The 111,307-nt window shown below is 42.1% G+C and overlaps 1 protein-coding gene across 4 annotated transcripts; it reads left to right on the top strand.

The window, feature by feature from the left end:
• The first annotated feature begins 7,074 nt into the window (after window positions 1-7,074).
• On the top strand, window positions 7,075-110,358 carry C8H10orf90 (chromosome 8 C10orf90 homolog). 4 transcript variants are annotated; one of them, XM_071812239.1, is made up of 9 exons: window positions 7,075-7,357; window positions 74,658-74,752; window positions 76,958-78,044; window positions 93,285-93,533; window positions 95,468-95,649; window positions 97,117-97,315; window positions 107,506-107,569; window positions 108,777-108,876; window positions 109,446-110,358. In XM_071812239.1, the coding sequence occupies exons 2-9, from the start codon at window positions 74,660-74,662 to the stop codon at window positions 109,482-109,484; spliced, it is 2,013 nt and encodes a 670-aa protein (XP_071668340.1). In that variant the 5' UTR covers window positions 7,075-7,357; window positions 74,658-74,659; the 3' UTR covers window positions 109,485-110,358. The 4 variants fall into 4 exon arrangements, with proteins under 4 accessions (XP_071668340.1, XP_071668339.1, XP_065699659.1 ...); XM_065843587.2 differs by lacking the exon at window positions 7,075-7,357 and adding an exon at window positions 40,736-41,242; XM_071812240.1 differs by lacking the exon at window positions 7,075-7,357 and adding an exon at window positions 54,859-54,887.
• The last annotated feature ends 949 nt before the right edge of the window (window positions 110,359-111,307 follow it).

The raw sequence follows: 111,307 nt of genomic DNA, 5'->3' as shown, positions 1-111,307 counted from the left end.
TAAACACTAATCTTCCTTTTGATTGCACATTGATCCTAATGTCTAAATCCATACCTGTTTCAGTGAGGTATATCTTAGTGTATATTGATAAATCTATATCTTTATGATCCCTTATCCGAAAGTAAACTAAGATTAATGTGATGCATAGGTTTATGTTGCAGTTTTGTTCTTGTATAAGTAACAGTGTAGCTTAAGACAATCTGCTTGACCTGCCTGTATGCTGTCATTTCACAACTATGTCCATATATTATTCTTATTCTTATTCTTATTCTTATTCTTATTCTTATTCTTATTCTTATTCTTATTCTTATTCTTATTCTTATTCTTATTCTTATTATTCTTATTCTTATTCCTATTCTTACTCTTATTTTTATTCTTATTCTTATTCTTACTCTTACTCTTCTTCATTCTTACTCTTACTCTTCTTCATTCTTATTCTTACTCTTACTCTTCATGTTTTGCACGCTTTAGGATTAATTAAAAAAGCAAGCCAGATATGCATCCTTCGTATGTATTAAAATGTAAGCTCTTCATGGCCTTTTTTATTTTTCCTGTTGTAGAATGTGGTAAATTTTCAGCATGTAAATAAACAATTTATTTGGTGCTTAAATATCACACAATTTATTTGGTGCTTAAATATCTTCTGGCTTGAGAGCTTAACATGTAGGGATACAGTTCAGGTCCTGCGAATTGCTACAGCTGGACATACCAGCTTCAAAATGCGATGTCCATGGACATTATAACCCTGAGAGATGCTATTTCAGAGTAAAACTTGGTGAAACAGCAAAATCTGAAGCCATGCATCATATGTTCTGAATGGGGAAAGTAAGTAATTTACCTTAAGGATCAGGACATTCCCTGACTGCAAAAGGTCTGTCCCAATCCGGTCCCCAGCTCTGCCATTGCAGAGCTTTATATGATCAGCATCGATCCGCTGCTATATGTTCCTCAATAATTCAGTCTTCAGTAACTGCCCATTATTATTGTCCAATTTCCTGCTAGAATGACCCACTACAGCTGCGTTTTATATCTTATTCTTTCAGTCTATGAATCTGTGATGCTTTTCATGTTGTTTTTTAATCTGATTAATAGGTTTAAGCCCTACATTTCTATTATCTTGTCTAACGCTTGCTTTTGGTGTATCAATCAAGTCACTTAAGGTAGTCTAGCACAGAGGAGCTTATTCTTCTCAGCATTATTTACTTCTGGCATTTTTCATCCTTGCTGCTCTTCACAATTTATTTTGCTTTAAAGGTTATGTGGATGGTCTGTTTTAAGAAGCAGTGTTTTAAGAACTACTTAAACAAAATACCAATTGCGTAATAGTTTATCTAGGCTTTATTGGAGAGATGGTTCTCCCTTCCTTGATGTCAGGAACACCCACGTGTCAGGTCAGTTCTGCTGTAACCCACGTACAGGACTATTGCGTATGAGCGTGGAAATAGCGCAGGAAATGTATATATTGCCAAGGAAAAGCAGAAGCACTTGGGTCTGTAAATCTGACATAGAAAAGCATAAGCTTCTGTGATTACAATGACTAAAACATACCCTAAACAAAGCCTTGTGATGGTTAGAATATATTGAAAACGGCGTGGAAATGGCAAGATGCATCTCCTAACGACCATGTATATTAGGATTCCTTCTCTTCTTATGCAAATACATGACATATAACTTTAGAATATAGTACAACATCCAATGCCATAAATAAAAACAATTCTTAATGTTGATGCTTCATTTCGGTTTTATATTGCATTGAAATAAAAGTGAATTTCATCACCCTAAACTGTTTTATAACAAATAAGTCATTGTGATTAATGTTACTTCACACAATTAATTAAAAATTAAATCACTCTTGCCGTAAGTTAAGTATCTACAACGAGCAGCCCTTTCTGAAATGACGTACCAACTAAATTGTCACTGGAACTACTGATATTGGACAAGGTGCAATACAGGGGTGGGAGGCAGAGCCTGGACAGAAAGCTCAAGCAAGACCAGGATTGATCCAATTTATAGGCAATGGAGATTTTCGAATGGATACATGCATACATTTTTTAATGAGGTGAGATGGATTAAGAACGCATTAATTTCTGATTTGATTAACAGATCACAGCTGCAATTCTTACTTGACCTCTTTGGCCTCGTTCTGCTTGTGGTTTCTGCACTGCCCGGTCCATCATTTTTATACATTTCATTGTAGGATTGCAGAAAGATAATGATTTTAATAATTAACCCTTCCTTTTCAGGTGGACTACGTGAAGATTTGGGTTTGGTGGGATTCTGTGTTCTGCTCTTATTTGCTGTAGCAACATCTCACCTGCTGCAGCACAGCTCAACGTGCCAAGTCCTGTTCTTGGCAAGACAGAGTTTGTAAACCTGAGGCTGCCCGGCATTGTTAGAACTGATTTTGGTTTAAAGCAACTGTATTGCTTTCACCACATGAAGGGCCGTGGCCACTTCTGAGATTCAAAGAGCCATTTTGATGGGACAACTGAGATAACTGTTAAAATCAACTCAGATGTTTGTTACACAGGGTTGTTTCCCGAATGGGCAGCCCCAACACCCAATTTATCCCTCGCACCACGTTTCATCAGCCCCAAACCCAAAGCTAAAAATTCTACGACATAATATTAATTCAGAGCAAACAAAAGCAAAGCAGAGCAGCTCTATCTGGATTTCTACAGCTGCTGTTTTCCCGGGGACCAGCAGCCAAACAACATGAACTATGATACCAGCCCCACTTTCCAAGCAGGAACAAGAGCCCTCGGCCACCCCATCTGCACAACTCGCTCTTTCCCCCAACAGAGTTGCCTTTGTTCACCAATGGAAAACACAGAGGCTTTTTTTCTCCCTTTTTTGTATTGGGATTCATAATTGTTTGATGAAGAGTAAACTTCGTCAGAGATTCCAAACAGATTTTGGTTTTAATCAGAGCTTTAAGAGATTTGCAGTCTTTCAAGGAAAACGCTTGTCAGGGATAAAGGAAACTACTTTCAGGCAAAAAGGCTGGACAGAAAAACTCCTAAAGGTGATAACGACTGTTGCTGAATTCACTCCAAACTTAATGTGAGAACAGCAAGAGCAAACCCTTCTTATCTCTTTGTTTTAGAGTGCTCCATAGTTTCAGTGTTTACAGCTTATCCTCTCCTGGGGATAACATCTCCACATTTTCTATTCAAAATGCTAAAAGCTTTAGAAGTTTTAAAAGATTTCTCCTCTTTAGAAGGCAAACATGGAAGTGACTCTCACTCCATGGCAGTCACATGCCCTGAAACTGCTCACAGTTGATTTATCTGACGAGAAGCCATTACTTTTCCTTAGCTGATGCATCAGCAGTTCAACCATGAGCAGAATTCAACAAGCCAAGGAGTCACTTCATGCCCTCCCATGGAAATTATTACGTCCCTTGTCTCTTTGTCACCCTCAGTATTTGGTCACAACACCTATGCCAAGCACCACAGTGTCGGAGGTTCCAATTCACTTTATGATTCTTGCAAATAACAAGAAACCATTGTTTTCCGATGGGTTTGGGGAGGCTTGAAGAGGCTTCTGGCTGATGAAGCAATTAAACAACTACACTTGAAGGCGACCTCAGCATCATTACTATTAGTTGCATTTTCTGCCTCAGGGACTCTGTTTCTGAGAAGGTGACAAACTATATGAAGCCACATACCCGGCTATGGGAAGTACCTGGAAGTAAAAAGCTGCATGTCATCAGCATTTCAAACCAAACAAAGTTATCACTTCATGAATTCAGGGTAATCTATTTTCCCGCCGCTTAATGCTTTATTGGATCTGCACAGCCCCCTGCAGATAAGCACAGAAATGCTGCATAACCTGCAGTGGAAGATCTTTCATAGCAGCGAATGTTAATCTCATTATAAAATAGATTAAGAATTCAGAGGCGTAAATATCTGGCATAGAGCACCGGTAATTATTTTGCTTTTTAAAGCATGATTCATTATTTAAATACCTAAATGCATATTGAATATTGCAAGTTCTACTGCATTGCGAAAGAATAAGACCAGGTAAATCCCCAGTCACCGCAGCTTATATACACTGATTATACACTGAAAGATACATTTGTGAATATGTTCTTTTTTTTGCAGGGTGAACTAGGGAATGGTTTGGGAGACCACACATTTTTTTGGTGATGCAGTCAGGTTTCCCTAGGGAGAAATGAGGAGGAAAACGTGATCCTGTGCCCAACCCAGAGCTTATTTAACCGGGTGACAGATACATGATTATTGCTATGAACAAAACTTCTCTCTGCCCTGAAGCTGCTGTTGCAACGTCATTGCCCCATTGATACAGCTCTGCTTTAACCGAGCAATATGTGTCTTCATTTCAGAAACAAAAGAAATCAGATTTGACGACTTTTTCCTTGCTCATTGTCCAACGTTAGCACTTGGCTGGAGGAACAGAAGGTCACAGAATCACAGAATCGACTGGGTTGGAAAGGACCTCAGAGATCATCGAGTCCAACCCTGGGTCCAACTAGTCCGTCGTAGCGTGGAAACACCGCCCAAGGTCCAGCACATAATCAGAGCAGAACAAAACCCTGCATCTCACAGCTCATGGGGAAAGAAGCCTTTCCGTCAGCACAGGGGGGAAAGTTTCACATGGAGTAGCCAACACTGGTAATTTAACGTGTAAAAAGCCGAGGGGTAAGAGCATGGTCAGCTCTCAAGGGGAGGGAAAACACTTTGTTCCCCTGGACACCCTTTTGAAATAAATTGGTACACCAACTTCAGTCCAAGGACAGCTCGGGAACAGGCTGTGTAAGTCCTAGCAGACACAAGCACAATGCCATTGCAGAAGTTACATTTACAAATTAACCCTTTTTTGGTCGGAAAGAGTGGAATGTTTTAGATATACCAAAGGTAAGATCCTAAAAGCGACTGCACGCAAGAGGAGCCTCTCCCCTCCGCTGTGCTCTGGGCAGCCCTCTGTCCCTGTGAATGGCTCCAGCACAGAAATCACAGGGTTTTTACACCATCCACTTAATGATTTTACAGAACAGTATTAGCGTATTTCTCCATTCATGTGACTTGTTGCTGTCGAGCTGTACTTTTCATCAGTTTGGTTGGTTTTCCTAGGACGTTTTCAATCTGAGCATAGAAAATAGCCTGAAATAGCCCAACGTCTCTCTCGAAGCAAGAAATATACCTGCGTGTGAACACAGCAGAGTGTACTGTGTGTAAGTATGCAAGCCTTTCTTGAATACATTCATTGTGGTAAAACTTGTTCTGCTGCTTCATTGTATTATCACAAATGTTTTCGCTGACTCCAGCTCCTCCGATGACTCACACAGAGGCAATTGGTCTCCCAAAATAAAACACTGTTGTAGCAGGGGTTTTTTTCACATAAAAGGCAAGTGTTTCAGGGATCTTGCTTCAATGGGATTTCATTTTTTAATGTATATAATGCACGTTCAGTGTAATCTCTCGTGTGTTATCCAGCAGCTCTGAGTTGACGCACTAACAAGGACGGTCTCCCACTGAAGCAGTCTGGGGGAGGAAGCCACAAACCTTAATAGGCCTTCTAAATTTGGATGAGAAATATATTTGTCTCCTGAGACAACATTATCTCTCTACGGTTTCTATGGTTGCTACTTAGGATCATTCTGCTCCTCCTCATGAAGTCTCCCTCTGACAAAAAAAAATCAGATTTTATTTTTTTAATGGAGATTATTGATATATTTCTATCGTAGCGTAAAAGCGTTCGACATCCGTGATTGACATTTTTCAAGCTATATTAACTGGACACGTTTTATTGTGAGCATTTGCGAAGTGATGAAGAAATGCTACTTGCACCCTAATGCCCATCTCCTGAAGAAACCTGGTGTAAGGCTTGCAAGAGGAGAATGAGGTGAGCCGTCCCAAGGAGGTGTTGGCCATCTGGAGAAAGCCTGTTCTACCTAATGAAGGCAGCAACAGGCAAACCTGTTTGCTCTAAAGTCACTGTTTTGTTGTTCCTTTTTTTTCTTTAAATGAAATCCATTTATCTTCTTTTCACCTGTTTAAGTGAATCTACCTTTGGCACTGAATTCTCCCCTGTAGACCCAAGGGCTGTGAGCCTTGGATCGCCCTCCCTGAATTCCAGCCACAGCATTGTGACAGTTTATGTCCTACAGCAGGCAGCGAAATCCCAGTGCCTCTAGATGAATGAGTTTCAGTAATCAGCTTTATCAGCACATAGTATTAACCAAAGTTTTATTTGTCTATACTTTTCGCCGCGACTCTTCTTTACCTAGGCAACCCATTTGGGCTTGGTGCTCTAGACCTGTTGAACCTGTAGCTGTTTCTGTGCTGTGCTTTGGTACAACGCCAGCATGAAGATGTGGCCTCTTGAAGATGACAAAGAATCAATGATAATGTAAATTAAGAGGTTTTGTTGTTGTAAATCTAAATGCTTTCTGAGAAATACCTACTCATACAGTTCTGTGAGTCTGTGAGAGTTTGAGCTGTCCTACGAGCACACCAGAGTATAGAGAATTTGTTATTGTGGCTTTGTTAAGCAAGAGGCTCTTTTGTTAAAGGATAATTTGACAAAATGTACTCTGTGTGGGAGTTTATTTTTCACTCCTGTATCTGCTATCTTTTCTAACTGTAAGGACACTTACATGCTCACTTACCAGTCATGGTAAGGAAAAGTCTTTTGCAGAGTTCCACAAAACTCCAGAGCTCTGGAGACTCTCTAAAAGACATTTAAGGATTATTTAAAACCAGAGTTTTGAGGCTGAAAAATACAACTAGTTGCTTTGCAATTAGATACTTCATTTTGGAGTATCTTACTCTGTGTGAAATAAGGTCGCGCCTTTGAAACCGGAGCGGTAGGAGATACTTGATAACCATGGGACGATGGAGCAGCACAAGGGGTGAATCACGGGCTGGCCGATGCTCTCAGAGACTTGGTAGGGCAGTGAAATGCAGGGGATGAGGCTTCTGCGTGCCAAAATATCTCTCTGGAGCTTTAGATGCAGCAGGCTTGAAAACTTTATCTCACGGTTTGAAAGTAATTGGGTGGGGAGGTTAAATGAGCGCGTTCAGCAACAGCTCCAAGAAGCTTTCAGCACCTGAGCGGAACACAAAGAGGGGTCTGTTCCAGTGCCAACAGCGACAGGATTCCCTCCAGCGTGAAGGATTCGGGAAACTGCTGCATCTGCAAGGGAAAAGCCTTCAAGTGATGCTGAATGTGCGCTCAAGAAACACCGGGTACCATCTAATACAGAATCCAAAGGCGTCCATACGGTGAGAACCAATGTGGTGGAAAGTGACTGAAAAACTGAAAAAAACAAAGTTTCGTCTGCACCTGGTGGACACCGGAGAACAAAGATAGAGCAGCTAGCAAGCAGAAGGTAAAGATAACAATAAGTTCATAATCGCGGGGGAAAATATCCATCTGTTGAAATGGGAAATGTTTAGATACTAGTAGAAGCTTCGTGCCACAGAAATATGAAATCCTGACTTATAACAACTTTAAATTACATTTTTCTTTTAGGTAATACTTAGACTAAGATGAGGAATGTGAAATAGCTTGCATTAGTAGCTATTTAGCACCATGGAGGCCAAAATGGATGTACAAGGGCCCAACTTCACAGCCTATCTATCACTTGTCAAGGACCTTGCTCCGAGAGCAGAGGATTGCGACGTGAAGCTCTGCGTTTTGTCACTTATTTATGAAACCAGGATTTCCCTATTTCTAAAACTTCAGCGTTTCACTTCAGATTTAATTAATTTTGCTACCCTTTAAAGTTCTAGAAGGAAAATAAACAATATCAGAAATAAAAATGCTTTTACTATAGGTCTTTTGTTTCACTTCTGCATATCTAACAAACTTTCAGATATATTGTACGTCTGAAACAAAGCAAGTCCTCTCATGTTTGGGAGAGATTATTCTCACAAAGGAGAATCGCTTTGTCAAAACAATGGGAATAAGAAAGTTTTCAAGATTAAAATGTCAGGGAGATAAACACATTACTTTGAACCGTATTTGTATTCCATAGCTAGTTCAATCACTCAGGCGGTTATCTTTCAAAAAGTAAACATGCATGAAATCTCATCAGCTTTTTATTGTACATGGAATAAATTAAGCAAGGCATTGTAGTAGACTCCTATATGGCTCATTTACACATCTTTTGATAAATGTAATATGCAGATTCCTAGTCCTTTGTGAGACATTAACCTTCGTGCATATTGATGCTGTTATTGTGAAAGATGACAGGCATGCAAAGACCTTTCTGTGTCTCTCTGAAAGCAAGCAAGCCCTTTTATTGGGAAAGGACTTCCTCAGTAATGCACAAATGAACTTTGTTTAGACTTCAGCCTTGTCATAAATTTTCTGCTCCATGTCAAAGAATTAAAGGTTTCTGGTAATTTTAATAACGATATAAAGTGGTCAAGACAGAAGACGTGCGGCGGGTGCACTCCACAGAGGGAAGTCAGTCCTAATTCACCAGCCACAGGAATTATCGGAAAGTTATTTTACCTGTGCTGGATGAAAGAAATCCATGTTGAATGGCTAAACTCTTTGAAGAAAAATGACTTGGGAGACTTTCCTGAGTTTCAGACACCCAGCAAGGCTGGTTTTCGGAAAGGGAAGAACTCCGTGAGTATCTCAATTTAGCACTCTAAGCAAACCGACAATCCCCACTTGTGAAGTGCTGGCCAACAGAACTGCTGGGAGCTTTTCACAGGTACCCGTGTAACAGGGGGTTTTGCTGATACCCTGACTGATAGGGCTACAAAGCAATGCAGGCATGTCTTGCTATAGAACATTTGCTGATAAATGGGAGTGAAATTAGGGGTATGCTCTTTTTGTGCAAAAATGCTCCTTTTTTCTTATTCGGCAGCAAAAAAGAATCTAACGGTGAGAATCTAAACCTCTAAAAGGTGAGGATTTTGAGAGTATTATTTTGAAAGAAGAAAATCCTGAGGAAATCTGAAGGATTTCTATTCTTATTTAAAGTCAAAGCTAGAAGAAGATCCTTTGGCAAAGGAAAAAGAAGAAAAAGCAGCATTTTGTGACAAGCACTGTTCTTGCTCGGGTTAATCGCCAGGTGGGAGCACTTTTCAAACACCAGCCCACCCGCCGTCCTGAAGGGCAGCGCAGAACGCTGCAGTCATACCGTGCCCAGGCTGAAAGGTCCATTTGTGTGCACCTCTAAGCGCAGGTTTTAATTCCCTGGGCTGGATGAGGTGATGCTGGAGGAGCGATGGCACCACCTGCCAACAGACCCCTTGGCTGGGGTGGTGGGTGCATCTCCTCACCTATAGCTGGGATCATCGCTTTGCTTGATCAATCAGTTACATTTCACAGAATCACAGAATCACTGGGTTGGAAAAGCCCTCAGAGATCATCCAGTCCAAGCCTTGGTCCAACTCCAGTCCATTGACCAGATCATGGCACTAAGTGCCATGGCCAATCTCAGTTTAAAAACCTCCAGGGCCGGTGAGTCCAGCACCTCCCTGGGCAGCCATTCCAATGCTGACCACTCTCTCTGCACAGAATTGCTTTCTCATCTCCAGCCTCAGTTTCCCCTGGCAGAGTTGAAGCCCATGCCCCCTTGTCCTATTGCTGACTGCCTGGGAGAAGAGCCCAATCCCCCCTGGCTAGAACTGCCCTTCAGGTCGTTCTAGAGAGTGCTGAGCTCACCTCTAAGCCTCCTCTTCTCCAGACTGAACAAGCCCAGCTCCCTCAGCCTCTCCCCATAGGGCTTGTGTTCAAAGAGTAGGAGAAAAATCTCGATGTTGATAATGAGGGGTCTGGAGCTTCTTTATGATGAGCAGAGACTGAGAGAGCTGGGGCTGTTCAGCTGGAGAAGAGAAGCTGAGAGGGGATCTCATCAATGCTGATCAATATCTCCAGGGTGGGTGTCAGAGGATGGACCAGAGTCTGTTCAGTGGTGCCCAAGGACAGGATGAGGGGCAACGGGCACAGACTGAAACACAGGAGGTTCCATCTGAACATGAGGAGAAACTTCTTCACTTTGAGGTGCCAGAGCCTGGCCCAGGCTGCCCAGAGAGGCTGTGGAGTCTCCTTCTCTGAGACATTCAAACCCGTCTGGACCGACCCTGTGTGATCTGCTCTGGTGACCCTGCGTGAGCAGCTGGGTTGGACTGGATGATCTCCAGAGGTCCCTTCAACCCCAGCCAGCCTGTGTGTGATAATATCAGCAGTAAAATAGAATAACATTGTTAAACTGACCTCTCTGAGAAATTTCCTTGGTTTAGCCTGTCCTGTGGGATGAGCCCAGCATGTGTGGGCTGGTGGGTGCAAGAAGCATGGGAGTTCAATGAATTACACAAGCATCCTGCTAAATAAAACAGCTGGAACAACAGAAGATGTAATTTGCTTGACAGTGCAATGATTATTTCACTTGATGAGGTGGGGAAGGACTTTGCTACCAAACATCCCCAAGCCTAGACCTTTTCTTTTCATTCCTGGTTTCATTCTGGCCAGGAGGAACTGGAAAGGAATTGAGGAGCTGAGGAGGGAGCAAAAGAGTAAATGGCTTTTCCCACAAGTATTTAGAGTATTAGAAAATTGAGCTATTGATGGTAACAGAAATGTTCAAAATAAACTAGAACTTGCTGAAACCTCCAAACAAGTGAGGTAACACTGTTTTATGGTAAAGGAGCATCCTAAAAGCCATGGTACCATCAGGGTGTCATTGGCTTAGTCTTCTTGCAGACATGATAAGAGCGACTCCACCAATGAGCTTTTCAGCCTAGTTACATCTCACTCAGACTTCCAGGACCATGAAATCCTTTGCGTTGCTCACTGAGAAACTTCTAACGCTCTTCTCAAAACCCTTTATAAATTGTTAGCCACACTAAATTCTCATTTGAAGTTCGCAGAAATACAAATGGAGGTTTCAGCTGATGCACTTGGCTCTGCAGTGCTGCTCTACAGATGAAAGTATGTTCCTCGTCTTCGCTCTATTCGCAGTAATGCTGTAGCAAATCGGTGTGGTGAGAGCAGTAATTCCACTAAAATCATGATCAGGTCAACAACAAAAAGAAAGAGTTATTGGCTCAGAAATCATGGGATCAAACTAATTACATGTATACAGATATACCAAAAAAGAAATTATAGTAATTATTTTCTGGGTTAGCGTGTATAGGATGAATTTACTCGAAAAACCTGGAAGCCCATGGATGACTGTTTGGTCTTGGAACAGGTGTTCATAGTAAAACAAGAAAAGGGAAAAACAAGAATAGGAAAGCAAAGGGCACAGTCACTCACTTTCGGGAGCACATTTGCAACAGCAAGACTTGGCAACCCCGCGGCACCGCCAGAAAACCACGTTATCAAGAGGATTCATCCCCGGTGTCTGCCTGGCTAGAAATGCTTTAAAAACTGCTGTTAATGGGAAAGGATGAACTCGAACCAGAGTAAACCAGAGTAAAAGAAAAAACAATTAAACAAACATGCTATTTTCTGATTCCTTTTATGCCAAATGCTGGATTAACAAGCGAGATCAGCCTACAGGCCCCCTGACTTGGTAGAACATTTGATAACTACACATTTTCAGTTAAATCTACAGCTCGGTGGATGCGTTTGGTGCCTGTCTCTGAGGGGAAGAATTACTCACTCTCCAAATTACTTGCTGACTGCTAGCATAGAAAAATGTTCTTTGTGTTTCTCTGCCCTGGACAGGAAGGCTTTCAGATGTTTATTTTCGGTACCAATATTTCCCTGTTAAATGATATACAAACATCTGACAATCTTTTTCTGCATGCATTTTCACCGTGCTCCTGTGAGATGAGTAAATGTGATTAATCTATTTTACAGGCAGGGAGCTGAAGCAGATAGAAACCAAGGCTCAGATCTGGGGAGATCTTAAAATGCCCAATGACACACCGACATTCAAAAGAAAAAATACCAACCCTCCAAACCCCAATCTCATTCAATATCTCATTGAAATATTCCAGCAGCCCCCTTGGTAGCTCCATGAACAGACTGTCCTGGACAAAGAAGGAGGTGAATCTCCCCTAAAAGTCAAATTTTGCGTGTCTGCTGTCGTATCTAAACAGATAATCCACAACAGCTCCAAAATACACAAATCAGAAACATAATTTAAACCTTTATCACCTTCAGCATCATGACTGCTGCAATGCCACTGCCCATCTGTCGGCAGCACCTACAGCTCCAAAGCCGGCTGTTGAACCACCTAATTAGTTTTACTCTTCTAATTAACATGCCTCTAAATGCAGTGGTATAGCCAATGAGGTCTTCAGCAACCCGGAACCTCTCTCAAATCAGGGTATATCACTTATTTTTGGAACGGTACTCACAGACTCCTTGCTCGTGTAGTTCTGTCCTGACCTACTTCGAAAGACATTTCTAAAATAACTTATTTTGTATGGCAATAATTGAGTAAGCAGACAAAAAAATAATGCTGTGGTGCCCATTTTCCACAGTTGTGCAAGCGCTGTAAAAATGCTCCTATTAACAGGAAAATATAAATTAATCCTTTGTTCCAGAGGGATAAAATTGTCAATAAAAACCAAAGAAAAGAACAACGTTTTAGAGTCTTCTGTGCAAAAAGCACCCCAGAAGATTTCATATTATAAAATAAAAATAAGGAAAAATATCATTTAGGAGGAAGAAAGAGAAAATTGTCTCTCTGCTGAGTCTTTTGGTGTAACATGTCCTTTCATGCCAGACTTGCCCAAGAGAGAGTAGCTTGGGCTGTTTCTTCTTTCCACCCCACATTTTGGGGGGAGCTGAGGAGGAGCGGAGGGTGATTGTGTGGGCTCCCCGGGCACATTGTGCCTTTCATATGATGCTGAAACACTTTCTTGCTTCAAAGAGCATCTTCTGCCTTAGATATTGGAGCCAGAGGAAGCTACAGTGAAATTTTTGCTTTTAGATGTCTTCTTCCTCGTTTTAAAACTGCATACTAAAAAACCCATCAAGTACAGAAATGGGATTCCTTACTATCACTACGGCTAAGCTAATTTAGGGAAAAAATAAAATATCCAACCCAAATTTCCACATCGGATATAAAAATTGCAGCTTGACTCATGAAGATTAGCACAATAATGTCCCCGTTTTCTCAGCCACTCCACAAGTTGAATGCAAAAGAAGGACTCGTTGATTATGGCGCTTTGCAGGCAGACGTATGTTTCCAATTAAAACTTCCTGTTGATAATTGATCTGCGTAGATAAGCAGGTGATGGAAATGAAGAGGCACACTTAAGATACGCTCCTGACATCCAGAGTAAAATGATCACAGGGAGTAGGGAAAAGAATCAATGAGCAGAACCTGAATTTGCTGGTCTTGCCAGTCTTTCCTTAGAACCACGAAGCTGTCTGAACAGCAGCTCATGTTGTATATAACAATCTGAAAATTATTCTCCAGTTCCCAAGCAACCACTCCTTTGGAGGGTGGGGTATGGCTTTTTCCTCTGACCTTCGCGAGCCACTGGAAGTTGTGAAAAGCTAAGAGGAGTAGAGTTTTATTCTGTTTCTACAGTCAGCATTTTCTACAATGAACAAAATCAATACGGTGCAGAATCTACATGGTGTTTTGGATGAGTGGACTGTGAAAAAAAACTACCCACTGAAATGTTCACAAAAGGTCAAGTAAGAAATGAAAAGCCAAGACCCACATGGCAAAAAAATCACCGTTTTCATCAGAAAAACATCCTTTAACTCTATGCGCTCTTTCGGTGACTCCAGTGCTGGCTATGGCTATGGTTTCACAGCAAGTGCTTGGCAGAGGTAAATCACATTATGCAAACCCCAGAACCTAAATACTTTGGGAAAATTTTTACAGCCATTTCCTCTGCTCCTGAGAAAGTTGGATCTACTGGCTTGTATCTCATCTGGTTAATTAGTAGTATCCTGCCCCATTAACTCCGTGACAAATCGCACCTCATTGGCATAACACAATGTACATAAAATTCTCTAATGAAAAATAAAGAGAGCTCATGTTTTTACAAACTGATTTTTTTTCCCCTTTGTAGAGTTCTAGAGATCGAATTATAATGGATACAGGTTGAGAATAATCGAAGTTGCCTACAGCAAAAATGTTGAGACGGGCAAATGTTTTCTTCTCCATACCACAGACCTGTTATTATAGAAATACTGCGAAGTATTTAAATGACTACTTGTGAAATGTGCAACGTTCGGTAAAAAATGGGGGTTCCAGAGGAAAGAGTTGATTCTGTGTTTTTTTCATGCTGTGCCAAAAGGTCATTGTGACCAGCTTGGATTTAAACTCGTTTAAAAGCTCTGAAACAAAATTGAGAAAATAGTGACTCTGCAAATTTAGCTGCGGGAGAATCGAGGGACATTTTGTAGCTGTGACTCTTTAGCACCACAAAATGCTTTGCATGGGTAGAAGCGCCACGTTATGTGTCACAAACACACTGCATGCATACATGAACACAAAGCCACCACGGGTGCTGTTTGCAGGGATGCAGGTGCAGGGCCTACATGCACCTGAAAACAGCCTTCTTTTGCATTTTAAGAAGAGATTGTAACCTGGTGCAGCTATAACTGATTTGATTTCATAGACTCATAGAATGTCCTGAGCTGGACGGGACCCACAAGGATCATGGAGTCCAACTCCTGTCCCTGCACAGGACACCCCACAGGTCACCCCGTGTGTTTGAGGACGTCGTCCAGTCTCTTGTTGAGCTTTGCCCATAAGAGATGTCAGGGAGCCGCCAGTTTATTGCCGTAAAAGCTCTTACCCGTGTGAAATGAAATGCTGTGCCAATTTGGGGTGAATAACAGGCATGGTCTGGACACAGCCACTGGAAAAGCCAGCGTGTGTAGAGCAACTCACCTCAGCACAGCAGCTTTCTAAATCCTGATTCTCAGTCTGGCCCCCATAGGTTAAGTGCTATGCTTTCTTTAAATAATGTTACATTATCTCGTCTGTAGAAAAAGAAAAAAAACCAACAATTTGCTTTTACTTTTTTAAAGGTAAATAAAATTTAGGTTAGTTGCAAAAACTACAGGGGGGACAACATTTTTATTCATTATTTGTAACCAACCAATTCTCTCATTTAAAATCAGACAAGGAATATTATTATTGTAATAAAAGGCAATTGGGAATCTAAATGAGAAATCAAATGCTTTTTCATGTTGATTTATTTTAGATTAGAGAAACTTAAACCAGATGTAAACGTGAATTGCTGAAGCATGAAAAGGGAATCGGAGTAGAGTGATAAATATCTGAGTCGTGTTGTTATAGGTGCAGATTTGCATTAACTAAAATAAATTGATCTGTAAGCTTTTCTAAAACTTAATTAAAGCCGCAGAACAAAGCTGAAGATCAACTATCAGCTTGATATCTTGGCACAGATAAATTTGAACTAAATTAACCATCCAGAACTGCATGTTATCAATATCACATCGAAATTGTGACTGACATAGGGTAGAAACAGACCCCAGTGCATCCTGAACACTGCATTATATCCAGATGTTGGAAAAGCGGGAAGTATATCCGTAAACTCTCATTTTCCCTTCACAAAATGTGCATCGTCTACTGAAACAAATGAGAGGCAAGAGACTTGAGATGTACAGACATGAGTACTTTTCTAAGCCTACTCAGGAGCAGGCATGACTAACTATTGGTTTTTTGCAAGATAAGAGAATTTGCTGTTGAGCTGGTAGATGACAATCATGAAATTGTTAGTTTCTGTCACGAATTTTGTGGCAGTATTGAATTAGTGAGACAAAGATGTAATTTCCTTGTGTCTGGTAACTCTTTAGGTACTTTCTTTTTGCTACTTTCTTGTGCTTCTTTAGGCTGGCTTTATCTGCTTGTAGGTCTGCAGCGTAGTGAGGCTTTTGGAATCCGAATTTGTACGATGCAATGTTGTCTGCATCGTGAAATGAACTTAAGAGACGTATGTAGAAATGCAGATTCTCTGGTTAGGAAGTTTACACATAAAGATAAAATGTTCCAGTTTACACCAAGGTGAAAAGTTGTCCTGGAGGACATATTTTAAATGTATATAAATTCATCAATTTACTGCAATCTCATCATTCTTCGTAATGAGGGCAAGCCTGAAAAATCCTATATCAAAGCATCCCAAATGAGAATTATGACTCCAAGGTTGCATTCTGTATAAGAAGTATAAATTTACAGCGCATCTAATCCACTGCATCTGAATCTACATAGATCTTCAGATGTTTAACATTCTCGATCTGAATTTCCTGTTGTTTTGACAAGAAAAACAGATTAAAGCTCTTTCCAGATCAGTCAGTGCATGGCAGGTTCGCCATGTCCAATTCACTTGATTTTATTTAAAGGCAATGGATCCACTGAAGGCTTTAAGTGCTATTTGCCTCCATTCTAAGTGCCCCGCTGACGGTGTAGGAGGCTGTGAGGCTGTCACGCACTTGAACCTCTGCTCAAGCAAGGTGTTCAAAAACTTCCAAGAAAGAAATGAAGTATCCCAGAGATGGGTTTAGATCTCTTCAATTGATTGTATTGATCAAACAGTGCTACGTTTTAAATTCTGAGCCAGATAACCCTAATTTGTTTATAAAAGGGTCTCTTTGAAGATAGTCTTAATTAAGTAGAAGGAAAAATAGCATGTCATTAATGTGAAGAGAGCTATATAGACAGCTAAATAAATTTCCCATCACTGAAGACCCATGCTGGTGTTAAACCTTTCCAAGAGAATTATTAGGGAATCGCTAAATATAAAGGTAGTTGTCCTTTGATCAAGGACTTCTTCTTGAGTCCCAACCAGGTATCAGACAGCATCTTTATTTGCTGTATTCGCTGAATAAGCAATGAGAGTGTGTATAGTGCACTGGAAAATTCAGCCTCAAAAATGTAATTTATAGAAATGTTTGCACACTGCCCAGCACGGGGGGACCCATTCCCAGTGGGACATGGAGGAGCTGCGGTATTTTTGTAAATCACAGAAGTCCTGTGACTCGTGGGGGCTGGCTGAGTCAGACATTGTCTCTGACGAGACACAGTGATCTAGGTTATAAATTAAACACAGCACCTCCTGCCGGGCTAATAACTGTGTTAACAAAAACGTGAATAAATAGTATTTCACCTCTCCTGTGCCACTGCATTGTGTGCTGTGGGTGCACAACCCTGCCAGCTTCATTACACCTTGTAGAAAAATACCATGGGCTCAAAATCACCCTTCCCACTCTAACGGTTTTTCTCTGTCAAGAGTATTTAAATGTGGTGGCCGATCATGGCTTGTTACTTAGTTTTTACAGTTCCTTTGAAGTCATCAATATCCCAGCTTCATTTCGTGGCAGAGTTAGCTCAGGGGAGAGAATGTGTATCACACATTTAATTCCACAGCCAAGTGCTTATTGGGAGGCTGTAACTCTTCATCGAGCTGTCCTTAGCAAGAGAGGCTGAAAATGCTCCAGGATACTACTTTGACTTGTTTTCATCCCAATACTCATTATTTGAAGATTACATACCCAGCAAGTACAAAAATAAGGGGTTGGTTTGCGTCCCTGCGAGGAAGCCATCTCATCTCGGAACGGTGGCCAACAGAAACCAAAGCTTGCCCATGAAGCGTGGGGAGTTGCTACCCAGCTACAAGACCAGCTTGTGGAGCTTTTATTTCCATTTCTCCTATTAACTATTAATAATGAAATGTGCTCTTTGAAGTACACTGTGTTTACACATAAAGAGCATAATGTAACGGCAATGACAAGGTGGAAGGTAAATCTGGACTTCTAAACAAAATGTTTTTAAGTGACAGAGCAGTTACAAGCAACACACCACAAGAAAAGTTTCGGTCATGTGAGGTTCTGTTGCTGACTTTTGGGACAATTGGAAGATTGACGATTAGATTAGATTAAAATCACCATAGCACAGAATTAAAATGCCATGAAAAAATCAATTTTAAATATTGATTTCCTTACAAACCATTTCAATAAAAATAACTGCAGCAGTGCCCTAACATCGCTGAAATAGGGTGACACCAGTAGAGTGATACCACTAGTGATATCCATTCTGTGTGTCAGTGTAAACTGTGTGCAAATCCCGCTCCGTCCCTTTAATATGACCAATGTCACCATGTGGGACAAACTGTCCAATGTTTGGTCGCACTTTGCTATGAGGTTAATGGGAAGTTTCAGTTCAGAGGCAAGAATTGTTCTCTAGCATTTTAATCCACTGAAAACAATGAGAATACTTTGAACAGAGCAATTAGCAGAATAAGTTATTTAGGTTTTGCATTATGGCTGGGCTGAAGAAAAACACTGGATTGTTGATCATTGAAGTTAACTGTGCCTCATTCAAATAACTTAGAGATAAATAATCAACAACTGTTTTCTTATTGAATTCTGTTGGCATCCGTGGCAATGTAGAGCTGGTTCTTGCTTCTGTTGCTAAGGAAGTTGGTTCTTCAGGTTTACTAGAGAAAGTAGTTTAAAAAATGGAATGGGAGATTGACTCAAAGATATTGATTGTTTCTACAGAGTGCATTATAATTTCATTCTCTTCTTGCTATATACCTTTTTTTTATATCAGAAGAGAAAAATAACTGAAGTTTCAAAGTTATAACACAATTGTTGCATCAGAAAAGAAATGAATATTATTTACTATTTGTAAATTTAAATCTGAAGCTTGGGAGCAAGTATTCTAGAAACCTCATTCTTTACATCCTGCATATATATGGTTTGGATCATGTTGAATTTTTTTTGGTTGCTTTATTTTCCAAGCAGTAACATCGTAATTCCATGAGGAAAAACAATGCAGCACTGAAATTTGCTGTGAAATTGTGTTATAAGAATCTTCAGGACAAATTAGCCATAAATCTATGGCGATGAAATCTTTTCATGCAGTATGATGGCCGCTTGAATACAGGTGGATAGGTAGGCAGGCAGATGCATGGATAGATAGATAGATAGATAGATAGATAGATAGATAGATAGATAGATAGATAGATAGATAGACAGACAGATATGTAGATAGATCCATTGATTGATCTACAAAATACAGGTGGGTAGGTAGGCAGGCAGATGCATGGATAGATAGATAGATGATAGATAGATAGACAGACAGACAGATAGATATGTAGATAGATATGTAGATAGATCCATTGATTGATCTACAAAATACAGGTGGGTAGGTAGGCAGGCAGATGCATGGATAGATAGATAGATAGATAGATAGACAGACAGACAGATATTTAGATAGATATGTAGATAGATCCATTGATTGATCTACAAAATACAGGTGGGTAGGTAGGCAGGCAGATGCATGGATAGATAGATAGATAGATAGATAGATAGACAGACAGACAGACAGACAGATAGATATGTAGATAGATATGTAGATTGATCCATTGATTGATCTACAAATCTATACAGGAACTTGCAATATTGTCCTGAACTGCCCTGAAATCACAGCAAAACTGTTCAGCCAGAAATGTATAAAAGGACTAAAACTAGATTTCAGAATATTTGAGCAGGGAATCTAAAGAGTTTTAGGTCCTTCAATATATAGACTATTTGTAGCAATTAAATTGTTCTGTTTTTCTTGATAAGATCAGGGAGCTGGGGTAAACGTTTAGAAAAACCACAATACTGGAGTCGCTCTGATAATCAGATTTACATTCTTAGGCTCCTCAGCAAGTTTTGCAAATGGATTATAAACTCCTTGGTCACTTAGGTAACATAGTAATTTCTGAGGAAAATACCCTGGAACCCTCAATAACCCAGCATATAACATTAACCATTCCTGGAAATCGCTGCAATAACATGTCCCTGTCGTCCTGGATGCCTCAGAGCCAAGCAGAACGGAGTCAGTAAATCAAACATGACTTTTTTGCACTGGTAAAACAATGATTTATGAGCTACTAGAACCTCCTTTGCTCGCACAGTTTGATGATCCAAAGTTTTCTGCACTCGGTGGAACAGGAGCATCCTCTGGTACCTCCTGCATCCCCGCCCTGCTCCCATCTCCGTCCTTCACCTTCATTTCAAGATCACCTTTCCCCTTGCCCATCTTTGCTTTAGCTCCCAGCCCAATAGGTGGAACTGGTGGTTGCCCTCCTAGAACCGTTCCAGCGAGGGAAATACCTGTTCAATACTCTAAAACATTCCCTGGTTTTAACATGGCTTTTGGAGCTACCTAAATCATAGCTTGCAAATTGGTGCTGCTCTCAGAATTTCTCTGGTTTCTCTTGTTTATTTGGACACGACATCGTGCCTGCAACCTGATTTCATTCAATCACCAACATAACAAACAAGTTTTTATGCATGATTCGCTCATTAGTGGCTGCTTCAAACATCCCATCTCCCGGTACATAATCCAATTTTAAAAATAATTGGGAAAATGATGTAGTGTAATTAGCAGTCAGAAATCTGTTTTAATCCATATGGCTCTAGGTCAGCTCGGGAGAAGTAATTTCAATTAGTCATTAATTGTTGGGGCTGGGGGGGGTTTGCAGGTTACACAATGCTGCGGTATCACCTCCGGCTGCGGCCGACTTGGCCAAGCGGCTCCATGCACAGGGAATAAGATCTTCCAGAAAATACAAACTTGCCAGCGATTCACTTGGCAGAGCTTTTCTCTTTGATTTATTTCAAATGTAAGGATCTGATCTTGCACCTTTTTAAAGTTGGAGCGAGTTTAGCAATTTACTTCAACGGCAGCAAGATGGGAGCTTAAAGCCCGGGTTAATGCAGACTGACAGGCGTTGGAACCGGGCTCATTATCGTCTCTGCGGTTCCTCCGCGTGTGTATGTGTGCACGCATGTGTGAAAGTGGAGTGCTAATGTTAATACCTTGGCCACATACCAATTTCAGTAATGCCACATAAGGAGAATTCACCCCGAAGGCTGAGATGGAAGAGCTCTCAGCAAGGTTTGCAGTGCCCTTGATAAGGGACTCGCTTGGGGCATTGCAGAAGTGGGGACTTTGTGGTGACATCTCCTGTTTTAGTTAATCACGAGAAGCACCTGGCAAAAAGTGGTAACCAAAAGAAACTCCCAAGCAAACAAATGAGAGCAGATGTTATTAAGGTTGGGACTATCTTTATAAAACTATCCAGTGCGGATAGATGGAGATTTTTATTGCTATGCAAATGACTGTTCTGTACTAGTCTAGCAGGCTGCAGTGGAGATGAATCATTTAAATTAACTTAATCACTACATATTCTGCTAAGGGGTTCTCTGTGATTCTCATTAGGTATCACTGCTAATGGCTGACATGTTTAGGACATTGTTTTGAAACTCAGAAGTCACAAAGTTCATATCTGACAGAGAAGCAAAATCCTAGAAGCACAACAGCCTGGCTTTTTATTTTGGATGCTTGATTTGATAACTCCTCGGAGAAAAAGGGTGACAGCATTGGGATTTCTGTTCTCACTTCAAGGTATTCCACAATTCATCTTCAGAAACCCTGAGCATTTTGTTAAGCAACTCAAAACAGAATGATTTACCATTTGCAGGTATATCAATTTCTAACTTGTTGCCAGTGCACTTTTCAATTAAGTACATGGGGATGTAACAATTACCACATTGCTGTGTTTGCCAACATCATAATGCCCTCATTCACTTCATTTAGCAAAATTTAACAAAAGCATTCTTGCTACAGGGTTGTGCTGTGTAGCTGTATCATCTAAAATCCTCACCCATCATATTTCACATTTGATGGCTCAGAGGAGAGGAGGTGAGTGCCCATTTCACATCACTTCGGCATCCTCAGCTCCAGAGCTGGAGCTCACACCTCTGAGAAGCCCCACTAGCTCCCGTTTTTCCTCCGCATTAGATTTAATTGTCCTGGCTAATACGAGGATTTAGTGGATCAGCTCGGGCAATATTTCTTAATGATATCGAGTAGCGTAGGAGGACAGAGCTTGCAGCAGAGGGTTGAATTCTCAGGCTTAATGAGACACGGGGCTTCAGCACAGTTATTCAAGCAGGGATTTTTATTGACAGAAGGAGCAGGAACACAAGGTTTGGAAATAAAGCGAATGCAGCAGCTGCCCAGCAGATCACCTTGAGTACGGCTCCTGTGCTCAGACCCACACTCTGGCCTCAGGCAACCAGGGGAAGCTCCTGCTTTATCCTCTTCTCCGATCTGAATCTAAAACCCCAAGATTTGAACTCATCCTTCCTATTTACCCCCTCTGCAGAGTAGCTGGCACTCGGGCCTGTCTCTGCCCTCCAAATCTGCTCTTTCCTCCCTCAGTCATTTTCCACTTAGCACCCCCTCCACCTGCTCCCCGACTTGTTGCGGTTCATATTGGTTTTATCCAAAATGGACTTAATCTTCCTGGAGCCGCATCGCTGCGTCAGTGCATGCAGTGAAGGAATGCATACATATATATTTATTTATATATATTATTATTGTATATTAGCATAATATATTTATATATATTACATATTTAGTAGCTGGGAGTATATATATAATATATAATATATATACTCTCACCTACTAAATGCATAGGAGTGCATTTTGCAAACTCAGCAGTTTAATACAGTCTCTCTACCCACAGAATTTTATTGCTGTTGTATTAGTGATCTGGTTTGGGTTTAGAGTGCCCTGAGGGGGAGGAAAAGGAGAGCGGAGGTGCAGAGAAAAGCCAGGGGAAGGTGTGAGCCCTCTGCACCCCAATCTGGGCACCCACTTCAGCAGGGCTGCAGATGAACCTGGCATCTGGCTTTAATGACAGGACAGTGAAATCATATCAAATAGCATTAAGGTGAAGGTGGGGCGTGCAGGATTCTACAGCTCAGGATGCTACAATGAGGGTCCTGGGGGATGCTGAGCATCGGCCACCAAGATCAGGGGGTCCAAGGCACAGCCCCAAAGGTGATAAAGCTGGTCACATTCAGGTTTTTATTTCTGGTGAGCACACAAGCGCACTTTCAAACCTATCAAGAAATATTCAAGTAGTACCGCTGCACTTCTTTATAGCTTTAAAACTGATGTAAATTTACATGCAAATGAGGCGCAGCCCTCAAGCGCTTGGCGATTTGCCACTGCAGCCTTTGATATTGCCCCTGAGTAGATCATCTTTTATGAGAAACTCATCCCACAACACCGGAGGAGGAGAATTTCCCTGCATGAGTTGCATAAAGCTGGCCCTGCACATTGCTGTGCTACCACCAGTAAAGAGAGGAAACAACCCTGCTTTTAGGGTTTGGTTGGCTGGGTCTTTTCTTTTCCAGGGTCCTGAGCAGCTGCAGAAATGGGATTTATATGATTAAAACAATAGTTTTTTTGGAACTGCAATTCAGCAGTTGCGTCTATGTGCAAGTGATTGGATCCTTGGATAAAAAGTACAATTTAACTGTCTTGTGTACATTCCCTGATACCACTCATTGCAAATATTGTATTTCTTCCCACTTTGCTGGCTTACTGGTTAAATTTACCTATCCATAAAGAATGTCACAGAGAAAAATAATTGCATCATCTCCATAATGGCTGGTCATCCTTACTAAAGTATTTTTGGGGGAGCAATTACGGTCTAAGAGTCATTACAGTTGCTTACTGCTATAAATTCCTACTGTTTACTGCTTGATTGCTTGTTTTAGTGAGATGTTAATAATGCAGCAGTGGGTAGAAAGAGTCGATAATGAAGTAATGCGTATTTATGGGATATATGTCCAAATGATCCTTAGTGCACGGTTATTTGAAAATAAATAGTGTATTGATTGGAATGGCTATGGAACAAAATGCTATTTTAACATGTGGTGATAGTTGATAATTATTTAGAAGCCATTTTTTGGTTGTTAATATAGCAGCTAGTCTATTTTTAGCTCCTTTGTATAAGTAATGTCTTCCAGAGGTTTCTCTATTAGTTTGAAAACTCTGCATCTGATGAAAATACAATATTCATCCATGTTACTCATCACAGGGACAGCTACATAGTCCCATTTCAACACGGTCAATGCTAATTTGAAAGAGGTTTTAAAGGGCATTTAATACAGCCATATTGCTAATACTCCATTAAAACCACATAATCTTCTGTCAGGGGTAAAATCAACAGAACCCATTTCCATGAGCTCCATGTAGTACAACTTCATAGGGAAAAATATCCAAGAGTAATCTTCACTTTTGGGGGTGAAATCTTTCATGGCAGTATTTTTTTTTTTGGTAAAGGAATTAAGGTTATAAGCAAGATCATAAAAATGATGAAAATACAATAAAAAATAAGCAGGGGAGAGTTATCGGATGAATAGATTCTCCTCTGTGATTTGATAGACCCTGATGTCATATTCAGTTCTCCTCATATTCTAAAGCCAACAGATAAAATTCCCACCCAGAGGAAGAGCTGATACAGTTTATAGGGTGAATATCTGATGTTAAAAAAGAAAATCAGTTTTGAAAAAGCTGGAACGGGTTGCAAATTTGGAGCAAATGAAGCACCAGTTATTAATTAAAAAAATACAGCGATAACTTGCTTGTTTTTCATGTCAAAGTAGATGAAAAATTAAAGATTCTTTTTAAAACATTAGCTATGCATATTCTGACCTGCAGGCAGCAGAGTGGGGTTTTGCCAAATATTTGGGATGTTTTAAGCAAATATTTGGTATTGATCTTTACCAAGGAGATACTAATCCCAAATATTTGGTATCGACCCCCCCACCCGGGGTGATGTAAATATTGACTTGCAAAGCTGATTTCACTAACATCATTGTAGCTGGGAAAAATTTGGATTAAAGAAGTCTGAGGATGCATTCACCCCCCAAAGTACAATATAACACAGAACCTCCCCTCCCTGCCTTCATCCTTTAGTCTCAGTATCCCTCTCAGTTAGGTCACACCTAACACCACAATATCTCCTCCTGTAGACATGTTTCTAAGCGCCATTAAAGGCATAAAATCTATAGCAATCTGTCCCTTGGCCTCTTTTATAATTCATCAAGTATTCGGTAGTTGCAATCACCTACATTAAGAACTTCGAAACTACTAAACCACGCAGTTCAATCACGTTTAATTGCCTGCCCGCAGCACCAGAAAGCAAAAGGTTGAACCATGTATTCATTTCTAAGCCTTTCCACACAGCGCATCCAACTTTCTAGATTTAAGAACAGCTACCTTAATACCTGTTAGTTTAAAATGAGCATAACACAGAACTATAAGCATTTACCAATAGAGGAGTTATTTTACTTTAAGAAAGCAGCACCCAAATGTTCACTTTTGGTAGTTTGAAGGTTTTGGTTTGGTTTTTTGCATGGGAAGAATCAGGGTTACAGGGCATTTGTTGGAGCACTTGTAAAGCCAACCCAGTTTCTGTAATTGCCAATATGAGTCCAACAGTGCAGCTCGCAGCAGTTGCACCACTAAGTTCTGTTTATTGATCCCTGTGATTCAATGTTTTTGCTCATGGGCATAAGTCAGCACTTTCCGCAGATCAGCACAATGGCTGAAGGATCAATCGTTACTTCCCCCTCCTGATCCATTTTAATTGTGATATCAAAGACGGAGTAATCCTTTCTCAGGTTAGGAGATGCGTTTGAAGGCAGAACAAAACTGTGTTATAAAAGCAGAGAGGCTCCGGTATGCAGATCTAAAGAAAAAGCTACTAATTCCAGACACCAACCCAAAAGCAGCAGCCGGCGATGCTGAGCTCAGTTCAAATGGTTACAACAAGCGAGTCAATAAATAAAGTGGTTCACTTCCTCACCTCTCCCCTGGCAGCAGCTGAGAACTGAAGGCAAAGCATCTCTGCAGGACAACGGCGCTCGGGGGAAATTATTAAGCTCAGAGTCTTTATTCTGATATTCAGGAATAACCCAGAACACAGACATGTTCTCAGGCATGTGAGGGCTGAGCTCTTTTGAACTTCAGCTGTATCTTCTCTTTCTCTTTTTTTTGAAAAAAATATCTCTTTCCTTCCATCCACTGGGGTATTTAACCAATCAGAAACATTTTCTTTAAAAAAACAAAATCTTCACAGAACAGCTGGTGGTCGTTGTACTTAATGGAGAGGTGTAATTAGAGAGCTGGGATGGCAGCTTGGTGAAATACAGAATTGTTGTTTGTGGTGGGCTTAGGGTTTTTGTTCTTTTGCTTAGAGGTTGGTTCCCTCTGTCTTTAGCTCTGCAGGATATTAAGGCTTTCATGCTCCATGTGGAAGGTTGTTCTATAGCTTCTGAAGCTTTATGGGCAGCTATCCTATGGAGGGAGCCTTATGGGAGCCCTAAAGAGAAGTTGAGGGAGAAAGGAGATTTCTTCAGGGCTTCTGCAGTGGTAGAGTAGACCTTCAAGACAACACATTCAAGGCTGTTTGGAGCAACATTTGATCTCCTGATCTTCTCTCACCGCATTTGGGTTTCTCTCCATCTTCTAGCCCTAAGGACTTTTCCAAGGACGTTAAAGCTGACAAGTCCGCAAGGTCTGCTGGAGGCTTTCTACGTTCTGAAGAAGACACCTTGCCCCTGGGCTAATGCTGTCCCTTGCAGACGGCAAAAAGCAAACACAGAGGAAGCTCAGAAATAGACCTGGAGAATCAAGAGAGGATTTTTGTCTGAGACAGAGCTTAGGAAATTATAGGTTGTTTGACTGCTACTCAGAGTGTGCAAGAAGGACAGAAGAATCCACCATTGTTCTTGCTCTCTTTGGGTTGCAGGTGAGACATGGAGGACAGCCAGGTGGGGTGGCTAGAGATTTTGATCCAGAGAGCAACTGCAATTAAAGGATTTTGTTTGAGTGATGCAGAATTTGCCCCTGAGGTCCTGACTGATGAGGACGACAGATGCTGCAGGCAGGAGGGATCAGATCCTGGTTGTCACCATACGGAGGAAACTGTGAGTGGTTGCAGCATCAGGCATCTCCATCCTGCAGCCGATGGAAAGATGAAGTGAAGGCTCCCTGGCCTAATTAATTTAAAGTGGCCTGCAGATAAATTAAGGCTGAAAGCACATAGCTTGCCTCAGCTTTGAAATCACATTTGAGGCACATAGTTATCTTTTAGTGGCTTTTATCCTGGGCTCCAGCAGCACTGTGTTATGGCAAGAGCCTGTTCCCACTGTGCTGTCACTCACCTGTGCCTGACACAGGTGGCACACCTGGAAGCAGCAGGCTTAGCACCTGCTACGAGATTAATTCCCTGCTTAATCATGAGACGTTTACTTTACAAGAGCATTCTGGTGAAAGGGGAGCCCAAACCACTGCTGGCTTCTCTTAGCATCCCTGCATCAGCACCCAGGTGGATTTGTCACCCATGTCAGCATTCCCTGGACCATAAAGGACACACATGTGGAACCCCAGCGTTCAAGGAGAAATGGGCTATTATACACACTGTGAGACAGGGAGTGAGGGGTTGGGTGTTTTAAATGTATGTTTTGTCCGATTTTATTTGAGAACCGGGGATAATTTGGCATTTTGACCAGTACAATATAGTTTCATGTTGTGTTGTGAGAGCAGAGAGTTGCCAACCAGATGCAAAGTTGTGTTGGGCCTGGAGACTTCTCAGTTGACCCCTACAACACCCTCACATCACAAGACATGAATACAGGTCATTCTGGATAATTTGATTTCTCAAAGTGCTCTTCAAAACTGACAAATCGTCCTCATTTAATTCTGCCCTTAACTGCAATTGCAACAGTTGACTTTTTCATATTAGTGATATTGGATTAAAAAGGTTTCTGACATACAAATCAGGCAACACATCTTGCCCCCTTATTTACATCATAAATGGGCAAAAATTTAAGATCTCCAGGCATACATTTAAAGTGAGGTTGGAAGTGGTGAATCTGTGACAGAGATGTTGTAAAGGTGGGAGCACGGGGTGGAAAAGATATATGCATAAATAAAATAATTAGGAAAAAAGTGTCAGCATGCAAAGCAGGGCAGGGATGGAATAAGAGAAGCAAAGCGAAATGCAGATGCACTGGGATGGGAACACAGAGCAGGTGTTTGGACAACAAACAGGCAGTAGTAGATGATTTTATGGCAACTCTATAGTGAAATGAGGTTATACTGCAGGAGGAGGTAAACTACAGGCCTTTAAAACTTGAGATGTACAAAGCCAGGTTATTGGAGGTAGAGCTGGCATAAAACTGCAGAGATGGATGGAGAGGTATCAACATAGAGGAAAATGGTAGGAGAGAAGAGAAGGTGAAGAAGTGTATCATGTACTCCCTGTAGAGAAAGTGATTATCGCTTTTAGATAACTTTAATAGTCCGAGTCCTTGAGATACTGTTATCAGGAGAAGGAGCTTGAAATACAGCACTAGATAAAAGCAAATCGGAGCTCTGACACAACTGGTGTAATCGCATCCCACCTCTGTAAGGCGATGCTGAGCAAGTTCAGGTTTTGATCCGCTGCTCAGCACTGGGTGCGATCCAGCGCTCCACAAGTCAGCACGGTTTGATGCTCAGCCTATGACTTCCAGTGTGTTTTATGCCTAAAGCGAAGCAATTTTCTGGATTAAGTGTTTTCCTCTGAAAAACAGAAGCTGGGGCAGGTAACCTGGAGCTGAATTGAGGACAGAAATGGAGTGGTTCTGTTCTGATTTGCTATGAAGTCCTTATGCTTATTTTCTTCCCAATGGGGAACCAAAATCTAAACTCTTTGTAACAGTCTTTGAAAGGCTCTTTTCCTTACTTTATGTAGTTTATTTAGATATATATATTTGTATACAGGTGTATTAGATATAGATATATAACTTTATAAATATAAATTATACTGCTATAAACTATACTTTGGTGCTCCTGACCTACTATTTTAGCCTTTGTTGCTTCTTGTGCATCTATCATTTCTGTTTCTTTTCTTCTGCATACGGTGACCCCAGCTATTTCTAATTTGTACTAGCATTCATTTTTCCTCCCCTATCTAGAGCATTGGCAACCAAAAAGTTATTGTCTGAGAAGAAATCACAGCAAATGCACTCAGTGAGTTAAAGGTCCGGCTCTGTCTAATAACCGTGTTATCCCTTCTGTTCGGAGCGCTGAGCCAATATTTGATGTCCTGTGGGTTGTTTCCAATAGGGTGAGAAAGGGATGATAGAGCCATGTGGTCCTCTGAGCCCATGTTTCTTTCTCAGGCACGTTTGTGCTCCTGTTCCCCTGGGTGCAGCAGAGCTCAAGCCATAGGAGACCATTTCCTCGCTCACCGCATTGATCTCCCTCTACTCAATATTCAATACTAGCAATATTTTCTCAGTCTTACCTGTGGGCAGCCCATCTGTGGCCCTGGGTAATGCCTCCTTGCTGCCTTTTCTTGCTGTTTCTCCACTTTTTTTTCCCTTTCTTTTCCCCACAAATAACAATACATCTCAAAGCAACCTCAGGAATCTTGGCACGCAGTGGTGGTTTGCACGGAGGCTGCAGTTGTTCGTGCATTTAATCCAGCTATCTGCATTACTGAGAGTGTTTATTGTGTGGATCCAGCTATCTGCATTACTGAGAGAGTTTATTGTGTGAATTGTTTTTCCAAAAGATAAGATGTTTTCATCTGGATGAGTTAAACCAGAGCTGATCCCACCTACAAGAAGAATCTCTGTAACTTTCTACCTTGGCACGCTATCATTGAACCTTGTTACAGGTATGCTCCTAATAATAACAGGGGAGTTTTAATGACTTCTTTCATTAGTTTAGTTCTATTAGGCTGATTAGCCAAGAATAAATGGCTTCTGAAAATTAACTCATATTGTGGGGTCTTCCCCAAGCAAGGTGGAAAATCCCTCTTGCTAATCATGGCTGAGTGTGCAGTAACTGTCACCTCGGTGTTTGCTTTGCAGTACAAGGTTGCAAACTCACCTATGAAACCATCTACCAAAGCAATCCACTCTGTGGCAAACGCTCGTAATTCACATCAAGGGTGTGTTTAAAATAACACAAAAAAGAGATATTGAAAACCTCAGGTATTCAGATAAACCAATGGCTCCGTGTCTCACTTCTTCCCAGTTACCGGCTGCAATGGCTTGATGACTTTGTAGGTTTTGTGCTGTCTTTTTTGTGTAGGAGTTTGACCGTTGTACTACGGGAAAACCAACTCAAGATTGATGTTGCAGCCAGTTCTGAATGGGATGAGGTCTAAGATGAGGTTATCGTTACCGAGTTGTAATGTGTGCTATGCTCCTACCGTGGTTTCTGCTTGGATTGTGCCCTGTTCTCTGGTATTCAGCACGGTTTAAAAAAAAAAGAAAGAAATTCCTGAAAAAAAGCAGGAATAAGTAGCTAGTAAGCCATAATGCTCATTTTTAAGAAGTGGTTCATGTTTATTGTATAATGAAGAGGAAAAAGTCCTTTAATTAATATTAACAATTGAGAAAGATTAGAGCAAAAATACCCTATTACCACTTCCTCTAATCCACCTATAATTGTGTACCAAGCTATCAGGGAAGCTCTTAAAACCTGAAAAAGCCTTAGTAAGAACCAGAAGGCAATTGTCCGCTTCAGCATCTCCGACAGTTGGACGTGGACGTAATCCAGCTACTATTGTCTTTTTTCTGTACTTGCAATGCTCTTCACAGTCCTGCAACAATTTGGGCTGTTAAATGGAGTCTGCGTGGAGTAGCCAAACACCCAAAATGCAGAAGCCACCACCGAAGAGGAAATTTGTAGTAATGTGATAGGAATACGGTTGTTGTTCTCTGGGTTTGTGCAGCAGGGAGGTATCCTGTATGCAGCGATCTGCCCCTCTGTATTAGGCAGGGTAGATCACTTCTCCTTTGAAAAATGTGAATCTGATTCTCATTAGTTTGCAGCACTTTTCTCTTAAGTTTGGAGAAGGCAAAGCTCTCCAGTGAATTAATTAATTTCACTCAATTTTGACAGACTGCTTAAATCAGCTTAGAAGTGCCACAGCTGAGTAAACCCATCTAGCAGTTTATGATTGCTTCTTTTGGAAGGGCCTGCTCGATACCGACAGCAACTGAACCGGTGCGTTAAGGAGAACCACTTAATTAAATAACCCTTACAAGAGCAGACAATGATAAAATGTGTACACTTTCTATAAGAAATTGATATGAAGTTGTAAAGAGCAATAAGGATTACATATATATATATTTTTTTACATACATCCACCTTCATGATGAAATGGAAGATGTTCCACCGTGTCACAGATCTGATGACCCTTTAGCTTTCTGACTGTCACAGCAGGTGCACATCCTGCAGACAGAAATTTGCAGCTGGTCTTTTGTTGGTATGTAATTAAATATTTAATTAACCTGAACTTTTCACAACTTATTTTTTATCTCTCTCTCCCCATCATCTCTCTCTCTCTCCCCATCATCTCTCTCTCTCTCCCCATCATCTCATCTCTCCATCTCATCTTGCACTTCCGCCCTCTAATAGATATTTCACTCTTGAAAGGTCCATCAGCCTTTCATGTGACAATCTGGCATGAGCTTCTGTCCCAAAGAATATGTACATTTAATAGGTACACACCTATGAGGATGAGCCAGCAGACCTCTAGACCAAGTGTCTTTCCATATTGCTCTGATTGGCACAACCTGAGGAGCGTTTTCTGTGAAATCCGGATTCCTTCCTTGCCTTCCATTTAATCATTGGTTTTTTCGATGTGCAGCAAGATTTTAAGATGGAATCACAGCATAGTTTCCTAAGCAAGCAGACACCTCAGCCTTTCATTTCTGCGGAAGGTATTTTCAGATTCTTTGTTTTTAATGTAAGAAAAAGAATGAAATGCAGGCACTGACGACTTCGAGATGGGAATAGCATTTACGTTATCCATAATCACTGTTGTGTTTTCCTGAGTCCCAGTGCATAATCGTAGCCGTCGACCTCATTGACCTGTTTAAGTTTTAATTTACTAGAGGCCTGCCATGGATGTGACCTCTCCAGAAACTGCACCTTCCCTAGCAACGGTTGCGGTCAGATAAAATTTTGCCATCTCCTGGTTGTTCTTCCCTTTTGAATTATTTACAAAGGTCATGAATTTCTTAGAAAATCAGGCAACAGGACACCGAGAAGTGAAGAAAGCCATTAGTAACTGTGTATCTGGGAATTAATTTACTTACTTGAGTTGGGAGACCGTACTATGGCCAAAGGGAAAATGTGAAACCCCGTACACTGCACAATGAAATTACTTCTAGTTCCTCGTTGTTTCAGGTCGAGCAGGTTACTGTGCTTGTGAATTCCCTTTATATGAGACCCAGTGGCTGCGGACAACAAAGGAAATCAAACCCTATAGAGTTTGGGGAGCCTTAGCAATTTACATGACAAAACAAAGATGATCCAGGACTTGCACCTCACAGCAGCCAATGGGAGATTTTTCCATCTGCTCCAGTGAGGCCAAGGTTTCATCCAGGATGGCTTTGAAGAGCTTTTGACTCAAACAGACCCAAAGAAAAGGCACAGAAATAGGAAATGATGATCAGTAAATGAGGGTGAAGGATACGGTCCGGGGCTTCCTCTGATGCTTCATGATAGCAGTGTCTTTTCATAATCTTATGTGAAAAATAATGACTTCTGGTTTAAAACTATAATGAGAGAACTGAACAGCACAGGTGATATGAAAGTTGTGATCTGTGCCATCCTCATCCTTGGAGGGTTCAACTCACACTGGGGTAAAGCCCTGAGCCCCCATGTCTGACCCCAGAGGTGGTCCTGTCTAGGACAGGGGTTGGACCTGAGCCCTCCCAAGTCCCTTCCCACTGGAATCACCCTGAACATCCTCTGAACTGTGTGGAGAATATAATTTGTTAAACAGAAACTGAGAAATTTTATAGATATTATCAAGGCTTTCTCCTGATTCAAACGCATTACTTTTGTTTTTCTGCTGACCTCTCTTGTGAGGCCTGAATGAACCGGTGAAAATATGAAAGGGAAAGCATTAAATTGATCTGGTCTGAAATGATTTATTTATTTTGGTGTGGCTGCCAAACAGAGACTCACGGTCCCATCTGCACTGCAGTCCCGGCCAGGCGCCTCAGCTCATCGGGACAGGCGTTTAACAGAAGCTGAAAAAGGGGTGATGGTGCCAGAGGATTTACTGTCAAAGTCAAAGCTGGAAATATATGGGTGGCTCTCACAAAAACGAAGAGAAATACAAGGTTACCGTGAGGCTCACTAGAGCTCTCAGGCTCCAGGGAGACCTTATTGCGGCCTTTCCCTGCTTAAAGGGGGCCTATGAGAAAGATGGGGACAGACTTTTTAGCAGTGACTGCTGCAATAGGACAAGGGGTGATGGTTTTAAACTAAAAGAGGGGAGATTCAGGCTGGACATGAGGAAGGAATTGTTGCCCTGAGGGTGGTGAGAGCCTGGCCCAGGTTGGCCAGAGAGGTGGTGGATGAACCATCCCTGGAGACATCCCAGGCCAGGCTGGACGGGGCTCTGAGCAACCTGAGCTGGTGAAGATGTCCCTGTCATGGCAGGGGTGGCACTGGGGGAGCGGGGAAGGTCCCTCCAACCCAAACCATTCCGTGATTCTATTCTGACATTAGTTCCTTGACCATTATCGAGGCGTTTGGTGTTTTTTCTCCGCAGAAGTGACAGCAAAGGTGACCTTTAAGGGAGGGTTTGAAAGACAAAAAATCAGGTCTCCTTTTAGATTTTGAGAGGAGAGTTCTTCCGGTCCATTAAGACTGGCATGAAATGCGATTCAAAGCTGAGCGGTATGACACAGCAGCAGCCGAGCCTGCGTTAGCATCCGAGCAGGGGCAGGGATCAACATCTCGGTAATGGTTTGTGTTTGAAGCGATAGGGAAGAGCAGCCAGCGCGGGGCTGCGAGCAGAGGAGTCATTTGGCCGGAGCAATGAGCCAGAAAAATTATCTGCGAAGAAGGATGGCTATAAGTGAGGTGGTTTGGGATTTGTCAGGGTCAGAGAGACATTTCTAATAGTCCAAGACAGAGGTTAATCAAAACCAATATGAGCACTTTGGAATGTGCAGTTGAAAAGCAAAACTCATACATTCGTTGTCCAAGAAAGACCTTAGAAATGTTGAGCAAGAAAAAGCACGTAATTTTACTCTAATTCCAGTGGATTTTATATCAAATTATGTGAACTAATGGTGGGACTTCTCTCTTCATAAACTTGTGTAACACTGCCGCTGGGTAGCAAAGGCGATATTAAACTCTTGCATCTATGTAAGAGATCATAACTTAATTTCCCCTCTCTTTATTCCACTGAAGAGTTTAGGATTCTTTAAAACTGTAATAGTCTTCTGTTGGTGATACAAGGATGGAGGTATAATCCGAGTCCAGCAGTACAGCTAATCAGAACAGCACAGCCAATTACCAAATACATCTCTATTTTACTATTTGAACCCAATTAATATTAAATGTTTTATTAGCGATTAAATAGCTTATGTTTAAATCATAGAGATTTTGGGGAGATAAATATTTGAGGAAATAGAGGCCATTACAGGCACTCTCTCAGTTTAGATACTTGGCATGTGAATTTATTTTTCTATTTATCACGAGAAATTAAAATGAGTCAAAAAAGCCAATTATTCCTCTTTGTACAAATTGCCCATGAAGCGAATCATTAAGCGGGAGGCTGTATCTGTTGTGCAGAAGAGCCGCTCTGTGCAGCTGATTGCTGCGGTCCAGGCTGTGCAATATGGACAGTTCTTCATAATGGTCTCTGCTGCAATAACAAAGGGGAGTAATGAAGAATTTAGGCGGCATTATTTTTTAATAACACAAAGGAGGGGACTTTTCGCTCCAAGTTTTAAGGATGCTTGTAAACAAAGCCTCTTGTTTCCCTCATGAGGCTGTGAATATGATGTTGTCCTTTAGTACAGCTCACAGTGAATTTATTATGAGACATCCTCACTTACTCCTTGTCCAACTCCAGCAGTTCTGCTGGGTCTTCCTTGGCCATCAGATGGGACATGGGGTGCGTGTCTCTCCTATGCTGCTGATCTCAAATCCTACTTCTGCAGCTAAAGGCAAGTGCAACTTCTCATCTCTTATCCACAAGCAGCTCTGAAGTCTTGTTCTTAAGTTGAGGTGGTGGGGATGAATGATTTATTCAATAAGTACTAAAGAAAGAGTGAGGGCTCACATGGATGGGGATTGTGGAGGTCTGTAACAGAAATATATCCCTCATATCTAAGTAATTAGTGGATGGCATTAAAAGGATGGGGGAAGTAAAGCTTCTGGTGTAGTCTGGTCACCTATAAAGGTGTGGGCAGAACTGTTGTTGCCTCTGAAAGAGCCAAGATTTCACCTGTGTTGTGGCAGAATTTGGGGAAAGAAACTCTTAACAGCAGTAAAATGCTTCACCAGTGTTTCGAATCTTAAAGTCCATGCAAAAAGTATTAGAAGTTACCAATTATTAGTTATATTCTTCATATAATGGTATCAACAGAATTACATTGAAATGAAGTTTAGAGAAGCAACCTCATGAATAATGATGGGAAGAAACCATTGTGGGGACAATTGCTGCAGAATTTCTGAGGACAAATAATGCACAGTTCGGCTTGCTGTTGCTGTAGGAGTGTTTATCAGGGAGGCACTTGCTATCCACATTTTCTTGGTGATTTTGCAAAATTGCACTGCCATTTCTTCTACTTTCAGTCCAATTTTTGGATTGTCTATCAATAAGACGAAGTAAGTTGATCATATCTTGAGATGGCTGCAAAAGGCTGTGGGAATTTAGGGCCCCCAGCTGAGTCCACTGATGGGAATTCTGAGCCCACATTCATTTCTTGGAAACCTCTACCCGAACCTGCCCATGACACAGGGGGCTTGGGAGAGATCCGATACCAGACTGCAGCCAAAAGGGCTCTGACCTGGACTGAGACAAATGCTGGGTCTCTTCATTTCCCACTGATTTTAGTATAGACGCATGTATATAGTATTTTGTAATGCCATTTTTTACTATAGGGAAATGCAAATATTTAGCCCCTTTATGTAATGCGTCTGAAATCAGAGCCAGCAAACTATCCCCTCAGTCCCCTTATCTGCATTCTTTCCTGGCTTTCTAACTTCAACTATTTTCTCATCATTGCACTGTTCTCCCTTAATGCACGGATTACCTGATGAAAGAGAAAATATGGTTTTGTTTATTCAAGGGAAAAATTACATACGCACTTTTATTAAATGTCTTTATAAGAAAAACAACTTGCTTTCTAAAGTATCTTAATATATATATATGACAAATATATAAAAGGAGTACTATGGTATTTATTAACAGATAACGTTTTCTTTCCTTGACTCGGTGCTGATGCAAAAACACCCTTGCTCTTCGCTTTAAATTATGCTTTAATTAGGTTGTTATAAAATCACCTGTGACTTTATTAATCTTGCAGAAATGATAGTTGTTTCATGTACGTGGTGGCTGGAGAATACTAGTTTGTATTTGTTTAAACTGCTTGTTTTGTTAAGTGCTTAAACTGGAGACGTCTCAGCTTTAGACTAATAAATGAGAAACACAAGAAGGTACACATAGATACTTCCTTATTGCCCATAAATCTGTACTTATTACAACTGTAGACTCTGGAATGTAGTTTTATGACTCTCATTTCATTGAAAACTACATATAGCCTGTTACTGGTGCTAGATATTTGAATAAGAGCAATTTTGAATTTGGGGTTTGATTGCTTTTAATTGTGAATTATGCTGAAGCTGCCGTAGTCATGATCTTAAAAACTATTTAATTAAATGTAAGTATCCAGCTGTGTGTATTTTCAAAGAGCCAAAACTCTCTAAGATCTTGAACAGAAGAGCAATATATACGTGTATCACAGAAATTAAGGACAGGACTCAGCAGGATCAATATGCACCTGGGCATATGGGGAATGAAGAGTTGAATCCTGCCCCACCCTGGCTACCAAAGAGGAACCAATCTAATATACCCTGACTCCTCTGTCCACTGCCACCAAATCTGAGCTCTCTTTCCCTCTTTATTTCTCTTCTTCAGCCTCTCACAGTCCTAATTGCATTTCTTCCCCTCTCAGAGATCATTGTCCTCCTTCCATTTTCACTCCCATCCCCATCTTTGTGCCAGATCGATACCAGATCCCAATCCAAGTTGCTCTCCTCTCACTCTGTGTTTTTCACAATTATTCCCTGTCTTTCCTGTCTGAACTTCTTTCTTTCTCTGGCCGCCTTTTAAGTCATGTCTTCTTTCTCAGGTTTCTCATTTGTCAGTGTCCTTAATCTTTCTTTTTGTGCCAGTCTCTTGGATGAGCTTATCTCTCACCTCCCTTCCCCTACCTAATTTCTTAGGAAATCTCTCTCTTGATTTTCCCTCTTTTTCCCCATACCAGTGGCTTCCAGCCTTTTAACTCAACATTCCCTGCTCTCCTCCCATGCTCATATACCAATCTGTGCCCCTCGAATGTGCGAATATTCAGCCGGTTACACGAACCAGCACGAGTTGGGCTCAGGCTTCTGCTCAGACTTCAGGCATGCCTCTGAGTTAATGACTTGAGTTAAAGAATCAGCATTAACTTTGAATTTTCTGGCTTTTGACTTTTCTTTTCACAGCTTGACGTTCTGGTAATGCTTTGTTTTTCTAGTACTTCAAAAAAAAAACCCAGATGGGGAATAATGTCACAGCAGAATGCATAAGCCTGTCTTTGGCAAGTCTGCTACCCATTCCCATTGCTCTCCAGGGTTGGTTAATGGTGTTGTCCTGGTCGTCCTGGAGCATTGCCCCTCCTGGTGCCACATGCCACAAGAGCTACCGTTTGTTGTCTCATCCCAAAGCCTGGCCACCTTGGGTAGGTGCCACCATGGGTAGATGTCACCTTGGGTAGGTGGCAACCATAGGCAGGCCTCTCTGCAGGGAACACGTGGCCTACCAATGGTGCCAAGGAATGCAAGGAAGAAAATAAAGAGCCAAATAACTGAGATGAGACGCTGAAAGACAGCCAACGGGGAAGGGTCAGCCCGTGGGCAGAGCAGAGCATTGATCCACTGACCTCCTAGATGCATCTCACTGATTTTCTGCAATACCTTGACAGAAACCAGATGCTACAGTGATAGCTAATTTAAAGTTATCGATAGACCGTCACACTCCGATCTCCTGAATCCCAAATCTTCCCTGTAGACACACGGTCACCCTGTCCCTCTCAGCTATACAATATGCTTAATCTGTGTGATATCATACATGTCTTCTTTGAACTGTGACAGACTAGGGCCGTACAAACCATTTCAAAAGTATGGTACCACTTAGTATATTCCAGAAAAGACTTCAAGTAATTACATACATGGATGCAACTTGGCACAAAGGCATTTTTTTATAAGCAGTGGAGATTTCCTAAGGGGACATAGCCCTGCCAGCCCCCACTGGAGCACCACACACTGTATCCCACAGATCTGTGGGAAGCTGGGTAGCTCCCACATATCCACATCCCACCTCAGATTCCTAGGGGAAACAAATTGGATGAAAAATGCTTGATTTGAGCTGAACGCCATCATTGGGATATTTAAAATGGCATCAATTTGATCTGAAAAAAATATATGATAACGTAATTGGGGGTTAAAGTGTTATCGAGTCCTCCTGAAATGCAATTAGAAAGATACTGTTCATGCTGTGAACAGCACACCTTTAATCTTAAACTATTTCAGAAGCTCCATTTGTGTGGTTTTTTGCTCTGCATTTGCAGGAAAGTTCCAGCCTAGGTTAATAATATAGTGGCAGTACTTCACAACGCTCTCCCATATACAGAAGTAGCTATTAAACTGTCAACAGTACTAAAAGATGATATTTTGATAGCAATGGATAGGAACCCCATCTTCCTGCTCATGCTACTCAACATTTCTGTAGCTTTCAAGCACAGTCAACCATAATTTGTCACTGACTTGCATATGTGACATTGGCTGAATAGGTAGTCTGAGCTACAACTGCGTCAATCAATTCTTCAGGCAAAACTCACATCACATCAGTAGGCAGCTGTTTCCTTTGCCTTCTCTGGAGCTCTTCCTTGTCCTCATTCCTGTTCACCATCTACCTGGAGAGCTCTAGGGAAGCTGCAGGACGTGCCAACTCCATTGCTGAAGCTGTTCTGCTGATACCAACCTGCATAATCCCCTTCCACGGTGGCAGCCAGAGATATCATTATATACACAGAAGGAAAAACAAATCTGATCTCAGAACCTCCTGCTGGGAAATGTTTCCAGGACTGAGTCGGCCCGTATGTGCCTGGCTACCTTCTCCCTTTCTGCCTAACCTTTCCTTTAATGTCGCATGTGTTCCAAAGGACAATTTCAACATTCAGTATGGGTGAAGGAATAGTGTTATTTCAGGTGAAAACATACTTTTTGGCCATTGTTACAAGTCCACCAGAGGAGGGGGTGACCTCAGCAGTGCTATCCATAATCACCACCTTGAAACCCTACTGCACCTGCAATCTGGAAGAAACAGCAAGTTATACTTTGTGCCAAAATCTAGCGGCTTATCACAAATTCTTCTGTCCCTGCTGCAGTTCTAAGCTGGCGATCAAAGTTCTGAAAGTCATTCAATCCTATCTACATCAAACACTGAATAAACTTGCGCTTTTAATCAGCCTGAAACAGTCTAGACTGTGAGTAACAGAGGCAGAAATAAGCTTTAGGTGTAAGTTCTCAGGCAAAATCAAATTATTTTAGATCCTTGTGCTCCAGGTTGGTTTTGTTTCTTGCATTAACTAGAATGGTGAGAAAATGGTGGGGTGAAAAGTGCATCCACCCGGTTTGTTCTAGAAATGTTATGAGGTTAGCCATGAAATGCTCATTAGCCTCATTTGCCTTAGAATGTAATGGTTCTCTGCATAAAATCTTGAAATCATTGCAAATTTTTTTTCATTTAAAGATTACCAGAATCAGTATATGCAACTGATTGGAAAATATGTGCTGTTGACTTCTACGTGACCACAATACAATGCTAAAAGAATTCTAAGGAATTTGTTCTTATCTTCCCTCCATTAAGTCTTTAAACCTCTTTTGCGTTCAGTTATTTCTGGTTGTTTATTTGGCAAAGGCACATTTTCTAGAAAGGTATTTAGAAAATGTAGCGATCACTAGTGTACTCAGTACATTCTGTCATAAGTAATCACCTTCTCCACTGGAAATATGTACCTGAGAGTACTTCCAGCCAAAGTATTTTCTCCTTGTGAAGCCCTTTGTGCACTGCAGTCAAGTTAACTCTCAATATCCTTTTTTGACAGCAAACCAGTTTGAATCACTTATTTTTAAGAACTTTTTAATCAGTGAGTTCAAATAATTTCTGCAGTGATTTTCTACATTCTCTTATTTGCCAGTGTCCTATTTAGAATATGGATACCAAAATGAACACAATATTCCACTGCTCTTCTTAGCAGCATCAGCTGAAATGGTACAATCTGTGTTTATGCATCCCAATAATGCATCATGTAACTACATAGGTAATTGATTAAAAATCCTTAATTGTGTTCAATTATCAGTTTTGTGAGCAACTAATCAGAATCATGATTATTTTATTGTTGTTGTTATTACTGTCATTGTAGACTCCTAGATGGTAAACATTAAGGAACCTGATGGTGCTACTGCTAATTATCTAAAAAACTTCAAATAAAAATGAAAATAGCACATTGAAAAATATCACTTTCAAAACCTTCTTTTAAAAATAACACTGCAATGTGTGGCTATTTTCTGAAAAAGGCAAATTATAAATTTGTGGAGGGTTTTTGCCATACCTTGTGCTTAGAAGACAAATGTTTTGGAAGCCAGGTGTTAGCTATTTAGTAGCATGAGAGGTCATTACAGAAATATGCAGAGAAGCACGTGTGAGCAGCATACTTGGAGATTTCCTCTTAACTTTGCTTGAGAAGCACTCAGGAGCAGAGCCCAGCTTCAATATTTGAGTCAAGAAAATGAAACATTCATGTGCTGTAGCTGGATATTGTTGCTGTAGCCAAACAACCCACACCTGCCTGAGGTTGAGGATGCACAACTGCTTTGATATTCCGGCCCAAAAACCTGTGTTTAGGGGCACAAATTCTAACCAATCAGACTAAATAAATCAGCAGGCCCAGGTTTTATCATCACAGATAACCCTCATTAATCCGGCGAGCTTTTTCCTGGAGACAAAGGAGGGGATGAATTGCCTCATTGGAGCTGCCTGAGCAGCATGCTAATGCGGGGAGGTGGAGGAGATGAATTATTTATGCTCTCGCAGCCCGGGCGGGCAGATCCTGGCTTTCCCTGTTACCATTGCAACAAGTGGCAGCCGGCCCGGCCACGCTCGGGCTGTCGCACGTCCCCACGGAGTCACCGCAATGCCTTCGGGAGACGGGAGCGCTCCCCGCGTCCGCTGCGCCCGACACGGCCGGCTGGGTGTGCAGGTTCAGCCGTGTGCGAAATGGACCCGGGAAACGCGCTCTTTTGTAACTCAAATGTACTTGACCATAAACTGCTCCTCTTGGAAGACAACGGGTTGCTTCGGTAAGTTTGTGCAACTTTTGATGTGTCCTGAATCCGCTGCAAGCTTTCATTTTATGGTAGCTACAATGCACAATGTTTTACTAGTCTTTCAAAAACACTGCATTCTTTTTGCTCTTAAAATGACTTAAAGACGCCTAAAAAGGCGCGAGATATGTTTATTTTTAACTCTCAAAAGCATGTAAACAGTATCTGCAGAGCTGACACTAAAGTTATGATCAAGCCTTCTTGAATTAACTTGTTTTATTTACATGTTCAAATCCCTGTAGCATGCTACTGAAACAAAATATATTTATGATCCAGGTCTGATTTCTCAAACAAAACTGGGACTGATGTAATTCGGTGTCAAACTGGAGACTGAAGGAATGTGTGTCATTTTTCATAGTAAATGTTAATTCTCTGTTTTAAGTGTAACTTGTGTTGTTGCTCTTTATTCAGCTAAATGCATTGCTGGGTGGGTTGGGAACAGGAACTGAGACCTGCATAACATTCTTACCATGCATTAACTATTGTTGTATCATTAAGTAGTTGAAAAGGTAACTTACCCAGGTTTCCTAAGGGTAGGAAGGAGATAAGTTTCATATGTAAAGCATAAGGTGAGACTTAGCGCTTCTTTATAAGGTGAAAAGCATCAAAATGTTTTGCTTTATTATTCATTATCAGTATACCTACCTATACTATTTGTTGCAATTGTTTATCTGGCAGAGATACAATCAGCATCGCCTGAGAACTCTCAGGTAACTCAGTGCTTGGCACAGTTAAAAACCTGATCTACATAATCAGCATCCCAGAGCAGAGGCCATGGATGGGAGTGTGAATATGTAATGAATTGCGAATGAGTTTTGATTGTGGATAACAAGCTCTCTTTTTATTTGTTTGTTCTTAATTAGACAGTCCAGATTCTGCTGCTTCTACTTTATTTTCTTTGTTTTGATTATAAAAGCGTTTTATTAGACTTCATAAAGACAGTCGAATTTTGAAGGGATAAGAGTACAGCATAATGATATCTAGTGCTAACAGCAATTAAATGCCCTGTGTTTTAAGAAAAAATAACACGAAGTGAAAATAGGGATATGTAAATAACAGGAGATATGCAAACAATGGATGTAATCCTGCACTCTTTAATCATGGGAGTAATCCTTATTCGCGTAAGTAATCCTGCTGCTTTCAATAGATTCACATCAGTAGGTGCTGTAGCAGAAGGCCCATATTTTTCAAGGAGATAACAGTGTCTCTTTTACCTTGTTTTTTTCTGTAATGTAATTTTAGCAACACAGTTTTTAGCAAAGTGTTTGAATGCATTAGCGATACTATTAAATTAGACTTTACCAAATGTCTGGTTTGCTTCCAAAAGTATAAAAGAGAAATGGAATAATGCATTAGATGTGTCAGTAAGGAGCTACAAACCCCATATATTTTATTAGAGATGTGCTTGTAGTGGAATTGCACTACTCACCCCATTGACTGTAGATTATTTTTTGTACGTGAGGTATATAAACTTGGGTTCTTTTAGGATAGGGTGGAACTTTAGCAAAAATTCACTGTGACACCTGGTGTCTCATAAAGTACATTTGGGCCTCCATAACATTGATGTTGATAAATACTGTTCATCTTTCTGATTTAAATAATGGGCTTTGTGGTGATGTCCTGTGAATATTTTTTTTCTTGCTGTTATGGTCTCTGATCTTGCCCCAAAAATACCTGCAGTTCTATGTTGGCAATAACACATTTATATAAATGTTGTGGTTTTGTTGGCCTCCTCATCAGCCCAGCCTGGCACTTCTGAGCTTCCCACCCCTGTAATCCAGCACAGGGCTTGGGAGCACCTGTGTGCCCTTCCCCAGGCACCACATCTCTTAATGAGGGGAAACTAATTACCTAAAAGCTTTGGGCGCAATGGGGTTGAGAAGTATAAATAGTCATGAACAGTCCAGGTGCTCTGCAAGGCGTCAACCCGTGTTTGTGCTGGATGCCGGCGGAGGTTGCGTGGATATCAGCGTTACCTGTGACCATCACAGTCACTGCTCTGTGGAAATGTTCTCTTGTGTGTGCCCTGAAGGGGCAAAGGAGAAATGAAGTAAAAATGCAACAGATGGCGGTTCCAAGTGGTGCATAAAACATATAGATAAGTCATGCGGGGCTTAAGTATCTGTTGGCTTTTTGGTTGTTGCTTTGAATGAAAAAAATATTCCTTAATCAACTTCAATACTTGGCAAAGATTTTGTTGTTTTGTACTTGCAAATGAGGTATATTTATATATATATATATTTATATATATATATATATATGAGATGACCCAGCAGGAGCATTAAGTCTCTCCAGGTAAGTCCCATTCTGTCCCCTGACCCCTACCCACGGGGTTAATTCCCAATCCTTGTACAACCCCACAAGCACTGGTTGCACATTAATGTCAGGGTACATTATTCTACATCCATTCTCCTTTGAATTATTAAAAAAAAAAAAAAAGAAGAAAAACATCACATACACTGTTGTGGGTTTTTTTCAAAGCTCTTGTTCCGATAATGAGTAGAGGTCACGTGCTTGTTTTAATTTTTACTGCGTTTTGTGAGTTTTAGAGGTGGATGTTCATGCAAATTTGTTGAAGAGTCTAAAAATGTGCTTTAGAATGGTTCCACTCATTTTGTATCAAAAATCATGCGTGCAGCAATTTGGAACAGCCTGGTTTTTGCTTGACTTGTGGTTTTTTTTGTGTGCATGCAAACTAAGTACAACAAGAGGTGTCTCCTGTAATTGCCAGTGTGAGGATGCCCATGTCTCCTCATTTCCCAGCCAGCGGGCGGGTAGGGGATGCGTGGTCTCCACTCTTTCCCCAGGTTCGAAGCTCTGTGAGAGCAAAGCTGTGGATGTGCACCCTGTGAGCGATGCTAAGAGCAGGTTCTTTGTAGTTTGGCAGCATTCCCTTCTTTGTGTAACATTTATTTTGCTGCTTTTGGGGTTGGTCACTCGAAGGCCGTGCATTGTGGCATGGCTGCGGCTGATGGACTTTGCTGTATCAATGTGGAAGGGTACTGAGGTTTCCTGCTTAGGGCTTCCACTGCAAGACTTGTATATATGGTAATTAAGATAGAATAAGGTATTTCAAATTATACCGACCTCCTGTTCTAAGCCCAAGCAGTACACAAAATAAAAGGCAAGTTAAGTACCAGTAGAGGAAATTTTCTAGCTGTTGCTCAGCTGTCTGGGAGTCCATGGCAGAGGAAGCAGAAAGACTGGAAAAGCCAGCGTGCAGGTTGAGCAAGGCCTGGGACGTGGCCATGGGAAAGCCGAGCGCTGGCTGAATGTCACCCGCTTACTTTACTGGTCTCAGCTCAAAGCCACGGAGCCGACTTGAGCTAACAGAGCACGACCTGGAGATGGGTGCTGTGGTTTGGTGTGTCCTTGTGGTGGGACTTGTCACATTTGTGGGGACAGCAGTGCCACGTGTGTGTCCAGGAACCGGTCCCCAGCAGCAGGGAACCACGAGACATTGTGGATGACTCAGTTTTGTCTTTAACCTTAAAAAAAGACTAAGCCAGCACAACGACCTTAATTATATGCTTTTATTACTAGCTGCCTAGTGCCATCTATGTGGAAAAGCTGAGCCGGTATGATTATACATATTAAATAGGACAACAGCACAAGTAAAACGGCGATGCATGAAGACTTCTTATAATAAAGGTTTTAATTCTTCTTCTTCTGTTCCTTTGCTGTAAATCCCGTTGTGTGTGGGCCTGGAGGAGCAGCAGTCCCTTCTGCAGCCCAGCCTCAGGCTGATATGTCCCCAGGGCGTGTTTCAAGGCTTCTTTCAGACAGCATTGCTCTTGTTTCATGTGACATTGCTCTCTCTGTGTCCCTGCAGAGAGGGAGAGGTGAGCAGGGGACAGTCACACTCAAACCTGCGTGTGCGGTCCCTGGCCCAAACCTGTCTCGGATGACAGTCAGTGATGTGCAACATGCATTAATCATGGCCGTGCGTGATGGTGTAACATGTCAGTCATACTTCCCATGGCTTGTAAAATTCATGCATGAAAGATTCATCCTCAGGTTTTGAATTGTGTAGCTCTTTGGGAAAGTGCATTCCTTCCTGCCGGTGGGTTATCGGTTCAGGAATCGGCCAAGCTTCTGATCACTTTGTTTGTTTGTGGGGTTGTTTGTTCGTTGGGTGCCTTTTTTGGTTTGTTTTGTATGAGTTTTGGGTTTTGTGTGTTTGTGTGCACTCCATAGTGGCACATAGAGTGTCCATGGAAGATTTGATTTCTTGAGCAGAAAAACAGGTAAGGGACAAGAAGAGAGAGCCCCAAACCATTTTCAGGTTGAACTGTAGGTGGAGTTACCATACCTGGGGGTGTTTAAAAGACATTTAGATGAGGTCCTCAGGGACATGGTTTAGTGCTAGAGTTAGGTTATGGTTGGACTCGATGATCCTGAGGGTCTCTTCCAATCAATTCTGTGATGCTACTTAATCATTCCGAGCTACAGAAAGGGAAGTTCAGAACCTGAATGTCAGCCTTAATATATTTAAATGACAATTACTGAACTGTCACCCAATGGCTGACAGTAATCACTAACAGGCAACTGCTTTTGTAACCTGCATTTGAAGAAACCGAAGCTGTGGAGTAGATTGAGGGTCCATGGCACAGCCTTGTCATGTAGCTGTGTCTGACAAACAAAGTGTCTCCTAACAGCCTGAATTGACTACAGTAGATGAGTAAAATATACTGATTGAAAACTTTTCATTTCACAGCCTTCAAGAACTGACTTGTCTACAGTACGTGTTGCTGTATTGTGCTGTGAGGGCAATTAGCTGGAAGAGTGGCTTCATTTTCCTTCGTTGGTTGACAGTGGTGTCTTTCAGAATGATCTCTGGCGCTATGAGCAGTAAATCATGGGATGCTCGCAAAGGTTAAACCCTTTGATTTTAAAAAACAATTTTTTTAAGTATAATTTGCTTACATTCAGAGAGGCTACATTAGGAATATTATGAGACACTGGAGTCTCCTTCTAACTGTTACGGTAATGAATAACTGTTGGAAACTGTTTGATATTTCCATGGTTTGAGGCATCAGTGGCACCAGAGAGGAATATCTTACCTTTCAACCAAGTCTCTAATTGTTTCTCGAGTTGATAAAAGAGTTAATCTATTACTGGCAAGATACTCACTTCAGTTGTAGGTGAATCTTAAAAAACCTTCTCGGTCGCTGTCAAAATCAAGCGATCTGTGTGAATTACTCTGAATAATACCATGGTGGTATTGTCATTTTTGCTGTTTTCACCTTTTCTGGCAACACATTTCCCAAGAGTTTTGTTCTTGCTGTGGAATTATATCTGCGACCCCCTCCCGCGGCGCTGTCTGACACCTGACAGCCCACCAGCAGCAACTGGGAAAATTCGGCTTCAAGTACTATTGGGTGTACAGTGATGACCGCTGTCTATTTTGAACATGCACAATCTTTCCTGCACTCCCTGCAAAGCACACACAGCCTTTCCCTGAGTGTTGTATCCGGCCTTGTTGATGGTGCGTTACCATCAGTAATTAGGGTCCTGCTTAGGGACGTCTCACAAACAACTAAAAATACGTCTCTGCCTTTATATAAACCTTTCCTGGTGATTAAAGAGCATCAGTGCAGGCTTTTTAAGTGACAGAGGATGTAATGGTGCAGAACAAACAGAGAATGAACAGTAATGAAATTAATTGTTGTGGGTTGAGTGTCTTTTGGAAGATGAAGAATTGAGTCAAAAGAATATACCCACAGCTCTTGTGGGTAGTGAGGACTATTTTTGAAATGTATATAAAATGATTATTTTCCTTTTTTCAGTAATATCGAGCTTTAGCAGGTGATGTTGCCTCACAAAGTCTAAGAGAAGGAGGGTACTTCTTTCCTGTTTAGTCAGTTTATATTAAAAGGTCACAACTTAGGCGAAATTATACTGCAAGTAAGGTTTAATCAACAACTAGTTGGCTGGCTCTTGATTTGCTATAGTTTCTTTCCACCACATTTTTGCTCATGTGACTGAGTGGATGAAAATGAGTCGCCTGTTATATTGAAGGTAGGTGCTCACCTTCATTAATAATAATGTGAAGTATCGCTAAACCAGAAAAGCAGTCTGCAGTCAGGTTCTGTGCCAGCCCGTGAATAACAGCACAAAATCTCTAAGCGCAATTTTAAAAAGGGAATTGAAGCAATGCGATTTCATTCTCACTTCCTACATCTAGAATAGGATGCGGACAATACAAAGTGCATTGTCACACTGAGTGTGATATACCATTGAGTGCATTGTGGATATACCTCTCATACAATCCTCTCTGTATAGAATAGTTGGATAGTGATACTGAACTTAATGGGGGAAGGAAGAAAAAGCTGCATACCAGAATGGACATAGCAAATTGTGAACGGCTGCTCCAGTAGATTTAGGAGGGTTGCTATGGTTTCTTTTATAAAAATCTTCCAGCCATAGAGATGGGTTTTTCAAACAATGCTGTACGTAGGCGTGAGAAATGTCCCACGCATGCAGCACCAGTCCGTGGGTACCCGGCCAAACACCCCGGTGAGCGTTGGGTGGGTGCTGAGCATCACCAGTTCAACCATTCACTGTCCTCTCCCCAAACTATCATAATCCAAACTGAGAACTGCCTGCGGTACCAGTCATTGCCTGGTGAAAAGGTGAGCACGTAGCATGGCGTAGCTAAATTACCCAAACTCTTATTCTCCTGTTGCATCCTCCCCTTTTTGTTATCTCCTATTTCTGAATTTCTCCACGCTGAATTTTTTAGGGCAAATGCTGCTTGCTTTGGGCTTTTTTTTCCTCTTCCTTTGCCTGCACAGTGCCTTGAACAACAGCTCATGACCTAGTTCTGTCTTTTAATTGCTGCTGCAATATGAATTTTAATTCCAACTGGAGTCCAGATGTATTGGGAATATGCAGCACATGTCAGGGCCAGTGCCATTTATCTCACAGGCCAGTGTTGCCCAGCCCTCTGAATTCAGGGAGCCCTTAGCCCTTTTGAAAAAGATCTTAAATCACCATTATGTGATGGAAAGTTGGAGACATAGCAACTGTTTATCTGTCTGCTATTATGTATTTTCTGTTACAGCTCAGTTTAGTTTACTGTTCTTTAAGCTTTGCCTAGAAATATTAATGGGAGTGAATGTGAGCCTTTTTCTTGCATCCAAGTGAACCTGGCCATAGGTAGTGGCAATTTCTAGGAGTTCATCTCTGTTTATTGATACTTAATATTTTCAGCTACTTTTCTTGACCATTTTAGGTGATGTATGGACATTGGTGGTAGAAGATGAGTAGGTCATCAACAGCTGTGGGTATTTTGCATCTAGGGGAGATCATAACTTGATGAACAAGGTATTAGATTTAGCAGGCTCCAAAAGAGTACACCTTTTGGAACAGTGCAATCTTTGTGCACCAAAAATACCTTTATTTACTTCTCTGCAATTTATTTACTGTGTTCTGAGCATCCCACAGATTTCCTGTGCCATCAGTTGACATTTAGCTGCTGTGCTTAGTTCAGATTTCCCTCTTTTCCTCCATGGCAATGAGTAGTGAAGGCAAGTTATCAATATGCCTCCTACTGACTGCTCCAGAAAGAGCTTATTTTTAATCATTGTATGACTGTAGCTTCTGAAAGACACTGGAATCCTTTGGGAGCAGTTAAAAAAAAAAAGGCATATTTAAAACATAAGCTATTTTAGGTTAGATTAGATCTTGAAATGCTGGGATACACTGGTATTCAATCAGCATAGAAGTTTAATTGTTCATCTTAAGGAAACTGTAAAAGGGAGGAAAATAGCACTTTCTGGTGTACATGTAAATATGCTCTACCCAAAGCATCCACATTCAAGGCAGGTGCAAGAAGAGTTTTGGTTTGTATTATGCCCGTTGATATAGAACGCAGAAAAGGAGAGTTGATGCTATCTGGAGAGGCAGAGCAGAAAGCTGAGGACACACACACAATAGACATAACGTCAGTGCCTTATATTATTACTGATATTTGATGTACAATAGTATATTTGACTAAAAACAAAACCAGTAGTACAGTCTGAGGAGCAGAAATTTAGTACATTAATTCCCAACACTGTGGAGTCTTGTAGCTGAGATTTCAGAATACAAGCTAACAATGTAGCTGTAAGATAAATCTCTTTAAAAGGAAACTGCCATGATATCACCTACAAACCTTTATGAAAAGCATATTAATCTCAAGGTTACCAGCAAGATAGCATAAAGATTCTTCTACGCTCAGAAGATAAGTGCTTTTATGTTTGGGGAAAAGATCTTCTGTTCCTCACCCAGAGGGCTGAGGTCCTCGCCTTAAGTGCAAAATGCAGCTGTGGCCCAGGGACTTGTTACAACCACACTTATATCACCTCCTTGATACCACGTTCCCAGTGGCAATGTGAGATCATTAAATAAGATTTGATCTCCTCTTTGCATCCTCTGAGGAGGCAGGAGACCCAGATTGTTGGCCGACGGTCTGCGTTGGCCTCTCGACTCATCTTTGTGCGGTTGGTGGCAATTTCCACGCTGCCCAAAGCCAAAACCTCGCTCGGCAGTGCATGGAGCCTTTCTCCAGCAGCTGAGCTATTAGCAATCGCTTTCATGTACTTCTCTCCTGGGGGAAATGTGGGCTGACTCCGTTGTCGTGTGTGGGAGGAGGATGTGAGAGTGCGAGCCAAACACCACCGCAGGTCCCTTTTCTCTTGCAGGTGGAAAGATAAAAGGGCTTGTAAATGGGTCTCTGAGCCCTCTTCCATAAAACCAGGGGCTCTTCTCTTGCTCAGGGCTCCTCGGGGGCTGCGAGAAGAGCCCCCTTTGGTATAGCATCTGCTGCTTTTACCCCATCAGGCTGGCACAGGGTGCAGAACTGCAGCTCCTGCAACACCTGCCTGGGGCAAGTCTGTGGCCCAAAATTTGCGTTATTACCCCCAAACCTCTCCCTGAATAAATAGCACCGTGCAGCGGATGCATCCAAGGACAGAGGTCTGAATGTGGGGCTTGTGCAGAGCTAAAGAGCCGTTTTGGTGGTTCCTTCTAGGATCCCATCCAGCTTGGGCAGCAAAAAAGCCAGAAAGAGCCAGGGGGGAGAAACCTGAGGAAGGAAACTTGTGCTGCTGTCTGCACGTTCCAGACTGGTACATGCAATCTGAGGTCTGTGAGAAGCAGCTAAAGAAAGGGAGCAAAGAGCATTATCTGCTGGGATTGCCTTTCCAACCCTTCCAGCCAGTAGATGATCGCAGCAGGTTCCTGTGTAATGGCTTGGTCTTAATCATCTATGCTCGTTTACTGTCTGGATCTTCAGCGAGCTGCTCTGCCTCTTACTCATATCCAAATTCCGCTGTATTACTGTTAATGTTGTTTCTCTTCCCCTTTGTGCTCCTCAGGTAGCAACCGCATTTCAGCTTGTTTTTGGAAACCAGCAGTAATATTTCCCGAGACGATTTGTTTCTTTAATTTGTTCTGGTGCCTGACACTCCTGGCTCGTGCAGAGCTCTCCCTGGGCTCCCAAGTATCCCTGCAGTACATGTGTCTTCAGCACAGTGGATTTTAATCAGGGCTCCCGGAATTCCCTAATACTTCAGCCCAAATCCTCCCGTAAATCTGAGCACATTCAGCAAAAACATGTGCAGCTGGTGATGAGACATAATTGCCAACAATTTCACACCCCCAGAATCCTCGCTTGACTCTAACATTGCTGGAGCCCCATCTTTCCCATCACCATTTCAAGCGAGAATCTCACAGTTGCCAGGGGATGGATTTTTTATGCACTTAGATATGAAATATTTTTAAAGCATGAAGAACAGAATTACCCATTCAGTTTTCTGGTTAATACTTGCTATATTAAAATGGAAGGACCAAAACACAGTGAGAAGCGAATCCCTGGAGGTCCAGAGGCCAGGTTTGATACAGGTACTATCCAGGCATTCAAAATATTATTTGAATCTGTGTCTGCTGAATTTAGTTGGAGCTTTGACAGTTACTGACTGTCACAGGAGACTTCCACTTCTCCTCCTGACTCAATTACCGAGTCTCATGCTTCTCATAATATTACCATTGCTGTAAATAAAGTCAAATTCATTCTCCTTTTTCTTTACTATTCCAAGGAAAAAGCAAGTGCCTGACTTCTACCGCCTAGCATCAAATTGAGCCCAAGCCTCGGAGGAACTCTTGGTTGAATTTGAATTAAGTATTTTTTCAGCAAAGTTGTGGTTATTGATGCACTGTATTTAAAGACAAAGCCTCCTGTATTTACTGCCTATTTCCAAATTCTTGCTATAAGAGCATCTACTACATAAAGGCTAAAAATAACAGATATGCTTAAGTCCCCTTAAAATTTTACAGACAAGAATCAGTAGTAGATGCAGTACTTCAGCAAACCACTACATTATTTTTAGTGCTACTTTACTTTCCATAATGCATTCTGTTCCTTATGCAGTCTAATACTTGTTTTCCTTTTTCTCTATTATTGCATGCTGAAAAGATGTTTACATTAAGCTGTTTGTGACTCTTGGTCTTTTTCCTGAGTGATTAGCTGATTGCAGCTCAATAATGTTTGAGTAGTTCAAATTATTTCTTGCACTTCATGTTTGTAGTAATCTGAGTCTGTCTATACACAACTTCTGAATCGTGCCCGATTCTGGGACTCATTAAATGTGCGTGTGTCAGGCAGGCTCCACTTCCAGTGTAAGTGCCTTGCTTCTCTTAATTCTCTCCTTTTCCAATGGGTGTTGCAGAGGCTAATTGCAAGGAGGAGGATCAGCAGAGGATCATGCCTGGAAGTGCTCTTCTGCTGAATGAAATTCCTCAAAACCTGGGATTCCCAAACTATGAAGTGCTGCTAGAATGTGAGATGGGTTGCTCCCAAATGCCTTTGTAGAATCACAGAATCAACTGGGTTAGAGAAGACCTTGGAGATCATCAAGTCCAAGCCTTAACTGAGCTGTGTGAGCTAAATACCTTTATACAGGCAGTACCTCAAACAAATACCCTTATCTTGTAGAGATCCTCACTGTGCCCCCATGATTCTACCTCTCTTCCAGCCCTCCTCTGAGAGACCCCCATTAGCTGCAGGGTAGTCAGGCTGATGCATGAAGAGGTGGGATTGGGTTTGACTTCTGGATGTCAAGGGTTGAGGTATGTGAGAAGAGGTGGGAAGGTTGGAGATGGGACATCTTTTGGGCTCCTAGGCAGGTGTGTAAGGATTTGAAATGGTTTAATAGAGGAAGAAGCAATTGATGCATGTCTTGCACTGGTGCACACACACCTCTCTGGTGTGAAACATACATCTTTAATCAGTTTAACCAAGGGTGTGAGCACAGTGTTAAGAAACAGGCACTAATAGGATGGAAACCCCCTGGAAGAAATGTGTTTTAACAAACAAGGATGTATTCTGTCTTATAAAACACAGTGCTGCCTGTGTTGCTTTAGCAGCAGCAGAAGGGAATGTCTGGGCTGCAGTCCTCAATTTTTATTTTTTTAAGGTACTTTATTAAAGCACTTTTTGTAGTGCAAAATGCATGAGCAGTCACTGGAGGAAATATTTCCTTTTAACAGGGGATTGTCTCCCCTATTCTTATATGTGCTTTTTTATCCCATGAACCCTCTGTTCTGTTAATACCTGTCCCACCCTCCAGCACGGCTGTGGGTTTGTTCTGGGAAAATACACTTCTGAATCTCAGATCTAGAGTCCACCTCTTATTTCTTCAGCCCTTTAATGAGCTATTTACTCTTAACTAGAGAAACTAGTTGAAACACCTGACACGAAGGAGCGGGTTTGGGTTGTGGATCCCAGCAAGTGGGAAGAAGGTGGGAGTTGAGACCTGCCCTCCCCATTAGCCCATTGGAGCACTGTCCCTTCAGCCTCCCCTCTTCTCTGAATCCTCTAATCTTTTGATTTTGTTTTCTTCTGAAGTGTGAGACTTTTGGCATTGGTTCATGGGACAGACACCCCACAGGACACCCTGGCTCAATGCTGGAACTGGAAGGTGGCCTCTGGGTTAGTCCCTCTCCTCAACCATGCACAAGGCACAGGTTCAGATCAGGCTGAGCCCCCCTACTCAATGAGTAGGGCTGTGAACTGGGAGAAAGCCTTAGTCACAACACCTTGGATGCAGAACGGAGGCCTGGTGGTGAGAGGGGACTGTACCTGCAAGAGGACAGCTGCTACATGAAGGTGAAGCTTCTCCAAAAACCACAGCTCCACATGGGCATCCAACCTCTGCCATGTGCCACTATGGACAATACACCCATGTGCCAAAACACACAAAGATCCACCAAATGTCAACAGCAAGGAAACACGGGGTGTGTGTAAAGATTTCATCCAGATTCTGCTGCTTCCTGGCAGGTGGGAGGTGAAGTTGCTATCTTTTGGCAAATAGTGTCATCGTTGATGCTTTGAATTAAGAGGGCTCATTAACTGCACAGTGCTACTTCTGAAGATGAGAAGTCGTCTTTTCACAGTGCGGGAGTTTTAACTGTGCCCTGGCTAAAGATTACCTCAACCCGCTATAAATTGAGATGTTTTACTAATTGGCTTCTTGGTTCATTAGCCAAATTGTGTGTATGAGGGAAATGGGAAAAGCTCAGAATGAATTTCCCCTGCAATCCTTAATTTAAATGGTGAATAATCATCCTTACCTTGAACAAAACATGTTATGCGATTTGCAGTGATGGAATTAATCTTTTACTTTGGGATCATTTGCCACCCTTAAAGCTTTGTGGGAAAATGATCCTCGGTTGTGCCTCATTGTGGCATGGTGTGAAAGTATAATCATTATCGTATGCTGTAATCATCTCAAATTTTATACAGAAACACTTTGTCATGGGCAGTTCTTATCTCACTGCTTGAAGAAATATACAAGGAACAGAGATAAATGGCAAAAGTTTTGAAAAGCCAGCTTTAGTGGAAAGGATGCTTTTGCTCTCTTTCCATTATAGCCATGTAAGTAGCAAAAATATGGTGTGTCTCTAGTTGACTCTTTCCAATGCAGTGCACTCAGCTAAAAACCAAAGATACTCTGAGCAGCTAAAGGGAAAAAACTCCACTAATTCATCAAAGCGAACGCTGTAGAATTTAATCTGTTTTATGAATTTTCTGCCGTTGATTGTTATGGCACAACCGGGGCATGGGAGGTCACTTGTGAGCACTGAATTGCTAGTTGTGCGACACTTAAAAAAAGAGAAGGCTAAAAGAAAGGTTAAATTAAAGAAGTTGCTAGAAGGTATTTTTTGCGAGATGAATGTGTATTATCTAAATTAATGACAGTAAACCTCCAATTAGCTGAACGTTGATGCAGAACTCCAGCTTTATAAGGTAAATAGATGTTTTCTCAAGCCAAAGGGCTGGGTAAGGAAATGTTTAGCCTGCAACTGTAATAGGGTTACAGGTAGATGAACACCTTCTATCTATTGGGGCATGGTGACCTCCCTGCTGTTGCTGACAAGTCTTTACAATAAATCTGTCATTGCTTCCAAACAGCAATGCAGGCTATGAAACTCATGACCTTGTTCTCGGGACTATCCTCCCATAGTATGGGATGGGCAAAAGCCTTGAATGTGCTGCTTTGTTTTCAAACATACAGCTCCGCTTTTGTTTTAGAACAGAGATTTCCTCTTCAGCCCAGCGCATGTTGTTTTCGCACACGTAAGTTTGAAGTGCAACATCTAAACTTGTTTCTGTTTTGTTAATTTATTGAATTTTTCTGTAAATATACATCAAAGAGAACAGCAGCTTCGAACTGCTTTTGTTGAGGATTTGGCAATCTATACATACTAAAATAATTGTATATAATTGAATAACAGTTATTTGAACGACTTGCTCATTAGAATGGTTAGCATTTTCTTGCAGCTTGTCTTTATGTGAAAGGTGGGTCATCTCATGGTAGAACACTGCAGTTGCCCACATTCATTAATAGTTGCAGTATACCAGTTACCTGTGTGTATTTATTGTCATTATGGCTTTGAATAGCAGCAAAACCAAAAAATCTGGTCTGTGAAGAAGAGAAAAGAAGAAGAAAAAATGAGCCCAAAAGAACCCAAACCCCACAAACAAACAAACGAATAATAATAACAACAAAAACACCACACACCTTTGCATTATTTCTTAAGGTCTTATTTTCCTAAATATCTCTCAACGATGCTCACAGTGTCTTTTGTAGAGGCCTTGTGACAGGGGCATAACAACACTGCATCAGAGCAAGAATCCAGTTACATCATTATTCTGATTCTGGTTCACTATTTACTTGTGCAAAAAATATCTTCTAAAATGTATGTATGTACCCAGTACTTTCACAGCTCCCAATGCATCTTCCTATGCATCTTTTGAAAGCCGTTTATGATTTTAGTAGATCTCCAGGACTTTGCTGCTTTTTTGACTTTTGCTGACAAGTCCCAAGTTATTTAGTGTCATTATTTTGCAGTAATGGTTCCTTTCCTGAGATGTTCTGGAACAATATCAGTTCTTAATATAGTTCTGTCATTTTAGCGTGGAAATCCAGCTTATGAAGATTTTGAAGTTCTACTGAAGTTCTATTTACCTAATTTCCTGTGTATTTTCCTTGATTCTTGGCTCTGCTCCTTTGTCAGCCTGGTCTTCTCTCATTTCTATATAATTTATACTGGCTTCTATTTCATACTGTCCACTGATTTGTCTTAATGCCATCATATGTCTGAAATGCCTGCGATATCAATATCCCTTTTTGAAAGCAAGCATTCTGGATTACTCAGCACTTCTATGCTATGTATTTTTATTCGAACTCACACAGTATTGCCTCCGTTGCTATTTGTACGCGCCGGGTGTAAATGCATTATGCTCCAGGTGTAAATGCAGTCTTCCTTGTGTTCACTGTTGTTTGCCATTTATTTTAAATTGAGACCCCCTGTCTTCACTCTGCTCAAAGATAAAGAGGAAAGGTGGGGTGGGCAAATCTAAGGGAGTGGGGGGACAGCACAACCTCCACCCCATCACAAGAAAACTCAGCTTTAAAAGCATTAACGGTGCTGTTCTATTCTGGTGTAGATGGAGCCAGGCTTCCTTTGCAGGCCTCCTCCTTAGCTGCCAGGTTTTTCCCCAGTAAAAGCCTTTCTCTTATTTCCATTGCATTTTCCTGCACAGGGACTACTCTATTAGGCTGGGACTATTTTTGCTGTGAGGGTTTTTATTCTTTTTTCTTGTGTCCACCTCTGTCTTTCCCAGTTTGTGTAACTCGCTATCTGAGGAGAGGTTGCTCTCCTTCAGAAACCTGAGTAGAATTTCCAAGACACATAATCAAAGACAAATAGTCATACATGTTCTTGACCCAGATCACGGGCTGGACACCAGCCCGCCTTTCCTTGACTCTTCTTTTCCCAGCTTTGATCCCCACTGCTGTTTATTTTACATTTCTAGCGATCTCTAAGAGACATTTAGCAAAGGCTTTGGATATGAGATGAATTCTAAAATCCATAACTTTTCCTCATATTGCATTTTCAAACCGAAATCCTCTCAAAAGGTCACTTGGAGGCTTGAAATATTTGAGCATTCAGATGGTTGTTGATTTTTCTCATGGTGATTGACTAGCCATCAAGCTCGTCATGCTCTTCTACTAAGATCAAAGTGGTTATGCTTTCTCTTCTTGCAAAGAAAGAGCCCATTGAACTTCTATATAGGTGCTGGTGGAACTGCGTTGTGCACAGATAGTTATCCACAGAAATGACGTGTGGATCACACCAAATACTGTAGAACCTGCTGTCCAGAGGAGAAACCATTTTGTGTGTGCGTTGTAGTTAAAAGAAAACACTAATCCACTCTGAAATGCTAATGATGGCTGGTTCATTTTCACAGAAGATCAGCAGGGCAGCGTTTGAGTTACGCTAGCTCTGTATGTCCCCAGCGAGATGCCATGGTGACTTCTTTATTGTTGGTGGATGGTTCATATGGGGCTCTTGTTAAGTGAATGGTCTTGGTCATCGTGCTAATAACATGCTTTTAGATGTTGGACAGTTAACTGTGGATGTGTTGTATGGGATAATGTATTTATAGCTGGAATCTTGGTTTGATATCCTTTCACCAAGTCTGGCTGAAATAAGGAGCATTGACTTCACAGTTCTACAGGCAATCTCAAAGAGTGTATAATTTCACAGGCATTTTATGGTAGATTAAAACACTGAGTTGACTCAGGAATGGCTGAAGATGATTCTTTTATAAAATAAATGTGCAAGGATCAAATTATTTCTAAGATATTTTACAAATATAGAAAAAAAAAATGACGTTTTTGGCTAGATAGTTATTTCTTTCAGCATTGACCTGCCTACATATGCATTAGATCCCATTTCAAGGGGAGACCTTCCAGTACCTAAAGGGAGCCTGCAAGAAAGCTGGACAGGGACTTTTTCCTAGGGCATGTGGTGACAGGACAAGGGTTAATGGCTTTAAGCTAGAAAAGGGTAGATTTAGTGTAGATATAAGGAGGAAATTCTTTGCCATGAGGGTGGTGAGGCCCTGGAACAGGCTGCCCAGAGAAGCTGTGGCTGCCCCATCCCTGGGTCAGGTTGGATGGGGCTTTGAGCAACCTGGTCTGGTGGACGGTGTCCCTGACCATGGCAGGGGCTTGAAACCGGATGATCTTTAAGGTCCCTTCCAACCCAAACCATTCAGTGATTCTATGATTTAATTAGTCTTTTTTAAGCAGCATGATGAAGCATGTAAACTTACATAAGTCATCTCAGTGCTCTCTTCTTTTTGAGATCAGTATATTTCTGTTGCTCCACTCATAGTTCATGGCCTTAAAATACTTTTCCATTTAGCTTCCAGGCTTTAATGATGCAGGTCTGCACTGACAAAATGCAGAGTATTGAGCTATGGTAGAAAAATGTTAATATCAGATAGTGATTTTTTTTCTTTTCCTTGGGAGAAAATAGCTCATGTAAATGAGGCAATCATTGCTGAGGAGCTAACTTAAAATGTTTCATTTCTCCGGTACAAATTGCCAAGCCTTTTTAAGAAAATAGAAAATGGTAAGTGCTTTATGGAACTCAGTAGCAAAAATATAATAGCTCTCTGTATGCCTCTTTGAAAAGCTGCGAATCTGGGGGTTGTTTTTGTAATGGTTGAAAAAGTAAATTGTGTATTATTTCTTTAAGAGAATGAGTTTTTATTTAGTTAAAGAAATCAGTTTATTATAAGTTATGCATTTGGAGAAACCTTTTAAGAAACATACTCTCTTGGATTTACAGTGGGGAGTGTGTGTTTGGTTTTCACCATTAAATAAAACCTTACCCTCGGCAAAAGAACTATTAAATATTCTTCAATTCTTAATAAATATTCTTCAGTTCTGTAAAATCCTGTATCATCTTCTATTTGGCAGCCGCACAGCAGCTGTTTGCTCACTGTCTTTTGATTAATTCTCTTACTATTCCAGAGTGTAATATACCTAGTTTGTTTAGAGGAAGGGAATACATTTCAAATTTTAAAATCCCTTTAACTGCAGTTACTGCATCTTTGCAGATTTAATTAGGTCTCAGTCCCTTCCAAATCATGTAAGTCAAAGGTCCCGTCTCACTTGTCCCTGAGGCATCATTACAAAAAGTCCCCAGATGGGGTCTAGTTTCTAACTGATAACTTTACCATATAGGGGCTAATTACTTGTGATCTTACACGTCGATGAGACTGTATTTTATATCTTTGAGCCACTGCAACTGTAACTGCCAAATTATCCTCTACTGTAATATGCGGGTTATTCCTCTATTAAATGGACTGGCTTCACAAATGACAATGCCTTCCTGCCAGGCTCTTGCATTTTAAACCGTAATTATTTCTGGCACACGGTTACATGCAATGAGCCCTTGTTAATCCACGTTACGATCTCGGATAAGCTGCTGGTGCCTGGTTGATTTAAGCCAAGAAAGGGTTGATTTAAGGTTGATTTAAGGTTGATTTAAGCCAGGAGCAGGGGAGCCAGGACCCCGAGTCCCGGGGATGTTTGGACCTGGTCTCCAGCTGGCTGGGATTCACTTAGCCCTGTCTTGAACTGCTCACTTTTTCTCTTTATGAGCAATTTCCCCTATCAGATCTTTAAAATAAATGACTCAACATCTTCTGAGATGGGGGAAAAAATGTATTTGAAGTCTATAATGCATGAAGGTGGTGTTGGAGGCCTAATCTAGTGTAAGCTGCATCCAGTCAGCCCTCTTAAGCACCAGGAAAGAGAAATTATTACCTAAAAAGCAGCAAATAGCTACAATTGTGCTCTGATTTCTTGGCTATATGTGATAGAGGTCAGTAACATAAAGCTGTTTATTTCTTCATACAAAGCAGTGGCTGTTATCGTGACTTGCTGTAGGTGAATGTATTGGAACCTCCTCATTCAAGGAAATATTGCGTTTTATTACAGCATTACTTCACACCCTCTGTGCTTTCTTCCCTGCTTCTTTCTCTATTACTTTTGACCCAGCCCAAAGGAGCTGACCTTGGGGTTGGCTCCCCAAAAGAGGAGTTTATTCCAGGAATATGAATCACAGAATCACAGAATCACAGAATTGGCTAGGTTGGAAAAGACCTCAGAGATCATCAAGTCCAACCCTTGGTCCAACTTCAGCCCATTTACTAGATCATGGCACTAAGAGCCATGTCCAATCTCAGTTTAAAAACCTCCAGGGACGGTGAGTCCACCACCTCCCTAGGCAGGCCATTCCAATGCCTGATCACTCTTTCCGTAAAGAACTTCTTCCTAATATCCAGCCTAAACTTCCCCTGGCAGAGTTTAAGCCCATGTCCCCTTGTCCTATTGCTAACTGCCTGGGAGAAGAGACCAGTTCCCACCTGACTATAACTTCCCTTCAGGTAGTTATAGAGAGTGATGAGGTCACCTCTAAGCCTCCTCTTCTCCAGGCTGAACAACCCCAGCTCCCTCAGCCTCTCACCATAGGTCATGTGCTCAAGTCCCTTCACCAGTCTTGTTGCTCTTCTCTGGACCCGCTCCAGCACCTCAATATCTTTCCTGAACTGAGGGGCCCAGAACTGAACACAATACTCCAGGTGTGGCCTCACCAATGCAGAGTACAGGGGAAGGATCACTTCCCTTGTCCTGCTGACCACACTATTTTTGATACAGGCCAGGATACCATTGGCCTTCTTGGCCACCTGGGCACACTGTTGGCTCATGTTGAGCTTGCTGTCAATCAGTACCCCCAGGTCCCTTTCTGTCTGGCTGCTCTCCAGCCACTCTGTGCCCAGCCTGTAGCGCTGAAGGGGGTTGTTGTGGCCAAAGTGCAGGACCCGGCACTTGGCCTTGTTGAACTTCATCCCATTGGAATCAGCCCATTTTTCCAGTCTATCCAGATCTCTTTGCAGAGCCCTCCTGCCTTCCAGCAGGTCAACACTGCCCCCCAACTTGGTGTCATCAGCAAATTTGCTGATGGTGGTCTCAATCCCCTCATCTAAATCATCAATAAAGATGTTAAACAGGACTGGACCCAACACTGACCCCTGGGGGACACCACTAGTGACTGGCCGCCAGCTAGATGCAGCCCCATTTACCAGCACTCTCTGGGCCCGGCCCTCCAGCCAGTTCTTAACCCAGCAGAGAGTGCACTTGTCCAAGCCATGGGCTATCAGCTTTTGAAGGAGTATATTATGGGAGACAGTGTCAAAGGCTTTGCTGAAGTCTAGATAGATCACATCTACAGCTTTCCCCTCATCCACTAGGTGGGTCACCTGATCATAAAAGGAAATCAGGTTGGTCAGACAGGACCTGCCCCTCCTAAACCCATGCTGGCTGGGTCTGATCCCTGGTCCATCCTGGAGGTGCTGTGTGATTGCATTCAGGATGATCTGCTCCATCACCCTGCCAGGCACCGAGGTCAGGCTGACAGGCCTGTAGTTGCCAGGGTCAGCTTTGCAGCCCTTTTTGTGGATTGGGGTAACATTTGCCAGTTTCCAATCATTTGGGACCTCCCCAGTGAGCCAAGACTGTTGGAAGATGATGGAGAGCGGCTTGGCGAGCTCTTCTGCTAGCTCCCTCATCACCCTAGGATGGATCCCGTCTGGTCCCATAGACTTATGAGGATCCAGATGGCTCAGTAAGCCACCAACTATTTCCTCTTGGAATACAAGGGGACTATTTGGCTTCCTATTCCTGTCAACCATCTCCAGAGGCCAGTTATCCTGAGGGCCATCTGTTTGACTGGTAAATATTGAGGCAAAGTAGGTATTAAGTACCTCAGCTTTCTCCTCATCTTTGTTAACTATATTTCCCTCAAAGTCCAGTAGAGAATGGAGGTTTTCCTTGCCCCTCCTTTTGTTATTAACATATTTAAAGAAGGACTTTTTATTATCCCTAACAGAATTGGCCAAATTAACTTCAAACTGCACTTTTGTTTCCCTGATTTTTTTCCTGCACGATCTAGCTATTTTCCTAAATTCTTCATAGGTAGCCAGCCCTTTTTTCCACAGTCTGTAAACTCTCTTTTTATTTCTGATTTCCTTCAAAATCTCCCTGTTTAGCCAAGCCGGTTGTCTTCCCTGTCGGCTAGCCTTTCGGCGCACTGGTATAGCCTGATCCTGTGCCCTCAAAACCTCCCGCTTGAAGTATGTCCAACCCTCCTGGGCCCCCTTGTTTTTAAGCATTGTTTCCCAGGGTATGCTCTGAACTAGACTTCTGAATAGGCAAAAATCTGCCCTCCGGAAGTCCAGTGTAGAGGTTTTATTGGTGGCTCTCCTTGCATCTCTAACTATTGAAAATTCTATTATTTCGTGGTCGCTATGCCCCAGGCGGTCGCCAACCACTACATCTCCCACCAGCCCTTCTTTGTTTGTAAACAGTAGGTCTAGCAAGGCCTTACCCCGGGTAGGCTCATTTACCAGCTGATGAAGGAAATTGTCCTCTATACACTCTAGGAAATTCCTAGACTGCCTCTTCTGTGCAGTATTGAGCTCCCAGCAGATATCTGGCAGGTTAAAGTCCCCCACAAGAACAAGGGCTGTCGATTTTGAGACATCTGCCAGCTGCTTGTAGAATAATTCATCTCCTTCATCATCCTGGTCGGGTGGTCTATAACAGACACCCACAAGGACATCAGCCTTGTCGGACTTGCCCCTGATTCTGGTCCACAGGCACTCAACCTTGTCACTACTGACCTCAAGTTTAACAGAGTCAAGAGACTCTCTAACATATAAAGCCACATATGAAGTCATGATAAGTTGGTTTACCATATTCCAGACCTTAAACCAACTCTGCCAATATGTTGCGGTTAACAGGAAGTTTTGGAAGAGAAGATTTTGGAGGTGGTGCAACTTTCCTTTGGCTCTTTTCAACAGCACCTTATTGAATTAGCTATTCCTTTTTGAAAGTAACAGAGAAGTAAAGCTGGAAGTGCTCTCTGGGGGAGAAAAAACCCAAACGCAACACCAAAATCAAAACACCACCAAAAAACCAAAGCCCCGACCTTGAAAATCCTTGTACAATCACTATGGCTACCACAGCCAGAAACACTCATTTATACACAAGGTACAGAAATGTTTTGTGCTCGGTTGCGCACTTTATTTAAATTTAAATAGGAAAAAAAAGACAACAAGCCACCGCCTAATTGTGGATTAATAAACTTTCCTTAAATGTTGAATGAAGTACATAAATCTGCATTTATATGCCTGTTAGCATTAAAATTCTGGCCAAGGTGTTAATCCCAATATTACTCTAATGCAGCAATACATTCAGAGTAATTAGACAGTCCTAAATCAATATGACATAGACTAGACTGATCTTCCAAAATAATACTTTCAGTCTAGGGTATGAGAAACATTGTTTTCTCTTTTATTTAAAATAACATTAATAACTTGCTGCAATTTTTATTCCTTTATTTACATAATAGATGACTTCTGCCTCACTAAGCATCCAAATTGTATGTTTATTAGCATTTTCTTTTTCTTCTAAAAAATGTAATATCCTGAAATTCTGTGTTTTGGTCTATTTAGGGGGCCAAAGTCTTTAATTCAAATTAACTGAAGAGTAATCATGGCGTTGTGCCTGCAGTTGCAGGTGTCCCTGCAGTGCGTGTCCATATGTAACATCAGTCTGTGCTACAGGTTTGTGATTACCAGATTATATTAGGCAAGGTATGAAAGAGTAGCCTTGAATTTGCTTTTTCCTTTCAGATCAGATCTTAGTCTTTTGAGTGGTTAAAGCAGCACATGAATCTTGTGCTAATCCTCTAAAGTTGGCTTCAATTGGTAGGATTTTGATTTACAGTAAATACTTCTGTTGTAAAAATCGGCCTTTTAGTCTCAGCCCTCTTGAATAATGCAGTGCTCTATAGAATCAATACCTGCGTATACACATCTGTTCTCACTAACCAAATTGCATGTGTGTATCATAAGAAACAAAATACAGGGTGCTTAAGCTCCAACAAGAGACTAGATGTCCGTGGTTTAAAATAAAACGCTACTGATTGGTGACCCTGTTTGGCTCCTCGTGGTGGGGCAGCCATCGGAGTGCTCTCAAAGTGCATTTATGTGTGCCCCAGCAAAGGCCAAACCTCTTCTCCCTTTTACCTTTGGACACAGAAGTCACCAAGGTAACATTTTTGAGTAGATGTAGGGAAAAAAATGTCAATTACAAACCAAAAAAGCAAACAGCGCTACAGCCAAAACCACATCCCATCCTAAAAAACGCTGGAAGTCAACCAAAGTAACTTCAAGTAATCCAACAAAAACGTCTATCTGAGCCTATCGGCCCAAGAAAACTATGACAAAGAGAAGATGCAGTTGTGGTGTGAGAAAGGGGGGAGAGGGTAGAGGCTACTCAGAGAAGTGAAATGGTTATTTCTGGAAGCATAGTTGGTGGAAACTGAGCACCTCACTGCCCTCTCGCTGCTACCTGCAATGGTTTTGTGGCTGGGAATTAAGCCAGGACACCATCCTGGAACAGGAAAGTGTGGTCGTAGCAGCAGAGTGGCAGATGAGAGTGTTCCCACAGTAATTAATTAGTTACCCGAGGTCACCCCAGCCGTATCGGGTGGGCGGGGGCTGTATTTTCACAAGGATTCAGAAACCAGGTGGAAGGCGATATTGTGTTTCGCAGATACATACATTAACTAAGTCGGTTAATGTGACTGGCAGTGAGTAATCCACTGGCACAGTGTGTGTGCAAATCCGCTATGAGGAGGTCGGGTTAATAATTACAGCCTATTACATAAAATGTCAACTGTTTCCAAGTAATTTTTCTTTGGTGCTTTCGCTTGGGTTACAGAGGGCGAGGGGAGAGTTGTGTTGCATCATGAGAGAGTTCAGCTGGGAGCCAGCCCGAAATGGAGAGCAGAGACCCCAAAACACAGTTTGTGCGAGTGCCGTAACAATGTAGACAGGCTGCAGAGTTTTATATCCAAGTTAAATTTCCAGCTGAACCTTTTCCTAAAAGAAAAGTCCACCTGAATTTCTCCTTTGCCAAAGCATCCAGGCTTGTGCTGTCTCTGTGCACAAGGGTGAATCTCCCCCACTGCCAGTGCAAAGTTCATTGCTCTTGGTTTCAGACATCATCACCTGGTCACGTCCCACCTGAGCATCAGTGTCTCCAGTACGGGGCTGTGAGCTCTCAGCGTGCTCTTTGTTAAGCTTGAAAATGCTTGGTAACATCCGACAGGTCATTCTGCAGCTTCTAGCTGGAGGATTTTATGTTAGAGTATCAATAATGACCAAAGAGGTTTTTGAAAGCACATTCAGCAAAGTCTGTGCCCTGTAACTGGTGGACCTGAAGAGACCTTTGGGATCAGTTCTCAGCCCAGAGCATTCAGTGGAAAGACCGAAATTGAGAGGGGCCAGAATTTGGCTGGGAGTGTTGAGCTGGATGAGGAGTGCAGCTAAATTATTTAATGGCTTATGTGCTGGCTCTGGATCAGAGATTGTCGCCGAACAGAACAACTGTAGGACAAAGAAAGTGGTGGTGGTAATCACCCTTAACAACTTAATTTTGCCTTCAATAGATGGTTACTTCAGCATTTTGTTATACCAGCCTAAGCCATTCAGTTGTTACTTCTTGCTGCCTTATTCCAGGTATTCTCTGCAGTAAAATCTGGGTACCCAATGCTGTGTCTATCATAGTACGCACATTTAGGAAGGTGACTACTTCAGTAATGATTTGCTATGTGCCTTTAAACAGGACAGATGTTGTACATGATTATGTCTAAGGTACAGCAATACCAGGATCAAGCAGTTAGAGCATCATTAGGTCGGCCTCCAGCACTTAACTTTTCTTTAAGCCTCTCAGTTTTCATAATCTTAGCATGAGATTTCCGTAATTTTTTTTAGACAATGAAAACAGATGATATTGAAAATATAGGCTGTGAACTTCTGTAATGAGAAAGAGATCAAGCCCATGATTCAGTACTCCGAGACCCAAGTCTCTCCCTGCTGCTCAAACAGGGGGGACCTGGTGAACTTCTCTTTGTGGCAGCCTCTCATTTCTACAAGACCTTTGCTTTTTGCGGTAAGGTTATTGGAGATCAGCTATCGACCCTTCTGTCATGTTGCTTGAAACATCCCACAAGCTCAAAAGCCCCAGGTTGGACAGATAGAAGGGTGGGGTATAAATCAAATTCCTTCTGAAAATCAGGCTAAAATTTGGATCCAAGTAGAGGGTACAGTGAAATAGGGTTGGGGGCGGTGGTGGTGGTGGCTTTTTATTTGTTTATTTCACATGCAGTAAATAATAATTAGGAAAAAGGGTTTCTAAAACACAGGGACAACTTTCCTGCAAGCATGGTTTTGTTGTTCTAACCAGTTTATATACACGCATGAAAGAACAGGACTGTGTTTGGCCTTAAATCATTCTTGGTGACCTGATCATTAAATGTATAGACATGTGAAATTATTCACATAAATAGCTCCTAGGGGGCAACTATTGTAAAAATAACTATTCGCATATCGAACTATTTTTCAGATTGATCTTGCATCAAAATGTGGTGGGTTTTGGGTTGTGTGTATTTTACAAATGTAACACCATAGGGCAAGGAAGTTTGCAGCAAGTAAAGGAAAATGCATTTTCTCATCCATCTGTCGCAGCGCTGTTGCTGAATGCAGTAATTTGGGATGTGAGCTTTTAGTGTAGCACAAGAAATGGAATATACAAACTACGGTGAGGTTTGGGCTGTTGCTAAGCAGCAGGTTGTTGCTTATTGAGCAAGAGGCCCGGGCTGGCCAGGTTGGGTTGGGTGGGCGCTGGCAGCTCCCAACCCTGCTCCTACTCATTCAGGTGACACCTGCAGCCAAAAGAGAGCTGGAGAACTCCCAATTGCATTCCTCGCCAACCAGCATTTTAAAGACGCCAAAAATTAAGGTTCTGAGGCCTTTAACATTTAATCATCGGTTCCAAGCTTTTCTGCACCTTCCATTTCTGAGTTTGAAGACGGAGTGATTAAAAACCAGCCAAACAAACGGGAAAAGAAAGCAATTACCAGTTATCTTTTGTTGAATCTGGTGATTAAATCAAAATCTGCCATGCCCTGTTTCATGTTCGTATTACTACACTTTTGTTTTAATCTCTACCATGACCTGTTTCTAAACCTGTTCCAACGGAATTCGAAAGAGCTGATTCCGAGATCAAACAAATCACAGCCACATCACATGTTCATGCTACAAATAGAGATTTGGGTTTCAATTTCCCTTCCGAAAGCAAATGTAGGTATTATTTCACCAACTGAAAAAGCTTTACATGGTAGAATAATTACCAAGTTCAACCGCATGAAGGGTTAAGATTTAGAGTCAAGGAAAGTCATTGGCAACTGAAATTAGTGGGAGCTGCACAGAAATCTTAAATTATGCAAAATAAAACTTTACTTTGTGATCAAACTAATGACTTAGAAACTAAGCTTTTTAGGCTTCATATTTATTAAAATCTTAGCTATTGTGTTTTTATCCTGTTAACACTGTTGTGGTTTTTTTCCTCCTGGTTCTATCCTACTGCATCCCCTATTATCAAGCGGTTTCTGATGTCTGCAGTCACAGCAGTTAATGTGCAAGACTTTCCAGAAAGAAATAATATCCCAAGTATTACACAAAAATGAATGCTTCTATTATACAAAAGTAACATGAAAAGTCTATATTAAATCTGGCATGACTGGGGCTCCACTGAGTTTAGTTCCGTTGTACAAATTGTTCAGTGTCAAATTTGGCTCATGTGAACATCCTGTTTCTTTGTTTTGGAAACAAAATTGGACTAATATAGATGTGTGTTGGAATAGCTACTTTGATGTCTTGACAAAAGCATCTGTACCCACAGCACACATCATCTTCTGGAGCCCACACTGTATTAAGAGTACTAAAAGGGAAAAAAAATCAATAAAGCAAATATCATTGTTAAGCAAAAGCATGGTGAAAAACCCCTGCAGCACGATATATATTGAGTCATAAACCACATGGATAACAGCGCACAGGTTTTCTCTTGTCCTCACTACAGTTTCTTGTCTTAAAGTTATGCTCTAACAAAAGCAGATAAACGTAAGAAATATTGGATTGCTGAGGCCAAACAATTACCTCTACCTCTTATTATGCATAAGCAGCTTTAGGCAAATGTGCACATTTTGTAATTGCTACCAGTTCTGAGTAACACTGCTGGAATTTTTATTTACAAACCCCATTTGTACTGTCAAATTCTGTGCATGTTGTGACCTTTACATGAATACAAGTTATAGTACTAAAACAACTCTTCATAAATATACTTTCTGGCTCCAGAACTGCATTTCCTTTGTTTGCTTATGCATAGTGTTTTCATGTTTACAGTCACTTAAGAATTTTCTGGCTATCCTAAACATTCTTGTACTTTCAGAAACAGACGTGGTGACTAAAATGTGGATGTCTCTATAATGTGCTGGGAAGGGGGCTTTGGGAGTGGTGGAGGATCCCTTCCCATAACTCTTTCCCTATGAAATGTTTCTGTTAGTTACATCTTAATTTTGAGAGTACATTAGGTGGTCAGTGGTCAGTAAGACACATGATGTTACAATAAGTATTAATGAATCTTTGTGCGAAGATCTGAACAGGAATGGTATTCAGAATTCCTCAAAATTAGAGATAAGTGGAACCTGTAAAAATTATTGGTGTTGCTTGGACTCGCTTCCTTTCTTTGTCTGCTGTCTGCCTTCTTTTCTGGACAAAATTCTGGCACATGCACAGTTACTATTTGAATGTTTGACTTTGACAAGAAACCGAAGGTGTCATCTGCCTTTTGCTACCCCTTACCTTGGTGTGGGGACAGAGCATCTCATGCCAGGATTACCTAGAGGGGAGTCCTCATCTCCAAGGAGATTTTGGTTCTTCAGCTGCTCGTGCACCATCTCTCACTGCTTTGCAAAATCCTCATAGGATAATGTGTCCAAATTATACAGAAGTATCCATCTCCCAGAATCCTGGTGAAATATGTGGACAATATTGCGTTGCTTTTAGCAGAGCAAAGAGATGGGTGGAAGCCAGTCCCACCAGTCATCAGAGTGAGGGGAGCCATGGAGCTTCAAGACCTCCACTGCTTGGATCATCAACGTTGGGGAGCTTGCTGGGTTGCTCTTTACCTCCAGTTTTTCTTCTCACTGCCACAGGAATAGGAACTTGTGACAGTTGTGGCATCTCTTATATCTCTACAATGAGACTACTGAGGAAAAACGATGAAAAGGAATCATTTGGCTGCTAAACACTATCATGCCTTGTGCTCCACCCCAGTTCTCCATGTCTTACAGACATCCTCCCTCTAATACCCTGTCTTTGATGTCCCCATTCTCTTCCTACAACATTTTATAGAGATCTCGGACAAGCTCCAGGAGAGAGCTCCAGTGACAGACCATGTTATTTAGACTGAAGAAATCAAACCTGTGTCGGTTAAATCTTCCTGTGTGCTCCCATTTGAGTCCTTGGCCTGAGTTACGTCCACACCGCTGGGCTTGGGCAGGTTTGGCGAGCTTGTTACAGCTTCCAGGGGCTGAGATTTGTCACCATAAGCTTATGCTACCTAGGAAAAAGAAAAAAGACATAAAACTTGGAGGATGAAAAAAAAGGAGAAAGCATAGAATCTACTTGACTTTAACTCTGTGTCTGTGATAGATATGCTGGGGGTGATTCCTGCTATATTTTATTACATGAAGATAAAGAATAATAACAGCGCATAATGAAAACACAATATTTTGTTCTCTTATGCATGGGCTTCAAGATATAATTCCTGTGCTCTTTCTAGCCCCCTGATGAGCACCTTGCTCTAATGGCATGGATAATGAGAGATTTATGACTTCTGGCTTTTTGATAGCAGACCAGAACTCATTTGTCTGTTCCATGGCAGAGCCTGTAATCATCTCTGCAGGCAGCCAGCTACAGCTTCAAGGTGTGCAAGCAGGGAAAGATAATTCAGTTAACAAATCTCATGATGCTACTTGTAATAGAAATAAATCCATCCTGACATCTTAAAAAAATATTGTTTTCTGTTGTTTACATAATGCATCCTCTTCAGACTGAAACAATTTCAGGCTGTTTTTCCTACTCTGATTGGAAAATCTCACCAACAAAGCTGCCGTAAAATACTGTTATCTCTGTACAACCATGTTCAAGTACTTTCTTTTGTGGCAAGGTACTTGTTTGTATCGGTTTGGGCTTTTTCCACGACAAGAAAGATTTCAAGAAAAGGGTTGGCAGCTGTTTTCTTCCCCTTTAAATCTTTATTGCTGTTTGACCCCCATTGTGAGTCGGGGCATGCTGCTTATAAGAAGTTCACCAAGATGCTTTAACAGGACTCTCCGTCTGTCGTCCTTTCTCGATGGGTGGTTTCTAGCTGTGTTAAAGCCACCAGGATGACATTGTGCGCTCCTCAAGCGTCTTAGTGAAAACTGCTGTCTCTTCCTGCATGGAGGCAGCTAAATGTCAAATCCTGCCGAGATTAAAATCAGGGGCCTTGTTATGAGGTTGTAAAAGAGTATAAAATCCACCTGTGGCTATGGGGCTGCCTTCCTGTGCACTGTCCTCACTGGGATGCTGCCTTTGGACCATTGTCAGTGCAGCACCTCAACTCCTCCTTGGACTTCACGTCGCTTCTGAAGGCTCAGGACGATGTCCTTGAAGGATGGTGAGACTGTGCCTGTGCTTTCTGGACATGCATCACTCTCTCCGCTAACAAGTAAACACAACACTCGCCAGTAGATTCCCTATAAATCAGTTTAACATCAGCAAGGAATTAGGCAAATGCTGAAAATCTCACCTTACATCAGTCTCTACTTTTAGTACCGGGCATGCGAACTTTAGCTTCATTGTTCAGCTTTATTTTAGATGGCAAGACCCTCTGCAGTTTTATGATATTCTTTCTTTATGACACATGAAGAAGACCAGAAGACGGAGAATTGGTTCTGGTGTTCATTCGGACTTGGCTTTCATCTTAGATGTATCTGCAGTGTCCTCATAGCTTTTCTGGATGACTCACTTCAGATCTGCAGAAGTGAATTATGATCTCCCAGAGCCCTCGCTCAGAGGGAGCGTGGTGAATCTTTAATGACGACGCTCTTTTCCTCAAGGCTTCCTCGGGTATTTGAATTAAATAAGTCACAAGAAATTTTAAACAAATCTAATGTTGTACACGGAATGAAGTATAAACAAATTCCTCCAAGTTGGTTTTAATAATATGGTTTATCTGCTGATAACTTACAGTAGGAATAGTGCATAGAAGGAGAAAAAGGCTTTAAAAAAGTTTTAAGTGAGGCCAAAGATACTATATTAGCTGGGTGCTTGCTCTGGTGCCTGACCCTGCAACCAAGACATCGATGTCCTTACGCTCCCAGGCCCCAAGCGGGGAATTCGAGCATTTTTGGATAACCAACAATGTTGACATGGGGACTACAGGGACCCTGGATGCCCTCAGAGATCCCTTAGATGGTGGGCTAAGGATCAACAAAAAAAAAATAATGATAATTTTTTGGTGGAGTGCAGAAGTTTTCCCCTTTTCTTATTGGTGTCTGTGATTTGAGATGCTGGTTTATGGTGTTTTGAGGGATACTCTGGTGGTTTCTGGAGCCGATTTTGAGGTGATGCTGGTGGCTCAGCAGGGATGGCAGGACTGGTTAGTGCGGAGTAAGCAGGACTCGGGGCAGAGATCAGAAATGCTGACACGCATTTGGAATTTGTCAGCATGTCAATAGTAAATGACTGAAATATGTGACTTTCATGACAAAAACTGGACATGAGGGCAGGGCCGGAGGTCTAAAGTCATTCCAGCTCTGCCCGGTGTCACCGAATGTGCACAGCAGTCTGCATATCTAGCAAAGATCTGAAACACCGGCAAACTATCTGTGGGCTGCTCTTACGCGTGTCTCAAGTTTTGTGCAAAACCTCAGCTGGCTCCAAACTGGGCTGTCCCGTGCATGCCAAATATTCGCGGTACGCTACTTTTCACCAGCACCCTCACCTTTTCCAATCTTTCTGTGCTTCAGCAAGCTGATTTACAAGTACATCTTTTCTGAATCATTATCTGAGCCGGCTGCCAGTTGGCCCGAGGCAACATCCAGGCACTCGAGACTGGGAGAATCGGTTCCAGCTGCATGCTGTAATTAGGAAAACCCTGGTCTATAGCCGGATGTCCAGATGCCTTGCCAAGGAGCGTATCATTTGCTTCGACAAACAGTATTCGTGGGGGGAAAAGAAGAGTGAAGATGTAATAGGACAAAGTTCATGGGCCAGAAACTGCTCCTTTGTTCCTCATCGCATCTCCCGTTCGTAAGCTGGAGAGGTGGGTCATGGTGGAATAAAGGTCTGGGGAGTTTAAACAAATACTCGGGATTTCAACTCAGATAGAAATAAGTTTCTCATACTCCCCGCAGAGCCGGAAAGTACTTGAAATGTCGTTTCTTTCATGCTTTCACACAAGGGAAAAACTGAACTTTGCATTTCATTGTGTAACGAGAGTTACAGTGCAATGTGTTTTGTCAGCAGTGAGAATTTGTATGAAAACTGTGTATGCGACATATCTAAGCCTGTGTGCTCCCTGAAGTGTCTTCATTTCAAACACAGATTCAAGCTCCTTTTAAAGGTTTTGGGGTTTTCTTTCCTTGTTCTGTTAACATGAATTTACCAATGTGAAACTTCCAAGAATAGATTTAATAATATAATGAAAAATGCCATAGCTTTTGCTACCGATGCCATTCAGTCTATCTCAGCAACTAGTTTAAATGACTTGCTGAAAGTCTGAGTGTTTTCCAACAATGGAATTCCCATAGAAATATGAGAACAACATTGAACAGGATATGGTACAAAATGCAGTGCAGAAATTCATCCTCTTCTTCTTCCCACCTCAGTTCTTCCTATCTCTTCTGCTCCAGAAAGAGCGACTTGATTTAAACAAGCAAGAATTGACTCATCTATTCCAAGGGATCGGTGTGAAACGGGACAGATTCTTGCTAATTACAGGAGGTTACTTTGATAAGAATAACCTACATATTTTACGTAATTTACTACGTGGACTTTGACAACTTGTTCGTGTTTGAACCTGTGGTACTGAGTCTTGTGCTGAAAATACATTCAAATGAAATTCATGAAAGGCCATCTGGCAAAACATGCCTGTGTGGATCTGATTTATCTCCGGCCAGCCCTCTGGATGTCCTTGCGCACTGGTTGACATTCACAGGTACATGTTCTGTCATAGCTTTACAGCTCGGTATGAGACCATGGTGGTTTTCTTACTGTAAAGTGTTTGAGGAAAATACTCATAATTCAGGTGAAGTTGTTGTTTTAATTGCAGATATTTTGTACGTCAAACTTGTGGATTATTTTGAGGTCTTGCTTTAATTCAATCCAATAATTTCGACTTCATCCTTCTCTATAAGTTATTCCCTACTTATTTGTTTTAAAAAATAAATAAGACAGCCTACATAGCAGCTCTTCCTAGTGAATGTGTTCACATGTGGCTCACCAGAGCACTGATACACTGAAAACAGCCTTTCCATCCATCACCCCGTCCCACTGCGGGTGGATGGAGGTGGATTTTGTCCTCCTCGCTGTGCACCACAGCGGGGTGAGACGTGGGCTCCAAGGGCATCTCGCCTGGTTCTTGTGCCAGCACTCACTGTGATCCAGTGCTGCATCAGGTTCATTGCGTTTTCACCCATTGCAACCAAAAAATGTGTAGTGGGCCCTCTGCTCCAGCTATTTTCTGAATTCTTTTTGTTTTCTGTACTGTAGCTACCGAGTCCAGCGGTTTTCTCTGTTGCTCAGCACCTTTTGCTCAATGACAAATGCAAACCTCTTTTTTTTCCTTTTTTTCATGCTAGCTATTGATATACACAGTGGCGTTGGCATCTTGGAGCTGTGCAAGTTAAGTATTACAATATACCTTAGCATACTGTAATAAAGTAGAAGGTTCATCAAACACTCTGTTAGTGTTCTGTGATTGCTGCTCCATGGTGGGACTCCAGATCATCTCCTGATGGGGGATAGACCTGGTGCCTTCCCCCTCTTCTCCTTCTACTTCTTAGCTGCACCCAAGGAGACGAGGCCTGCTATGGTGAATATGCTTTAACAAACGCTTCTTAAAGTGGAACTTATTTATATTCCTTTGTTAATATAATTTTACATGTAAACTGAAATTCTGCTTAGTAAAAAATTATCAATTTATGTGACAGGCTGGCTATGTGAAAGAGAAAAACAGTCGTACTAGGGGTGCGACTTGTTGCTCTAAAGCAACAGCCGGTAATGTCAAGAGATTTCAGTCCAAATGGAGAATTTTTGAAAATTAATTCTGGATGCTTGTTACAAAATAGAAAGTAACGTAATTTCTGGCAAAGCTCTTGACAGCAGACGTAATGCATCATTGCAATAGCCCAGGCTCCGTGTTGTATGCAAATCAGGTCTGTGTGAAAAGCTGCAGACAGGCGAGCGCTCGCAGTAAGAAAAACAGGCAAAATCAGAGGGTGATGTACTGATGTCATAGTTATCGCTCAACAAGAAAAGCTATGATGTAATAGAATTATGAATATGATTTAAAATCACTGTGGTTCTTTAACTGTGAAGGTGACTTAGTTCAAACGAAACCAAACTGGCAGCATCCAGCGCATGGATGTGCCCGTTTGTGCTCCCCGGTTCTGCAGACCACGCAAAAGCGACGTTTGTTGAAATGCGCGTTTCCCGTCTTCCCCGATTCCTGCACAGAAAGCAAAAGCAGAGTTATTCAAGCTTTGTATCATCCCTTAACACATTGTGGGACTGTCCACAAACACGTCTGTGCAACAGGATCCCAGGGGTGTTTCAAGCGCCTCCCTGGGAAGAGGGAGAAATGGGATCCCTCGGATAACAAGATCCCGAGGCAATCAGATCATTTACAGTAGTTCTTTCCCTCCTGCCTGCGCTCCATTTAAAACCCCATTTTCTAACTCATCTTCTCCAGGACACTGAAAATATCATTACTTTCTCTGCTTTTTTGGCTTTTTTTCCCAGGAATGACCCAAAAGCGCTGGGGCGCTGGTGCTCAGAGGACGTGCACCGGCCTTCAGCGGCAGAGTGCTGCGGAGAGAGAGCCAAGCTCTACCGAGGTAAAACAAACAACTCGTGTTTAGATAGCAGTCAGCAGAATGCATTCAGATTCAAAAAACAATCACCGATTGCTGAGCGGTGTGTTGGGGCTTCATTTTGTTTAGCTAGGCTTAGCTTAGGCAGCAGAAAAGCCGAATAAATTGATGGCTAAATGTTGCGATTCAGTGTGCTCTTGGGGAGGGGGGAAAATTGCATGTTTTGTGGGGGGATAAAGGTTGTTAAAAACACCTCAGGAGACTAAATCAAGCGGTATCTCAAATATCAGTACATCCTGTCTCAGATGTTCTCAAGATAAAGCTTGAGGTTTTCAGTTCACCACAATTACTTTGTGTATCTTTTTTTTTCACAAGATGCAGTGAAGCTTGAAAGCTCCCAACAAGCATAGGATCAACTGGTCAAACATTAAAGATCCATTTCTTCACCAAAGGTTGGGAAGAGGGAATAGTACATATATTCAAACAGAAAAAGGAAAAGCAAAATTATGAATGCGTGAGTTTGAAGCTAATCAGGAGCGTTTTTGATATGCCTTTGGAGTCTTGCAGGATGTCTCCATCTGTGCAGCCCTTAACAAAACGAATAAATGTCAAAATGACTACTGGAGCATGAGAAATATGTCCAAAATAAAGAATTCTGAGTGCCGTTCTTCTTTGGTGCCCTGTAGAAATCTCAGGGAGTCAGGAGTTTTGGAAGGCATGCAAAGGTTTTGAATCTGTAGGTAGAAGTAAATGCGGTGCAGAGAATATAAGGCAAATGTTGTTACAAACCATGAAAAAAAACAAAGGAGGAAGAAAATGCTTCCCCTAGGGCTAAGAAATTATTGAATTGTCAAAACCACAGGCAGCTGGTTTGAAGAGTTGATAAAATCTACTTGGCATTTCACCTCATTAGTGAACTCTTGATCTAACTCTCCCTATTTGGGGTCCCAAATCAGCCTTCCCAAGAGTGGCAGAGAAGCCCATTTCTGTGCAGTTTCCATGCACGGGGGCAGGAGCCCAGGGCTGGTTTGGTGCAGGGTCCCATCTCTGGCACCCGGCGGCGGATGATGTGGCACCTGGGAAGTCACAACTCTGCCGCTCCCATAGTCTTTCTTGAGGAAGAATATAATGTTTTGTGAAGTACTTGTCAAGTACTGGCGTTTATTATCAGATGATAGATGCCCAGATATGACTGAAATGAATTCATAACAAGCAGGAGCAGTACAGCAAGCAAATGGCACCTAAACCCCGAATGAACTTGGATGAGCTTTCATTATGGAGCTAATCCTGAGGTTTGCTTGCCAGTTTGGTGGGGTTTTTTCTGTTAGAATCAGGAGATCTGGGAACACAGGGCAGGAGCAATATAAGCAGCCAATTTGCAGCAGCAATGAGATTAGGCCAGAGGCTTTATTGCATGTGACTTATGTGACCGGCCATGTGGATAATAATAGCAGGAGATTTTAAACTCAGGTTTAGTCTTTGTTGGATAGCGTTAACGTAAAAGCGCCCTGTTTATCACACTGAGTGAAGTAATGGACGGTCTATCAAGATAGATGTTACTGCCATGGTTGGAAAAATGAATCTGGACCGTTATCAATCATTCTTGGACATGTGTGGCTTTATATCATTGATAGGTGCCACCAAGTAATGATAAACAAGAGGGAATTAAAATAGTACTCGGATCCCTTATAGGGAATTTTATTGCTTTTGTGGGAGGGATCGTTGAGACGATTTTCCATGCTTATGACTGGTGAGGTTGTAGAGTAGTTGTGACTCTGGTGCCCCCATGTCCTCTGCAGCGCGTGATGGCACCTGTGGACCTTCGGGCTAATGATCTATGACAAATTGAAATGTATTTTAAATTCCACCAGACCATCGTGAAGGAGCAGTTTGGAGTCTGAAACTGGCAACTCTTTTTGACACATCCATTTTTTAACTAAATATAGCAGCCACAAATCCCAACCGCAGCAATGGGTTAAATACTGAAAATTATAGTATAGAATCCTTTTGTTTGTTTGTTTGTTTGCATCAGAATAAGATTTTCATTGAAGTCTGCCAGACAATACAGAGCTCATTTCAAGAGCATGTGTTTTTAAATGACCAAGTTAGGATGACTACAAAGTGAACAAGAGATCTCCAACAAAACTTTCTGGTGCTGGATGGTAGCTGAGAAACAGTTACATATATTATGATGGAGTATGTTGGTAACTTGAATCTTTTCATTTGCAGGAATCTCCGTCATCACAAAATACAAAATTGATTTCACCGATAGTCATTTCACAGATGATTGATGAGAATAAATCCAAAGAAAATTGCCGTGCTTTGCCTGTGCAGCCCATGATCCCCCAGCCCAAAGTTTACCATGCAAAGCGATCTCTGGCTGCCCATGGCTCAGTCAACATTAACAGGGCATTTACAGCGCTCCCCAGCAGGTTAGAAATTCAGGCAACTTTAGACGACACCACGTCTCCATTGGACTCTCCCATTGCAGAGGAAAAACAGTCTCAAAACCTGCGGAAAGGGTTTGCATCCATAACCATTACAGCCAAACGTGTTGATGCAGGATCCAGCGACCCCGCACGAGGAGCTGGGGCTGTGCAGGAACCCAACGCCGTGTCCCCCACCTTGAGCAAAGTCCCCGTTGCCCTCCGTCACCATCCTCCACTGGGCTATGCAAACCAAAATGTCTCTCCATCAAAGATTCCTGAATCTTGCTCGCGGTTCGATGAAGAGCAGCCAGGAGAACGGATTTTTGACCGGGGAAACAAGGAGAACGGTGTGGGTCTGCAAAGCAGTGATGGGAGAGAGAAAATACCTCCTTCATTCATCTCTTGTGTCCACCTTCAGGTTTCTCAGCAGTGTCCAAATACCATCTATTATTTAGACAAGTCGCTCAATGTGTGCATTGACCGACCTCGAATTAAATGCCAAAAAATTCATAGATCAACCCTGTCCTTCAATATAAATTGCAGTTCGTCTAGATTAACAGCAGATGGAGTAGATGGCATAGCTAATGGTGAGCCAATAGAGACGATGCTCAAGACAAAGCTCCTAGGAGAAAACAAGACTCCGCTCAGATCAAACTGGAGCGCAGACTTAGCAGAAAATAATGTAACTAATAGAGAGACAACAAATGAAGGCTATTTGGGTAGTAAATACCCTTTGCAAAGTATCTTTGTCTCTGAACTTCCAGCATTTGCAGATATACCTGGAGGACCTAATAATGTGGTAACAACAAAGAAAGATGATGATAAGCAATCTGGCAGCTATCATGCTGCATTTTCTCTCCAGCTTCCTAATTCAAGTGATGAGGCAGGTAAGTAATTCCCATAAATGTCAGTCTGGTGGAGCAGAAGTTCAGGCTGAACAGAGCCACCCCAATGATTTGATGTGAGCACATAACAGGAACCTTTGCTTCTGCAAAGGCACAGTGAGTCAGAACACAACCCAGACATTTTCAGTTTCAGGTCTACCATGAATATATTTGACATGGTAGTGATGCATGCTGCTTATCAGGTGGAGAAAACTCTACCTGTGTTTTCTGCATTAAGTCTTTCTTTTTAACCATTTGTAACTGTAAATTATTATTTTTTCTCTCAGCAAGATGCAAATGCTTAGCCCCTGAAAATAATTAGGTCTTTCTTTGTATAAGGGCTGAATTTCAAAGTGTGAGAAGATTAAGGAGGAGATGACTACACCGAGCTTTGTTCTGTGCTCCCAGCAATTAAAAATCATTGTTTTCGGCATTTATTTAGAAGGCTACAGTAATAAGCCCAGGCTTTATAACTGTTGGCTCCAGGTAAATGGTTTGCAGGTCTTCAACACATTTGTTTCAAACCTCTCCAAGCATTTTGCAAACACAGGATTTTCTTCACAACGTTGCTCTCGGGGAGGGGAAGGGTACGGAGAGGATTGCTTTGTGCCCAGGGTGGCATCGCTGCTGCTGCACTGGGCTGGAGCAGCTATTTACAGTGCACTTGAACAGCCACAGCTGAGTTTATTGACTCTCCAGGAAAGGAGAGTGGATGAGAAGAATGTCAATGAGTGAGTCTGGCTTCTACCAAAAACTTACCCCTGTGTATCCTGCGACCTTGGGCTACATTTAACTCCAATTGCCTTGTTCTTATACAGCATTTTTGATCTAAGGGTCAGTATATGAACATAAGCTACTTCCTGTGATTCATTTGTACGCTCATCTTGCCAATGTGCAAATGAATAAAAGGAGAAAGATGAGAAGCATTGTGCTGTCTCATGGGCTGGTGCTGTTACTGATCCACTTGCTTTCCCATGCCTCAAATCGATGGGGCTGCTCTTGCAGCTCTTGAGGTGCAAACAGAGAAGGTGCTGCTTCATTCAGGGGCCCCTGATCTTTCAGATCCCTTCCACCTCAAACCAATCTATGATTTAACCTCAAATAGCCAGGATTTTCCACCACTGGTGTCAGTAATTCCAGAGTCAGATCCTTAAATTAAAGCTACAGGTGAAACACCCCTCATGCTGATTGCTGAAGAAAGCCTGAAATAAAATATTCATTTATGTTTCTAAGCATAATCCAGGTCATCTGTTGTTGAAGGGGAAACGGCACGACGAGGAGCAGGAAGGAAGTGTAAAGGGGTGAGGGTTGGTGAGGATCTTCCACTGACAGACACTCGCAAATTAAGCGTTTCAGCTTTGGACTTGATTGTATGCCATCCTAATTTCAAATAGCAATGTCCTAAAGTTTCCATAGAAAGTACTAGGCATATTTCACCACCATTTCTGGTGTCTCAGAGCAACAAGGATTAGAGTAGTATTGAGTCTTCCCTGGGCTTGGTGTTACAGTGGTGGTCACAAAAGAATCACTTTTACCAGAAGCAATTAGAAAGTGAAATAAGACACCGCTCATGGTTCCACAGTTTTACTGAAAAGAGGAAATAAGTGAGGTAACCAGCTGAGAAACGCTGGGGTTTGAACCATGATTTCCACCATTTGTGTACACAAGAATATAGGTGTAAATAAACATGGGAAGTGTTATCTTTTTAACTGCTTCCACCTTTTGTGTGAGCAATAATGCAGAATGTAAAGAGATCTATTTCTCTTGATCAGACCCTTTGTAATATATAAGGTGTTTATCAGCTTTCTACAACTTTCCTGTGTGAAATTTGTGCAAACAGCCAGAATAATGCTTCAAAACACCAGTCTTTCTCACCAGGATCCCCAAAGTAATGAGCTCTTGCATAGCCCTCAGCCATCAAATGTGACAAATCATAAGCAGCCCAGTTAAACGCGTGAGACATCCACACTGCTCATTAAAATGAAAGGCAATTGGTATGATTTTTAACCTGTGAGAAAATGAAAGAATTCCCTTTAGTTCTGAAAATAGGTGAAGGAAGGCAGAGAAGTGATCTCTTAGTTCCAGCACTGTTCTGGTATAAATCTGGTACAGTCCTACAGCCTGGGGTATGTTTTTTCCTGACTGGTTTTAAATATCTAAAGAAAGCTATAACGGGACACAGTTGCCTTCCTGCTCTTTGCTGTGGCACTTCTGTGTATACAGCTCAAAATTACAAGACCCATTTGGCAAGATGCTGCTTTATGAGCACAGTGAATAACTACCCCATCAGCACAGTCCTTCATACCATCGCAGATTCCCAATTCTTCTAGATATTTCTTACCTCTGGTGTTTGCTAGCTCAAATCTATTCACGTTCAGTTTTGGTCTGCTATATGTTTATGCAGTGAAATGTTTAAAAAGAAGGAAGAGCTCACAAAGAAGGGGCCCCAAACAATTTTTGACATGGTGTTAATACTTTACCATAGGTATCTCATGGATGAAGGAACTGTGGAGAGCACTTTGTCCATCATATTTCTGTTGATCCAAAAAGTTTGAGTTTATATTAGTTTGCAGCTGTAGGCAATACCTGCCTGCCAGCAGAAATACAAGTGGCAATAAGGCCACCATTGAAAAAAACAATAACAATTACTTTCAAGCTGAGACTTTTCTGTGTGAAATCTCTAAATGCAGTTTCCAGGATGTACAGGCTGCCTTAGTTGGATCTGAAGGGGAATGAGCAGCCAAATACTTCTCTGCTTTCCAGGTACTGGGGCCAGGTTTGCTGTTTCCTATACTACTGGTTGAGTCATGGCCTCTTTGGAGTGTCTTTCTAGTTTTTCTTGTGGTTTCATTAAAGTAATGATGACTCTACTTATAGTATAGCTTATACTATTTCATGTTCGAATCCAAGTATTCAAGACTTGGCTTTACATGGACCTGGATAACCTAATCTGAGGCCTTGATTTGAGCAGGAGGTCGGTCCAGGTGATCTCCAGAGATGTGCATTTTGACATTCTGATGTGTAGGAAAAGGATGTTTTAGTCATATTAATGAAATGTAAATCTTGGGCTATGCTCATGGATGGTAATTATACTTAGAAATCCACGTCTCTCAGACTCAGCGTTCAAAGCCATATCTCATGGTATAGCATTCCAAGGACGTTACAGCATCTCAAGGATCACAGACTCACAGAATGGACTGGGTTGGAAAAGACCTCAGAGATCACCAAGTCCAACCCTTGGTCCAACTCCAGTCCATTGACCAGATCATGGCACTAAGTGCCATGGCCAATCTCAGCTTAAAAACCTCCAGGGCCGGTGAGTCCAGCACCTCCCCGGGCAGCCATTCCAATGCTGACCACTCTCTCTGCACAGAATTGCTTTCTAATCTCCAGTCTCAATTTCCCCTGGCAGAGTTGAAGCCCATGCCCCCTTGTCCTATTGCTGACTGCCTGGGAGAAGAGCCCAATCCCCCCTGGCTAGAACTGCCCTTCAGGTCGTTCTAGAGAGTGCTGAGCTCACCTCTAAACCTCCTCTGCTCCAGACTGAACAAGCCCAGCTCCCTCAGCCTCTCCCCATAGGGTTTGTGTTCAAGTCCCTTCACCAGTCTTGTTGGATGGAATGTGATCTTGTGATTTCACAGCTATGGACTGTATCTTCTACTGATTCTGTTGCTTTAGGTGTTTTACTTCTATTGTCTGGCAAGAAATGGGGCTGCATGTGCTAGAAAATCCATGTTATACATAAAGTCAAACTTGAACTGCGAGAGGACATAGAGCCGTAGGACATAATTGTGTTTATTTTCAATGAGTGGGCAACATTTAAATTGCTTGGGCAGCTTAAGGAATGTGTCCCCGTTGATGTGAAATGGCTCACTGAGAGCCACACGACCCACATTGGATATACGACCAAGGGTAAGCTCGGGCAGAGCTCCATGATGTCCTTGTCACAGACGATGGATGTGCACCACCTGCCTTTGGTCATGGCTTTTAAAGAGCTGTCAGAACTTGCTAACGCTGCTTTTAACTGAATGCTGCAATTTCCTTTACTGTCTGTAGCTGATGTCTCATAAATACAACGTAAGTTAAAAATGAAAAGATGAGACTTGTTTCTGCTGAAGACAGGAATATTTTTAGTCTTAATTTCTCACCTATCTTTCATGAAGAATATATTCCACATGAATATCTAGCTTTCCATTTATCTTTTAAAATATATTGCCTGCTAGTGTCTCCATGCTGAATTATTAAAAAGGGGCAAAGAGAAGAAAATGGCACAGGTTTAAATTCATTTTGACCTCTTGATTAAACAAGATCATCACTTTACTGTGAAAGATTATAAATGCCAACATTTAAATTTATCTTTAAGCTTAGATGATAGTAAATGTCTTGATCCCTCAGCTCCTTGACAAACGTCAGCTGCGTTATAAACTGAGAAAAATTCTGCTGATGCTTTGACTTTAATAACATCTATACCTTTGTTTTTCTTTTGTTGTCATGCCCCAAACTGCAGAGTTAATATGGAAGAGCAGCTGAGGTGGAGGGAAATATAAACCCGGCTTGGGTGGTGGGTGCTGTACTGGCTCCCACAGCCCTGCGGCGAGATAAAGATGTGGAGGATGCACGAGGAGAGCGGGGGGAGATGACAAAAGGGCATCTCGTGAATCACGGTCCTATGTAAAGTACCCACAAGCAGGGAAATCGGGATTATGAGGTGTGTGTGAGTCAGCCACGGAAGGTGAATGTGACGCGATGGTGGCGGTTGTGACTGCGGGCGCTGGGAGCACCGGGGGTGTCCCCCACGTCCCTTCTCCTGTAGAACTCAGGAATGAAGCACTCCAGAAGGGGAAGGACACGTTTAAACCAGTGAACGAGATGGATCAGAGAGCTGGTATTGTAGCTGCTTATACTTTTTCTCAAAGAGAAGGGCTTGAAAGCATAATTTACTTAATTAAAACAGCCCAAGAGAGTGGATGGAGAAAACTGAGATGAGATCTGGGCTTTTGGGGTGTTGAATGGCCCCATATTGCTTATAGGCTTCTGTTTCCTTCTTAAGCAAGAGTTTTATTAACAAGTGCTGAAGCAGCACCATATTTACTAAGGGGTAAATAACTGTATTTAGTTTGTTTCAAGAGTCTTTTTGTGGTGTGTGTGCATATATATATATATATATATATACACTTGCATTGTAGTAAAATCAGAACAGTTGGTGCTGTGAGATTTCAATATGCTTCTAGCTGCAAGGCAAAATAATGTTTTTATTTTAAATACGCATTGAAAAGGCCCTGGTATTTGAGATCTTTGTACATCAAGAAAATATTTGTAGGTTTAAACTAATACACACTCATGGTAATCAGGATGGGCTAACGTAGACAGTCTTAAGACTGAACACTATTAATACTATTTACTTCCAGTTACTAAATAGTATTTGAAATGTTGTGATGAATGAGTGTGGCCCATCTGATGTTCTCACCTCATCTTCCGTTTATGGGAAAGTCACCACACAATAACCCGGAGTACGAGATTAGTGTGTGTGGGAAATATATATACATATATATATATACATGAACAAGATATAATTAGACGAAAGCTGTTCCTTACAATATGGAATTTATTGTATAGAAACTTGAGTAGCTACAGCTGATGTTAATTAACTCTCCAGCCTGAGAATGTGTAGAGCAGTAGTGATGGTGAAGACAGGAGAAATGTGAAATACGGCACAGAAGATTTTACTTTAGCTTGCACCTGCTAAGCATGAGGAGCCAAATCTTCAGCTGATGTCAACCAATAGACACATCTGCCTTCAGAGGAGTGACACTGATTTATATCAGCCGAGAATCTGGCCAGGGACATTACTGACTTGGCATTATGGGCACAGCAGCTGGTGCCGAGTTGTTAAGAACAAAGGACCACATGCCAAAAAGCCCATTAAAAGGAGCTCCTTTGATGTTTCACTTCATCTGGTATAAATTTAAAGTGGAGGAGGTTGTCAATTTTCCGTAGTCTAGACATTTTGTGTCACTGGGTCTGTGTCACACTGCAGCGTGACCTTCATGTACTGCATGAGATGCTGAGAAACGGAGATCTTGGTCGTTACAGAGGTTGAAAATTCGGTGAGGAACTGGCAGCCCTCGGTTATGAGTGACTCTGGAAGATGCTGCCAGCCTTTGAGACAGACTCCAGACTGTGTGATAGGAAATAGGAGTTGTCTCTCCTTATCTTGAAGGTTTTAAATTCATTTTAAAAGAGGATTCCTCTTCTGAAGAGCCCTTTTACAGTTATGGAGTACCAAGCTCTTGAGCTTTACTCCGTGTTTCAAATGCCTGCTGCTGTTTTCCCCATCGTCTGGTGGAATGAATGAAGGGATGATGATGCTTATCGGATGTAAGAGGAGAAGCAAGGGATCACTTGTTTAGAAAAACTATGGGACTTTGAAGAGTGATGTGGCCTTCTGCCCTGCCATACGGATGCATAGCTCCCATTGAAAGTCACAGCAACCAATGTAAGCAAGAGGGAGAGATGATGCTCAAGGCTGAGTAAGACAAGCCTGTCCAAGTCTGGTTTTCAATGGCATTGGCAATGCTATTGATGTCACGGCATCCCTGGCTGTGATTACAGCACGAATTTCCCTATGAGCTTGTTTTTCTTAATTTCTCCGTAGTTTTAGGCAACAAGCAGACATGAGTTGTTGGGGGCATGGTTGTTTTTTGGTTTCCTGTGGGGTTTTGTGTGTTTGTTTTCCCCTGTTTAAGCCCATGGCCATAAAATAACTTGACTGGAGCTGAAGGAATTCCTCAGCTTCAGGAATCATGCCTTTCACTGGCTAAAGGCTCAGTTTTATACCATGGGGCATAGCAGTGCACCTGTTGGATAGAAACACCATCATTTTGCTGCAATACAGAAAGATTTCTGTCCTGTTAATAATATTATGGACAGCATTTCTATGAGTGAAACTGATAGACTAGAATTATTTCCCTGAAGATGATGATATTGTCTGCTGAAGACCCGAATTAAAGTCACGCTCTCCTTGTTTTGGTGTGTCAAAGGTAAAGGTCTGATGTTTTTCCACTGTTTTCCATCTTGGTCAGGGTGGACATTTCTATCTCGAGCTGTCAGACTTGGCAAAAATGTGAGACAATTTGGAATGAAAGACTGTGGAGGGGGCAAGTCCCTCATTAGCACTCAGGGCAAGCAGTGGAGGACTGAACACTGGAATCATTAAAACAGCGATTAAGAGATGGGCTATGTGGATTCAGTGACTGCATTATGCCACTGGAGCAAAGGGCCTTATTTTCTCCTAATTCACACTTGGTTTAAACTCGGAGCAACTTTTCTGCCATCTGTGAAATGAGTACTTGGCTCAGGCTGGCTGCGGTAAATTATCAGAAAGAGCTGAACAACCAAGGTGTCTTTGACATGATGAAAATACCGAGTGGTCGATACATTTCTTACCCTGTAAATCACCATTTAAATGCTCTGAATCATCCTGAATATTTTTTTTTTTAAAGTCACACTGCATCAGATTACTCCTTGAATTTCTACAATAGGTCCTGATAGCTTCCAGCATGAGATCCTCGAAATGCAAACATGGATGAGGTTTTGTTACTTGGCTTTTCAAGAGAATGTCTCGAAGTACAGCAGCAAATTTCAAAGTATTTTCAATAACTGTTGCCACGCTTCTTAATAATATGAGCAGAGATCCTCTCGGTTTAAGGTTCCATTGCTTGGGAATGTTGGGTTTGTTAAAGACACAGCTTTGGTACAGCATGGCCAAAAAGAAAAACGCTGATTTGAGGCATGAGTTTAAAATCTAAGACTGATTATCTTTAATGAGAAAATAATTACCAGGTGCTTGACCAGTCTCCAAATTATGAAAGGTTTAACGAGAAGGGAATATTTTTCCTTTTATCTTCTCCCAGCACACAGGAAGCAAAGGGGAAAAAACGTTAGCAAAACATACTTACGTTATTCTCGACCAGCTGGGTATTTCGAACTCATTGCTCTAAGCAGTAGAATCAAATCATGCAGGTAAATTATTTCCTGACCACTAAAATGTGAATATTCCACAGCAATAATGCACTCTTATGATTCGGAGTGTAAGACCAGCTCCTGCAGGTGCCAGGCAGGAACGTTCCCTTTTCACTGGTACAGTCATTGCAAATTAAACCCTTGTTCCCCCTCCGGTGCGTCACGTCCTGTCCTCACAGCTCATTGCTCCCTGAAACAAGTGACGTTCCCTTACTTAACATCAAAAGAGAAGATTGATTAATTATTTTCAAAGCGTTTTGAGAAAATAAATTGGCAGTTGCCACAGAGGGACTTGTTGGTAGGTGCTGTTGATTAGCTGCGTTGTGGGATTGTTTGCTCTCAAGCCAAGTGTTGGACTACGGTAATTTTGCCAAAAAAGCCTTCTGTAAACAAGCTGTTCCTTGACATCAAGAGGCTCTTCCTACTTTGGACTGATTACACGTTTGAAGCCTAATAGCTCTTAGGTATACTTGATAAGATTTCTCTTTTAAATTATTAAAACTTTCTACAGTCAAATATTAGCTTTTGCAAAAAGAAAACATCTTGCTTCTGAGAAATGTGACCACAGCTGTCAATGTTATTAAAAAAACCCAACAAAACTACCCCACACTTCTTTTGTTAGAGAGAATATTTTAATCTACACTTAGCTTGAGGTGTTGCTGATATAGCTGAGATAATTAAGCCTGATCCTCACCAGTCAGGGCTGTTCGAAGACGCCTTAGTATCGGTACAATGATATGTTCATCAGGAGTAACAATCTGGCCGAGTCTCTCGGTTCAAGCTTGCAAAGTTGCCTCGACTTTGGGTCTGGACAATTCTGGGAATGGTGCTGAGGACGTGGCCCAGCCTCATTTTTCACGATTCAGCCCCACATTTTTATTGAAAGGTAAATCCAAGGCCTCATTAAGCATTACAGCCAACACTGGGCCCTTGTGGCCAGGAAGGCCAATGGTACCTGGGGTGGGTTAGAAGGGGGTGGTCAGTAGGTCAGAGAGGTTCTCCTGCCCCTCTGCTCTGCCCTGGGGAGACCACACCTGGAATATTGTGTCCAGTTGTGGCCCCTCAGCTCCAGAAGGACAGGGAACTGCTGGAGAGAGTCCAGCGCAGGGCAACAAAGATGCTGAAGGGAGAAGAGCATCTCCCTTATGAAGAAAGGCTGAGGGAGCTGGGGCTCTTTAGTTTGGAGAAGAGGAGGCTGAGGGGAGACCTTATTAATATCTATGAGTGTATAAAAGGTGAGTGCCATGAGAATGGAGCCAGGCTCTTCTCAGTGACAAACAATGATAGGACAAGGGGCAATGAGATCAAACTGGAACACAAGAGGTTCCACTTAAATTTGAGAAGAAGCTTCTTCTCAGTGAGGATGGCAGAGCCTGGCCCAGGCTGCCCAGGGGGGTTGTGGAGTCTCCTTCTCTGCAGACATTCAAACCCGCCTGGACACCTTCCTGTGGAACCTCAGCTGGGTGTTCCTGCTCCATGGAGGGATTGCACTGGATGAGCTTTCCAGGGCCCTTCCAACCCCTGACACTCTGGGATTCTGTGATTACATTTTGATTAGGGAACACAAGCAGAGCTACATTACCGTCAGGATTTTTTTGCAATTTGGATAGTATCCGTGGATGTTAACACTGAACAGCAGCTGACACTGCCTGTTGCAAATGAAACATTTCACAAACATGGAAAGGCAGTTAGGGACATGGGTCTCATCCTGGTCGGCCAAAATTTCAGTAAAAACGTCAAAATTTTGTAGCACTCCTTGCTGACTGCAGCTTGTTGACTGATTAGAAGTGATCCTTGACAGCGATCTGAACAATAAATTATCCATCCTATCTCCCATCCCTTGACAAACACTGAAATAACTAATAATATTGTCATGGCTCTCCGTGTTCCCCTTTTTCTGCGTTACCAGGCTGTTGAGACAGTGCGGTCTGTTTACTTATATCCAAGATCGTATGGCTTAGCGCTGGTAATACTTGATTCATGATAGGGATTGGGTCATCAGTCTGTGGAATTGGCTGGAGTCTTGGTTGGTTTATGTATTGTTGCTTGAGACGTGTGGGCTCTGTGCAACCTACACACACTTGGGTCTGAATCTTGAAGAAGGTTGAAGTTTCTTACATTTAAGAAATGTTAATTGCTGCTCCTCTCTGCTTGGGGTATTGGCAGCATCAACTCCCATTGTGGAGGTCTGGGAGAGCTCGGCAGCCCAGGGCATGGAGCTTTTATTAAATTGAAAAAATATATCTATTTAAAAACAACAGCAGGTGGTCTGTAATGTAAAGCCTACCTACAGTGGCCATGTCTGATCTCATTAACAACACATGGGGAATCAACGCCGTGTGTCTCCTTCCCCGGCCGCTTCTCGTCGGCCTTGTTTGGTGGTCGTGGAGGTTTTGTAGCGCCGCATGTGTTAAAAGGAGCTTTGGCCAATTTCAAAGAAGCACTTTGTCATGAATTGTCAAAAATCTGCATTGAAACGCTGGGAAGAGTGTTGTGTGAAAGTATGAAAAGCTGCATTATCCCGCTGTGAAGGGGAAAGCAGAAAATAAAAAAGGTCGTAACGATGGAAAAGGGTCTGTTGGACTGAATTGGCCGTGTTTCACGGAAAGGCGAGTTTAACCTGCTGTAATGCAGGGTCACTTCCCGTTAGCAAAACCCCCTGAAGGGACAGGGAGGAAAATGTAAAAAGATACTTTGCAGTAAAACAATATGCTCATTTTACTCAGAGATCAAGGATTACTTTTTAGAGCTTTTGAAAACCTACCCCTGGTTTTACAGAATAGTTTAAACTCCTCCAATATCATATGGTTTTCACTAAGTCATTATTTAAAGATCAAACTGCTGTCTTTTTCTTTTTTGCATTGAGCAAAAATGACCTTTCTGTGATGTAATTATGATTTTGTTCCATAACTTTTTCTCCTATAAGCAACTGAACTTTTACAACTAGGATCTGTATTTGCTGCATTTTATTAACGGAACCATTCTGCTTTCTGTTTCTTTGAGTTTTGTTCTCCTGTATCTCCCAAAGCATTACACTTGCATGTCTTCATTCATTAGTTTTAAAGTCTTTCTTCAGCTGGGATAATAGAGAAAACATATATTGCGAGTCATCCAGTTGCAATTCTAGCTGTTCTCAGAGGGGCGTATATATTTCAGGTTAGGTGCGTGGGGATTTAGATATACAATTCCAGATAGTCTTAATGAGAGTAACAGTCCTAATTCCCCACATTGTACATTAAAAACGCATCCAGAATGTACAGAGGGAACCTCTGTGATCTTACCTTTAAGTACTTCTTTTTTTCTAAATATCATTTGCATGTGCATTCGTCAGTTAATTGACAGCTGCTTTCAGGATGAGGGAATTGATCTTCGGAGCCCATGTCTGGTTTGCTTTGCCGTGTTTTCCTGGGGATTGGCTGCACCTAGGTGTACCTTCCGAATTGAAAGGGTAATTCAACAGGGAGTTAGAGGAAAGAATTTACCAAATTGGCTCCGTTATTATTCTGATTGCCTTCAATGTTAGACAAGAACAAGGCACACCTTTTCTTATTGCCTTAATTAATGACAAAAAAAAAATCCCCACCATACAGTGACTCTAATAAGGACTAAGATTTAGTTATAGTAATTCTTCCTTAGACATCCTTCTGTTTTCATAAAAGCTAAGAAGCAGCCATCACCTTTTTCTAATTTTAGACCCTATTCCTGGTTTATTTTCATGCCTTTCTTTTCCTTCTCCCCGATCCACATCTTTGTGGGAATCCCTAGACCTTGTGGGCAGGTGGCATTTATTTGGCAGGGAAGGGGTGCAGTGCAGAAGGGGAAATTGTCTCCATTTACGCTATAGGTAAGAAATTCCTGGGGCTAAATTCTCAGTTCCTGAAGGTTACTGTGCTTATGCTCGGAAGCCAATATCCACAAATAACTAGTTCGGTAGTTAGGAGTAAATGGAGTGTGAATACTCCAGGCAACTCTTCTTTCTTGTGTTCAGATCCATATTGTGCAATGTTCGAGAGGGCAGATGTGACTTACAGACAACTCCTTTACTCGCTCTGTTTTATTCCTATTTCCACCACCCTGCTGCAGTATTGGATACCAATGCCCAGCTATAACAAGTAACCTCTCCTGGGGCTACACCAGTGATTTGAGCTCTGACAATCTCAGGGAAGGAGCTGTTTGGCTCCACAACACACACATTTGCTGCACAGACCACTTCTCGATAAGAAGGCAAATTATCTCCTACTGTGATGCTGCCTTGGATGAGCAGAAACTCTTTTCTCCCTTCCACTTTGTTTTCTTCTCCTCTCTGCTTTCTACTGGCCAGTAAACTATTTTAATTTAAAAGATGATTTAAAGAGATAATCTGTTTTCCATTCAAGTTCTTTGTGTGGTTTAGCAGCCCTTGGTTCTTTCCCCCTCTATCTTCCTAGTATCTTGGCTGCCTTTGTGACCAGACTTCCTCCTCTGCCGCTCCGCAGTTAATGCTTAATGCTACCTGCTGCTTTCTTCATCTTCTCCTGCCGCGCTGCCTGTTTCTACCTCTTCCCACACACACTCTTTGATATACATGACCCCATTAATCTCTCCCAATGTTTTTTGCCGCCTCTATATGTCATAAAACATTTGTAGAAACACAGTGTGGAACTGCAGGTATGGGATCGGTCAGGGAACGAAGGAACAGATCACTGTATATGCGTGAGCTCCAGGTACGTACAGAATTCAGTCTACCCAGTTTGCTGAGAGTATTTGCATCAAAATTAATCGTATCTAAGTTCTGACAAAAGATAACACAAATGTTTGCAATGTGCAAAAAGCAAGGGGAAAATCACTTATACCGGGGAGAAGAGGGAGAGCTTGGATGCTGGCCTAGAATTTGGGAGCTCTGTGTGCACTTGCTTGCTTTGTCCAGATTTTCTGCCTGGCTGTGAAATTGCTTGGGACAGGGTTTATCTCAGTGAAATTTAATTAGAAAAATGAGGGTTTTTTTTCTGTCTATGCTGATCGTCAGGGATCCCTCGCTAGAGAGTGCCCTGAGGAGTTGAGTTCTCACTGTGTGGGCAGTTATGGAAAGGAACTGGAGATGACAAAAGCTTTCTGATCCGCACGGTAAGGGGAAAACACTAGATGCTGGACCTGAATGCCTCCGATTCCTCAGAAATACAGGCTGATCAAAGGAAAACATGAGCCATCAGATCACTAAGATGTGTAGGGGATCATCGTTTTGTGGAAAATGATACTTCTTATCTGTTGTGAGCGGATTAAGCATTGGGAACATTAACTGAAGATTTCCCACGCTGCACCACAGGATCTAATTTTACTTAATGACTATGAGCCCAAGAAGTGCCTGATGTGATGAGGCATTTCACTCTTTCTTGTGGATTGAATCAAAGAATAAGAACAGTTCTGATCTTCCCTCTGTCCTCGACCAAGACATTGCAAAGCAGCGTTGAGGAGGGGGAGTCAGCAGAGAAAATCATTATGTGGTCACTTTCTAAAAAGTGTTTGCCCTGAAACGCTGGTAGTTTGTTAAATGTGTTATGTCCATGACAGAGAATGAGACAATCCCTGCCTGGTTTGTGTTGTTTCATGGTTAGGCCTGAAAACAGTTGTTTGGGGTTTTTTTTCCCCTTGTACTTCCCACATCTCTCAGCTGTATTTTTCAGGGGTTTTTTACCAGTTGTTGGTCATTTCCATGTACATAAATCTTCAGGTCTCGAGTCAGCCTGTGGCAAGGGCTGCCAGCAGGCAACTCATGCACGTGATTTAAACAAGCGGAGCAGAGCTGTGCTCTGTGCATGGCCGTGCGGGGGCCTGCTGACCAGGGACCACCGTGAGGGGCTTGTAGGGACAGAAAGTAGTAGTTCCCATCTGCTTCTCTTTTCTTCCCCCCTTGCTGATGCTGATGCCCTTCCTATGCTGTCCTTTATTCTTTGGATTTTATCTCCTGATTTTTTATTCTATTCTGTTCTTTCTTCTCCCATCAAAACTCTTCTGGGCTCTCCAGTTTAAGGAGGACGCAGAGTTACTGGAGAGAGTCCAGCAGTGGGCTATGAAAATGCTGAGGGGTCTGAGCATCTTTCTGATGAGCAGAGACTGAGAGAGCTGGGGCTGTTCAGCTGGACAAGAGAAGCTGAGAGGGGATCTTCTCAATTGCTGATCAATATCTCCAGGGTGGGTGTCAGAGGAGGGACCACTCTGTTCAGTGGTGCCCAGTGACAGGGTGAGGGGCAACGGGCACAGAGTGAAGCACAGGAGGTTCCATCTGAATATGAGGAGAAACTTCTTCACTTTGAGGTGCCAGAGCCTGGCCCAGGCTGCCCAGAGAGGCTGTGGAGTCTCCTTTTCTGAGACATTCAAACCCGTCTGGACCAACCCTGTGTGATCTGCTCTGGTGACCCTGCGTGAGCAGCTGGGTTGGACTGGATGATCTCCAGAGGTCCCTTCAACCCCAACCACTCTGTGATTCCGTGAGATGCATCTTGGAAAATGGGCTTTTGGAAAATGGACCCTTCTGTGTGTTTATTTGCCACACTCTCGGTTTTCCAGGCTTTGGCTGGATTAGCAGTGGTCAGCTGGAATCGTCTCGGGAGGTTTGTGTAGCACAGAGCTCTGTCGCTTTTGCCGTGGCGGGGTCCTGCTGTTGTAGCTGCTGTGCAACATCCTTATCATCAAAACAATTCCAGCGTGTCTTGTACAAATTGTGCCTTTTTGCTGCTGGTTCCTGCCATGGCTTTGCACAGAGGTAGAGCAGGGCACTAGAAATGTTGGAGATGGGGGTGTTTCTGGGGGTGTCACTCCACTAAAACCCTGATCCTGAAACCATTCTGATCCCAGTTTTCAGCACAGCCACCGCTGGGTTCGTTACTATAACATCAATCAGGTTTAGCCACACTAAAATGTTCCTCTCAAGTGAATAAGAGAGGAGACAAAGACACATCGCATACCTTTTTGTCAGAGGTATTCTGACTTCTTCCACGCTGCCCAGAGTGTATCAGTATTATTTGGAAGAGCAGTTTATTTTGTGAAAAGTATCCTTTGTGATTCTTCGGTTTTGTTGCAGCACTGCATGGCAGTCACGATAAAATTTGTACGTTATAACTTTTAAAATATATGACTGGAAATGGTTTTGCAGGAAGTAAAAATGATGGGGACTAGAGGGCTGAGAACAAAAATGTTCTCATGTTATAGAGTTCGGGGTTGTTCTTTTTTTCCTGTTTTTCACAGGAACACAAATGCTGTCGGGAAGCAAGAAGCACCAATACGGCACGAGCAGGAGCAGAACAAGGGCCTCTGGTACTGATGGCTCCTCCAAAAAGAGAGATCCCTCCAAAGACACCTCCCAACCCAAAGAGATCCAGGCACAGGGCCTCCTGAAACCAAAAATATCCATCTCCAGTAGTACGTGCAATAGAAAATCTTCATCAAAAATTCTCTCGGAAGAAAATGTGCACAGGCAAAACCAGCTCCTAAAAAGTAAGGTACAAATCCTGCTGTGGTTGTTAGGAGTGAGGTTTCAATAATTAGATGAGATCAGTCTGAAAGAAAAAGAGTGAAATAATGGAAAGTGTGTCCGTTTTTGTCCAGCTTCAAGTGCTGAGTGTGAGTCATCTGGTGAGAGGTCAATCAACTAATCGGACTGTATACATTGCTGTGGTTAATAGAAAACAAGACTAAAATGAGAAAGATGGGATGATGATGACTATTATTATTATTATTGTTATTATTGTGATTATTATTTTTCAAGAAAATCCTGAAGAAACATTAAAATTGCAGAGTCAAGCAGCTCCAGTTCAGCCAAGAAGTGAGGTTATTTTTACAACCTTGTTTCGTTACCTTTCACTTCTGCAATATTTCTTTTTTGACTGTCATTAAGTTTTCAGCATGCAAACCATAATTTCTTCTAGTTCAGCTCCTGTTGGGAAGTCTTACTTCCAACACTTACTCACAAAGCTAAAATGGAGATGACATGAGCAACTGTATTGATTCACAAGGTGTTTTCGCAGAAGACAGCTGAGCTATACTATAGATTAATTTGTCTTTAGTATCAATAGGTTTCTGAGACATTTACTCCAAGAATAATATCTTAAAAATGCAATTTTCTTGCAGCATTTATTGTTACAGATTTTTTGTAGGCAGGTAGGCAAAGCTTTTTCAGTATTGACTATAAAAGTACAGAATATGGCACCCGTTTAGAGGAGAGAATCCTGCATTCTGCTCTCGATGCCTGAAGTTAAATCACGCCAATTCACTAACTGCAAGTGACTTCTACTTTTACAGAAGTGAAGAATCCGCTGAGATCTATCAAAGATCAAGTTAATGGACACCTCTGTAAACCTGGCTTATCAAGAAGTTTAATTTCATGTTCACAGGTTTCAAGATTTTTTCCAAAATGTTAACAAGAGCAGTATTAGGGAGGAAATACATTTCAGGCTTTTATAACACAAATGTACCCAACACAGATCATTTTAATATATTTTTTAAGCACAGTGTAATATGTACAATATGTCATAAAGAGGAAAATATTTTAAGTTTATTGTAACCAAAAATTGAAATAAAACAGTAATGGGCTTTATTCCCAGATACTTAGTTCTAGAAATCAAATTATTTGGCAAGGAAGATGTATTCCAGTTTGACTTTTTAAAATAGTTCATTTGGAACTCTTCCGAAGTTACTTTGTTAGTTTGGATTAATTCATCCCTCTAAATGAGAATCTTCTCAACTCTGAGGTTTTGAACACGTTGCCTCTTTTGGTCCTAATTTGTGCAGGGAGAATCGGCCAGAGTATTAAAGCATCATTATAAGTGTAGAAAATAATCTCTGTGTGAATTGACAGCTTTCATAATAATATGTCATAATGCACATTAACCTTTTGTTTATTGTTTTTTTCACTGGGTCTTTCCACTGGCTGATGAATATATAGAAATCATAGAAAGCAAAGCTATTATCAGCAAAGAAAAACACGAGTGTTGTTTACAGAAGCCTCAGTCTGGTCAAAGAGAATTGATATGTGATTAAGGTCCGTAACAATCTGTTATTTCCTACAATACATGCAATAAATTGAAATGAACTCAAACTGCAAGTCGCAGGGTGATATCTTTGCTTTCTACGATGCAATTGTGGTACAGGAGTATCTTGTTTTTGGGGTGTGGGTACCAGCAAATGGAGCCGAGCATCCGAGCGGTTTAATTACGTTTCGATGTGATGTCTGGCTTAATGTGAAAGATACTCCGGGTGTCACAGGGCAGTGAGTAGCACCTATGATTAGATTTGATCTATTCTGCTTAATGAGGCCTATTAATAATACCTTGGCATTCTTATTTCGGAAATTGCCCTCTATGTCTAATGAGGTGGAGAAGCCAATAAAAAATTACCCATGCACTCTTAATGAACTTTTAAATCTCTCGAAGGTGATTATGAATTCTGTGGTTCAAGTGACAAAACAGAGGCGGCCAAGCGGGAGCGAGCCGGCCGGGTGACACTGTGCACCGCTGGCCCGCCAGATGTTACTCGTGAGAAAAACAACGCGCTCGCCCAGCCAGAAACCGGCTCCCGCCCTGAGAAAATTCCACCGGCCTCGCTGACGCTGCGGGTAAAATATGGGGGACCTGGTGGACAACAGGATGACCATGAGCCAGCACTGTGCCCTTGTGGCCAGGAAGCCCAGTGGTACCTGGGGTGGGTTAGAAGGGGGTGGTCAGTAGGTCAGAGAGGTTCTCCTGCCCCTCTGCTCTGCCCTGGGGAGACCACACCTGGAATATTGTGTCCAGTTGTGGCCCCTCAGTTCCAGAAGGACAGGGAACTGCTGGAGAGAGTCCAGCGCAGGGCAACAAAGATGCTGAAGGGAGTGGAGCATCTCCCGTGTGAGGAAAGGCTGAGGGAGCTGGGGCTCTTTAGTTTGGAGAACAGGAGGCTGAGGGGGGACCTTATTAATATCTATGAGTGTATAAAAGGTGAGTGCCATGAGAATGGAGCCAGGCTCTCCTCGGTGGCAAACAATGATAGGACAAGGGGCAATGAGATCAAGCTGGAACACAAGAGGTTCCACTTAAATTTGAGAAGAAACTTCTTCTCATTGAGGGTGGCAGAGCCTGGCCCAGGCTGCCCAGGGAGGTTGTGGAGTCTCCTTCTCTGCAGACATTCAAACCCGCCTGGACACCTTCCTGTGGAACCTCAGCTGGGTGTTCCTGCTCCATGGGGGGATTGACCTGGATGAGCTTTCCAGGGCCCTTCCAATCCCAAACATACTGTGATACTGTGATTTGTTGCTATTGTTGTTAACATGCAGGTTTATAGTTAGTTAATTACTTCATTTTTATTCTTGTTTTCTTTTTCCTGCACGGTGGGTTTTCCCTGAGAGCAGAAGTTTGCATTTCCTTGGTTTTTCTCCGTTCCAGTGAAGTTTCGGTAGCGTGCAGCAGCTGCCAAGACTTGGCTGCCTGGTTGTACGAGCTCCCCATTCTAAGCCCCACCTGCCATTCCTGTAGAAGAACAGAGTAAAACTTTGGGGATTCACAGGTTTCCCAAAGACATTTCTTTCTTCTGCCTTTTTCTCCGGCATGGCTTGCAAACCAATCTCCGCTCCTGTCTTCTGTCAGAAGACATTCCTAAAGGTTGGAGCAGCCTTTGGCTAGAAAGCATTTTCTTTCTGGATCATCTATGAATAGATCTGCATGACAATCTAAATAAACAGGAAAGCTTGTGAAGTGTGAGTGATGAGCTGCTTCGGCAATGGGATGAGCCAAGGAAACAGGCAAAACATCAAGAACTTGAATTTGGATAATTTTTAAAAAGATGTAATTCAAAACCTTTTGGATATGTTTTCTGAAAGTTAGTGGGCTTTTTTTTCTCAGAAATTCGCTTTGTCTGATCTGGAAATTTCACACAAAGGCGGCTTTCTAATAGTAGAAGAACACAAAGATAGGAAGGCAGTTTGGTACGGACAAGCAATAACTTCCATTGATAATCTCTTACTGAACCCAGTTAGATGCACAATCACATATATTTTTTTCTTCCTTTCAATTCTTTTTACAAAAGGCAGTTTCTGTGTTTCATGTAGGAAGCCCTGGAAGTCCACAAGCCTCAGTTCATCTCTCGTTCCCAAGAAAGGCTGAAGAGGCTCGAGCAGAGGGTCCAGCTGAGGAAAGCCCAGCAGAGCGACGCTCCCGCGGGCAACCAAGGAGCGCCCGTCCGCAAGCTTTCCTCAGCATCCACTTCCAGCAAGAAGAAGCAATACACCGTCCCTCACCCTCTCAGTGGTAAGTTGAATTGTCACCAGACACAGGTTTGTAGCTGCCTTTGAAATCTCAGCACGTGTATAGTATCTGCATATTAACTTTGTGAAAACACATGAGAATGGCTGCTCTTGTTTCACCCCACCAGTGCTCCAGCATCTCTCCTAAAGCTCAAAGCAGAAAGCCTCTGAAGCACAGAGATGGGTTAGTGGGGATGAGGTGTTTTCTGTGCTCTGTGGCAGCGGAAGGAGCCTTTCTTGCAGACTTTTTGTCATTGTCATGTGCAGTCATGTTCTTCAGCACGATGCAAGTTGCTGCTAGTTAGAGTCATAGAACAGTTCGGGTTGAAGGGACCTCAAAAGCTTCCCCAGTGCCACCCCTGCCATGAGCAGGGACATCTCCACCAGCTCAGGTTGCTCAGAGCCCCGTCCAGCCTGGCCTGGGATGTCTCCAGGGATGGTTCATCCACCACCTCTCTGGCCAACCTGGGCCAGTGTTAGTAAAGGTGGTGGCAATAAATGACATTTCATACCTCTTGCTGCTCACAGAAAGAGCAGTTTGGGGGAGAGAAGTGACAGAATGGGGGAACAGGTGGCATTTGGTGGTAGGAGTCCCAATAGGGTCTTCTCAGCAGCTTCAGGTGTGGACTTGCCACTTATGAAGCCCTCAGCAGTGACTTAGCTGTGGGGGAACACTCGTCTGCCCAGCAGCTGTACGCGAGGCTGCTAAATCAATGCATCTAAACTCCATGATTTCCTAATTCAAGTTTTATTACCCTAGTGGTAAACAGACTCAATACCGAGCAAGTAAAATGATTCTCTCTGAGAAGGTCCCTCGCAGCTCCCTCCCAATAGCACCTCTGTAAATATTCTCTATGCGCAAGATGTTAAACAAATTACTTTTGTTTTGTTTCGTTTTTTTTTAAATTTAATTTTTTAATTACCATCTGGCTGTTACTTAATTCAGTTGAGTAAAAGAAAAGCTTTATTTGATTGGCATTCTTCTTTACATTTTGGTTTTAAATTGGTGGCTGTTTGAAGCCGCATTGTTCTACTGAAAAGTAAATCGATTCAGAACATTAAGCTAGATGGGTCATCTGGAGGAAGCAGGAAAGAAAATCTCTGATGTCCTCAACACTGGGAAAAACATATATGTTTTTTGCTCCATTGGCAATGAGATTGGGTGCAGAAAAAGTGGGTGCAGCCCCCATCTCAGCGCTCTTGGCGTTCTTTGCATTGGACAGCACCAACTTCTATTGCACATCTGTGCCGACTGTAGCGGTATGACAGAGTCACCCTTACATCAGATACATCATGGGGTTTTATAGCAAGACATAAATATAAATAAAAGCAACAAAGGATGAATTATAATTTTAAAAGTTGATAAAATTCATTCACCGCTTCAATTATTCAAGTTAATTGATTTGAGTTCAGATCTCTTGGGGCCAGGCTGCCCCACTGTTGGGGGCCCTGCACCAGCAAGTGGCACTGCCAGGAGTTTGTCATGTATCCTAGAAGTGACAAATATGTCCCCCTTTGTTTGGTCATCTTTGAAAGTCTCCCAAACCACTCTGCAGATACCTTCTGAAACAAAAAAAAATGAAAGGTTAAACATATTTCTCCTTAAATTATAATTAAAGATTAATCTTTATGCTTGTTTAATGAGTAATAAAAGCATAATATTGAAATATAGTCATTAATTATTCAAGTAAATTACTATTTCCCTCTTCCAGGGGTTAGTCATTAAAGATAAATTTGTCTGAAGAGAGTATTTAGTTTCCGTAACTCGTCTGCCTTCATCTCGCCACGTGTCATTTTCTGTTTGTGAGACTGTAATCCTTTTATAATTATAAAAGTGTCACATGTCTATTGTTTAAGCATACCTATAATCCATCCTGGAAATCCTAGACCCCTCATAAAGCACAACTGCGTAGGCTGCAGTCCAGAGGGCTGTGTAGGGGTGTACTGAGTGTATTTAATTTGCTTTGCCTTCTGACGCTTGGTATTTTCGGACTTCTCCCGGTGGAGACTGTTGTGCAGTAGGATTTCTATCACTGGTGGGTCCCCCAGTGGGGGCTGTTTGTTTCCTACAGATGCTGCTGAACTCTTCCAGTTGCAACCCCTCCAGTTGCAGAAGAGACAAGGGCTTCACCCCGTGCTCGTCCAGGGCACCGTCAGCCTGTGTCCTCCTGATGTCCCTGGTGATGACACCAGGGTCACAGCCTTCTCCTTCCCTCCTGCCTGCCCCCGAAGCTGGAAGGAAGAGAAGTTATCGCTTATTGCCATCTATATTCTGTAGTCTCTGAAAAAGCCATTTTAGCATGGAAAAATGGGCTTTTAAAGCAATGAAGGACTTTGCATCATGTTTTAGAAAACAAAAGTAAAATGAAATGAAAATGCCAATGCGGTCCAGGTAGGGGATGCAAGTGCAGTTTCATTTAGTGCGATGGAAAGTGGACACCAAAATCCCAGCGATCTGTGAATACCGTTTCACATTATAACCTGGAGCGAGGGAGGTTGTGGGCATGAGCAGCAGTGTCACCGTCTGCTCTGTCACTGCGCATGACCCATATGTGCACTTATATTTCAGCTGGATCTCCCAGGACCTGCTTTCCTAATTTATTTATTTATTGTAAATGAAGATTCCAGCTTTGAGGTTTTCTCAGCTCAAATGACTGATCCAGCTCATCAAACAGGGCTGTCACCAGATGAGCTGGTGCGGCAGAGGCAGGAGGGAAGGTGGGAGATGGTGGGGAACAGACCAGCACCACCTCCCTTCGCAGGATCACGGAACGCTCAGGGTTGGAAGGGACGTCTGGTATCTCGGTCTCAGGATGCAGGCTGCTCTTCCACAGCAACACACATTGGAAAAACATTGGAAATTAAGAGCACGGGAGAGTAAAAGGATGACCCAGAAACTGGCTCAAGTGTGTAGAATCATATTGATGGCTTCAGGGTGTGATCGTGTGGTGGCTTTTTTCAGTCTAATTGTTTCCTTTCTCTTTTTTTCTCTTTCCTGATGTCTCAGGGATTTGTGGACATAGAAATCTTCATGGCTCTGAGGTCCATAGGGCTCATTGCCAGCACACCCCTATACATCTACCGATGACCTTTTTTTGTAAGGGCAGGTTGGCTGATGAGTTTCATTTCCAGCGACTCCAACACAGGGACCCCAAGGGTGGATTTTAAGCACATTTGTGGCTGGGCAGGAGCAGGTTGTCTCTGTGCAGCCCTGAGGGGCTCACAGAACAGGTCACTGTTGCAAACACTGGCAATAACAGTAATTATCTGACTAGTTTTCCACCACCAGAGGACATTGTCTGGCCCAGCTCCCCATGTCCACATCTGGTGGCACCAGAGGGGGAGAGGTGGGGATGTCCCCTCGGGTGACATCCTGCTGTTATGGGAGTTAAAAGGCAGCCCGTGGGGTTTCCCTCTGCCCTTGTCAAGTTTGCTGCAATTATCTCTCTCCAAAATAAGCTTCTTACGTGCGCTTCTCTGCACCTGCAGCTGCTATTTCAATAAAATAATTTCACCCAGATATAAGAGCAGCGACCTTGAGAGATTTTTTTCTCCACCTGAGATTATTCTCTCACACTGAAGTGTTTTTATTGATGATATGAAATGCTTAGCTAGCACAGTTTTCCAGTGTTCGGACAGTTTTGTTACAACTTTAGTTTCTTGTAGGAGAGGGAAGTAATTCAGCATCATTTCCATATAAATACCAACATCTGTGCATTTTCCGTTTACCTTTTCATCCTCAAAAAAACCCAAGTTGTTTACCATTTTTAACTGTAACTCGTGAGTGGGATTTTGCGAAACGCTGCAAGTAATCTTAGTAAAATGAAAATGTTTATCCTGCGGCAGATTTTATCATCACAAGGGCACTCTGAAGGCAGAGAACCTGCACCTCTCACGCTAGCCTTTGTGCCACGTAATGTGTGCTGCTAAATTTCGAGAGAGCTAATTAGTCCAAGATAGACTACTCTGCTGTTGAGTATGTCGAACAAATTAGAGATCCCACTGTGACGAACTGAATAGAAACAATGTTCAAATAACCGGATTTAAATCTTGAAAACCGTAATGTAATTACTTCAGTGACAGGGCTACCAGCTGTTTATAGGCCTTTAAATCTGCATAATGAACAGCCTTCTGATCTTAGTGTACACAAGCACTTTCAGAGATTTTCTTAAAAAATTCTCAGGCACATATGGTTTTTCCATACCTTTCATTTTCCTTGCCTCTGAGAGGGTGGCAGTTCATTGGAAATGGCAATAGAAGTTGAGCATTGCCATTCAACCCCTACCGCGGTGCCTGCTGTGATTCTCTGGATTCCTATCCAAAGCCTGGATCTTTAGTAATATTTTGGAAACAAGTTTATACCTCCTCAGTCATGGTTCTAAACCTTTCCAAAAAGCTTTATTGTAACTGCAAAAGCCTGGAGGGAGAGGATTGCTGTTTGTTTGTTTGCGTTCTCAAGGGTTTGGTTTCTTGAGAGTGTCTGTGCCAGGGAGGTTTTTATTTGGACTGTAAAGAGACGAGAAGATAGGAATAAGAAAATTCACAATGTGTGTAGCTGGCAAGTCCTGCGGCTGCCAATGTGCATCCTCCTGGTCTTGGTGGCTGACGAGATGTTTGCAGCCACCATAGAATCATGGAATATCCTGAGCTGGACCCACAAGGATCATGGAGTCCAACTCCCATCCCTGCACAGGACACCCCACAGGTCACCCCGTGTGTCTGAGGACGCTGTCCAGTCTCTTCTTGAACACTGTCAGGTTGGGGCCGTGACACCTCCCTGGGAGCCTGGTCAGTGTCCAGCACCTCTGGGTGAAGAACCTTTCCTCATGTCCAACCTGACCCTCCCTGGCACATCTTCTACCATTCCCTCAGGTCCTATCACGTATGACGTTAGTTGTGCCATTTCTCAGGGCTCTTTTCCCATCGATCTCATCACTGGCAGTAGTGCCATTGATGCCGTTGGCACCTGACCACTTGGTTGAGGCTGACAGCTCTGAATTAAGACCAAGCTTCAGTCAGAGAATTGAATTAGGAAGAGGAATGCCCTATTCTTATGATATTATTACTCATCACATTGATTAGAGCAGCACCTATTAGTCACTAAACACGGCAGCGCGTTGCAGGGCACCGGTGGCGGGGGACGTGGTCCCTTGGGAGCCCGATGCTCCGACTCACTGTGATGACAAGAGGGTGTGATGCCATGAATGGGGTGACCAGCGTGTCCCCTCCGTGCCCACATCCTCGCGAAGCAGGGAGATAACCACTCTGTGTGCAAGGTGGCGATAAATTGGAAAATCTTCAAATATGAAGAGTTTTCTGTGTGGATGGTGACACATGTGGATGTGGTTGAAACGAGGTGCCTTACAATGGGCAACTCATGAAGTTCAGTCAGTTTGCTGGGGGATAATTCCATTGGTGCCTTGAAGTAGCCCAACAGAAAACCGAATTTTTGCTGATGGACTTGTTAATCCACCCATGATTAGAAATTGAAACTAAAGAAGTCAGGATTAAGAAACTAGTGCGAATTTTACCAAAGTATAAATTAATTTTTTGCTGAATTTACTGAGATTTGTCATAATTTCTTCATTAATTGCTATTTTTTGAAAGAAATGTTATGCTTTTCAAGGCAACATGTGTTAATCAAACAAGAATGATTTAAGAAGGCGGGGTGAGGTGCTAATTAATCTTTTTCTGGATGAAATCCATGAATATTCAAGTACTGGTTGGACAGAGGGGGCTGAGATCTCCTGCAGCACACCCAGAATTAATTATAGTATGAACATGTTTTCATAAACCTGTAAACTTTGGGGTTTTTAGAGGTATTAGTGATGTTTTCCGTTGTTAAGGCTGAATTATTAAGGAGGATCAGAATAGCCAGAGAGCAGGAGAGACCTGAACAGGTAGAAAAGCCACGAATGACCTTACTGTGTGTCCTCCTGGGGGAAGGAGCTGTTTTGAACTTCAGCATTTCTCTGAGATGAGCAGAAAGTCCAGGCAGACTTCCCATCAAACTTTAACTAGTGGGTTATTGCAATTTTGATAAATAATACCAAGACCTCATGTGTTGACTGTGGCTGCAGTAATTCATTGCATGAAGTCATTGGCATACAATGGGCAAAAGTTTGGGCAGCACCCCTGGGTGTAGGCACCAGTTCATATTCTCTGGATGACTTCCCAGCCAAGTGCTGTGGGCATGCCAAGCTGAACGCTACCTTGACGGTTATCTTAGATCCAAGGCTAATTTATATTTTAGATGACTGTTGACTTTAAAAGTAGTATTTTTAAAAAAAAAAATCTTATATATTCTAGGACTTCGCTGGGTGAATGATTTTTTGGTGAATCATTTTTTCAGTTCAGTGAAAAAGCAGTTTAATTAGAGAACCACCATTATCAGTGATTTGCTTTTCAGGGACTGGCAGTACATCCTCAAAGGCACGTTTCAGCTCCTAACAGACTTTGAGAATTCACATTCGCTCTAGAAGGAAATGTATGTATATTCTGATGGGCAGAGTTTCGCTTTTGGTGAATTTTACCTCTCTTTTTTGTGTGTTTCGGTGATCCAGTGGTAAGTAGGAAGCCAGGGGATGGTTCCAACACGATCGTGTTATCTGTGCACAGTCTAAACATTTCCTAACTTCGCGAGCAGGAAAGTTACTCAGCCTTTCTGAGGTGCAGTTGAGCTTTGGTTAAAATACAGTACAGTGATGACCCATTTACCTTCATTTATAACTTGCCAAAGTGGCTTCCTTCTGCCGCCGTGGAGATGTCAGAGAACTGTCACACACAGTGCTGGTGGAAATACCAGAAGCTCAATAGTTTCGCAAGGTTTGAATAAAACACCAATGAAGTGTTTAGTGGCTGTCTGTCTGTACCCTTCTTGAACTGTGATGCATCACTGAAAATGCTGGATGTCTGCTTTGAAATCCCTTCTTTTGTATCCTGCAGAGTAGTTTTCTCCAACAGTAATACAAGCATACGAAGTTTGATAAGGAACTTTGATAAACTGCAGTTTAGAAGCCTACAAACTGGGGAATTGTCCACGTTATGCCCCACTTTGATCTTTGCTTGGTAGAAAAGGATGTTAACTCAGCTCTTCATGATGTGTTTGACAGGCTGTTATAGCTCCGAATGTGTGCTGCTCTTCCACTTTGAAATCAGTTTCCTTCTTGATACTGGACATTAACAAATATTTAAATGCACATATGATTTTTATTTTCCCATAGTAATCTATATTTTTCAGCTAATTGTTGGACTCTAATCCTAAAATCCATCAAGGATTACCCTTATTTCTGCGTGATGCTTGCGTGTGATTTTTTCCTCATACATAGTGACCCAAGAGATACTACATGAATGTTTAGGCATAAGTGTTAACCTTTTGACTCCAAACTGCTTCACAAGGCATATTTTTAAAACCAAGGTAGATTTATTTTACTTTTCTTGGAGGATTTCCCCAGAATCTCTCTTTAATCCTTCTCTTCAAAGCCACCCGCACACCAAATACCAAATTCCAGACAGAATCGCAGGCAGCGACGGGTCTGACGCCCTTTAAGAGCATTTCTGTGCCACCAGGAGAGGATTATATTGGAGGATTTATTCTGCATGGCTCTCGGGCTCTGCGGCGCTTCCCAGCACCCGAACTCAGAGGCCAACCAGTCTTCATGAGTCCTAGAAAAACACAGATCAGCTTGTCCTGTTGTTTACAAGATAGGTCAGGGGCCTGCAGAGCCCTGGCTGGGTTTGCATCCCTCGCGTGGTCTGGTGGATTAGCACAGAGGTCTGGAAATGTTAACGTGTCATTAACAGCTTTTATTTAGGGAGGGGGGGAAAGGAGGGGATCCCTAAAATAATTAGTTTTCTTCCAGAAGTCCTACATCTGAGGATTGTTGGGATGGATGTCCATGAATTTGAGCAGATGTCACTCGGTGTGCGTGGGAAATGATGTAAAACCTGGTAAAATGTAAAATCTGATCATATCGCAATGTAGGAGAGGTCCACCTGGACTTGCTGGAAGGCGGTTTGGTGCAGGTAGTGCAGGTTTCTGCTGGGGTCTTATTCCATTGCACTTTTGTGCCCAAGGATGCGGGAACATGCAAGGACCTGGTCATCGCAGCGTGGATCTCATACCAGGGACCCTATTACCACACAGACAAAAAAGATGCCTGAATTATCTGTGTAGCATGAAGTGCCTCCTGTTTTTGTTTTAGCACTGCATAGTGATGGCTTTATAGGATTCAGACCCATCCTGTGCCATTCTCCAGGTTAGAGGAGGTGCCTTGTGGGAAGGGACACATCCTGCAACCCTGCGCTGTCTGAACAAGGTGTGCAACCTCTAGCAGCAAGCGATGGTGCTGAGGCTGCTCTGGAGTGTGCTGGGATCCACGCTAGTCCCAGAAAATCCATCACCCTGGACCATAATCCTTCGCCAGGACCGTTCATGTCACAGGCAATCTGTTCCATTTAGTGTCAGGGTTATTTGGGCATTAATAGTATCCAAGTGTGTATCCCTCTTAAGTTAATCAACATGTAAATGAACATAAAAACATTAATAAATAAAAGGCAAATTATATTTTCCTTGCAAATTGAGCATGTTGCTTGTGTGTGCTAGAGATTTAATAGGAATGATTAAGAACAGATAGCCACTGAGTGGAGAAAAGTGAATCCTCAGGCAGAGGAGGCTTCGCAGCCTCCCCTGCTTACTCAATTTGTGTTTTGAAAGCTGTACCGGTTCAGAATAGGAACCGCTGCAAAGCTCCCTTTTATTTTTACATCAAGATACAACAGTGATCTTAAAGGACATGTAGCATTCTTTCTGAGAAACACAATAATCTGAGTACAACTGTGCCTCAAGGTGTAGCCCCGTGAGCTGCTCGCGGATGTTTTGCTGCTAAGACATCTCCCATCAATATTCCTGAAACATTTAGTGTCTCAAACAGCGGGGAAGCGAACCTGGGGAGAAGGGGTCTTTTTGGGGTAGTGGTTGCTATGTCTACTCAGGGCTAGAGTCTGCATGGGGCAGTTCTGGAACGAATTATTCTCTGTATTTACTTCTCTGCCTTGATTATTGTATTTTTCTCTTTAGTAAGATGGCAGAAAGAGGCTGATGCGGTGCCTGCTGTGATATATATTATGTCTTCTGAACTTCCTAGGAAAATGGAAAAGTGCTAAAAAGTTTGCACATCTATTTATCTTATGCATATGTTCTGCAAAGATACTGGCAAATAGCTTTGATGTTCGGCTCATTGCGACTACACAGGACATCACACCCCTGTCTTCAGTGCCCTGGGGAGACCTCCTGGGCCTGCTCTGGTCCTTCTTGTGTTCAGAGACCAGAACACAAACCATTTATTTCCTGCTCTGGATACATCCTGACATACAGAGCGGGGCCCCTGCTCGTCTCCTCACTTTGTGTTTCACCATCTTGATGCAATTCTAACTAACGTAGCTGTGCAGGTAGCAGCCCTCTCCTTCCTCCTCCCCCTGATAAATGCGTCTGCATCATGAAGAAGTTCTGATGACATATTTACTGGCTTCCCACCTTATACAAACACCATCCCTTCCCATTGAGAAAACATTTTTGCAAGGAAGGTGTTAAAATCACCTATTCTTGAGACTCACTGACTGTAATTATTTTCCTGTATCCAGGGAAATGCTGATTGGAGTTATCACAGATATCTTCATATTTGATCAGGAAAGAGTAATATAATTTCCCTCCACCTAATGCTTGGCTTTAATTATTCACAGCCCTGTAGAACAGGTGTAAATTGAATCAGAAATGATCATACCAGGCCAGGTTCCCAACACGTATCAGCTGAGGGTGCGGACAGTGTGCGCGGGTGCAATCACCTGCACAAGCACATGGGGCAAACTGGTCCCTCGATACACCAGAAATCATGGCTGGTTCTTGGTCTGAGTAAAGGGTGTACATAGCTGCATGTGACAATGATAAAAGTCGTATGTATTTAAGGTAAATGATGGGTCTTATTCAGCCTTCACCTGCAGGGCAACTTCGGGAACAAATTCAGTTCCAAATGAAGTTGCTAAGTACCTTTCCATTGACCTACGGAGATATGGACCCAGCCTTAAGCCATCAAAAATTTAATCACAAATAGCATATCTTGACTGCATGGGATATGACATTTGAAATTTCAGCAAGCGCAGATTCCTCCAACATTAACCTTATTTTTCCTCCACTAGACAACCTCTTCAAACCCAAGGAGAGGTTCATTCCGGAGAAGGAGATGCATATGAGATCCAAAAGGTACAGAGTTCACTGTGAATCGCTGCCATCTCACGCCCAAGGCAGAGTACGCCCTCGTCATCTTGGCACGCCAGAGGGTTGCTCTGTCACACTCCTCGCCACGCTTCTCTGCGATGCTCATATTTGTCTTTCCCTGTATCAGTTTGACAGATTTGGGGCACCCTGCCCTTTGAGCGCCCCTTTTCTAGCAGTTGTAGATGGCATGGAGTAGCCGCAGCATGAAATCAAAGTCCCTGACAGGTACCTCATGTTGGGCATCCAAAAATATAAGCAGTATAGTTACTTTGGGGCTTTTTTCCCCATCCTGATTATGACACATAGTGTGGGAATTACAGTGAACTAGGGACATGGTGTCTGACCTTAAACTGCGTTGCATTTCACACCGTCGTTTGCAGCAAGGAAAGCTGCTACCAGGCAGAATTCACCCCATTTTTAAGAGAACTCAAGATGTTTCCCATTCCGCTTCTCCAAAATATAATCCCCAGCCAAAACAGGCTGCTTCGAGAACTCGCCGTTGCAAAATATCATGAGCAAAAATCAGAACCAAACAGGCTTTTTACGCACACAAACAACAGAACTGCCGCGAAGGAAAGTCCGACTTTCTTTTTGGACCCCTGGGAATGTTATAGCTTATTTCCATGGGAAAAGAGCAGACCAGAAGTCACCTTTCTGAGGGAAAGTAGCTATTTATAAAACGGACAGATTATGTTCTCCTTGGTAAAAAGAGTTCCTAATGATACTGGAAAAAAACTTAACAATCCAGAGTCTTTTAATGATGGTTTTCTTATGTATTAGAAAAATACTTTAAAATAATTGCTTGGTATTAGTTTTGTATGATAAATACAAAAAAAAAAAGGTATATGGGCCACATTCTGGTTTGAATTATGTTGCTATAAATTGAAACCAACTCCACTGAGCTCATTAGAAGCTACTCCAGAATTACGCCACTGCGTTGAGATAACGTGATCCTATCTGTTTCTTTGCTTTTTACTCCACAATTAGAAGTGTTTTTCAACAAGTCAGACTTTATATAAAAAGATTATTGTCAATAATTTATAATTCCCATGCATAAATCGAAGTCAAATACTTAGAGATGCCTATTAGTGATGAGTATTGCATTGAAGGCAAACATTTCCTATAGGAAAAGAGAAATCATTTGCGAGTCTCGGCGATGATGCATGAAATTAACTTCCTAAATGCATTCCAGGATTTACGACAATTTACCTGAAGTCAAAAAGAAACAAGAAGAAAAGCAGAAACGGATCATCATCCAGAGTAACAGACTGCGTGTGGAGATCTTTAAGAAGGTACGGATTTATTGAGAATGCCAAGCGAATCCATCGTTTTGTAACCAACCTTGACCCACGGACAGGGCCCCTAAGGCAGCACCTTCCTGTAGAGCCTGTGCTAATCCTGTGCAAACCCTACAGCAAACCATGGTTTTAAATCTTGTCCTTGGGGTTAGACACTTCTTTAGGCTTGAATTAACAACTGAACCTTGTGTTGGAATAAGCATCCAAGACACTTGGGTTTTTTTTGAAGATGTGATGCTGATAGAAAGCTGTATCAGCACGGTTAATCCAGCTGCAGATCTGAGGCGTTCACAGATAATCCTGCTCCATGTTGCACACAGTACCAGGTTTTTCCTTGTTTAAGTGCATTTTTCTCCATGTAGTTCCACCCTTCCTATCCAAGATGGAAAAGCTTTCTATGCCTTTTTTTGTTTATTGTTGTTTTTTAGCAGTGTAACCAGTAGATTTCAGGCCTAAGAATGCTCACAGCATCTCACCCACAGTACCACTGAAGATTCCTGTGATTATGGCCACCTCATGGGCTTCAATGGTATCTTAAGTCTGGTTTGCTTTTTTTCCCCTAGCAATTACTGGACCAGCTCCTCCAAAGAAACACAGAGTGACAAAGGATTCTCCTGCCCAACATCCTGATTGCATCTTGAAAGCCTTTGACAGCTGAATAAGCCATAAAATTTACTGTTATCTGAATTACCTGGAGGTATTTTTCTTATCTTTGGCTTTTTATGTAAAGAAAGATCATTTATATTTCAACTGACTTTAAGACAACTTTCAAGTAACCCAAACCAGTCTACAACAGAACACAGCTCTTTCAGAGCTTTGTCTTTGGGTCAGTTTACCCAGAGGAAATGATTTTAATATTTTTTAATGCAAATACTGAATTACAGTGATATTATTTATCTTAATCTTTTGAAAAGTACACGTCTCTGTAGCAATAGAACTGGGTTTATGAGACCTGGAGAACTTATTTCTCTGAAGTATTCTATTAATTGATTTCCTGTGAGTGAAATCGTTGAAGAGAAACAAATATCGTTATTTGTTATGTTTAGAAACTGGCTGAAATAGCATTACCACATAACCATAGCAGCAGCAGTTTCATATTAATACTTAACATTCCAAAAGAGACCAATATTTTAGCTCTGTGAAGAACTCCATTCCTGTTTATGTAGTGAATCTACACAGCAAGCTTACCTGTTAAAGGGCAACATTTAACAATTTGATTATAACGCTGTTTTTTTTGTGGTTTTCATTGTAATATATATTTTAGTCCACTTCTGCGAGCATGAAGTATTTCTAGAAATGGCATATGAAGAAGTGGTGCCAAGAAGTATGTTTGCATCAAAACTTCAGAACTCAAACCATCTGTAATGTTTCCTCCAAAAATATTTAAATCTTTATTTGTACATTTTGGAAGTAAAAACAACCAGCTTATAAACCAATGGAGTTCATTTATGGAATAAAATACGAACACAATACTGATCCAACTGCTATGTTTTTATTTGGTACTGTTAAATATAACACAATTATAGAAACTGCTTGAGAAGTCATGACTTTGTACGCCATGAATCCTTTTGGTAAAAAATACTGCCCATAAAAATCAGTGTTAACCTCCATTGCATGCACACTCCATTGGGTGTGTTTGAACGAGGCTGGAATTTGGTCTTTGATATCTATGCTTTATTTTTTCTAACTTAGCCCGAGATGTAAGGTCAGGTTTTTCGGAAGGGGGATGTTTGTGAGCTGAGCTTTGGCCACTGCAACAGCCTCCAGCTGTGTGACCGGTGCCGGGCACGAGGAACCTACTTACATTTTGTGCTCTGTCTCTGTCAGATCACTTTGCCTCTTTGTCTTTCAGCTTCGCAGTTTGTAAAGGAGGATTAATGAGGATGATTTTTGCTCACAAAGAAGATATTTGTTGAACAAATATATTGCAGTCCAGACGGGTATTTTTAAAAACTTGTCAATTAGTTCAATACGTTTTGAGAGGGTATGTAAGGTAAGGTGATGCTGGCTGGGAGGAAGAAACTGCCAGGGTTCTTCCTCAAAAAACGTCTTTTTAACCAAGCAAATAACACTGTACTGGGAACTGAAGCCAGGGCTGGACCACACGTAACTCCAAGAGTTTGCAAAAGGGACTGAATGATGGAGCATCCTCCAAGTTTGGCAGCTCAGCTGTGTGGTAGATCTGCTCTCCTGTGGGTTCCTTGATCCCTCTTGCTGCTCTCCAGGAAAAACACGTGGCCTGCCTCAGACAGGAGGGCCTTTTTCTCGCTGGTGGACCTCTGGGTCTCCACCATAGAGTGATAAATTATAGCTGTAAACACACCCACACACACGGTCTCCTAAACTGAATCTGAAGGATTATCTTTCAAGCTTTCATCCCTTTATAGCTCACTACAAACTGGGACGTTTCCTATAGAAGTCAGCG

Source organism: Patagioenas fasciata, chromosome 8 (genome assembly GCF_037038585.1).
Source record: "Patagioenas fasciata isolate bPatFas1 chromosome 8, bPatFas1.hap1, whole genome shotgun sequence".
Taxonomy (NCBI): Eukaryota; Metazoa; Chordata; class Aves; order Columbiformes; family Columbidae; genus Patagioenas; species Patagioenas fasciata.
Note: the sequence above shows the minus strand (reverse complement) of the source record. Positions and strands in the feature narration are given on the sequence as shown.

What these genes read in the sequence shown, in the direction of transcription:
- C8H10orf90 (XM_065843587.2), top strand. Translation starts at nt 40,954, where the DNA reads ATGAATTATTTATGCTCTCGCAGCCCGGGCGGGCAGATCCTGGCTTTC. An exon ending in TAATTCAAGTGATGAGGCAG is followed by an intron (nt 78,045 to 93,284) that starts GTAAGTAATTCC and finishes TGTTTTTCACAG; the next exon opens with GAACACAAATGCTGTCGGGA. An exon ending in ATGCATATGAGATCCAAAAG is followed by an intron (nt 107,570 to 108,776) that starts GTACAGAGTTCA and finishes AATGCATTCCAG; the next exon opens with GATTTACGACAATTTACCTG.